This window comes from Xenopus laevis, chromosome 3L (assembly GCF_017654675.1).
Source record: "Xenopus laevis strain J_2021 chromosome 3L, Xenopus_laevis_v10.1, whole genome shotgun sequence".
NCBI lineage: Eukaryota > Metazoa > Chordata > Amphibia > Anura > Pipidae > Xenopus > Xenopus laevis.
The window spans coordinates 144,621,468-144,723,718 of record NC_054375.1 but is presented as its reverse complement, the minus strand read 5'-3'; the positions used below and the strand labels follow the sequence as shown (position 1 = coordinate 144,723,718).

At 40.5% G+C, this 102,251-nt stretch overlaps 1 protein-coding gene across 3 annotated transcripts; it reads left to right on the top strand.

Annotated features, from left to right (window-relative positions):
• Positions 1-14,336: 14,336 nt before the first annotated feature.
• Positions 14,337-98,626, top strand: LOC108710363 (adhesion G protein-coupled receptor E2). 3 transcript variants are annotated; one of them, XM_041587202.1, is made up of 32 exons: positions 14,337-14,404; positions 18,727-18,784; positions 20,429-20,455; positions 22,510-22,560; positions 26,136-26,162; positions 33,880-33,930; positions 46,192-46,245; positions 51,891-51,944; positions 55,594-55,749; positions 58,725-58,886; positions 61,399-61,434; positions 64,822-64,875; positions 66,740-66,793; positions 68,056-68,211; positions 77,374-77,505; positions 78,877-79,017; positions 79,282-79,413; positions 81,352-81,483; positions 83,112-83,252; positions 85,719-85,786; positions 88,013-88,096; positions 88,302-88,470; positions 90,510-90,611; positions 90,699-90,889; positions 91,135-91,299; positions 92,316-92,510; positions 93,157-93,392; positions 94,478-94,538; positions 95,536-95,627; positions 96,729-96,897; positions 98,252-98,350; positions 98,431-98,626. In XM_041587202.1, the coding sequence occupies exons 1-32, from the start codon at positions 14,378-14,380 to the stop codon at positions 98,530-98,532; spliced, it is 3,378 nt and encodes a 1,125-aa protein (XP_041443136.1). In that variant the 5' UTR covers positions 14,337-14,377; the 3' UTR covers positions 98,533-98,626. The 3 variants fall into 3 exon arrangements, with proteins under 3 accessions (XP_041443136.1, XP_041443137.1, XP_041443138.1); XM_041587203.1 differs by lacking the exon at positions 78,877-79,017; XM_041587204.1 differs by lacking the exons at positions 78,877-79,017; positions 79,282-79,413; positions 81,352-81,483.
• The last annotated feature ends 3,625 nt before the right edge of the window (positions 98,627-102,251 follow it).

The window sequence follows — 102,251 nt, the reverse complement described above, 5'->3', positions numbered from 1 at the left end:
TGTTCCTAAACCATTAATTCAAACCCATAGGAAGTGCATTGGACCACTATACATATAGAGCTGGGGGGACATTTTCATGGGCCAACCATGGGAGACAATTTTTTTCATACGCTTCCATATTATTCTGTAACAGATAAGAAAGCTTTTCATTGGTGGCAATATTTATTTATTTAGCTGTCAATGATAATGGAAGAACCGTTTTTTACTGCCTGCTGTTAGTCTCACTGCCATTAAAAAGTGTTGGCTCAATCTATGAGTAGAGTTGGTTCACTTGCAATGCTTTTTCACCTACTAACAGAACAAAGGAGTCTTTAGGGAATCTCACAAGTAATACTCTGGATAATATGGACCACAGTGAACTCCAGAAGTCTGACACAATCCTGCATTCCCAGCGAATGTGGTGCATTAGTGATGTGTGGGATGGTTTGCAGTCGGGTCGGTCGGGTTTGTGCAGACCCCCCCTTTGCGGGTGGCAGGTGGGTCTGAGTCAAACTCTTCCTCCTGCCCCCTCAGCTTCTGACTTCTGGCTTCCGGCTTTATAGCCATGCGCCTGCTTGCCCAACCCCTTTTGTGACATATTGTCAGTTTCACAGCTGCCCCCGGTCATGTGACTTGTGCTCTGATAAACTTCAGGCACTCTTTACTGCTGTACTGCAAGTTGGAGCAATATCACCCCTCCCTCCCCCCCAGTTGGGTGAGGTGGCTGGCTCTCTTCTTTCTGACTCACAATTCTGTTCATTAGAAGGTAAAAGTATATTTGGAGTGGTCCTTTCACTAAGAGAAGCACTAGAAAGGTGTAAAACTTGGAGATGGGGTAAATACTTTCTATCCTTAGATCAAGCAAAAGCCTTTGATAAAGTCAATCATGAGTATCTATGGGCAGTTTTGCTTAGATACGGCATTCCGGAAGAATTTGTAACTTGGATTAGAATTCTATACGAAGGGGCAAAAAGCTTCCCATTGATTAGTGGTTGGAAAGGTGAAGATTTTCTGGTGAAGGCTGGCGTGAGACAGGGATGCCCTTTGAGTCCACTCCTGTATGTGTTCTCCTTGGACCCGTTCCTAAGGGGATTGCAGAATAGTGGGCTTGGGGGGGTTACTTTTCCGTTGGGCAGATCCTTTAAGTCCATAGCCTACGCGGATGATGTCACTCTTGTAATATCTAAACCTGAGGAGGAAGGTGAGGTTTTGGAGTGTATCAGAAGCTATTCTGAAGCCTCAGGGTCTCAGATCAACCAAGAAAAATCGGAGGCTTTTTGGACTTTAGAGGAGGAACCAAGCTTTAAGCTTAAAAAATTTCCAGTGGCCCCAGACCTAGTTAAAATACTTGGGATAAAATTTGGGAAGGGTGATCTTGCTAAGGCAAATTGGGAAGAGAAATTGAATGCTGGTCAAGCAAAAGTTCAGCGATGGAAGGCATGGAAGCTGACCTATAGAGAAAGAATTGACATTATCAAGACTTTTCTGATTCCGATATTTCTCTTTGTCTCTTATGTGTTTTTGTTACCAGAATCTTTCTATACCAGGATCCAGAGCCTATTCTTCCAGATGCTTTGGGGGAGTAGGCTCAACCCAGTAAAAAGGGGAATAACGTTCCTGCAGAAAAGAAGGGGAGGGTTAGACATGCCGTGTCCTGTGGGTTTTTTCTGCACCATCTTCCTGAAGTTTAACTTTGGGGGGGTAGTGCAGGGAAAAGAATCTCTGTGGGAAATCAGTGTGAGAGACTGGGCATTACCCTTTATTAAAGATTGGCTACTCGGAGGCAGAGTGAAAGAAGTGCGGATAAGAGGAGGCCTTGTTCCCACATATCTGCGACAATCAGTCAAAATTCTTAAAAAATGGAACATTAGCTCAGATGAATTAAGAAACTTGCTGAGAAAAGCCTTATATTGGAAAATTCTGGAATCCCAGTTCATAGTAAAACCAGCTGTAAAAGATTGCCCAGAAGAAGAGCTGGAGCAAAGCATAAAAATGTTAAATGATAAAAGACTACCAAAGAAATTCTGGAATATATCTTGGTTATCCTTACAAAATAAACTGTATGTAAGAGGTAACTTAAAGTACCTAAATGTGGTGGATAGGAATTGTCCCTGGGGATGTGGAGTGGAGGAGTCACAGGAACATTTCCTATTAGACTGTAAAATATCATGTTCCTTAAGAGAAAGACTGGCGGACAAACTAAAACTAAGCTTGATAAAAAACTTAGATTTTTCTGAATTTACATATGGCACCGTCAAAAATCATAGACTAATAGGTAAAGATAAAATGACTATGTACATCATTATAGCAGTGATACGATATCATTTGTGGCACATGAGGTGCAGACTAACCACAAGTCAGATCAGCCTATCTATAGAAACAATGACCGAGACAATATGTAGAGATATCACCTTTATTAAAACAAAAGAATGTGAAGTATCAGAGTTACATAAAAATGCTTGGGAATATTAATTATTGAAAACTTTACTCTTTGCATAATGTAAAAATGTAATAATGTAAAAATGTAACATCAATACAGCTGTAAATGTATACGTTAATTCCTTGTTTTCTGCTACAATCATGGAAATTGTATAACCGTTTATATTTATTGTAAATCTGCATATTTTAAATAAAATCCCTCCCCCCCAGCAGCCTAACAATAGAACAATGGGAAGGTAACCAGATTGCAGCACCCTAACAGCTGCCTGGTAGATATAAGAACAGCAAAATCCAGGTCCCACTGCAACACATTCAGTTACATTGAGTAGGAGAAACGACAGCCTGCATGAAAGCAGTTCCATCCTAAAGTGCTGGCTCTTTCTGAAAGCACATGATCAGTGGCCAGCTCCATGTTGTAGCTCCCACCCTTTCCAGCAATAGTCAAGTGACCCCACTGGTGGCCAATAAAAGGGCAACCAAGTTTGGGAGTTTTACTTTAAAAGCAGCAAGTTGTTGGTAAAACTTAGTCCCTGTGTAAAATGTATAATGAAGCAATAGAATTCTTAATGAATCAGACGAAAGTTGAGTGTAGGACTTTGACGTAGTTGTCCAACTTAAATATATTGCAATATATGGACAAACAATCCCTGTTTTGTTTATAGGGTGAGTAATTTTTAGTAGCTTAAGGCACAAAATGTTTCAGTGTCCTAAATATATTGAAAACGGGTTGAGTGCAGAGGACCTCTTGTAGTTGCCTTACAACAACTGGAACATCTTTCCAGGTTTTAAAGGTTTTTCGGATATTTTTGACTCCAAAAAAAGTTTTGGTTTTCATGACTTCCCTGACTTTTGCCCATGTGTGCTTTTTCAGTTTGGATTTTTTAAATAAACTTCATGAGGTTCATGGTTTGAGAGGAAGTGAGTTTAGTCATGGTTTCAAAAACCTTTACTAAATAGGTCGACCGTTAATAAATAGGCCTTGTATTTAGGAATAACCAATATTCTGGCATAATTTCTGGAGAAAGTTTCTAGTGGTAAAGTTTATGCAGTTGTGGGACTAGCTGATGTTGAATACCTTGCCTAGTTTTACATTTTGGATTGTAGTTTCTATTTGCCAGTATGTAATAACATTATCCAGCATCCATCCATCTGTTTTAAGTGGATCTGCCACAAATTGATTTAAGTTATACATAAATAGAAGAAGTAGGGTTGTTGATAATAATCAGTGAAAGTTGTGGCAAGGCCATAGCAGTCTGTTGGCAGACAAGTGTATTTGTGAGTTATGTACTAGAAAAAAAGGGTAGTCTACTCTCTCTATTACTCTTGTAGTGATAAATGGGAAGTTTTTTGTATAAATATCTTCTCATATATTATACACCATATCTTCTCAACATTATATTTTGGGGTTCTGTACCAGCCCAGGGGTGATATGTGCATCTGAATATACTGCTGGTAGCCCATCTCCCTGAGGGACCAACTCACAATATACTTTATATAACACACAAGAGCCATGAATATCCTGTAAATTATATCCTTATAAACGCTGCTGAGTGATGTCATTGGTTATAATCGGAGCTTAGTGATGTCATTTCTGTCACATGACTCACTGAAATGTGTGTATTTTAATAAATAAGGTAACCACCGTTGCAAAATATGAGGATATTAAAAGTCACCTCGGAGTTCCATGACCTGTATAAAAACACTCAGCCTTAGTCTTGTGTTTTTATATGGTCATGGAACTCCTCAGTAACTTCTAATATTCTTATATTTTACAAAAGGGGGCACTTTATTCAATATATATTTAACATAAAAGTCACAGTATTTAATTTAAATTTTTATTACATGGCAGCTCAGAAACCAGTTTTTTTTTTTTTACTAAATTACACTCATTTCATTCTACCATTTAAAATGTTATTCTTGAACCAATAAATGTATAGATGAAATATTGGTGTGTACACATTCATCCTAATCATTGTAACTTGAGGTGTCATGACCTGGGTGAGTTGGACTTGGATTTATACCATTGAGTGGCTGAAGTTTATCAGAGCACAAATAACATGGCTGAGGGTACCTGGGAAACTGATGGAGTAGCACAATTAACTGATGCATTTTGTAAATGTTTTCATGTGACAGAATACCTTTAATAAATACCCTTGTAGCATCAGCTTCTAAGACATGTACACCTCATTTTCTTCTTAATGATGTGCAACGTCCCTTAAGCTCTGCTTCTCAACAGCTAGCTGGACCACACTGCCACTGACACACCTAAAAAAATCCAAGATGGTGTTCCCTGATCTGAATCATTGCTTTAATAGAGATGCTAAAACTTTAGGCTGGTGCCTGGTGCCAGTATATAAAATCTGGAACTTTTACCCACATTTGTTTTTAGGGTTTAATCCTCCTTTAATCTCTGGGGGTCCTTTGTTGGCAACCTCAGTTTTTAATGCTAGTGTCATAGCCACGCCAGAGGCTTAGTTTTTAATGCCATACTAAAAATATTTTTGAAACTGAATATCCCCCATACATGGCATGATTTGTGGTCATGGCTGTAGCCCTGAACTTCTCAATGACTCTAGGTTACTGAGTATGGGCCGATGCTAAGAACTGAGTTCTGTTGATAACATAAAGTTATAGGGCAATGGTTTTGAGCTTCTCACAGGATTGAAACCAGCAAAGTTGTCAGAAATGTTTTCTGAATACGTCAGGGCATTACAGTGCAGATGCTGAGCTAGACAAATAAGGGGCCACTGAAGGGGAAACTGACTGGAAATATCTAGCCCTTGAGACATCCTTTACCATAATACAAGAAGCCTTACTCAAAATTAAAAATAGTAAATTGGATCTCTGAAGGCTTGTGGGAGATCAGCATTTGTTTTCAAGGAGGTATTAAACATGATCATAATCTTGGCCCTAACTTCCCTTTTTGTTTTTTTTTTGTACATTGTAATTTCCCCAGAACAAATGTACTTCTCCTATTTAGCTATCTACAATATAATTAGATTGTTACACATGCTGCATATACTTACCATGGTTTAATGCACAGCGCATTTTCGTTAATTCGCCGACTCACTAACGGACGCTGGCGTAAATTCACTAGTGTTACTTCGCACCCTTACGCCTGGCGAATTTGCGCAACGGACATAACTACGCAAATTCACTAACGCGCAAATTATTCTGAACGCTACCTTTTACGCCAGACTTCCTTTGCCACCTCAGACCAGGCGAAGTGCAATAGAGTAGATAGGGATTGCTTCAAAAAAAGTTAAAAATTTTTCTAAGTCCCAAAAAACACTGGCATTTTTTCATTTTTTATGGGTGATTTTTTTGGGGCTACCCTCCTTCCCCCCTACATTTCCTAACTCATGGCACCTTAACTATACAGTGGGCAAAATAAAAATTGTATTTGCTGTTTTGAAGGTTTCCCAGGCTTGTGTAGTGCTGCTACATATACATAGTTACATAGTCCATCAAGTTCAACCCCTCCAAATGAAAACCCAGCATCCATACACACACCCCTCTCTACTTTTAATTAAATTCTATATACCCATATCTATACTAACTATAGAGCTTAGTATCACAATAGCCTTTGATATTATGTCTGTCCAAAAAATCATCCAAGTCCCTCTTATAGTCATTAACTGAATCAGCATCACAACATCACCCGGCAGTGCATTCCACAACCTCACTGTCCTGACTGTGAAGAACCCCCTACGTTGCTTCAAATGAAAGTTCTTTTCTTCTAGTCTGAAGGGGAGGCCTCTGGTACGGTGATCCACTTTATGGGTAAAAAGGTCCCCTGCTATTTGTCTATAATGTCCTCTAATGTACTTGTAAAGTGTAATCATGTCCCCTCGCAAGCGCCTTTTTTCCAGAGAAAACAACCCCAGCCTTGACAGTCTCCCCTCATAATTTAAGTCTTCCCTCCCTCTAACCAGTTTAGTTGCACTTAGTCTCTGCACTCTCTCCAGCTCATTTATATTCCTCTTAAGGACTGGAGTCCAAAACTGCCCCCATACTCCAGATGAGGCCTTACCAGGGACCTATAAAGAGGCAGAATTATGTTTTCATCCCTTGAGTTAATGCCCTTTTTTATACAAGACAGAACTTTATTTGCTTTAGTAGCCACAGAATGACACTGCCCAGAATTAGACAACTTGTTATCTACAAAGACCCCTAGATCCTTCTCATTTAAGGAAACTCCCAACACACTGCCATTTAGTGTATAACTTGTATTTATATTATTTTTGCCAAAGTGCATAACCTGCATTTATCAACATTGAACCTCATTTTCCAGTTTGCTCCCCAGTTTTCCAATTTAGACAAATCACTGTGCAAAGTGGCAGCATCCTGCATGGAACCTATAGTTCTGCACAATTTAGTATCATCTGCAAATATAGAAACAGTACTTTCAATGCCCACCTCCAGGTCATTAATAAACAAGTTGAAAAGCAAGGGACCTAGTACAGAGCCCTGCGGTACTCCACTAACAACACTGGTCCAATTAGAAAATGTTCCATTTACCACCACTCTTTGTAGTCTATCTTTTAGCCAGTTCTCTATCCAGGTACAAATACTATGTTCCAGGCCAACATTCCTCAATTGAACCAGTAACCTTTTGTGTGGCACTGTATCAAATGCTTTACCAAAGTCTAAGTAAATCATATCCACTGCCATCCCAGAATCGAGGTCTCTACTTACCTTCTCATAAAAAGAAATTAAGTTAGTCTGGCGAGATCTATTACGCATAAAACCATGCTGGCACAAACTCATAGTATTATGATTTGCTATGAATTCCAGTATCTTATCCTTTATTAACCCTTCGAAAAGCTTTCCTACCACTGACGTCAGACTAACTGGCCTATAGTTTTGAGTCTGAGAACAGGATCCTTTTTTGAATAGAGGCACCACATTAGCAATTCGCCAGCCTCTCGGCGCTATGCCAGATCTCAATGAATCCTGAAAAATGAAGTAAAGAGGTTTGGCAATCACAGAGCTAAGCTCGCTAATTACCCTGGGGTGAATACCATCTGGCCCCAGACCTTTGTTAATCTTAACATGTTCTAGTCTCTTTTGAATTTCTTCATGTGTGAACCATGCATCATTAGTTGTATTACTAGAATTGGGACTATTAAGAAGGAAACCTTCACTTACTGGTTCCTCATTTGTGTAGACAGATGAAAAATATGAGTTCAGAATCTGCGCTTTTATTTTGTTTTCATCAACCAGCTGACCCCCCTCTGATAGTAAGGGTCCCACCCCTTCCTGCTTCATTTTTTTACTATTAACATATTTAAAAAATAATTTTGGATTTTTTTTAATGCTTGATGCAATATCCTTTTCTATATCAATTTTAGCTTGCCTTATATTTTATTGGCCTCCTTGTACCTTATAAATGATTCGGCTGTCCCAGCTAACTTGAAAGCCTTAAAAGCAGGTCTTTTCTTACCCACCTCAACACCAACGCTTCTATTGAACCAAAAAGGTTTTGCTTTGCAAAGACGTTCCTTGCTTACAAGTGGAATATACTGACAAGTATATTTATTAAGCAGCATTTTAAAGACTTCCCATTTTTGTTCTGTGTTTAACCCTGTGAAAAGCATTTCCCACTTAATATGTTGCAGAGACGCCCTTATACTGTCAAAGTTTGCACGTCTGAAATTTAGTGTTTTAGTTACTCCCTTATAGAATTGCTTCTGCAACAGAATCTCAAAGGAGACCATGTTATGATCACTATTCCCTAAATGCCCCTCACCCACACAAATGTTAGAGGTGAGTTCAGTATTGTTAGTTATTACAAGGTCCAAAAGAGAGTTATTCCTAGTAGGTTCTTGAACGAGCTGGAATAAAAAGTTGTCATTCAGCATATTTACAAACCTACTAGCTTTTTCTGTCTTAGCAACCCCATTACCCCAGTCAATGTCTGGATAATTGAAGTCACCCATAGCAACAACTTGACCCAGCTGTGAAGCTTCTTGTATCTGCAAGAGTAGCTGGGCTTCATACTCAACACTTCTACGAGTTGGTTTATAACATACACCAATGATAATTCTTTTTGTTACCTTTTGCCCAGTCAAAATCTCTACCCAAAGGGATTCTACACCCTCACCAGTGCCAGCTATTGTTATTTCTGAAGCGCATGGCTTTAATTCAGGCTTTACATACAAACCCACTCCTCCACCCTTTTTAATCCCTCTGTCCCTCCTAAAACGGGTGTAACCATTTAAATTCACAATCCAGTCACATGTTTCATCTCACCAGGTCTCAGTGATACCAATTATATCATAATTTTTAGAGCATGCAATTAATTCTAGGTCTCCCATTTTACCTGACAAACTCCGTGCATTTGCCAGCATACAGCGGAGGTTACTACTTTTACTTTTGAAATGTGCATTACTTAGTGAAGAATTATACGTTAAGTTAGTATTATTCTGTTTTCCTTGTAACAGAGGGACCTCCTTAGCTGGTAAACTGTATGCCCCCCTCACTCCTCCCCCATGACCCCCTTACTAACCCCACTGCCCCATCTACCCTAGCTTCCCCATAATTCTTTATCTCACCCACCCCCCCTTGCCTAGTTTAAACACTCCTCCAACCTCTTAGCCATTCTTTCCCCCAGCACCACGGCCCCCCTTCCATTGAGGTGCAAACCGTCACGACTGTATAAGTTGTACCCCAACGAAAAATCAGCCCAGTGCTCTAGGAACCCAAACCCTTCCTTCCTACACCAAGACTTGAGCCACACATTTAGCTCCCTAAACTCCCGCTGTTTTCCTAAACTTGCACGTGGCACAGGCAAAATTTCAGAAAAGATGACATTGGAAGACCTTTCCTTGATCTTAGAGCCTCCATTGTAACTTGAATTTGGCGCCGTATGCAAATTAAGCATCACTATCGTAACTTAGCTTTGCTTGGCGAATTAACGCCAGCGCAACTTCGCAACCTTACGCTTCACCTGAGCGATTTTAGTGAATTTGCGTAGCGCAGGCGAAAATACGCCTGGCGAAGTGCGGCGAAGTGCACGCTGGCGCAATAACGAATCTTAGTGAATGTCCCACATGATGTCTGGTGGTTTTAATAGAGTGAGCTCTAATACATCTTCTAGGTAAAAGGAGCCTCTTTAAAAGATATATTGGATCTAACTGTCATTCAGAATCAGACTCCCAACTCCTGCATGGAGAGAGAATGAGAGACAGATGCTGTGAGGGGGAGAGTGAAGAGTAACTTGAATATTTCAGAAATGGTTTTCAGTTTTTAGAAAACATCTTATTTCAGTACGATGAAGATTATACCCAAAAAATTTTTTGCGATAGTTCCCCTTTAATGTTCTGTCTTTTTACAAGTCTGAGCTAACACATTGCTTGCCTTGGTTGAGAAACACAAATAGCCATCTTGTAAGGGTCATAACGGGAAGGTACATGGTGTTCAGCAGTGTAACTAGATATTACTGGGCCCAACAGCAAATTATTAATGAAGGGCGAATTTGTCCAGTTTCGCCAAAATATTTGCGAATTTACAGTGAAACTCACGAAACGGCGAAAATTCACAAAACGCATTGAAGTCAAAGGGCGTCAAACTTATTTTGATATGCGTCAATTTTGATGCGCCTATTGTGTCCAAATTCATTAAAGTCAATGTGCGCCCCAATAATTTTCATGCGGGACAATTTTTATGCGCGTGCGCCAAAACTTTTTCACCGGCGAATTTTTCACAAATGTATTCATGTATTCGTGTTTTCACAAATGTATTCGTTGGAGGCGAAACAAGGAAATTTGCCACAAATTCGTGCTTGGCGAATTTATTTGCCTATCACTACAAATAATTTTTCAGGCCCATAAAATGTCCAGAGGTTGACCTGTTTTACCAATGTTTATTGAAATTGTATATTATTTAGGACCTTGTGGGCCCCTTTACCTCCTATACCCCCCTGCAGCCACAGGGTCTGCTTCCTTTGCAGTTATGCTCTTGATGGTGTTCATGTATCAGGCCGAACCCCATCATTTTATTTCTGTTTCTGTGTTATTATGTGATGTGCCTACTTAACTGCCTGCTATGGCTGCCACAGAATTTTCATACATAGGGGCAAAATTTCTAATTTCAGTGAGAAAAAGGTTTATCACGTGAAAAGTCATGGATGAGATTCAGTTGGAGATGCAATTCAATTCAGAAAAACAAATCTCATGGGGGTATATTTATCAAAGAGTGAAGTTAAAGGGATACTGTCATGGGAAAAAAAATTTTTTTTCAAAATGAATCAGTTAATAGTGCTGCTCCAGCAGAATTCTGCACTGAAATCCATTTCTCAAAAGAGCAAACAGATTTTTTTATATTCAATTTTGAAATCTGACATGGGGCTAGACATTTTGTCAATTTCCCAGCTGCCCCATGTCATGTGACTTGTGCTCTGATAAACTTCAATCACTCTTTACTGCTGTACTGCAAGTTGGAGTGATTATCACCCCCTCCCTTTTCCCCCCAGCAGCCAAACAAAAGAACAATGGGAAGGTAACCAGATAACAGCTCCCTAACACAAGATAACAGCTGCCTGGTAGATCTAAGAACAACACTCAATCGTAAAAACCCATGTCCCACTGAGACTCCTTCAGTTACATTGAGAAGGAGAAACAGCAGCCTGCCAAAAAGCATTACTCTCCTGAAGTGCAGGCACAAGTCACATGACCAGGGGCAGCTGGGAAATTGACAAAATGTCTAGCCCCGTGTCAGATTTCAAAATTGAATATAAAAAAATCTGTTTGCTCTTTTGAGAAATGGATTTCAGTGCAGAATTCTGCTGGAGCAGCACTATTAACTGATTCATTTTGAAAAAAAAATTTTTTCCCATGACAGTATCCCTTTAATAGTGAAGTTCCGCCACTAGAGTGAAATTCCGCCACTTCCCATTCATTTCTATGGGGTTTTTAAAGGGTGAAATTTCACTTTCACCCATTGATAAATACGCCTTTCAAAGCCCTATAGAAATGAATGGAGAGCTGCGGAATTTCACTCTAGTGGCGGAACTTCACTCTTTGATAAATTTACCCCAGGGTTTATCATGTGAAAACTCAATTGAAGTCTATGGGAATAAAGCTAGAACTGTATTAGGAGAACATTTTTTTCTCCTCAAATTGAATCTCGTCCATGACTTTTCACTTTATAAACCATGAAATAACGTTTTCTTCCTGAATTAAATGCGGTCCAAAGTTTCCCTGTACCCTTCAGCTGCCATTTATCAGAGTTTAAATCAATCTATTCTTCTGCCCTGTTTGTGCCATCTTCAAATATGCGCACTTTGATCCATTGATCTGAAACACAAAGACGGATACCCCACATATTGTGCTCCCGGGCTGGCTCATGAATTTGTGCCTGGCGAATTTATTCGCCCATCACCAGCCACAAACACACCGGGGCCGATTCACTAACTTCGAAGTAAAAAAAACTCGAATTTCAAAGGTTTTTTTGGGCTACTTCGACCATCGAATGGGCTACTTCGACCTTCGACTACGACTTCGAATCGAAGGATTCGTAGTAAAAATCGTTCGACTATTCGACCATTTGATAGTCGAAAGAACTGTCTCTTTAAAAAAAAACTTCGACCCCCTAGTTCGCCATCTAAAAGCTACCGAAGTCAATGTTAGCCTATGGGGAAGGTCCCCATAGGCTTGGCTAACTTTTTTTGATCAAAGGATATTCCTTCGATCGTTGGATTAAAATCCTTCGAATCGTTCGATTCGAAGGATTTTATCGTTCGATCTAAGGAATTATCCTTCGATCGAAGGAATTATCCTTCGATCGAAGGAATTATCCTTCGATCGAACTATCTGCGCTAAATCCTTCGACTTCGATATTCGAAGTCGAAGGATTTTAATTCCTAGTCGAATATCGAGGGTTAATTAACCCTCAATATTCGACCCTTAGTGAATCGGCCCCACCAACAATACAAAGTGCAACTGATCCTGTTATTTTCAGTTCACTCAGAAATGTTATATATTTCTATTGCATCATTCAAATCATGTACAACACTGACATCATATTTAGGGGCACAGTGTTCATCTTTGACGTATGAGTCTAATGTCTTAGTTATGGGAGCGCTCACATACTGTATTAAAAGCATTTGTTATGTTTTTGTAGGTTAAGGGGCAGATTTATCAAGGGTCGAATTCCTAAGTTAAAAATATTTCGAAATTCGACCATCGAATTAAAATACTTCGAATTCAGATATCGAATTTGAACTTTTTTTTCATCGAATTTGGCTATTCTGCGGTCAAAGTAAAATCGAACGATTAAATCGTTCGAATCAAACGGTTCGAAGGATTTTAGCGATCGATCGAACGAACGATTTAACTACGATCTCAAAAAACTTAGAAAACTGCTCTAGAAGGTCCCCATAGGCTAACATAGCACTTCGCCAGGTTTAATTTTGCAAAGTATTGGAATCGAAGTTTTTTTAAAGATACTACGATTATCGAATGGTCGAATATTCAAAGTATTTTACTTCGAATTGAATTCGAAGTCGTAGTATCCTATTCGATGGTCAAGTATCTAAAAAATTACTTTGAATTTCGAATTTTTTTACTTCGAAAATTCCCTCGAATTCACTTCGACCCTTGATAAATCTGCCCCTAAATCTTTGCAAAGGAAGCAGTACGGGTATGGGATTTATTATCCGGAAAGCCGTTATCCAGAAAGCTCCTAATTAAGGAAAGCCTGTTTCCCATAGACTCCATTTTATCCAAATAATCCAAATTTTTAAAAATGATTCCCCTTTTCTCCGTAATAATAAAACAGTACCTTGTACTTGATCCCAACTAAGATATAATTAATCCTTATTGGAAGCAAAGCCAGCCTATTGGGTTTATTTAATGTTTATATGATTTTCTAGTAGACTAAGGGGCAGATTCATTAAGGGTCGAATTTCGAAGTTAAAAATACTTCGAAATTCGACCCTCGAATTGAAATCCTTCGACTTTGAATATCGAAGTCGAAGGATTTAGCGCTAATCCTGCGATCGTTCGATCGAAGGATTTTTCGTTCGATCGAACGATTAAATCCTTCGAATCGAACGATTCGAACGATTTTAATCCAACGATCGAAGGAAAATCCTTCGATCAAAAAATCACAGGCAAGCCTATGGGGACCTTCCCCATAGGCTAACATTGACTTCGGTAGGTTTTACCTGCCGAAGTAGGGGGTCGAAGTTTTTTTTAAAGGGAAAGTACTTCGACTATCGAATGGTCGAATAGTCAAACGATTTTTCGTTCGATTCGTTCGATTTCGTTCGAATTCGAACGAATTTAACCAATTCGATGGTCGAAGTACCCAAAAAAAACTTCGAAATTCGAATTTTTTTCATTCGAATCCTTCACTCGAGCTTAGTGAATCGGCCCCTTAAGGTATGAAGATCCAAATTACAGAAAGATCCATTATCCAGAAAACCCCAAGTCCCAAGCATTCTGGATAACAGTTCCCATACCTGTACTAATAATAGTAACAGTATAAAAGCTCCCTGTTGTACAACTCTATATATATTCAAAGCCATGGGCACAACATTTTGCAGAGAGTGCAATGACAATGGGATTCTATTAAAAAAATATTGAATCTGATGAATTACGGCATTATTTGCACCAGACCTAATAAATGAGGTTCATTAGCTAGATGTAAAAATGTTTACAAACTGTCAGCTTTTCTCATACCTAGGGGCATCAACATTTGATCATATGGTTGCCAGGCTGCCATAGATTACCAGCATTACTGAAATTAATGGACCGATATAGTTTTAGCTTGTGTGTGACTTCTCTGTGATTATTCTGTCCAATGTTTTTTTTAAGAAGAGTTTGAGAAAAAGGAGTTCCTATGAATTCTATAGGGGAGGAGCTGATCTCATAGCATAGTCTATATCACAAGTACGGCATTTCCCTATTTCTCTCACTCTTAATGGACTGATCTGCTAAAGAGCTGCGCCAAGATGAGGACTCAGGTGGGGTGGTTTCTGGTAAGTGGGGTTGTCCAATTCTAATGGAAGCACCTGATGGTTTTACAGATACACTGTTATAGGTTCCACATTACATCCTCTGCTATTGTAACCACTGTTGGTTATAAAGTCAACTGATCATCAACGCACCATAGAATTCAGCTACTGTAGCTCAACCCATGTGCTGCTTTAAACAAAATAATTTTTATCTCCGAATTTGGCAACTGTTTTATAGGAGCGAAACGACCAAAAATCATAACATTTTGATATTTATTAGCCTTCAGCTGCTTTCTCTTCAGAGTCAATGTCAACACATCAGATTGGTGCGTGGGAATTTAGGAGCACATTTATTTAGTTGACCATTCTCGGAGCACTGAGAAAGAACCAGTGAGAAAGCAGCTGAGATGCATTTTCCTTTATGCAAATTAGTAACAGAGAAAATGTCACATATGTCTAATCAAGAAAAGCAGAAGATGTTATGTGGACAGTGTATTTTAGATTTTTTTCTTCCTCTCTTGCTACACAAGAGTTTTTTGTTGTTGTTGTTTTTTTTTTTAAATGGTTCACACGAACATTTGGATTGTCATGAGTTTTAACCCAGCGGTAGAGGAACAAAGCTCTTTTTTCTTTTTTATAACCCCTTTCAGTAAAATCCAAGTATATTGCAAAGTAGGTTCATTGGCTCTCCAGTAGCAAAATAAGAAAACTTTGTTTCTGACTTTAGATTCAATCAATAGGGGCATATTTATCAAAAAGTCAATTTAGAGATCGCCATAGCCCTCTAGAGTGAAATTTCGCCACTCTCCATTCATTTCTTTGGGATTTTGAAAGGTGTATTTATCAAAGGATGAACTTTCACTTTCACCCATTTATAAATACTCTTTTAAAAATCCCATAGAAAGTGAAGAGAGTGGTGGAATTTCACTCTAGAGGACTTGGACATCTCTAACTTTTTGATAAATATGACCCATAAATCGTTTCCCCTGGTTCTAGTGCCCTAACCAATGGTCTGTTATTCAAAACACTGTCAAAGTTTATTACTACTACAGGGCAAATTCATCAAGGGTCGACCCTTGGGGGCATATTTATCAAAAAGTTAGAGATGTCCAAGTTCTCTAGAGTGAAATTCCACCACTCTCTTCACTTTCTATGGGATTTTTAAAAGAGTATTTATCAATGGGTAAAAGTGATAAATACACCTTTCAAAATCCCAAAGAAATGAATGGAGAGTGGTGGAATTTCACTCTAGAGGACTGTGGCGATCTCTAAATTCACTTTTTGATAAATATGCCCCTATTGATTGAATCTAAAGTCAGAAAAAAAGTTTTCTTATTTTGCTACTTCGAGGGGTTAAATCCCTCGAAATTCGACTGGGGAATAGAATCGAATAGAATCAAATAGGCAATTCGGGCGAATTTACGCGCTGGCGAATAGTCGAATTGGCGAATATTCGATCGAATGCCTTTTTATTCTATCAAAAACTTGGAAAACAAGCCTATGGGACTTTCCCATAGGCTTTTAAAGCAATTCGGTAGGATTTAGGTGGCGAAGTAGGCAGTCGAAGTATTTTTAAAAGAGACAGTACTTAGACTATAGAATGGGCGAATAGTCGCAGCGTTTTTGCGCTCGATCCAGTACTTCGACTATCGGATGAATTTTACTTCGAATCCTTCACTCGAAGTTAGTGAATCGGCCCCTAACTATCCCTATTCACTATTATCTCACTACTTACTTTACTAATTTACTACTTGGCCAGATTTGCTGCTACATAATCAATTCTAATCCTTAATAAAGCTAAGGAGGTATGGAAGGTTGGTTGTTTCTAAAAAGTTAGGTTTCTTAGGTAGGTTGTTGCTAAGGCTTTTTAAGTAACTCTTAAAGGGATTCGTCATGATTTTTTTGGTGTTGTTTTTATTTCAAAATTACACTGTTTAAACTGCACCTATTTCACTCCACCATGTAAAATTTCATTCCTGAACCAGCAAGTGTATTATTTTTAGTTGTAATATTGGTGTGTAGGTGCATCTCAGGTCATTTTGCCTGGTCATGTGCTTTCAGAAAGAGCCAGCACTTTAGGATGGAACTGCTTTCTGACAGGCTGTTGTTTCTCCTACTCAATGTAACTGAATGTGTCACAGTGGGATTTGGATTTTTATTATTAAGTGCTGTTCTTATATCTACCAGGGAGCTGTTATCTGGTTACCTTCCCATTGTTTTGTTGTTAGGCTGCTGGGGAGGAAAAAGGAGGGGGTAATATCATTACGAATTGCTGTCCATAAGGGTAAGGTCACACTGGGTGATTTGGGGAGATTTACTCACCTGGCGACTAATCGCCTCCTCTTTGCGGTGACCAATCCCCCCAAATGCCTTACAGGGCCGCCATCAGGGGGGGACAGGGGGGAAAAGTGTCCCGTGCATGAAGGGGGGCCCGGCAGTGCTGCATTTTTGAAAGAGCCGGGCCCCCCTTACGAGCGCCGAAGCCTGCATCCATCTGTGAAGTCCCAAGCAGCCGAAATGCAGAAGTGCCGAAAAGACGAACAGCCGAAGAACCCGAAGCCACGAAAACAGCCGAACTCCCGAAGTGGCAAAAAGACCCGAAGTCACGAAAGGAGGCAAAGTTGAAGTCCTGAAGCCATGAGTTCAATTCTACTGAACACCAATTTGTGTTTTTTCGTTTTTTTTTCATCCCCTGGCCACCAATGTATTATTTTAATATTCTATAGGCTCCTGCCACCAATTTTTTTATAAAAAAACCCATTTTTTGGGGCCCCAATTTTTTTTAACTTGTAAGGGGGGCCCTGGCACCAATGGTCTTTTTTTAAAAAAAATTTGGGGGCCCCAATTTTTTTTTAAATCGTAAGGGGGGCCCTGGCACCAATGTTGTTTTAAAAAATATTTTTTGGGGAAAAAATTTGAAGATGGTGAAATGCGGAATTTTGCCGCGAATCCATGGCTGGTAAAAAATTTGCTCATCACTAATAACCAGCTTCAGATGCCTATTGGTGTTCCCAATACATTTTTGCAATCAAAGAATACTGCTGTGGATTTGTCCTGCACTTTGATTTCTCTTCTGACTCTCTATTGGGGTATTGACACAGGATAATCCTGCAGGACAACCGGTACCAAGCAATTAAATGGTGAGCTGCAGCCTATCTATATTTAATAGTCCAGCGTAAGATGGAACAGGATGCTAAGCCAGGCAGTGGCATTTAAATTAACATGTCTAAAACAACTGCCGTGAACCGGGGTTGCTGCAGCCAGTACTAACCACTATCACTAACCACTATACGATCATGGCGAGCCACCACACTAGGTGCAACCTTTAAGCCCAGTGTGGTAGACACCATGGCAAATTCTTAATATCACACATACATACAAATGTCAATTAATAGCTGTTTAAACTGCACACAATTCACTCCACCATGTAAAATTTAATTCCTGAACCAATAAGTGTATTATTTTAAGTTGTAATATTATTGTGTAGGTGCATCTCAGGTCATTTTGCCTGGTCATGTGCTTTCAGAAAGAGCCAGCACTTTAGGATGGAACTGCTTTCTGACAAGCTATTGTTTCTCCTACTCAATGTAACTGAATGTGTCACAGTGGGATTTGGTTTTTTATTATTGAGTGCTGTTCTTAGATCTATCAGGGAGCTGTTATCTGGTTACCTTCCCATTGATTTTTGTTAGGCTGCTGGGGGGGGGGGAAAGGAGGGGGTAATATCATCACGAATTGCTGTCCATAAGGGTAAGGACACACTGGGTGATTTGGGGAGATTTAGTCACCTGGCGACTAATCGCCTCTTCTTTGCGGTGAAGTGGCGAAAAGACCCGAAGCTATGAAAATAGCCGAAGTCCGAAGCTACGAAAATAGCCGATGTCCGAAGTGGCGAAAAAACCCGAAGTCACAAAAGGAGGCAAAGTTGAAGTCCTGAAGCCATGAGTTCAATTCTACTGAACACCAATTTGTGTTTTTTTGTTTTTTTTAATCCCCTGACCACCAATGTATGATTTTAATATTCTATAGGCCCCTGCCACCAATGTTTTTATAAAAATTTCTGTAGGTTTAGTGACACTTGCTTATCTGCTCTCACAAAAAATATAATAATGAATTTGTGTCTATGTCTCCTTGAACAGTACAAATTATTTGTGTAGCAATAGTGATTAGCTTTGACAAATGCCTGATTACTGGTTACTACGGGTTGTTAGTAGCTTAACTGAATTGGGTTTATAAAGTTGTTGAGTCAGTTATATAGGAGGTGGACTAATAATCTCTATTCTTACTTCATTAGTGTTTTCATTGTGAAACTTCCCTAATTGTCTCTCATTCTGTCTTTATAATAGACCAACTTGCTGCAGAGACGTATCAGGATGAGAACCCAGTTTGGATGGTTGCTGATAGGTAAGTGCACTTGGCAGAGTATAGTGAAGTATTATTCTAAGTAATCTTTAGGCTATTGAAACACTATGGGATAATTTATTACTGCCCCTGCCACATTTTACAAAAAAAAGGGGGTAGGTGCAGTCCTCTTCTTACACAGAGAAGGCTGTAAGTGCTGGACCTTATGCAGATCATACCTGACAGTTAGGAATATGGCAGGAGGAGGAATGTCTCTATGTCTCCCTTCATCCCACTTCATGAATACAATGCTACTGAATGCAGGCAGCACCGTATACATGGGGGGTGCCTACAGGTCTTTGTGTATCTATAGTGGAAATGACCCCAAATGTATTGTCTCTTCTCCTGGGAAAAATGTGAGCTCTTGAACTTCTTAGGCCCCTGTTTGATAGTCTTCAACAATGACAATGGCTCCAAAATAAAACTTCAGAGCAGGGTTTCTAAAGAGCAAGGCTTCTGTTATTACGAATCTTCCAGCGCACATATATATTATTGCCTATTAGCACATCCACGCCTCCAAGCAGTCTCACAAGGTTCATTAAAGACCAGAATCGTCACTAAATTCTACTCGAGAGATGTGTAATGTGAAAAAAAAAAAAAGCCAGAAATTGTATAGTGGGAGAGATATAAAGTCAGTTTTTTAACTTGACCAGCAAATGTTAGTGCACTTGGGAAGAATGACTCTTATTAATGTATTATTATTGAATTGAAATAATATATAATGTGAAAATAACTTGATATTAATAATTATATTTAATAATACATAGGAAATTACTAATAACTTTTTTATATAAACTATTCAATAGCGTGGTCGATGGCAAAAAAAAAATTCAACAAGATTTTTTTGCAGAGTGCTGAAAAAATTCTCAAGAAATACAGGGATGGGATCCGTTATCCGGAAAGTTCCAAATTATGGAAAGGCCATCTCCCATAGACTCCATTATGATCAAATAATCCATATTTTTAAAAACTATTTCCTTTTTCTGTGTAATAATAAAACAGTAGCTTGTACTTGATCCCAACTAAGATATAATTAATCCTTATTGGAAGCAAAAACCAGCCTATTGGGTTTATTTAATGTTTATATGATTTTCTAGTAGACTTAAGGTATGAAGATCCAAATTACAGAAAGGCCCATTATCCAGAAAGCCCCAAGTCACGAGCGGTCTGGATAACAGGTCCTATACCTGTAATGCTGAAATTAAATGAGTGGTTCACCTTTGATTTAACTTTTATTATGATGGAGAGAGTGGTATTCTGAGACAGTTTGCAATTGTTTTTAATTTATTATTTGTGTTTTTTAGCTTTTTATTCAGCAGCTCTCCAATTTTAGTAATCTGGTTGCTAGGGTCCAATTTACCCTAGCAACCCTGAATTGATTTGAATAAAAGACTGAAATATGAATAGAAGAGGCCTAAATAGAAAGAGGAGTAATAAAAAGTAGCAATAACAATACATTTGTAGCCTTACAGATCATTTGTTTTTTAGATGGGGTCAGTACACGATATCAATAAAAGCAATTCTTGTGATATTTGGGAATCATTTGTAAAGTATTGTCCACAAAGATGAAATGAAAGTCTTTACATGCACAATGAATCAAACGTACTGTATACTCTCATGGTAACACTGTGTGTATTTTTTCTTCAGCTCTCTGTGCATTGCTCAGTTTTCAAGGTGAGTAACAATTGAAAGGAAAATTGCATAAATTGCTCAGTTGGAGCCAGTCTGGAATTAACTTTAATTGCACATGTGCCTGCAAGCTCTGTCTCGGCGGATGGATTTTAAGACAATACAAAAGATACAGAAGATGATGCCTGAGAACTCAGCTGTGCTACTCTGCATCAATGTCCGATTCACAAATTGGGATTCTTTTCTTTGCTCCAGGGGGGTGGAGCAGCGAGGGATGGGGGCTTTTGTTTTTGGGGGAGTTTAGTTCTTCTTTAAGTTTCTTGCAACGCCTATCCCCACTTTAAAGTTATTGCAGTGAATTGAACTGCTCTTTGTATGAGTGATTTCTCTTGCCTTTATCAAATCTGACACTTTCTTGGACTGAGTAAAGGGATACTGTCATGGGAAAACATGTTTCTTTCAAAACACATCGGTTAATAGTGCTGCTCCAGCAGAATTCTGCACTGAAATCCATTTCTCAAAAGAGCAAACAGATTTTTTATATCAATTTTGAATTCTGACATGGGCTAGACATATTGTCAGTTTCCCAGCTGCCCAGTATGTGACTTGTGCCAGCACTTATACTTTCTGGCAGGCTGTTATTTCTCCTACTTAACTGAATCAGTCTCAGTGGGACCTGGCTTTTACTATTGAGTGTTGTTCTTAGATCTACCAGGCAGCTGTTATCTTGTGTTAGGGAGCTGCTATTTGGTTACCTTCCCATTGTTCTGTTGTTAGACTGCTGGGGGAAAGGGAGGGGGTGATATCACTCCAACTTGCAGTACAGCAGTAAAGAATGACTGAAGTTTATCAGAGCACAAGTCACATGACTGGGGGCAGCTGGGAAACTGACAATATGTCTAGCCCCATGTCAGATTTCAAAATTAAATATAAAAAAAAATCAGTTTGCTCTTTTGAGAAACGGATTTCAGTGCAGAATTCTGCTGGAGCGGCACTATTAACTGATGCTTTTTGAAAAAAACATGTTCTCCCATGACAGTCCCTTTAACTGGTTGACCCTCCCTGGCTATGGATTTCGAATTTACCTCTTATCCCCTGCCTTTGTCTCGATTGCCCATACCAATCTTGCTAAAAGTTCTGTTACCAGAGTTCTACAGTGGAACACATGGCCATCTTACATTTACTCCAAAGAACAGAACAGTGTAGCTGGGTAAGGAGGGCAATGGCAGCAGCAACGGCTATGGAGGCAACGATTGCAGAGGCAACAGAAAGGGGAGTATGGAGGGATGGAAATAAATAAATAAACATTGTGGCACAATGGGCTCCCCAATGCAGTGGGCCTCGTGCAGATGCTTCTTTTGCCCTGTATATTATATTATATACATTTCTCTTTTCCTTTTGCTAATGTGCACCTATCATACAGTAGTGATTTACACCCATTAAATATATACTGTGACCAGTGGACTGGCGCACTCCAATCCCCATTCTTCCAACTCTCCAGCCCACTCCCCAGGCTGGGGACAGTGAATACATGATAATGATAACTTTGTGGGTAGGATATGGTGTATGACATGTGTAGTATTTATAGTATATACTGTATTTATAGTATTTATAGGGATTTATCTCAAAGTATTACTGTCATTGGTTCATGTTAGGGATGGGTGGATTTTTTTGCCTTGTTTCACCACAGAAATGACGCCCATAGACTTATGGCGTTGTGCATAGTGATGGGCGAATTTGCACAGTTTCGCCGAAAAATTCGCGAAATGGCGGAAAATTGGCTAAACGGCGTCGGCGTCTCGTTTTTGACACCGGTGTCCGTTTTGGCGAAATGTTTTTTTTTTGACGCTGGCAAATTTTTTTGGGCGAATTTTCGCAGGCAATTCGCGAATTTATTCGCTGGCGGCGAATCACGCAAATTCGCGCCTGGCGAATAAACTCGCCCATCACTAGTTGTGCATCAAAAACATTTTGACGCCCATAGAATTTAATGGGCATCAGCGACATTTCACATTAAGAATTCTTAACGAAACGAAATGGGTCAAATTCGCCCAAGCCTAGTTCATGTCAGTTGAGTAATATAAATATCTTTGTTTTAGGTTACAGCACCGCTGCAAACAGTGAGGAAACCAACGCGTGCATAAAGCAAAGTAACTATCACCTCCAGAAACCTAACCTCTTCCATTTCATTTTATATAGTTATAAGTCGGCTATTTCAGTTGAAGAAAGGAAGGGTCAGATGGGGCTAAACTGTAAAACACAACGCTCACAGGCCCCAGTGGTGGTTCTTAATCCAAATAATGATTTATTAAAAGATAACAGCAGATACTTCTGAATGTATAAAGTACTTCAATCACAGTAGCACACGCCAGTTTCTCATTGGGTATTACACAGTGTAGGGAATCTATCCCACACTAAGGTGCAGATCTATTATGTGGTTTTTATCACCACCAGGCTTCACCATGTAAAAAACAGCATCATTTTTCAGCAGCATCATGCGTTTCTTTCTTAGTGCAACAGAACTCACTTACAAAGGTCTGAAGCAATGTAAAATAATGATGTTAACACAGCGTTAAACAAACCTTTGTGATTTTGCCATTTATATTACACAGCTTTTTACACAATTTTTCCGTCAATTTTCATTTTACACTACATAATAAATATGGGTCAGAAGACTGCTCTCTCTAGCTACACTCCCTAACTCACACCAACTAGGATCCACTGTCTATACTTAATTCACAGGATCTCTTTCCCCAACTTCTTCCACTAAGCTTCTTACTGGGACTTCTGCTCCAGCCTCCCCAGCACATCCACCCCTGGCACCAGGGGGAGTCTAAAGACAAAGGGGCAAATTCACTAAGCCGCGAAGCGCCGAACGCTAGCGTTAATTCGCTAGCGTTTGGCATTTTCGCTACTGCGCAAATTCACTTACGAACGCTGGCGTAGTTTTGCTAGTGTTACTTCGCAACCTTACGCCAGGCGAATTTTCGCTAGCGACGAAACTACGCAAATTCACTAACTTGCGCAGTGTACTGAACGCTACCTTTTACGCTAGACTTCCTTCGCCACCTCAGACCTGGCGAAGCGCAATAGAGTAGATAGGGATTGTTTAAAAAAAAGTCAATATTTTTTCTAAGTCCCAAAAAACGCTGGCGTGTTTTCTACATGATGGCTGATAGGCTGAAAAAGATTGAAAATATTTTGGGGCTCCCCTTCCTCCCCCCTACATTTCCTGACTCATGGCAACTTACCTAGACAGTGGGCACATGTGTAGGGCAAAATAAAATTTTTATTTGCAGATTTGAAGGTTTTCTAGGCATTTGTAGTGCAGATACGTGTTCCTCCATTGAAATTTGAATTTCAATGCAAATTAGCCTTCGCTAGCGCAACTTCGCTTTATATAGCGAATCAACGCTAGCGCAACTCCGCAACCTTACGCTACCCCTCTGCGCAACTTCGGATTTTAGTGAATTTGCGGAGCCCTGGTGAAACTACGCCTGGCGAAGTGCGGCGAAGTTGCGCCTGGCGCAACTTCGCATCTTAGTGAATTTGCCCCAAAGAACCCAGTGCTCCATTATATCAGCTATGGACAGGAGGCGGTCACATATCCTTAGACCTATGGGTACACATCATTGCCCTGGGTCTATGTGTATGTATGTGTGTACTTACATTTTAATTATATAGCACTGCTTATGTACACAGAGCTATACAGCAGAGCAATACAAGTGGGAGGATAACTAGTAGATACAAGTAGGAAACTATCAAGTGCTGAAGGTTACAGTGGGTGACACTGGAATATAAGTGCAGTTCCAGGTTCAGGTGTTATGTGAGTGCTCCAAGAAGTAGTGTTTGAGTTTATTTTTGAAGAGACTGAGAGAGTATTCTCTACAGAGGGATTTAGGGATGTCATTCCAAATGTAAGAAGCAGCAAGAAGGAAAGGTTTAAGGTGGGAAACAGCAATAGTGGGGGGAAGAGTGCATCCAAGTGGTTGCTCTGAAAGAAGCAGAGGAGTTGGCTAGGGGGGTATGGAGATACAAGAGAAGCGATGTAGTGAGGTGCAGAGGAATGAAGGGCTTTGACGGTATGAGAAAAAAGAATGATAAGGACTTTAGCAGAGGAGAGGCCTGCCGCCTCCTGGATGAGAGAAGGAGAATTCTGACAGCAGTGTTTTATACAGACTGTAGTGTTAATGAGCATTGCATCAAGAGAGATAGTAAAGGGGGGAATGTGACCAGGCTTATAAGGAAAGAGGATTTGATCACTTTTTGTAAGGTTATGGTTAGCTTGAAGTTTAGTTTGAGGTGGTATTGGAGATTGCTAGGAGGCAGTTACAGATTGTTAATAAATATATTCTGATAGTACCTACATACAGATAACATTTAAAGCCAAATGAGTGGATTAGATGCCCAAAGAGGGAGTTTATGGGCAAAATAATAAAGGACCAAGTTCAAAACCCTGCGACACCGCTACATTAAGTGGAACTGGACATGAGGTTTTTTAGCATAAGAGACAGTGGGGCTCATTTATAAACTTTGTGCAATGATTGAATGATTCACACAGTGAAAATATTTGCCCTGTGCATGGTTATATTTATAAACCTGGCTACGAGTGGTGTACTTAATGCGTAAACAGAATTGAAAATTTTTATTTGTGCTCCAAATATCCATAAGGGCTTTTTAAATATTCAACTTGACCAGCAAATGTTAATGCACTTGGGTAGAATGACTCTTATTAATGTATTATTATTGAATTGAAATAATATATAATGTGAAAATAACTTGACATTAATAATTATATTTAATAATACATCTAATAACTTTTTTATATAAACTATTCAATAGCGTGGTCAATGTCAAAAAAAAAAAAAAAAAGGATTTTTTTGCAGAGTGCTGAGAAAATTCTCAAGAAATACAGGGATGGGATTCGTTATCCGGAAACCCGTTATACAGAGAGTTCCAAATTACGAAAAGGCCATCTCCCATAGACTCCATTATGATCATATAATCCATATTTTTAAAAACTATTTCCTTTTTCTCTGTAATAATAAAACAGTAGCTTGTACTTGATCCCAACTAAGATATAATTAATCCTTATTGGAAGCAAAACCAGCCTATTGGGTTTATTTAATGTTTATATGATTTTCTAGTAGACTTAAGGTATGAAGATCCAAATTACAGAAAGGCCCATTATCCAGAAAGCCCCAAGTCCCGAGCGGGCTGGATAACAGGTCCCATACCTGTAATGCTGAAATTAAATGAGTGGTTCACCTTTGATTCAACTTTTATTATGATGGAGAGAGTGGTATTCTGAGACAGTTTGCAATTGTTTTGAATTTATTATTTGTGTTTTTTTAGCTTTTTATTCAACAGCTCTCCAGTTTGCAATTTTAGTAATCTGGTTGCTAGGGTCCAATTTACAAAATCGTGAATTTTGAGCGAAATTCGCGAAACGGCGAAATATTAGTGATACTGTGCTGGCGTCTCGTTTTTGACGCCGGCGCCCGTTTTTGACGCCGGAATTTTTTCAGGCGAATTTTCGCGGGCGTTTTGCAAATTTATTCGCTGGCGGCGAATCGCGCAAATTTCGCTGCGACGTCGCGCCTGGCAAATAAATTCGCCCATCACTAATAAAAAGTAGCAATAATAATACATTTGTAGCCTTATGCACAATGAATCAAACGTACTGTATACTCTCATGGTAACACTGTGTTTATTTTTTCTTCAGTTCTCTGTGAATTGCTCAGTTTTCAAGGTGAGTAACAATTGAAAGGAAAATTGCATAAATTGCTCAGTTGGAGCCAGTCTGGAATTAACTTTAATTGCACATGTGCCTGCAAGCTCTGTCTCGGCGGATGGATTTTAAGACAATACAAAAGATACAGAAGATGATGCCTGAGAACTCAGCTGTGCTACTCTGCATCAATGTCCGATTCACAAATTGGGATTCTTTTCTTTGCTCCAGGGGGGTGGAGCAGCGAGGGATGGGGGCTTTTGTTTTTGGGGGAGTTTAGTTCTTCTTTAAGTTTCTTGCAACGCCTATCCCCACTTTAAAGTTATTGCAGTGAATTGAACTGCTCTTTGTATGAGTGATTTCTCTTGCCCTTATCAAATCTGACACTTTCTTGGACTGAGTAAAGGGATACTGTTATGGGAAAACATGTTTCTTTCAAAACACATCGGTTAATAGTGCTGCTCCAGCAGAATTCTGCACTGAAATCCATTTCTCAAAAGAGCAAACAGATTTTTTTATATCAAATTTTGAATTCTGGCTACACATATTGTCAGTTTCCCAGCTGCCCCAGTCATGTGACTTGTGCCAGCACTTATACTTTCTGGCAGGCTGTTATTTCTCCTACTTAACTGAATCAGTCTCAGTGGGACCTGGCTTTTACTATTGAGTGCTGTTCTTAGATCTACCAGGCAGCTGTTATCTTGTGTTAGGGAGCTGCTATCTGGTTACCTTCCCATTGTTCTTTTGTTTGGCTGCTGGGGGGAAAGGGAGGGGGTTGATATCACTCCAACTTGCAGTACAGCAGTAAAGAGTTACTGAAGTTTATCAGAGCACAAGTCACATGACTGGGGGCAGCTGGGAAACTGACAATATATCTAGCCCCATGTCAGATTTCAAAATTAACCCTTTAAGTGCCACAGAACGTAGAATCTACGTTCTGTGGAAAAGTAACTTGAAATGCCACAGAACGTAGATTCTACGTTTTGCAGCACTTCCGGGTTCTGGAGCGGAGGAGTGGCTGTTAGAGCCGATCGCTCCGTTCCGCTTCGATCCCCTGCCCCTAGGCAACGAGCAGAGCAGGGGATCGAGTGGCCCCTGGGGCGCGATCGCCCAGGGGCCCAAAAACAGCAGCAGGCACGTGTTACTTACGTGTCCTGCTGCTGCAGCCTGCACCGGATCGTCGATCTCCGCCCCCACAGCACACAGACAGGAACCACGAGGCAGATGTCTTCCAGGGGCTCTTCCTGATCGCCTGCAACAGTCTTCAGCGATTTTTTCAGGTTAGTGCAACAATTACACACACCAACACACACTTATTACAGTAATACACACTTAGATTCACACTTACACATACATTTTTGGGGATTGGGGGGGTCACTTACACTCACTGCACTTACACACACGTGCACACGCACACACGCACACATAACATGTAATTTACCATTTGTACACACGGACACGCACATACATGGCATTGTGGCTTTTTTTTTTTTTTTTTTTTTTCTTATCGCATCGTCTCTTTTTTTGGCTGAAAAAAATGTTTTATTGCCATTACGAATAGCGTATTCGCTAACCGTACTGTGCAATATCTTTTGTATGTTATTTCGGTGATTATATTGCAATTTTGGGTATTTTGGTGCATTTTTAGCCATTTTATTGAATTTTTAGCCATTTTATTGCATTTTCAGCTCTGCATATGTTGTGTTCACTTGTTTCTAGCCGTATAACCTGTTTGGCCCAGCTAAAATATTCAAACTGTGATTCTGACGGCCGATAACACTATTCTGGAAAAAAAACATTGATTTTTGTGGTTTTATTGGATTTTTTTTCATTTCACTCTTTACTGCCTTATTTTGTTTTGCCTTGTAAATTTTATCTACGATATATCCATTTGGGGGTCTCTGTGCGCCACATAGTTTGGTATATCTATACATATTGGGCATCAAAGTGTTCAGTAGACACCTGGCGTTCATATTTAGGATGTTTTATGCTGATACGTTACGAAATGTGGGGCATATAATGGGGTAAAATTCAAGCTTTGTGACGATTTTCAGAAATTTGATAAAAACCGTTATGTTCAGCATTGCTTTGCAGTTTGGCAGTTTGTAGTAGAAACACTTATTTACCCATATTGGATTCGTCAGAATGTGTACTTTCTGAAAATATATGGTTTTCTGGGGTCTCTGTACTGTTAGGGGGGTCTAATGTCGCATAATACACACACCAGGTGGTTATATTGCAGCAGCCAGCGCGTCAGCTGTGAAAAAGTATATACACTATTGTCATTTGGTGGTCTCTGTGCGCCACATAGTTTGGTATATCTATGCATATTGAGCATCAAAGTGTTCAGTAGACCCCTGGCGTTCATATTTAGGATGTTTTATGCTGATACGTTACGAAATGTGGGGCATATAATGGGGTAAAATTCAAGCTTTCTGACGATTTTCAGAAATTTGATAAAAACCGTTATGTTCAGCATTGCTTTGCAGTTTGGCAGTTTGTAGTAGAAACACTTATTTACCCATATTGGATTCGTCAGAATGTGTACTTTCTGAAAATATATGGTTTTCTGGGGTTTCTGTACTGTTAGGGGGGTCTAATGTCGCATAATACACACACCAGGCGCTTATATTGCAGCAGCCAGCAAGTCAGCTGTGAAAATGTATATACACTATTGTCATTCGGTGGTCTCTGTGCGCCACATAGTTTGGTATATCTATGCATATTGAGCATCAAAGTATTCAGTAGACCTCTGGCGTTCATATTTAGGATGTTTTATGCTGATACGTTACGAAACGTGGAGCATATAATGGGGTAAAATTCAAGCTTTGTGACGATTTTCAGAAATTTGATAAAAACCGTTATGTTCAGCATTGCTTTGCAGTTTGGCAGTTTGTAGTAGAAACACTTATTTACCCATATTGGATTTGTCAGAATGTGTACTTTCTGAAAATATATGGTTTTCTGGGGTCTCTGTACTGTTAGGGGGGTCTAATGTCGCATAATACACACACCAGGTGCTTGTATTGCAGCAGCCAGCGCGTCAGCCGTGAAAAAGTATATACAGTATTGTCATTTGGGTGTCTCTGTGCGCCACATAATTTGGTATATCTATGCATATTGGGCATCAAAGTGTTCAGTAGACCCCTGGGCGTTCATATTTAGGATGTTTTATGCTGATAAATTACGAAATGTGGGGCATATAATGGGGTAAAATTCAAGCTTTGTGACGATTTTCAGAAATTTGATAAAAACCGTTATGTTCAGCATTGCTTTGCAGTTTGGCAGTTTGTAGTAGAAACACTTATTTACCCATATTGGATTAATCAGAATGTGTACTTTCTGAAAATATATGGTTTTCTGGGGTCTCTGTACTGTTAGGTGGTCTAATGTCGCATAATACACACACCAGGTGCTTATATTGCAGCAGCCAGCGCGTCAGCCTTGAAAATGTCTATACATATTGTCATTTGGGGGTCTCTGTGCGCCACATAGTTTGGTATATCTATGCACATTGGGCATCAAACTATTTAGTAGACCCGTATGTTTATATTTAGGATGCTTTATGCTGGTAATGATACATGGACAATACGATGCTGGAAAGTTGAAGCTTTGAGGCAATTTTCAGATATTTCACCAAAACCGCCAAATTTGGCAAAGCCTTGCGACTCGGTAGTTTGGAGCAGAAAGGCATGGGTACCCATTTTAGATTCTGTCGAATGTGTACTTTCCAAAAATGTATGGGTTTGGGGGGTAAACATATATTTCTGTGTTTTTACCCCACAAAAATGCAGACAATGTGCTGATTTTTCATTAGCTGAAGTTACCCACAGGACAATTTGTATGTGCTAACTTCATTTTGGGGCCTCTAAATGCCATATACTTTGGTAAACCTATGCACAGTGGGCACCAAACTGTTTGGAGGACCCCTGGCAATCACAATTTGGGTGCTTTTTTGTGATACGTAATGATACATGGGCAATATGATGCTGGAAAGTTGAAGCATTGAGGCAATTTTCAGATATTTCACCAAAACCGACAACTTTGGGAAAGCCTTGCGACTCAGTAGTTTGGAGCAATAAGGCATGGGTACCCATTTTAGATTCTGTAGAATGTGTACTTTCCAAAAATGTATGGGTTTGGGGGGTAAACATATATTTCTGTGTTTTTACCCCACAAAAATGCAGTTAATGTGTTGATCTTTCATTAGCTGAAGTTACCCACAGGACTATTTGTATGCACTAACTTCATTTTGAGGCCTCTAAATGCCAGATACTTTGGTAAACCTATGAACAATGGCCACCAAACTGTTCGGAGGAACCCTGGCAATCATATTTAGGGTGCTTTTTCTTGGTGCATAACGATACATGGGTGATATGGTGCTGAGAAGTTGAAGCTTTGAGGCAATTTTCAGATATTTCACCAAAACCGACAATTGTGGGAAAGCCTTGCGACTCAGTAGTTTGGAGCAGAAAGGCATGGGTACCCATTTTAGATTCGGTAGAATGTGTACTTTCCAAAACTATATGGGTTTTGGGGGGCAAACATATATTTCTGTGTTTTTACCCCACAAAAATGCAGTCAATGTGTTGATTTTTCATTAGCTGAAGTTACCCACGGAACTGTTTGTATGCGCTAACTTCATTTTGGGGCCTCTAAATGCCAGATACTTTGGTAAACTTATGAAAAATGGCCACCAAAATGTTCAGAGGAACCCTGGCAATCATATTTAGGGTGCTTTTTCTTAGTACGTAATGATACATGGGTGATATAGTGCTGGGAAGTTGAAGCTTTGAGGCAATTTTCAGATATTTCACCAAAACCGACAACTTTGGGAAAGCCTTGCGACTCAGTAGTTTGGAGCAGAAAGGCATGGGTACCCATTTTAGATTCAGTAGAATGTGTACTTTCCAAAAATATATGGGTTTGGGGGGTAAACATATATTTCTGTGTATTTACCCCACAAAAATGCAGTCAATGTGTTGATTTCTCATTAGATGAAGTTACCTACAGGACTATTTGTCTGCGCTAGCTTCATTTTGAGGCCTCTAAATGCCAGATACTTTGGTAAACCTATGAACAATGGCCACCAAACTGTTTGGAGGAACCCTGGCAATCATATTTAGGGTGCTTTTTCTTGGTGCGTAACGATACATGGGTGATATGGTGCTGAGAAGTTGAAGCTTTGAGGCAATTTTCAGATATTTCACCAAAACCGACAATTGTGGGAAAGCCTTGCGACTCAGTAGTTTGGAGCAGAAAGGCATGGGTACCCATTTTAGATTCGGTAGAATGTGTACTTTCCAAAAATATATGGGTTTGGGGGTAAACATATATTTCTGTGTTTTTACCCCACAAAAATGCAGTCAATGTGTTGATTTTTCATTAGCTGAAGTTACCCACGGGACTGTTTGTATGCGCTAACTTCATTTTGGGGCCTCTAAATGCCAGATACTTTGGTAAACCTATGAACAATGGCCACCAAAATGTTCAGAGGAACCATGGCAATCATATTTAGGGTGCTTTTTCTTGGTGCGTAACGATACATGGGTGATATGGTGCTGAGAAGTTGAAGCTTTGAGGCAATTTTCAGATATTTCACCAAAACCGACAATTGTGGGAAAGCCTTGCGACTCAGTAGTTTGGAGCAGAAAGGCATGGGTACCCATTTTAGATTCGGTAGAATGTGTACTTTCCAAAAATATATGGGTTTGGGGGGTAAACATATATTTCTGTGTTTTTACCCCACAATAAATGCAGTCAATGTGTTGATTTCTCAGTAGCTGAAGTAAAGTCCTGATCAATTTGGATGTGCTAACTTCATATTGGTGTCTCTAAATGCCAGATACTTTGGTAAACCTATGCATAATGGGTATCAAACTGTTCAGTGGACCCCTGGCAATCATATTTCACGTGCTTTTTCTTGGTACCTAATATAGTTTGGGATATGCGGAGCAGCAAAATAAAACCTTTGAAATGATTTTTCAGAATTTTGAAATTTTTTTTGAAAAACCGCTATGTTCAGACAAGCTTTTATGTTTGGTAGTTGGGAGTAGAGAGACATAGTTACCCATTTTGTAATCGGCTGAATGTGTACTTTTCAAAAATGTATGGTTTTCTGGGGTAAACCTACGGTTTCAGGAGATTTTGCCTTGGAATCTAAAGCATGCCGTTTTCTGCCTTAGTGCTTTCAAAATTCAGCAATATACTGCCGGGAGTTTTTGAGGTACAGAAGTCCTAAATCTCCCTAAAACTATACATATCTGGTATTGGCACGTTCGAGAGACATAAGGCTTTCCAAATCAGTTGGATTTTCATCCGTAAAATGAAATATTTTTCTGGTATAAATTGATATACGATGAAAAATGTAATTTTTCTTTTTTTTTTGGTATTTAGCACTATAAATTTTTTTGCACAGGTGGAAATACATGAAAACTCAGGCAGATTTAGAAAGCTCAGTTTCTACCGAAAAAAACAATGTATAGTTTTCCTAGGTAAACTATAGGTTTCCCCTCAGAAAATGCCCCTAAAGTGAGAGAGCACAAAATGTTTCAAAAACGGCTGGCATTTTGCGTAACCAAAATGTGAAATTCTGCTGGCACTTAAAGGGTTAAATATAAGAAAAACCAGTTTGCTCTTTTGAGAAACAGATTTCAGTGCAGAATTCTGCTGGAGCGGCACTATCAACTGATGCTTTTTGAAAAAAACATGTTTTCCCATGACAGTATCCCTTTAACTGGTTGACCCTCCCTGGCTATGGATTTCAAATTTACCACTTATCCCCTGCCTTTGTCTCGATTGCCCATACCAGTCTTGATGAAAGTTCTGTTACCAGAGTTCTACAGTGGAACACATGGCCATCTTACATTTACTCCAAAGAACAGAACAGTGTAGCTGGGTAAGGAGGGCAATGGCAGCAGCAACGGCTATGGAGGCAACGATTGCAGAGGCAACAGAAAGGGGAGTATGGAGGGATGGAAATAAATAAACATTGTGGCACAATGGGCTCCCCAATGCAGTGGGCCCCGTGCAGATGCTTCTTTTGCCCTGTATATTATATTATATACATTTCTCTTTTCCTTTTGCTAATGTGCACCTATCATACAGTAGTGATTTACACCCATTAAATATATACTGTGACCAGTGGACTGGCGCACTCCAATCCCCATTCTTCCAACTCTCCAGCCCACTCCCCAGGCTGGGGACAGTGAATACATGATAATGATAACTTTGTGGGTAGGATATGTTGTATGACATGTGTAGTATTTATAGTATATACTGTATTTATAGTATTTATAGGGATTTATCTCAAAGTATTACTGTCATTGGTTCATGTTAGGGATGGGTGGATTTTTTCACCTTGTTTCACCACGGAAATGACGCCCATAGACTTATGGCGTTGTGCATAGTGATGGGAGAATTTGCGCCGTTTCGCCTAAAAATTCGCGAATTTCCAGCGAAATTTGCGAAATGGCAGAAAATTTGCTAAACTTGCTAAATTCGGGCGAATTTTCGCAGGCAATTCGCGAATTTATTCGCTGGCGGCAAATCACGCAAATTCGCGTCTGGCGAATAAACTCGCCCATCACTAGTTGTGCATCAAAAACATTTTGACGCCCATAGAATTTAATGGGCATCAGCGACATTTCACATTAAGAATTTTTAACGAAACGAAATGGGTCAAATTCGCCCAAGCCCAGTTCATGTCAGTTGAGTAATATAAATATCTTTGTTTTAGGTTACAGCACCGCTGCAAACAGTGAGGAAACCAACGCGTGCCTAAAGCAAAGTAACTATCACCTCCAGAAACCTAACCTCTGATATTGATTCTCCATCACATCTTCCATTTCATTTTATATAGTTATAAGTCGGCTATTTCAGTTGAAGAAAGGAAGGGTCAGATGGGGCTAAACTGTAAAACACAACGCTCACAGGCCCCAGTGGTGGTTCTTAATCCAAATAATGATTTATTAAAAGATAACAGCAGATACTTCTGAATGTATAAAGTACTTCAATCACAGTAGCACACGCCAGTTTCTCATTGGGTATTACACAGTGTAGGGAATCTATCCCACACTAAGGTGCAGATCTATTATGTGGTTTTTATCACCACCAGGCTTCACCATGTAAAAAACAGCATCATTTTTCAGCAGCATCATGCGTTTCTTTCTTAGTGCAACTTCCGCCAGAACTCACTTACAAAGGTCTGAAGCAATGTAAAATAATGATGTTAACACAGCGTAACACAGCGTTGCCATTTATATTACACAGCTTTTTACACAATTTTTCCGTCAATTTTCATTTTACACTACATAATAAATATGGGTCAGAAGACTGCTCTCTCTAGCTACACTCCCTAACTCACACCAACTAGGATCCACTGTCTATACTTAATTCACAGGATCTCTTTCCCCAACTTCTTCCACTAAGCTTCTTACTGGGACTTCTGCTCCAGCCTCCCCAGCACATCCACCCCTGGCACCAGGGGGAGTCTAAAGACAAAGAACCATGTGCTCCCTTATATCAACTATGGACAGGAGTCAGTCACATATCCTTAGACCTATGGGTACACATCATTGCCCTTGGCCTATGTGTATGTATGTGTGTACTTACATTTTAATTATATAGCACAGCTTATGTACACAGAGCTTTACAGCAGAGCAATACAAGTGGGAGGGTAACTAGTAGATACAAGTAGGAAACTATCAAGTGCTGAAGGTTACAGTGGGTGACACTGGAATATAAGTGCAGTTCCAGGTTCAGGTGTTATGTGAGTGCTCCAAGAAGTAGTATTTGAGTTTATTTTTGAAGAGACTGAGAGAGTATTCTCTACAGAGGGATTTAGGGATGTCATTCCAAATGTAAGAAGCAGCAAGAAGGAAAGGTTTAAGGTGGGAAACAGCAATAGTGGGGGGAAGAGTGCATCCAAGTGGTTGCTCTGAAAGAAGCAGAGGAGTTGGCTAGGGGGGTATGGAGATACAAGAGAAGAGATGTAGTGAGGTGCAGAGGAATGAAGGGCTTTGACGGTTATGAGGAAAAAGAATGATAAGGATTTTAGCAGAGGAAAGGCCTGCCGCCTCCTGGATGAGAGAAGGAGAATTTTGACAGCAGTGTTTTATACAGACTGTAGTGGGTAGAGATGGGAGTTAGTCTAGTCGGGATAGGATGAGAACAGGTATGAGTGTTTTAGTTGTTACTTGGGATGGGTGGGATCTGTAAATATTGCAAAAGAAAAAGTGACAGGTTTTGAAAGTGGTCTACCCACAGAGAATGTGCTGAGTTAATGAGCATTGCATCAAGAGAGATAGTAAAGGGGGGAATGTGACCAGGCTTATAAGGAAAGAGGATTTGATCACTTTTTGTAAGGTTATGGTTAGCTTGAAGTTTAGTTTGAGGTGGTATTGGAGATTGCTAGGAGGCAGTTACAGATTGTTAATAAATATATTCTGATACTACCAACATACAGATAACATTTAAAGCCAAATGAGTGGATTAGATGCCCAAAGAGGGAGTTTATGGGCAAAATAATAAAGGACCAAGTTCAAAACCCTGCGACACCGCTACATTAAGTGGAACTGGACATGAGGTTTTTTAGCATAAGAGACAGTGGGGCTCATTTATAAACTTTGTGCAATGATTGAATGAATCACACAGTGAAAATATTTGCCCTGTGCATGGTTATATTTATAAACCTGGCTACGAGTGGTGTACTTAATGCGTAAACAGAATTGAAAATTTTTATTTGTGCTCCAAATATCCATAAGGGCTTTTTAAATATGGCATATTTGCAAATTGCGAATATAATATATATATAATATATAAATTACTGTAAACGCTATTTTTGTGCACATCAACCTCGCACAGTTGCAAACACCCATCTCATTTGCGAGCCATTTGCGAATATTTTAGCTCAATGCAAATTCAGAAAAAAAACAGAAAGACGGACACATCATCCATTTTTGATTTTATACTTTTCAAATGTGTTTTAAATGAATCAATACATTTGGATTTTATCTTACCTGCATTGGTAATCTCTATCCCTACCATTGAGCCAGTGAATGCGCCTTTAACTCCATTGAACCAAACTTTATAAATGACCCCCAGTGACTGATCGAATAGAGAGGTAAGAAGAGAGCCATTGTGTAGCCTGATTATAGAGACCCAACAAATACAGAGTATGTATAAGGACGGAGTGGTCAGTTGTATCAAATGCAGATGAAAGGTCAAGGAGGATTAGGATAGAGAAGTGGCCATTGGTTTGGAAACCTGAAACTGGTTATAGTAATAATAATTGTGCAATATTAAAGGCAAGAGGCAGAAGAGAGACAGGATGGATCAAAGGTAGACTTTTTTAACAATAGGCTTGACACAGGCCTGTTTGAAGTGAGGGGGGGTACTAGAGAAGAATAAAAGATGTAAGAGCTGGAGTAAGCTCTGAAGCACAGTGTTTAGGTAGTAAAGAAGGCATGGGGTCAAGAGAACACATTGTAAGTGAGGAGGAGACAGTTACAGGATCAAAACAGTTGAGGCATGTAAGGTTACAGCTACAGAGCCCATCAGGGAATAAACCCCATGGATGGCCTACATTAATAAGTACAATTAATTCATTGGTTTCTCTGGGCTTCCCTGTGACTCATTTGGTAACATAATTGGTGTCCAAAAGGGCCATAGGATTCAGCGTGTGAAGTTGTGGGGCAAGATGAGCTACTGATACACTGCAACAAGCCTTATTTCCCAAGTCACCCATGGCAGACAATTCACCAACATGGGTTAATCCCGCCTATCAGGTCACTGGACAGGAAAGAGTTAACGATCGGTATAAATACCTTGCTCCTCCCAGCAATCCTCGTCTTTTTTCCTGTCCAGGTCACGACAGGCTGCTACAGACTGCTACAGGCTGCTACAGATGGCTAAAAGGCTGCTAAGCTTACCATACCAGAGTGGGTCTCTCTCTCTCTCTCTCTCTCCCCTCTGATGCCTCCAAGTGCACCCTATACGGGTTGTGGTGAGAAGAACCCGTTGGGCAGGGTTGTGTGCTGGAGCTGCTGTAAGAATTCCCTCCTAAAGGTAGAGAGGAGGATGAAGCAGTCCAGAGGATCAGCCGTTTCAGATGGATTCGAGGCTGGGTAAAGTGTTTTGTTCCATGGAAGAGCACACGCGCCAATACTGACGCGGACGCGCGTCGAGTACGGACGCGGAAGCGCGTGTAAGACGCGCGCCTGAGTTGACGCGAACGGAGTGACGCGTGCCGGAAGTGACGCACGCGGAAGACGCGTGCTCAAAGAAGACGCGCACCCGGAAATGGACGCGCGCGCCCGTAAGTGACGCGCGACCGGACTGACGCGCGGGAAAACGGCGTCAGGAAGTGACGCAATAAGAAGACGCTGGCAGTGTGTGCAAGGCTGGCGTTTGGCTGGGTGTGATAGTACACTTCGCCGGAAGTTGGAGAGCGTTGGTTCACTCGGCTACAGACTGTGAGTGCCTTTCCAGTGGAATCTTGCTTTTGTAATTGAATTTATGCTTATGGAATAATGTGTTACAGGTTACTATGGATCAGCCTGGCTCTGGAAAAGGATCTCAGCCCAAAGGTCCTAGGTAAGCTGGCTGTGGATATATGGATGTAATGAGAGAGAACGATAATTAGTGGCTGATGGTTGTCTTTTCCATTTTCAGCCTACATATGTCAACTGAATTGCAGAAAGGGGAGCCTACTCTCTCAAAGAAAGCGGCTTCAGCTACGGACCCAGTAGCGTCTGCAGACCCTCAGCCTTCAGGAGCCCCACAATTGGATGCTCTGGTCTCCATCATCAAGCAAGCTGTAGTACAAGGCATGCAAGAGGCTACTGCTTCTACCTCTGGGGTACAGAGGAAAGCTAAGAGGGTCAGAGATTTGCCATATGAGTCTCTATCGGATGTGTCAGATGAAGAATTGTATTCTCCAGGGGACGCACATTCAGAACTCTCAGAGGAGGGAGAAGTGTTTTCTGAGGAAGAGATTGCATTTGATCCTACAGCGATAGAGAATCTGGTAAAGGCAGTAAGGAAGACGCTATGTCTTTCGGAAGAGCTACCTAAGTCTAGTTCAGCAGATAAATTCTTCCCATCGGTCAGGAAAAGACAGGTGACTTTCCCGGTGCATGATTCAATTAAGGAAATCATCAGCTCTGAATGGAAGAGAACAGAGAAAAAGTTTGTTATCCAGGGGAAATTTGCAAAAAAGTATCCGGTGGAGGAGTCTTTCTCTAAATTGTGGGACAATCCGCCTAAAGTCGACGCTGCGGTGGTAAGGTTGGCAAGAAAGACGACGCTGCCAGTGGATGATGCAGCAGCTTTCCGTGATCCAATGGAGAAACGGATCGAAACCAACCTCAAGAAGACGTTTATAGCGGCAGGAGCAACTTGTAGACCGGCAGTAGCTATGACCTCCACATCAAGAGCTATGAAGGTGTGGTTGAATAACCTGGAAGATGCTATTTCTTCTAATGTCAAAAGGTCTGGGTTACGTGAAATGTTGTCTGAATTGAAACTAGCGGTGGATTTCATGACAGATACCTCTCTAGATCTGGTACATCTAGCTTCAAGAACTATGGCACTTTCGGTGTCCTCAAGAAGGGCTTTGTGGTTGAAGCCATGGCTGGCGGATTCAGCCTCTAAGGGGAATTTATGTCAGTTGCCGTTTGAGGGAGAGATGCTCTTCGGTGAGAAACTCGATTCCATCATTAAGAAAGCTTCCGGGGGCAAGAGTGTATTTTTGCCGCAGGAGAAGAGATTCAGGCGTCAAGGGGGGAGGCCTAGTTCCCCCATTAACAGGTCCTTTCGGGGTTCAAGACAGCCTAGATATGGAAGGACTGCCGGAAGACAGACGAATTGGAAGCCCACAAGGGGGGAAAGTAGGCCTCCCAATAGGAGAAGTTCTACTTTCAGCTCAAGCCATACGGAGAAGAAGCAATGAGATCAGGCCGGCTCAGACCAGCAGAGTGGGGGCACGTCTAACATCCTTTTATGCGGTCTGGGCCTCAAAAATCAGAGACCAATGGGTCCTGAGGGTGATTCAGGAAGGATATCAGTTGGAGTTCCACAGGGTGCCGTCTCGCAATGTGTTCAAGATGTCTTCAGTCCCGCAGGTACCAGGTTCGGACCAAGTGTTACAGGAGTATGTAGATCAACTCCTGAACTCGGGGGCAGTGGAATGGGTTCCGAAGTCCCAACAGGGCTTAGGTTTCTATTCGAAGCTCTTTCTAGTCCGGAAGGCCTCGGGGGCATTCAGACCGGTACTGGATTTACGCCCTCTGAATCAGTTTGTCAACTGCAGGCGCTTCAAAATGGAATCACTGACGTCCATCCTACAAGCAGTTCCTCCACAATCATGGCTAATAAATCTGGACTTGAAGGACGCATATTTCCATGTACCAGTGCACAAGACACACCGGAAGTATCTTCGATTTGCTTTCAGAGGTCAACATGTCCAGTTTACCTGCCTTCCCTTTGGCCTCTCAACGTCCCCAAGAACGTTTACGAAAGTCCTGGTCACGGTCGTGGCTTTTCTAAGAGTAGAAGGTGTGCCTATATTTCATTACCTGGACGACATTCTGTTGGTGGCTTCATCAAGGGAGGAAGCTCTGAAATTCAGGGACAGAACAATCCTGGTACTCCAACAGTTCGGTTGGGTAATAAACTGGGAGAAGAGCAGCTTACTTCCGTCACAAAGGATGGTCTTCTTGGGTGCACACCTGGATACGCAGGAAGGAATAGTTTCACTTCCTCAAGAAAAGATACAGCATATATTGAGACAAATAAGACAGTTCAAAGAACAACAAAGAGTCTCAGTAAGATCATGCATGTCGGTCCTAGGTCTCATGGCATCTACGATCCAGATGGTGAAGTGGGCCAGGTGGCACATGAGGCCTCTCCAACAATTCTTCCTGAGGGAGAATGCTTCAAGACAGTTGAAACTAAATTCACGAATTGTAGTTTCAGAGGACGCCAAAGACAGTTTAAGTTGGTGGCTGGTTGTAGGAAATTTGACTCAGGGGATGGTCCTCGCAAACCCCCCGTATGTGGTGATCACGACAGACGCTTCAGAGAGAGGCTGGGGTGCAGTACTGGAAGGCCGCAGTGTTCAAGGTCATTGGAACCTACAGGGTGTCTCCTCAAACATTCTGGAACTACGGGCCGTGAAAGAGGCATTGCTGGCCTTTTCAGAAAAGATTCTACATGCCTGGGTAAAGATTCAGTCAGACAATGTTACAACTGTGTCTTATGTGCAGAAGCAAGGTGGCACCAGAAGCGCCCGACTGCTAAAAGAACTGGCCCCAATAATGACGTGGGCAGAGGAAAATCTAGAAGGGCTGACAGCCTTACATATTCCAGGCAGTCAGAATACGGGGGCAGACTTTCTCAGTCGCAACACCTTGCAACCAGGAGAATGGAGTTTATGTCTGCTAACCTTTCAAGGCGTAGTACAGAGGTTCGGAAGGCCAGAAATCGATCTTATGGCCACGGACAAAAACCACAAGTGCAGCAGGTTCTTCTCCAGGGCACCATGTCCTCTGGCAGAAGCAGTGGATGCACTCCTCCAGGATTGGAGCAGGATATTTGGTTATGTTTTTCCGCCCTTTCCAATGATTTGGAGGGTGTTGAAAAAGGTGGATGTCGAAAAAGCCTTGGTCATAGCCATAATTCCGTATTGGCCGAGACGCCCTTGGTTTCCGCTCCTGCAGAGTTTGGCAGTGGAGCCACCTCTGAGACTGCCTCTTCAGCCGGATTTGTTATCCCAGGGCCCAGTGGTCTACGAGGGAGTGGATTCCCTGTCACTGACGGCATGGAAATTGAAAGGCAGAGGCTAGCAGAATATGGTTTCCAGGAAGATCTGGTGAATTTTTTATTGAAGGCTCGGAGGGCTTCTACCTCGGCTCAATATTACAGGGTCTGGAAGTGTTTCGCAGAATTTGCAGTACAACACAAGTTTGACCCAAAAGATCCTACTGTCCAACAGGTGATTCAGTTCCTGTTTGTGGGTTTCCAGAGAAAACTTAGCACAAGCACCCTGCGAGGTCAAGTCTCCGCATTATCTGCATTGTGTGGTCATTCCTGGGCGGAGGAGCCTCTGGTTAACCGGTTCTTCAACGCAATGAGAAGGGTGTGTCCTTTCAAGAAATCCAGAGTTCCACCTTGGGACCTTACGATTGTCTTACGAGCCTTAATGTCTTCACCTTTTGAGCCTTTGCGGAAAGCCTCGGACTGGCATGCGACGTTGAAAGTCCTGTTTCTGGTCGCTATTACCTCAGCTTGCAGGGTTGGTGAGATTTCTGCTTTGTCAGCAAAAGAGCCAGACACAGTTGTCTATCCGGACAAAGTGATTATGAGACCATCTTTTGAGTTTCTTCCAAAAGTAATCTCCCAATTTCATGCCGATTTGGAAATTACACTACCTTCTTTCTGCCCGTCTCCAAAGTCTAACAAGGAGCGAGAATGGCATACTTTGGACTTGGTGAGGGCCGTTTCGCATTATCTGACGCGAACGAAGGATTGGCGAAAATCTGATAAGTTATTCCTGATTCCGAGGGGCCCTAGAAAGGGTATGGCACCAGCTAAATCTACGATTGGCCGCTGGATTGTCTCCTGCATTGCTCTAGCTTATCGGTTGACAGGCAATGAGATTCCTAAGGACCTGAGGGCTCACTCTACAAGAGCCATGGCTACTTCCTGGGCGGCGGAAGCCAAGGCCCCGCCAGACCTCATCTGCAAGGCTGCGAGGTGGACATCTTCTTGTACCTTCATTCGTCATTACAGACTGAATGTGATGTTGTCTCAAGATGCAAAGTTTGGAAGAAAGATTTTGCAATCTGTTGTTCATGCTAAATAAAGTTTTTTGGTTGATCGATAATGGTCCCTCCCTTCTTTAAGCTTGGGGAAATCCCATGTTGATGAATTGTCTGCCATGGGTGACTTGGGAAATATAGAAATTTTTTCATACTCACCGTAATTTCTATTTCCAAGTCACATCCATGGCAGCATTCACCAACTTCCCTCCCTTCTTCTGGAGCTTGTTACTAGACGAGGATTGCTGGGAGGAGCAAGGTATTTATACCGATCGTTAACTCTTTCCTGTCCAGTGACCTGATAGGCGGGATTAACCCATGTTGGTGAATGCTGCCATGGAAGTGACTTGGAAATAGAAATTACGGTGAGTATGAAAAAATTTCTATATTTCTTCTCATTACTTCCACCTATATATTCCAGCCTGCACAAGCCTTATTTCTTCTCATTACTTCCACCTATATCTTCAACCCAATGTTTGTCCTTGAGCACTGTCCAATATTATCAGTGCTGTGGGCCAGTTCTCCTCTGTTTCACATGCCTCATGCCTTTGTATGGTCACGGAATTCCTCTGTAATTTCTAGGGGCATATTTATCAATTGTTGGGTGTTAGACTTTATTTTAACTCGAACAGCAAAAGCCTGAATATGCGAGTTCAAGTCCCGCAACCCGAAATCTCGAATAGATTCGGTTTACGGCAAAAAATACCTGGAATTCATCATGTCATTCTTGTTTTCGGCCAAAACCGTCTGAAAAAAACTCAAACATCATGCAGCCTCTTCAAATGGTTCAAGGGACCTCTGCCATTGACTCCTACATGACCTTGACAGGTTTTAGGATGTTATGTGAGTATATACTTGGATAGATGGACATTTCTGGATGTCATGGGGACAGGGCTGTATTTAGCTCCAGTGCCACCCTATGTACTGGATCTTACAGCCCCCAATGTACAGAATGATGTCATGCACACTGTTCTGGATTTAACTACAATAGGCCCTGTACCCCTCATTCCCTGATTTAAGATGTAAGTCTCCCATGGTGCTAGGGGGGATTTTTCAAATTGTATTTAAAGAAAAAAAAAGTTCAATTATATATGCACCAGAGAGCTGTCCCCCAAAAGCTCCCTCCCTGCACAGTCCCTCGAGGCTATATATAAATATGATCCTGGATGGGGGGTACCAACTGTGCAGCAGTAATATTATATGTGTCTGAATGAACCATTTATCCATTGGGACAAGGTTTCTAACAATTATAGCTGAGAATCTGAATAATCTGAAGGAGAGGAGATGTAATAAATTAGTGTTACAGGTATGGGATCCGTTATCCGGAAACCCGTTATCCAGAAAGTTATGAATTACAGAAATGCTTACTCCCGTAGACTCCATTTAAATCAAATAAACCGCATTTTTTAAAAAACGATTTCCTTTTTCTCTGTAATAATAAAACAGTAACTTGTACTTTATGTATACTAAATCTCTAAATATTCATGTTTTTTTTCCTCTCTATAAATTTTAGTTTTCCTTCTAAAAAAGAAAAAAATCAAGGTCACATAAATAGGCCCCTTAATGTGTGACATGCCACTAAATGACAATGGGAAATATATAGTGACAGTATTTCGTAATGGAATAGAGTCGGCTTCATTATGGCTCCTCCATCTCTTCTCCAAGCTCCCCCTTCACTAATATCTAGTGTTCTTTTATCCTACTTTTCAGCAACTTCCCCCACAGCTCCCCTCCCAACTGATAAGATGGGGGAGGAAAAATCCCCCAATTTGTCCCCATCCTGATAAACAGATTTTGTCACATACAGTAATTAGATTTATGGTCCCCACAGCAGACATAGGACTTACTAGTAGAGATGTCGCGAACTGTTCGCCGGCGAACTTGTTCGCGCGAACATCGGGTGTTCGCGCTCGCCGGAAGTTCGCGAACGTCGCGCGACGTTCGCCATTTTGGGTTCGCCATTGTTGGCGCTTTTTTTTGCCCTCTCACCCCAGACCAGCAGGTACATGGCAGCCAATCAGGAAGCTCTCCCCTGGACCACTCCCCTTCCCTATAAAAACCGAAGCCCTGCAGCGTTTTTTCACTCTGCCTGTGTGTGCTGAAGAGATAGTGTAGGGAGAGAGCTGCTGCCTGTTAGTGATTTCAGGGACAGTTGAAAGTTTGCTGGCTAGTAATCGTTTTGATACTGCTCTGTTATTGGAGGGACAGAAGTCTGCAGGGGTTTGAGGGACATTTAAGCTTAGGTAGCTTTGCTGGCTAGTAATCTACCTTCTACTGCAGTGCTCTGTATGTAGCTGCAGTGGGCAGCTGTCCTGCTTCTGATCTCATCTGCTGACTGCTGCAATAACAGTAGTCCTTGTAAGGACTGCTTTTATTTATTTTTTTGTTGTTTTACTACTACTACTACTACTACTATAAGAGCCCAGTGCTATTAGTCTAGCAGTGTTGGGGAGTGGGACTGGTGTGCTAATCTGCTGCTCCTAGTAGTTCAGCAGCACCAACTTTAATTTTTTTTTTTTAATATTCATTTTTTTTTTATTTTACTTTTTTTATTTTACTACCGCTGTAGTAGTGTATAAGTTGACCTTTTAGGCATTATTTGCCCTGTAGGCATTATTTGCACACTGTTTTCTTCAACCCGCCATCTAGCTGTGTGACCTTGTTCACATTCTGTCTAAATATCCATAATATTACCGTCTCCAGAAAAAACACCGGAGTGACTTTTTTCAAGCAGCCATAATATATTTTACGTAATCCGTATCCACCGCTGTAGTAGTGTATACGTTGACCTTGTAGGCATTGTTTGCCCAGTTTTTTTGGCCGCAGCCACTGAAGCACAGAGGCCAGAAAAAATATGCCATATAAATGCTGAAAATAGTCATTTTTTGCCATCCGTTGACTCAACGTATATGGCAAAAAATTACTATTTTCAGCATTTATATGGCATATTTTTTCTGGCAACTGTGCTTCAGTGGCTGCGACCAAAAAAACTGGGCAAACAATGCCTACAAGGTCAACGTATGGCAAAAAATGACTATTTTCAGCATTTATATGGCATATTTTTTCTGGCAACTGTGCTTCAGTGGCTGCAACCAAAAAAACTGGGCAAACAAAGTCTACAAGGTCAACGTATGGCGAAAAATTACTATTTTCAGCATTTATATGGCATATTTTTTATGGCAACTGTGCTTCAGTGGCTGCGTCCAAAAAACTGGGCAAACAATGCCTACAAGGTCAACGTATGGCAGTTGTTTAAAGAGAACAGTAGATTACTAGCCAGCAAAGCTACCTAAGCTAAAATGTCCCTCAAATCCCTGCAGACTTCTGTCCCTCCAATACAGAGCAGTATCAAGCAGATTACTAGCCAGCAAACTTACTATCATCTGTCCCTGAAATCACTAACAGCTCTCCCCCTACACTATCTCTTCCAAGCACACACAGGCAGATTTTTCAGATACATTTTTGCCCTTGATCCCCCTCTGGCATGCCACTGTCCAGGTCGTTGCACCCTTTAAACAACTTTAAAATCATTTTTCTGGCCAGAAATGTCTTTTCTAGATGTTAAAGTTCGCCTTCCCATTGAAGTCTATGGGGTTCGCGAACCGTTCGCGAACCGCTCGCATTTTTGCGCAAGTTCGCGAATATGTTCGCGAACTTTTTTTCCGACGTTCGCTACATCCCTACTTACTAGTCACAGGAAACCCTTTGTTATGACAATCGGAGTTAAATGTAAAGGTGGCCATAGACGTAACAATTACGATCTTTCTTGGAAAAGATCTTTCCAAGAAAGATCGTTCGTTTCAATACACACGTGTAGAGCTGAATCGTCAGATATACAGGTAGATATACGGGAAGAAACAATAGCATTCTACCTGTATCTGACGATTCAGCACTAACAATGGCCGATGTTTGGATCCCTTCAAAGGCACCCGATCAAAATCTTCCGTCCAGCCCGATATCGGTCGGCTCTTTTTCCACCATACACGCAACGAATATCGGACGAAAATTTGTTTCATACGATATTATCTGTGCGTCTATGGCCACCTTAAGTTTCCTGGACAACTGCTTTCCTATTAAATACACATTAATATAAGATGGCAATTTCTTACAATGCTATATGACACGTACAGTATGTATAGTATACATTTATAGTGTTTATAAGGATTTATCTCAAAGTATTACTGTCATTGGGTCAGATCAATAGAGTAATATGAATATCTTTGTTTTAGGTTACAGCACCGCTGCAAACAACAATGAGGAAACCAACGCACAGATTAAAAAAAGTAACTATCACTTTCAGTTCTAATGATACAGAACAGAAAACTAACCTCTGACACTGATTCTCCATCGTCTTCCATTTGATTTTATATAGACATAAGTCAGGTAGTTCAGTTGAAGAAAGGAAGGGTCAGGTGAGGCTGAACTGTAAAACACAATGCTCACAGCTGTTAATAATAATAATAATAATAATAATAATAATGATTTATTTAAAGATAGCAGATACTTCTGAATGTATAAAGTACTTCAATCACAGTGGCATAAAAAAAATGACAAATTTTGCCACGTATCACCAGGCTTCACCATGTAAAAAAACAGAATATTTTTTAATGGGTTTTTTTTCTTAGTGCAACTTCTGCCAGAACTTACTTACAAAGGTTTGAAGCAATGTAAAATAATGCTGTTAAATTTGCAGGGTGTAAAATAAAACACAGCTTGATAAATTTGCCATTTATATTACACAGCTTTTTACGCAATTTTTCAGTCAAATTTAATTTTACACAACATAATAAATATGGATTAGAAGGCTGCCTTTCTAGCTAGAAACTTTGGATGAAGCAGAGCACACTCGAATGGCTTACCAGAGAACGCCTGGTGCACAGGGTGGAGGTACGGCAGTCCCCAATATATAATTGAACGAAAGAAACTCTGGCACTCAAGGCAAGTGAAATGCAGGGTTCCCCCTTGCTTTTATTTCTTGTGCAGACGTGCGACGTTTCGGGGTTACCCCCTTTATCAAGCATACAAACTGACCCCAGTGTGAACAATATATAGAGTGAACAATTAACATAATTAGCATACATAATTGCCATCATTCAATTTAAAAGACAAAGTTCTCAACCAATGGCTTTATCACATGTGAGAAAAAAAGTTTTTATATAAAACTCTAAAAACATTGCAAAAAATTTTTTACATACAAGCATAAAAATACCCAGAACTTATGTGAAAACAATCCAATTGTGCTAAGGCATACAATCCCTTAAAAAGTGCTATAAGAAGTCTTGTATCTGTCCCTGGAGAGTATTGTTCACTCTATATATTGTTCACACTGGGGTCAGTTTGTATGCTTGATAAAGGGGGTAACCCCGAAACGTCGCACGTCTGCACAAGAAATAAAAGCAAGGGGGAACCCTGCATTTCACTTGCCTTGAGTGCCAGAGTTTCTTTCGTGCCTTTCTAGCTACCCTCTCTAACACACACCAACTAGGAGTGTTCTATTAAAGGAGCTTCTATCCACTGTCTATACACATTCACAGGGTCACGTTCCCCAACTTCTTCCTGCTCTTAGGGCACTAAGCTTCTTACTGGGACTTCTGCTCCAGCCTCCCCAGCACATCCACCCCTGGCACCAGGTGGAGTCTAAAGACAAAGAACCATGTGCTCCCTTATATCAACTATGGACAGGAGACAGTCACATATCCTTAGACCTATGGGTACACATCCTTGAACAGGGCCTAGGTGTATGTATGCAGTGTCAGACTGGCAGGACCCCCTCTCCAGATATTTGGTATTGGCAAAAAAAAAAACTTTTACCGGTGCGGCGCAGCACCGCTTGCACATGCACGACGAGTGATGCCAAGCTCCGCCGAGCACCACCATTGTACACATGCGACAAGCCAGAGCATCACAGTCGGGGGGGGGCCAGAGGGGGGCCCTGGACAGCAGTCCCGGGCCCCCCAGTCCGACCCTGTATGTATGTGTGTTGTGTATGTACATTTTAATTATATAGCACTACTTATGTACACAGAGCTATACAGCAGAGCAAAATAAGTGGGAGGGTAACTATCATCAAGACCATCACAGTCTGGCCGAGTGGAGCTGTGGAAGCACTTCAGGACTGTTTCGACTGCACAGATTGGAACATGTTCATGGAGGCTGCTACCGACAACGGCTCCATCAGCTTGGAGGAGTACACAGACTCTGTGACCTGCTACATCAATAGAGGATGTTACCGTCTCCAAAACTGTCACCACGAGACCCAACGAAAAACCCTGGTTTACAGCAAAGGTTCGTGCACGACTAAGAGAGAGAGATTCTACTTTCCGGTCAGGGGACATCTGCTGCTGCTCTTAAAACAGCCAGGACCAACCTCTCTCGAACCATCCTACAAGCAAAGCAGGAGTACACACTGAAGATTAAAAACCATTTCGACAACACAAAAGACTCACGCAACCTAAGGCAAGGCATTCAGGCTGTCACACAGTACAAGCCTGCGCGGACGCCACACTCCCAGAGGAACTGAACAAGTTCTACGCACGGTCCGACGTGCTAAACAAAGAGCCTGTGAGGAAAACCACACCTCCTCTCACCGACCAAGTCATCTGTCTACCTATGGCCAACGTGAGGCGAAACTTAACCAAGGTCAATCCATGAAAGGCTGCCGGACCAGACAACATCCCAGTTTGTGTGCTCAGAGACTATGTTGACGTCTTCATTGACATTTTCAACACATTGCTTAACCAGATAATCATCCCCACATGCTTCAAGTCCACCACCATCATTCCAGAGCCAAAGAAATCTTGAGTAAACTACCTGAATGACTACCGCCATGTTGCACTAACCCCGGTCATCATGAAATGCTTTGAGAGACTTGTGATGGCACACATCAAGAGCACCCTCCCCCACTCACTGGAGCCACTACGATTTGCATTTCAGCCAAACATGTGAACTGAGGATGCCATATCTTCTGTACTCCACCGCTCACTAACTCATCTGGACAAGAAAGACAGTTATGTGAGAATACTGTTTATAGACTTTATAGACTTAAGCTCAGCATTCAATACAATCATCCCTCAAAAGCTGAGTGGGAAACTAAGTGAGCTGGGATTGAGCACCTCTTTGTGCAATTGGATCTTGGACTTTCTGTCAGAGAGGCCTCAGTCTGTTCGTATCAGCGACAAGGTTTCCAGCACCATCAGATTGAGCACAGGAGCTCCTCAAGGATGTGTTCTCAGCTTGTTGTTGTACACATTGCTGACCCATGACTGCATAGCTAGACACAGCTCGAACCACATCATCGCCGATGACACAACTGTGGTGGGGCTTATCAACCACAACGATGAGTCGGTGTACAGAGATGAGGTTCAGCAGCTGGCGGTCTGGTGCAGTGAGAACATTCTGTCACTGAATGTGGATAAAATGAAAGAGATGATTGTCAACTTCAGGAGAACTCGCCCTGCTCACACACCACTCAACATCAACAGCTCCACGGTAGAGACAGTAAAGAACACCAAATTCCTGGGAGTCCACATCTTTGATGACCTCATCTGGGCCACCAACACCGCCTCCATCACCAAAAAGGCTCAGCAGAGTCTTCACTTCCTAAGACTACTGAAACGGGCCAGCCTTCCGCCTCCCACCCTCACAGTGTTCTACAGGGGCACCATAGAGAGCGTCCTGACGAGCTGCATCTCCATCTGTTACAGTAGTGTCAGCTCTGCTGACCGGAAAAGTCTACAGCGGACTGTCAGAGCAGCTGGCAACATCATTGGAGCGGCTCTTCCATCACTGCAGGACATCTTCCACAAGCGCTGTGCAAGAAAGGCCTCCTGCATTGCACTGGACTCCACAAAACCCTCACATGGACTATTCACACTGCTCCCATCCAGCAGACGCTTTCGCAGTATTAAAGCTCGAACAACCAGGCTGCGCAAAAGCTTTTTTCCGCAAGCGATCAGATTCCTCAACTCACTGCCTGCCCTCCCACTACATTCCAAACACACCTGAACTGTGAACTGTTAATTTATTTGCACAATTCTAAAGGTTTACACATGTATATATCAAATCCTGCCAATATATTGCACATTTCATGTTTACATATTTATTGTGTATTCTAAGTGCCTTTTTATGATATGTACCAGCTGGAGCCACGTCGTCTCCTCTCACTCGTATACTGCTGAGATGGCAATAAAGTTGACTTTGACTTTGATTAGTAGATACAAGTAGGAAACTATCAAGTGCTTTAGATTACAATGGGTGACACTGGATGCAGATGAAAGGTCAAGGAGGATTAGGATAGAGAAGTGGCCATTGGTTTGGAAACCTAAAACTCATTTAAACTCTGCACAAAGCAGTTTCAGTAGAGTGTACAGGCTGGAAACCATATTGCAATGGGTCTAACAGATTTTGGGTGTGTAGAAAGTTAGTTACATGTTATAGTAATAATAGTTTTGTAATTTTAAAGGCAAGCGGCAGAAGAGAGACAGGATGGGTCAAAGGTAGACATTTTAACAATAGGCTTGACTTGGAATGGAGTACTAGAGAATAATTGAAGATGTTAGTAAGAGCTGGCGTAAGCTGATCAGCACAGTGTTTAGGTAGAGAAGAAGGCATAGGGTCAAGCGAAAACGTAGTTGAGTGAGGAGACAGTTACAGGATCAAATCAGTTGAGGCATGTAAGGTTACAGCTACAGAGCCCATCAGGGAATAAACCCCATGGATGGCCTACATTAATAAGTACATTTAATTCATTGGTTTCTCTGGGCTTCCCTGTGACTCATTTTGGTAACTACTTTGATGTCCAAAAGTGCCATAGGATTCAGCGTGTGAAGTTGTGGGGCAAGATGAGCTACTGATACACTGCAACAAGCCTTATTTCTTCTCATTACTTCCGCCTATATCTTCAACCCAATGTTTATCCTTGAGTTGCAGCAGCACTGTCCAAGATAATCAGTTCTGTGGGACAGTTACCCTCTGTTGTATGTCTGTATGTATGTATATTTTTATTTGTAAAGCGCTCCTTGAGGGCAAAGCACTGTACAGAAAAACAATAAATTAGTAATAACAAAAAAGGGGTCATTTGAATAAAAAGTAACAATAAGGGGCCGATTCACTAAGGGTCGAATATCGAGGGTTAATTAACCCTCGATATTCGACTAGGAATTAAAATCCTTCGACTTCGAATATCGAAGCCGAAGGATTTAGCGCAGATAGTTCGATCGAACGAACGATCGAAGGATAATTCCTTCGATCGACCGACAAAATCCTTCGAATCGAATGATTCGAAGGATTTTAATCCAACTATCAAAGGAATATCCTTCGATCAAAAAAAGTTAGGCAAGCCTATGGGGACTTCAAGTGCGAATTCAAGTCCCACAACCCAAAAACGTCATTTGAGTTTTCGGCAAAACCCTTTGAACAAAACTCAAACATCAAGCGGACTATTAACCTCTTTAAATGGTTCACAGGACCTCTGCCGCTGACTCCTACATGACCTTGACAGATTTTAGGTGGTGTATTTTCAGATCCGAGCTATTTCCAGTATCGGGGTACGGGGTACAATAAATCTCAAATATTCAGGTTTCTTTGAAAAAAAAAAAACACGATTTGAGGGTTTTTTTTAACGCAAAAATGTGAGTTTTGACCAAAAACTCGAAAACTTGAATTTTCTGGGAAAAAATAGCTATAACCTTGATAAATCTCCCCCTAATGTCCTCTTACTTTACAATACAGTATTCACGATATAAATGCACAGTAAATTGTTGGAATTCAGAATTAAGGAAATGTAAGTGAGCACATGACTGTCCAAACCAAGTGTGACTTTGACTTAATTGACCAGTTTATATGTATTGAAATGTGATGAAAAACAATATATTAATTGTCTAAAGGGTAAGTTATCTAACACAACTCTCTTGCCTGTGATCACTTACAGTGAGAGAAAAGAACTGCATTTCTGTGACTGGATTTAGTTTACCAGAATGTGATGGTGAGTATATACTTGGATAGATGGGCATTTCTGTATGTGATGGGGACAGGGCTGTATTTAGCTCCGGTGCCACCCTATGTACTGGATCTTACAGCCCCCAATGTATAGAATTATATCATGTGTTCTGGATTTCACTACAAAATGCCCCATACCCCATATCCCTGGATTTAAGATGTAAATCTCCCACGGCACTAGGGAGGATTTTTCAAATTTTATTTCAAAAAAATAATTAAATGATATATGCACCAGAAGGTACCTACTGTGCTGCAGTAATGAACCATTTATCCAGATAATCTGAATAATCTGAAGGAGAGGAGGTGTTATAAATTAGTGGTATATATACCATATATATACCATATCTGATTAAATAATCTGTGTATCTATCACAGACTTTTGGAAGGAGAGGGCAGAGTTACAGACTGGCAATATAATTAATGTGTAATACATGTGATATTGTGTCTATTGCAGTTTTTTAAGGGAGGTGGATGAATATGAACAATTATAAATTCCCTGTGAAATAATAACTGAGGTGTTAACCTGTGTATCTATATTAGACAGTTGGGAGAAATGGGAAAATGTAATAAAATTACCTGCGCGACGGGGTCGCCCGCCGCGTGTTTCCTAAGCGTCATTTTGATTATTAGGGCGCACCTTAATGGTACAAGTTTGCGCCAAAACGTGCGCCAATGCGCGCTGGCGCAATCACACCAGTGCGCATTGGCACACGTTTTGGCGCAAACTTTGGGTGTATTTAAGACCCATTCTGATCCCCAGCCAGTGCCCGTGATAGAACTTGGTTTATAGTGGTTCCTGAGCCTTGTGCATCTGTTCCTGTACCTGTTTGTCTTGATTATCCGGTTTTGACTCCAGTCTATTCCCTGACTATTCTGCATTCTGTATCCTGACCTTTGCCTGCCTTACGACAACTCTTCCAGCTTAACCCCTTGATTGACAACCCGGTTTGACCCTTGCCTGCCTGACGATTCTGATATCCGCCTGCCTCAACCCAGCCTGTCTGACCATCCTTCTGCCTAATCCTTTTGTACCGTGACCTTCGGCCCAAAAGACTCTGCTACCAGCCGTGCCCCTTTGCCAGCCAGAACATCTCGCCTTGCACCCCTCGTTAAGTCCAGGTGGCACCCAAGTAAGCTGAGGGCTCCTCCCGAAGCCCAACGGTGGTCACACTACTGGTGAAGCCGAGCCGAGACCAGGGTACTTGGCACTTGTTCTGGTATTGGGTGCCGGTCGTGACAGAAAAACTGTTACTAGGGCAACTTTATCGTTTCCAATTTTTCAGATTTATTAAGCGCAAAAAACTGAAAACTCAGATATAAACATTTGGAATCGAATAGCTGGCGAGTTCATGAAGAAGTCAATGGGAGCAGTATTAGCAGGATTCAAGCTAGTTTGTAAATTTGGGTTTTTGTGAGTGATTAAAAATTTGGCAGATATACTGAAAATTATGAATGCGAATTCACTGAGTTATTTTTTCACTTTTTAATGTGATCCTGTTTTTGAAATTAAAAAAATACCTCAAATTCATATTTTGATAAAGGTTAGGTAAATTCTTCACTTAAATCAGATTTAGGAGTACACTCGGATCCTGGGTATTGCAATTCAGCAATGACCGGAGGGCAATATGGAAGACACCCCTGACTAATTTAATGTCTTTAGCTGGCCACAGACGCAAAGATCCGATCGTACGAATCAATGTACGATCGGACTTTCCCATCTCCCGACCTGCCACTAACCATTCCGACCAAATAAAGTAGTTAAAGAACAGATCAGCCGATGTTCTGCCCCTGACGGCAATCGTACGATAGACAAAGATGGTGACAGTCTCCCATGGAAAATCGTACGATCGGCAATACACGCAGGGATATTACCCGCAGCCGACAGAAATGTTCTAATCGGTCCGATCGACCAAACGACCAATCTCCGCCGGACAAAAAATGTCGGGACTCTCCACACACGTTCCGAAAATCGTAGGATGAGATCTTTGCGTCTATGGCCAGCTTTACTCTTTAAAATTGTAAAATGCTGTTGCAGCCTTCATTCATTGCCAGGGCCAAGCCACTTCTATAACTGCAGCGCTACATGCCCCTTTGACTTAGGGGGTATTTAATAAAACTCAAATTGATCCCGTTTTTTATTGAAACAAAGTCGACCAAACTCCCATCCACGAATTTAACTCATTTATCAAATAATCAGCTTGAACAAGTTATTGCGGGACAAGTATTGTCAAAATTGTATGACAATTCGTAAAATTTTTCGAATTCAACCCCAAATCGCTCAATTTTTTTAAAGGGGTGGTTCACTTTTAAATTAACTTTTAGTATGTTATAGAACAACCAATTCTAATTTAATTGGTTTTCATTATTTATTTTTTCATAGTTTTATAGTTATTTGTCTTTTTCTTATGATTCTTTGCAGCTTTCAAACGGGCGTCGCCGTCCCCTTCTAAAAAAACAAACGCTCTGTGAAGCTACAAATGTATTGTTATTGCTACTTTTTATTACTAGTGATGGGCGAATTTATTCGCCAGGCGCGAATTCGCGGCGAATTTGCGCGTTTCGCCGCCAGCGAATAAATTCGTGAAACGCCCACGAAAATTCGCGGCAAAAACGGGCGCCGGCGTCAAAAACGAGACGCCGGCGCCGTTTCGCGAATTTTTTGCCGTTTCGCGAATTTCGCGCGCAATTCGCAAATTTTTCGGCGAAGCGAAACGGCGCAAATTCGCCCATCACTATTTATTACTGATCCTTCTATTTAGACTCTCTCCTATTCATAATCGAGTCTCTTATTCAAATCAATGCATGGTTGCTAGGGGAATTTGGGCCCTAGTTACCAGATTGCTTAAAATGCAAATTGAAGAATAAAAAGCTAAATAACTCAAAAACCTTCAATAATAAAAAAATTAAAACCAATTGCAAATTATCTCAGAATATCATTCTCTACATCAGATAAAGTTATCTGAAAGGTGAACAACCCCTTTAAGTTGTCGACCGAAAACCCCAACTTTTTTGGATTATAACCATTTGATCACCATTTAGGGCTCTTACTCACTAGCGTTCTGACCTGCGCTCCCCTGCGTTCCGTTTTTTGGCGTTCAGCCGCAGGGGAGCGCAGGAATAGACGCATGTCATTATTTCAAATGGAGCTGTACTCACTCAGGCGCGTGTAGGCGCCGAACGCAGGTTCAGACGCAACATGCTGCATTTTTCCTGCGTTCGGCGCCTACACGCGCCTGAGTGAGTACAGCCCCATTTGAAATAATGACATGCGTCTATTCCTGCGCTCCCCTGCGGCTGAACGCCAAAAAACGGAACGCAGGGGAGCGCAGGTCAGAACGCTAGTGAGTAAGAGCCCTTAAAGAAACATGTTAAAATTGTAAAAGGGGCAGCTGTCGTTGACTTCTACATCACCTCAAAAGGTTTTAGCTGGAGTATTTTTGGATTTTTAGCAGCTTTGGGGTAATAAATCTCCAAATATTCAAATTTTTTTTTTCACTCTAAAAATGTTAGTTTCCCCCCTAAAAAACTTGACCAGAAAAAAGACCAATGCTGTATAAATAGGCCCCTTAATGTGTGACATGCCACTAAATGACAATGGGAAATATATAGTGACAGTATTTTGTGTTTATTTGCAGATATAAACGAGTGTCAGAAGAACCCAAACCTCTGTGGTACTAATACAAAATGCAAGAACACTGTGGGAGGATACAAGTGTGTGTGTGACTCTGGCTATCAGACAAAAGGAAACAAAACAGAATTCTGCCATAATGAAACATATAATACATGTGAAGGTAAGTAAATAACCAGGAGCACAAAAAACAAGTATGGGTCACAGGGAGATTGGGCACCCCTCTCAAGCAGCAGAAGGAGAAGTACTAATAATCTGATTTATTATTAAAAATTTGAAGGGGATCTCCATCCAGTTATTTTTAAGTTATAAGGCCAATGGCACAAGGCACATTCTGATCATTTCTGCCATCCAGGAGAAAACATTGCTGGTCAAACACAAATCTGTCCACATGTCAGTGACAGACAGACCTCATAACATGCTCCGCTTAGTATTTATTAAACCAAGGTCTAACTGTTACCACTCTGTCTGTGTGCGCCAACCCGGGTGTTTACCATTTCATATGATCAGGACAGTGACAGATGGACAGGGGTATTTTATTTTTAGGGTATCTGCCTTGGACCATCCTGATCATATGAAATGGCAAACACAGCCCTGAGTGCTATAGGCGAAACAGTTGAAAAAGGATTCTTTTTGCTTTCCTCTAGGTCAGTTTCTAGAGTGTTTTATCCACTGACATATCCACTAAAAAATCCTCTTCCACCTGCCATTTATTTCACTGTGAAATGTGTGACTGTGTTTTTAGCTTCAAAACATTAATCAGATAATACTATTCACTATGTGATAATCTTGCATAGATATAGCTGTTCTGCATCGTTTGTATCTAACTGAACTGATTTTCAGGTAATGAGACCATTTGTGCTTTCAGTTATCCATTCCTTCATCCTCTTTTACCAATCATCAAAACGAAAAGCCGGGTTAATACTAAACTCAGCACTCTAAAAACTCAATGTATGGGTGGATGACATTATGCCCTGGATTTTTTTTTCATACAGTTGAAATGTTTATGGACCACAGGGCCATCAATCAACTAATGTAAATTGAAGGTTTCTTATTGAAGGTTAATGTTATGTTACACATACCTTATTTCCTTTAGTGCTGGGTAGGTCTTACATTGTTGTTAGACTCTAGGTTAAGCCATGCAGTGGCCCTGACTACACTGGTTCAGATCAGAAGAGCTAGTGACAACATACTAGTTAAAGGGCATGTAAAGTCTAAAATAGAATAAGGCTAGAAATGCTGTATTTTGTATACTAAATATAAACATGAACTTACTGCACCACAAGCCTAATCAAACAAATAATTTATGCTTTCAAAGTTGGCTACAGGGGGTCACCATCTTGTAACTTTGTTAAACATCTTTGCAAGACAGAGGAGGGAGAGAGAGACAGACAAAGAAGGGAGGGAGAGAGAGACAGAGGAGGAAGAGAGGGATGGACAGAGAAGGGAGAGAGAGACAGACAGAGAAGGGAGAGAGATTGACAGAGAAGGTAGAGAGACAGAGGAGGGATGGACAGAGGAGGGAGAGAGAGACGGATAGAGAAGGGAGATAGAGAAGGACAGAGAATGGAGAGAGAAATGGACAGAGAAGGGAGAGAGAGAGAGATGGACAGAGGAGGGAGGTACCGACAGAGGAGGGAAGAGAGGGACAGAAGGGGTGGGTGAGACCTGCAGAGGGAAGCGAATCCAGACATGGTGTAGGCAGAAGACTCTTGAACAGGCACCTGCGCAGCGCCCCCACAGCATTGTGCCCTATGCAGGTGCCTCTTCTGTCTTCCCCTAGTTCCAGCCCTGTATACCTGCTATTAAAGTTATAATAATAATAATAAGCTAAAAAGGTTCAGGAAATAGTCAAGAGGATAGGATCGTGATTAATTCCTGGACCTAAAATTGGATTGCATGATGTCCCTTATTGCAGCCTGCCCAATCAAAATCTGGCTAAAAGTCAAGCCTATCTCAGGCACTGAAGTTATCCTCCGTACATCCGGATTTAGCAATAGTAGCCCATGTATGAGCAGCTTATTAGAGCAATCTTATCAGGCTGAGGCTTGTGGGAGGTAAAGTAATGATTCCTCAAGTGTCAATAAGAATTGTGAATTTACCAGTTACAATAGCAGTTTATATTCCATGTGCCACTTGTAAAAGTTTTACTCATGAAGCGTGCACTTTATGTTCATATAAAGCACAAGTTTCTCTGCAGTCAGTTGCAGGTTAAACACAATTCATTAAAGGTACAATCAGTCATTCCTGCCTCCTGTTCCAAATCAAGTGCTGCTGCACCAATTGACACAGGGCTTTGACTGACTTGAGTGGCTTTTGAGCTACTACCACCCCTGGACCAGGCAGTAGTTCCAGGTTTCCCACAGCCAGTCTTGAACTGGGGTGTCCGGAGCCCACCAGGGCGATTGGGTTGTTATGGGCCCAATGAGGGCTGGGGCCCTTTCAGATGTGGTGCATAGGAAGAAGCAGACCTGGGTCAGTGGCGGTACCATGAGGGCTGGTGCCCACCGGGTTTTTTCCCGGTGTCCCGTTGGCCTTGTCCAACCCTGCCCACATCGGCCTGCATTCAGTGTTCACCAAACACTGGAAATAACACCAACTGAACTTTGAATATTTGCCACACTTGTCAGTTTGCGACAAAATATTTATGCAATTGTGAGTGCAACAATCCTGGAATTCTGGGAAAAGTGCTGCATTGTGGGAAAAAAACCTGGCAATAGTACTTGAAATTTCACTCTGCTCACTGCACTTACTGATGTACATAGGGTTGCCACCCGGCCGGTATTTTACCGGACTAGCCTGTAAAACACCTGCCAAGGCCGGGGCCGGTATTACAAATTTACCGGCAATGTAGCTGCCGGTAAATTTGTAATATGCTTTAAAAGACCCCTCGGCCTGCCCCCAATCCATTGGAACTTAACTATTGTTCTGCTTCTTGAAATGTCCGTGGTGCGGCCCGCCCCCCTTTTACGTCATGGCCCGTCCCTTTTGGCATCACAACCCGCCCCTTTGTGTTCCCGCCCCCTACCAGCCGGTAAAAAATTTAAGAAAAGGTGGCAACCCTAGATGTAAATGACCTGTATAATCTTTTTGTCCATAAAGCAGAGTTTCACAATATCTGATATTTTGTGTTTTCAGATATAAATGAATGTCGTACAAAGACCCACAAATGTGGCGCTAACACAAAGTGTACAAACACACAGGGAGGCTACGAGTGCCTGTGTAATCCTGGATCTGTCACGGCAAAAAACAAAACTAAATTCACCCCAACCGATAATAAAGAGGATAATAAATGTGTAGGTGAGTAATGAAGGAATAACAGAGGATAAAGACCCAGGGGAGGAAATTCTCCAGCTGTAACAGAACTACAACTTCCAGAAACCCTGCAGCTCACTTGTTTCTTTTCATTTGGTGCATTTTATGATTAAACCTGGATTATCAGTGATGTCGGAGCTGATACTTCGAAAAGCAGCGACATTTTATTCACTACCCAAACCTGGAACTAGGTCAAAACAAAAGAGCTCCCATTTCATTTTGGGTTCCACCAGCACAAAAGGAGACAACAATCACTTGTAATATATTAACTTTAGTGATGGGCGAATAAATTTGCATGGCATGAATTTCCGTGTTTCGCTGCCGGATTTCCGGCGTCAATTTCCGGTTTTCACGATTTTTACGTGAAAACGTCAGATTTCACTTTTTTTTGTGTGAAAACCTTCAAATTTCACGATTTTTTAGGGAAATCCTTTAAATTTCACGATTTTTTTGTGAAAACTTCAGAATTTCCCGGTTTTTTTAGTGAACTTTCACGATTTTTCGAGAATTTTTCACAATTTCATTGTTTTATGATAGGGGTACACTGTTCTCTGTCTGATAGTACGTTGAGTCTTTTTGATTCGCTGAGCCAGATTCAATTCAGTGAGAAAAAGTTATCTCATGGTTTATCAAGTGAAAACCCATGGATGAGATTTAATTCCAGGAAAAAAAACTTCCATTTTTCCCATGGAATTCAATAGAGTTTGCACAAGATAAACCGTTTTCTCACTGAATTGAATCTGGCCAATTATTTCCTATTTAACAGGCCTGCTTGGTTAGATAAACCAGATAGATAAGCAAAGACACAACATGCTATAGGTTGATGGCCAATATGCATTTGTTAATTAGAGACAGGCTTTTTAATTTATCTTAATATTTTCTATGTGTGAGAAACCCTGCTAGTCTATAAAAGGCTCCTTAGTTTTGCAATCATATGGAGTTCCAGGCTTGAAAACCCTTTAATCATCTTAGAAAATGTCAGGAAGGGAATAGAAATGTGATTAACTGGATCAGACATGCAGTGGAGTAAAATAGGAAATTAAAGCTTCACAAAGAGCCACGGTAGCTTGAAATGTTGCTACTCTGTGCCCTAGACTGTTTTATATAGACTTTTTATTTATTTTTATTTATTTTTTTCCAGAAAAGTAGAGACCTCCTCTATTGAAAAAAGTGCAATTATTCTACCCCCCAGTTGGTTCACATTGCTTGAGGCAGGGTTTAAGCACAGGGCTTCTTTGTACTCATCTGAGCAGTTTGTGCTGTATTAAAACCCATATAGTGCATACTCTATGTTGGATATTTCAAAGAAAAACTTTCTATTAAATGATTCCCTATGATAAATATTAATTGGGTGGTGAATACCAGAAGCAATGAAGCAATGGTATACTCTGTCCTGGCTAAAGATAAATGTATATCCAGTTTATCTTTCAGCTCACAGCGCTCTGCCCATTAGTTGTATTGCTTCATGCTGACTCACCCCAGATCTATCAAAAGGCAAAAGTTTGACCAGGAGCAAAAACCCACAACAACCAATAAGAAGTTTGCTTATAAACAGGTGACTAGTGAAGTCTTCCTGCTGATTCGTGGCTGTAGGTGACCTAACCTGTAGCAAAATTTTCATATTTTCTTACACAATCCTGTTTTTTAATATTTACTCATCATATATAGAGACTCAAATCAGCTGATCTTTTACCTTTTACTACTGTCACAAAGATTCCCAAATATTATTATTTTTGCATAAATAACACCATTTATCCACTTATCACAAGACAAATTAATCACCTGGCACTTCAGCAATCATGCTAAGGGGGTAAATTTATCAAAGAGTGAAGTTCCGCCACTAGAGTGAAATTCCGCAGCTCTCCATTAATTTCTATGGGATTTTGAAAGGCGTATTTATCAATGGGTGAAAGTGAAATTTCACCCTTTGATAAATACGCCTTTAAAAACCCCATAGAAATGAATGGGAAGTGGCGGAATTTCACTCTAGTGGCGGAACTTCACTATTAACTTCACTCTTTGATAAATATACCCCCATGACTTTAGTGAACAGATGTGCTCTTACAATTCTGCCCATGGGAATACTAACCCCTTTAACTTACTACCTCTTTGATTGCTCCTCTACTTAACTAAAATCTGTAGTTAATAGGAATCAGTGAAGGGAAACATATACTTCAGTAGAATTTTTTCCATCCAGGTTTAACATGTGACACAAAATCCATCCTCTTCATCAATATGTTAACTAAATTCCTAAAGCATCCATCAACCCCCTTTATTTGGACACTTCTTAATATTGCCACATTTACACACAGTCCTAGTGGATTATGACTGGCAGGTGTCCAGTTGCCTAGGGTATAGGGCACCAATAAAAGCAATTCTTGTGATATTTGAGGATCATTTCTATAGTATTGTCCACAAAGATGACATGAAAGTCTTTACATGCACAATGAATTAAAGTTATATCCTCATGGTAACACTGTGTGTATTTTTTCTTCAGATCCCTGTATATTGGTCAGTTGCACCAGAGCTCTAGGTGAGTAATAATTGAAAGGAAAATAACACTGTTGCTTAGTTGGAGCTAGTCTGGAATTATCTTCAATTGCTTGATGCCTGAGAACTCAGTAGTTGTGCTACTCCGCATCAATCTGTCAGATTCACAAATCGGGAATTCTTTTCTGTGTAATAGACTCAGAGGGGTAGAGCAGGGAGGGGCAAATAGGGAATTTTGTTTTTGGGGATAATTCCCCTTTAAGTTCCTTGCTACTTCTATTCCCCAATCTACAGTTATTGCAGTGCATTGGACTGTTCTTTGGATTAGTGATTTCTCTTGCCCTTGTCAATTTTGCTTGGACTGATTAACTGGTTGACCCTCCCTGGCTATGGATTTCAAATTTATCACTTATCCCTATCATTTTTCTCCACTGCCCATACCAGCCATGCCAAGAGTTCTGTTGCCAGCGTTCTGCAGTGGAACGCATGGCCATCTTGGATTTTGTCCAAAGAACAGAACAGTGTGGCTGGGTAAGGAGGTCAATGGCAGCAAAGACGGCGATAGAGGTAACAATGGAGGAGGCAATGGCAAGGAGAGCATGGAGGGAAAAAAATAAATAGGGATAAAAAACATTGTGGCACAACAGCCCCCCCCCCCCAAATCAATGGGCCCTGTGCAGAAGCTTCTTTTGCCCTATATATTATATAGTTACATTGGTGCAGTATATACTCCTCCAGACATGTTTTTATAGACACAACCACAGAGACAGTATACACGCATTTTTTTGACACAAGGTTGTAAGGGTTAATGAGAATTTGGAGCTGTCTGCAAGCTTGGATATATGGCTCTGAACCATGAGGCTGCATCTGTGCTTTAAACCAGCGGTTCTGGATGCAGAGTTGGCCAAAGGGACATAAAGAAGTGAATTGCATGTCTCCATCCATGATGCCTTATGGGAGAATCAAAACTCTTATTTTTGGTATCTAGGCAGTGCTGTGTGTATGGCATGAGACAAGTAAATAACTTCTGATTCCAGAAGGCTTCACTTTGCGATAAAATCTAGGAGAAACTCGTCATGTCCTTAAAAGGGAATCTATGCAGGCTTCCACATGTGTTTATGTTTAACCTCTGACCTAGGCTCTACCTAAGGTATACATATTCAATAGCGTAGGTTATGTATAAATGTACCAATCAGAATATACCACGTTACCAACTATCCAAAGATTTTAAAATATGTTAATTTGGAACGTTCTGAAATAAGTATAACTACCGTATATACTCGAGTATAAGCCGACCCAAGTATAAGCCAAGGTACCTAATTTTACCTACGAAAACTGGGAAAACATATTGACTCTAGTATAAGCCTAGACACAACTGCAGCCCTGTCTCCCAGCAGCGCACATTCCGCCAAAGCGACCCCCCCCAGCGATCAACCGGACTTCCTTGCAAAGTTGATGTCGACAGAGAATTGCCAAACGGATTACTGTGTGCATTGTTCCACTGTCCCACTACTTGCCATCACTGTTAATCTTTCATATAACCAACAGAGGGCACTGTGTGATATTGGCATCACTGTTAATCCTTCATATAACCAACAGAGGGTGCTGTATGATATTGCAGTCACTGTTATTCTTTCATATAACCAACAGAGGGCGCACTGTTATTCTTTCATATAACCAACAGAGGGCACTGTGTGACATTGCAGTCACTGTTATTCTTTCATATAACCAACAGATGGCGCTGTGGGATATTGCAGTCACTGTTATTCTTTCATATAACCAACAGATGGCGCTGTGGGATATTGCAGTCACTGTTATTCTTTCATATAACCAACAGAGGGCGCACTGTTAATCTTTCATATAACCAACAGGGGGCACTGTGTGACATTGGCATCACTGTTAATCCTTCATATAACCAACAGAGGGCGCTGTGTGATATTGCAGTCACTGTTATTCTTTCATATAACCAACAGAGGGCGCACTGTTATTCTTTCATATAACCAACAGATGGCGCTGTGTGATATTGCAGTCACTGTTATTCTTTCATATAACCAACAGATGGCGCTGTGGGATATTGCAGTCACTGTTATTCTTTCATATAACCAACAGATGGCGCTGTGGGATATTGCAGTCACTGTTATTCTTTCATATAACCAACAGAGGGCGCTGTGTGATATTGCAGTCACTGTTATTCTTTCATATAACCAACAGAGGGCGCACTGTTATTCTTTCATATAACCAACAGAGGGCGCTGTGTGATATTGCAGTCACTGTTATTCTTTCATATAACCAACAGATGGCGCTGTGGGATATTGCCATCACTGTTATTCTTTCATATAACCAACAGATGGCGCTGTGGGATATTGCAGTCACTGTTATTCTTTCATATAACCAACAGAGGGCGCTGTGTGATATTGCAGTCTCTCCCCAAGCAAACTGTTGGTATAGGAATGATTAAAAGTGACTGCAATCTCAGCTACTGCCCGCTGACCCAAGTATAAGCCGAGGTAGACTTATACTCGAGTATATACGGTATGTCTTGAAATTGAAATTGTACTCAGGGCAGCAGTCCTTTTAACATTGCTGACCTACACATGTGTGTAATCTTCTTTGAGAGAGTTTTCTTTGTTTGAAAGAGTCATGGTTTCTTTAAAAGACTAACTTTTACAAGGTTTGCTTTCAAAACCACAGACAGAGGCTGCTATTCATTCCTCAATTATTATGCTGAAGGTTGGAATTTACAAAACTCAATAATACACCCCAATAACTACATTTATCCAAAACCTCAAACCTCTACATGGTAGATTAGGATAAAAAAAAAAACTAACTTCCGTCATGTTAAAACTATACAATACAGTACAATATTATTTAGTATATCTCCAAGGCATAATGCCCAATCACCTACCTGTCTTGTGTTTTTCCTAAGAAATACAGAAAACTTGTTGGATATAATGAAATATCAAAGTTTCCATGACTAGTAATTTTGTTTTTAGTAGACATCTGGGCTGTCAGGTCTACTCATTAGATGACTTTAAAATATATGAATTTAATATGGCAGAAATGTTGAGTAGTGAATACTTCATCTACTGTTCATTTATTTGCACAATTCTAAAGGTTTACACATGCATACATCCAATTTCTGCCACTATATTGCACATTTCAAATGTTTACATATTTATTTATTGTGTATTCTAAGTGCCTTTTTGTGATGTGTACTAGCTGGAGCCATGTTGTCTCATCTCACTGTGTATTCGTATACTGCTGAGATGACAATAAAGTTTACTTTGACTTTTGACATGATAATGATAATTTTGTGGGCAGGACATGCTGTATGCCATGTGCAATATTTATAGTATTTATAGGGATTTATCTTAAAGTATTACTGTCATTGAGTCAGATCAATAGAGTAATATGAATATCTTTGTTTTAGGTTACAGCACCGCTGCAAACAACATTGAGGAAACCAACGCGTGCATCAAAAAAAGTAACTATCACTTTCAGTTCTAATGATACAGAACAGAAAACTAACCTCTGACACTGATTCTCCATCATCTTCCATTTCATTTTGTATAGACTTCAGTCAGTTATTTTAGTGAAACCTAGATTTTAAGTCTTCCCTCATTTTTCTTATTTTATATACACTGCAAGGTGTGTGTTTATTTTCCTGGTGGACTTCCCCAGGGACATAATTCCTCAGTGCCCACTATATAGAGGCTTTAGAGGTCACTTTTCCCAACTTAATCCTACTCTTAGGACACTAAGGGGCAGATGTATCAAGGGTCGAATATCGAGGGTTAATTAACCCTCAATATTCGACTGGCGAATTCGAAGTCGAAGGATTTTGCGCAATTCGTTCGATCGAACGATCAAAGGAATAATCATTCGATCGAACGATTAAATCCTTCGAATCGAACGATTCAAAGGATTTTAATCCATCGATCGAAGGATTATCCTTCGATCAGAAAATTGTTAGCAAGCCTATGGGGACCTTCCCCAGAGGCTAACATTGGCCTCGGTAGGTTTTAGGTGGCGAACTAGGGGGTAGAAGAAATTTTTAAAGAGACAGTACTTCGATTATCGAATAGTCGAATAGTCGAACGATTTTTAGTTTGAATCGTTCGATTCGAAGTCGAAGGTCGAAGTAGCCAATTCAATGGTCGAAGTAGCCAAAAAAAACATTCGAAATTCGAACTATTTTTCCTCTATTCCTTCACTCGAACTTAAAGAATGGGCCCCTTAGCTTCTTATTGGATGATATGGAGATACAAGATGTAGTGAGGTGCAGAGATATGAAGGGCTTTGAAGGTTATGAGAAAGAGATTGTAAATTATAATTTGTTTTATAGGAAGCCATTATAAGGATAGGAAGCCATGACAAGGTAGAGGCCTGTACCATCTTGGATGATAGAAGGAGAATTCTGACAGCAGTATTTAATACAGACTGTAGTGGGTAAAGATAAGAGTTAGGGAGGCCAGTTAATAGCAAGTTGCAATAGTTTAGTCAGGATAGGATGAGGATATTTATGAGTGTTTTAGCTGTTACTTGTGATGGGATCTGTAAATATTGCAGGTTTAACAGAGGCAATGGCAGGATTAGTGAGTATTGCATCACTAGAAATAGTAAAGGGGGAGTAGGACCAGGCTGAGGTGGAAAGAAGATAAGTTCATTTTTTGTAAGTTTATGGTTATTTTGAAGTTTAGTTTGAAGTGGTGTTGGTTTATCCTCCTTTTTTCTTCTCATTACATCCACCTATCTTCCACCCAATGTTTGTCTTTGAGTTACATCAGTAATGTCCAAGATCATCAGTGCTGTGGGCCAATTATTCTCTGTTTCACATGTTTGGGGGTCTCATGCCCTTATATGGTCATGGAATTCCTCTGTAACTTGTAACTAATATCCTCTTACTTTACAATACAGTATTCACTATATAAATGCACAGTACATTTTTGGAATTCAAAATCAAGGAAATGTAAGTGAGCACATGACTGGCCAGAGCAAGGGGTATCTTTATCAAAGAGTGAAGTTAGAGCTTGTCACAGTCCGCTAGAGTGAAATTCCGCCTCTCTCCCTTCATTTCTATGGGATTTTTAAAAGAGTATTATCAATGGGTGAAAGTGAAAGTTCATCCTTTGATGAATATGCCTTTAAAAATGCCATATAAATGAATAAAGAAAGGATAAAGAGGATTGCGGAGCTCTCTAACTTCACTCTTTGATAAATATACCCCCAAGTGTGACTTTGACTTAGTTGGCCAGCTTATATGTATTAAAACATAATGGAAAACAATATATTAATTGTCTAAAGGGTAAGACATCTAACACAACTCTCTTGCCTGTGATCACTTACAGTGAGAGAAGAGAACTGCATTTCTGAGCCTGGATTTAGTTTACCAGGATGTGATGGTGAGTATATACTTGGATAGATGAGCATTTCTGTATATCATGGGGACAGGGCTGTATTTAGGTCTGGTGCCACCCTATGTACAAGACCTTACAGACCCCAATGTACGGAATTATGTCATGCGCAATGTTCTGGATTTCACTACTACCCCCAGATTTAAGTTGTAAGTCTCATGTGGCGGTAGGGTTTTTTTCCCCAAATATATATATATATACCGGGACTGTGGTCTCGTTGGTTATTCTAAGCCCTAACCTGCCAAGGACTATGCTGGCCTAAAAAAACACATATCGACGGCCTCTTGTAAGTTCAGTAATGCGAGAGAGAAGAGAAAGCGAACCAAGTAATGCATTAATTATTGCGCCTTGATAAAGCCAGTATAGCGAAACGCGCGTTGGTGTTTTGAATCTTGTTGATTTCAATCTTTTAACAATTTCAAATACTTTGGGTTAAATGGGAATGGAAGGGGTGGTGGATAATTAATGCATTACTTGGTTCGCTTTCTCTTCTCTCTCGCATTACTGAACTTACAAGAGGCCGTGGATTTGTGGTTTTTTAGGCCAGCATAGTCCTTGACATCTTAGGGCTTAGAATAACCAACGAGACCACAGTCCCGGTTGCTCTGCCTACTTTGCCTTTGTGGTGTCCCAGGGATTAGAACATTTAGGTAGTAGATTTGGGACAACTCCACCTCTCTCCTTTTCCATTTTCCTATTTCATTTTATGAACCTGAGTATTGTTTTTAAATTTTATCCCTATTTATGCGGTTACTCTAATTAATTTATAATCAATTACCTGAGTTATAATGAATTATTGAATTAGCACTGCCAAGCACTTTATTATTGAATTGTTGTCCAAGTTTGGACGCAGTTACCTCTATCACGCCTTATTATTGCCACAATTTTTAATCGATTTATTGTGGCTGGATTTAATCAAAGTTTTTTAATTTCAAATTAAGTAACTAATTTCATTGCACTGCACTTTATTCATAATCAATTTCATTCTTAATTCTTATTTATTATACAATGAATTTATAGCACGGCACTTTAAGTCAATAACATTTATTAGATTGGTCTAACGTTAATCACAGGGCTTGCACGGCAACATATGAAAATTTTAACTAACAGGTTTTGAAACAATTTATATAGTAACAGCTCTAGCAAGATTGTAAGCGGGGTACTTTTTCTTTTTGTTTTTGTTACCTACTGTGCAGCAATAATGTTATATGTGTCTGAATTTGGTGACAGTATTTTGTGTTTATTTGTAGATATAAATGAGTGTCTGGAAAACAAAAACATCTGTGGAAATGATGCTCAGTGCAAGAACACTGTGGGAGGATACAAGTGTGTGTGTGACTCTGGCTATCAGACAAAAGGAAGCAAAACAGAATTCTGCCATATTGAAACATATACTCAATGTGAAGGTAAGTAAATAACCAGGACAGGAGCACAAAAAAAAACAAGTATGGTTCACAGGGAGATTGGGGACCTCTCTCAAGCAGCAGAAGGAGAGGTACTAATAATCTGAGTCAGAACCATGTCAGAACCTGCAAGAGGTACAGAGAATACAGCCGGCCCATCTCAGCCTGTGACTGTAGCAGTCCCTGCACAGATAAGGACAGTCTACATCTACCTGATCCAGTTATGTTTGTAGGAAATGTTGGGGAAGCATGGAAAATCTTTAAGCACAGACTGTTACTATACATGAAAGCTACTAACACTATAACACTGCCCAGGGCACAGAAAGTGACCATTTTGCTAACAATAGCAGGGGAAGAAGCTTTGCAAATATTTAATTCATTTCCACTTGATGAACACGATAATTTTGAAGTGGTTATGGGAACATTTGAAGATTACTGCACCCCTAAGGTGAATGAGACATTTGAGAGATTTATCTTTAACTCCAGAGTGCAGTCTCCTATTGACAGTAACATAACTTGGTGGGGGCGGGCCCTGGTGCGGGCCGTGCAGACGGGCCCGCCCCCACCCTCGTTGGCGTGATGCCGCTGCAGCCGACTCAGCCGGCTGCAGCGTGCACGATCTTCCGGGGGGGCCCTGCGGGGGTGCGGGCCCTGGCCCAGTTGCACCACCTGCTCCCCCGGTAGTTACGCCCCTGCCTATTGAAAGCATAGAGGAATACATAACAGACCTCAAGCTGAAAAGCAGAACATGTAACTTTGCTCAGCTGAGAGATTAAATTAATCAGAGACAGCTATAAGAATTTGTCAAGCAGCTGAACTCACAAAACAGCAGCTCAAAGTTTCTAACAGGAATAAGAAGTGAAGAGAAGGTTTCTCAAGTGAGCAGAGTGGGCACATCAGCAGTCACACCAAGGGCTCACACGAGTAAATCTAATTTTAAGAAAGGCAAAGGGAAAATCGATGCAAGATTTACCAGATACAAAGTCTATAATAATTGTGACAATACCCATTCATTTAACAACTGCCCGGCTTTTGGTAAACAATGCAAAGTGTGTGGCAAATAAAATCACTTTGCCAAGCAGTGTTATAGTAAAAGCAAACTAAAAGATAGACTGGCTAAAAGATAGACTACAAAGAGTGGTGGTAAATGGAACATTTTCTAATTGGACCAGTGTTGTTAGTGGAGTACCGCAGGGCTCTGTACTAGGTCCCTTGCTTTTCAACTTGTTTATTAATGACCTGGAGGTGGGCAATGAAAGTACTGTTTCTATTTTTGCAGATGATACTAAATTGTGCAGAACTATAGGTTCCATGCAGGATGCTGCCACTTTGCACAGTGATTTGTCTAAACTGGAAAACTGGGCAGCAAACTGGAAAATGAGGTTCAATGTTGATAAATGCAGGTTATGCACTTTGCCAAAAATAATATAAATGCAAGTTATACACTTAGGGGTCGATTCACTAAGGGTCGAATATTGAGGGTTAATTAACCCTCGATATTCAACTAGGAACTAAAATCCTTCGACTTCGAATATTGCAGTCGAAGGATTTAGCGCAGATAGTTCGACCGAACGATCAAAGGATAATTCCTTCGATCAAACGATAAAATCCTTCGAAACTAACGATTCAAAGGATTTTAATCCAACGAATGAAGGAATATCCTTCGATCAAAAAAAGTTAGGCAAGCCTATGGGGACCTTCCCCATAGGCAAACATTGACTTCGGTAGCTTTTAGATGGCGAACTAGGGGGTCGAAGTTTTTTTTAAAGAGACAGTACTTTGACTATCGAATGGTCGAATAGTCGAATGATTTTTACTACGAATCCTTTGATTCGTAGTCGTAGTCGAAGGTCGAAGTAGCCCATTCGATGGTCGAAGTAGCCCAAAAAACACTTTGAAATTCGAAGTTTTTTTACTTCGAATCCTTCACTCGAAGTTAGTGAATCGGCCCCTAAATGGCAGTGTGTTGGGAGTTTCCTTAAATGAGAAGGATCTAGGGGTCTTTGTAGATAACACGTTGTCTAATTCTGGGCAGTGTCATTCTGTGGCTACTAAAGCAAATAAAGATCTGTCTTGCATAAAAAAGGTCATTAACTCAAGGGATGAAAACATAATTCTGCCTCTTTATAGGTCCCTGGTGAGGCCTCATCTAGAGTATGCAGTTCAGTTTTGGACTCCAGTTCTTAAGAGGGATATAAATGAGCTGGAGAGAGTGCAGAGACTAAGTGCAACTAAATTGGTTAGAGGGAGGGAAGAGTTAAATTATGAGGGGAGACTGACAAGGTTGGGGTTGTTTTCTCTGGAAAAAAGGCGCTTGCGAGGGGACATGATTACACTTTACAAGTACATTAGAGGACATTATAGACAAATAGCAGGGGACCTTTTTACCCATAAAGTGGATCACCGTACCAGAGGCCCCCCCTTTAGACTAAAAGAAAAGAACTTTCATTTCACAGTCAGGACAGTGAAGTTGGGGAATGCACTGCCGGGTGATGTTGTGATGCTGATTCAGTTAATGACTATAAGAGGGACTTGGATGATTTTTTGGATAGACATAATATTAAAGGCTATTGTGATACTAAGCTCTATAGTTAGTATAGGTATGGGTATATAGAATTTAATTAAAAGTAGGGAGGGGTGTGTGTATGGATGCTGGGTTTTCATTTGGAGGAGTTAAACTTGATGGACTTTGTCTTTTTTCAACATGATTTAACTATGTAACTATGAAACCAGATCCTGCAAAAGTATTAGCAATTAAAAGAATGGGCAGTCCTAGTAATAAAAAAGAACGGCACAGATTCATGGGTATGTTAAACTATCTTAGCAAGTACATTCCCAATATGGCAGACAAGACACCCCATATGAGGAGCTTGTTGCTAAAGCACCCTGAGTGGAACTGGACAGAGAAGCTCAATCACTAAAAGGCATTCTTTGTTGTGCACAGACTCTGCAAAATGTTGACATACATTGGCCTTCAAAAATATCAATAGATACATCAAAGATGGAAGAGGTGTATTTCTACTGCAACAATATAGTAAGGAATGGAAGCCAGTTACATATGCATCACACCCATTCACACACACAGAGCGCAAATATGCACATATAGAAAAAGAGACTCTTGGGGTCACATTTACTAAGGGTCGAATATCAAGGGTTAATAAACCCCGAATTTGCCCCTCGAGGTAAAACCCTACGAATTCGAATATCGAATTCGTAGGATTTACCGCAAATCCTATGGTCAGATGATCGAAGGACGATGAAATCCTTCGAATCGCAATATTCGAAGGATTTTAATCCATCGATCGAAGGATTTTCCTTCGATCAAAAAAACATTAGAAAAGTGCTAGGGGAGGTCCCCATAGGCTAACATTGTACCTCATTAGGTTTAAACTACCGAAGTATGTAGTCGAAGTTTTTTTTAAAGAGACAGTACTTCGACTATCGCATGGTCGAATAGTCGAACGATTTTTAGTTCGAATCGTTCAAATCTAAGTCGAAGGTCGTAGTAGCCTATTCGATGGTCGAAGTACCCAAAAAAATACTTAGAAATTCGAAGTTTTTTTTACTTCGAATCCTTCACTCGAGCTTAGTAAATGTGCCCCTTGGTATTGCTTTTGGATATGAAGAATTCCACAACTTTGTGTATGGGACAAAACATATAGAAAGAAATATGGAAAGCTCCTCCATGGATTCAACGTTTGTTATTGAAATTGCAGAAATATGACTACAAAGTAGAATATACACCTGGCAGGTTCCTTCTAGTTGCAGATTCATAATCAAGGACATGGAATGAGGACACTGTTGTATCAGTGAAAAGGAATGAAGTGTGGAAATACATATTAATAGTGGTATGGCTGGGAAAGCAGTAACAGAAGAAATGTGGAAGAAATTTAAAACAAGCACTGCCTCTGAAGATCATCTACAAATGATTACTGCATTACATTCAAACAATCCCAAAAAATATCTTACATATTGTCAATATTGTAATGAACTTTCTACATGGGAGTACTGCTCAAAGGATCTCAAATTGTTGTGCCTTCATCTCTGCGAAAGGACACGCTAACCGTAATACATGAAGGGCCTCTTGGAATTCAAAAATGCAAAAAACGGGCAGAAGAATCCTTATTTTGGCCCTCTATAAATGAGGATATTGCTCAAGTTATAACAAGCTGCACAACTTGCCCAACCTTTGCTCCAAGGGAGCCCCTTATACGGAGAGAAATGTCATGTGGTCCCTGGGATACAATTGGAGTTGATATATTCATGTTGAATGGAAAGAAGCATTTGGCAATATTACACATACTCCAATTATCCAGAAGTTCGAAAATTAAAAAATAGCACATCACTTGAGGCATGCAAAATACTTAAAACACACTTCTGCTGATATGGAATACCAAGAGAAGTAAGAACAAATAATGGTTCTCAGTTTATAGGAAAATACTTTGTAAGATTCACAGAAGAGTTTGGATTCAAGCATGTACCTTCAAGCCCAAGATCCCCAGAGTAATAGACTTGTGGAGTGTGGCATCAGGATTATAAAACAGTTGTTGAAAAAAGCAGTTCATTCAGGTCAGGACCTAGAAGTGACACTCTTAAATTACTGAGTTATTCCTTGCCAGACAAATACAGACAAAATTGCCTGCATTAGAGCTTGTGTAGTGATGGGCGCGAATTCGCACGATTCGCCGCCAGCAAATAAATTCACGAAACGCCCGCGAAAATTGGGGGCAAAAATTCGCCGGTGTCAAAAAAAAACGAGACGCCGGCGCCGTTTCACGAATTTTTTTGCCGTTTCGTGAAATTCGCAAATTTTCCGGCGAAGCAAAACGGCACGAATTCGCCCATCACTACTTAAGTGTTACCACAATGATAGGACCCTCCTTAAATGGTACAGACAACAGAAACAAAACATGAGTGAGAGACAAAAGAAAAATGATGACAAAAGTACAAAAACACTTGAACATTTACACATTGGAGATGAGCTCAGAATTTGGAATGGATCTACCTGGTATTAAAAAGCACAACTGCTACGCCTAGTCTCACCTCGAGGAGCCACAGGCCCAGGATTTGATTCACATGGAGCAGCATCTAGTTAGTAAATATATCACTAACCCCAGACAGGTACTAGAATCCCCTGCTCTAATCCCAAACACAATCAATGTGGAATAATAAACTGGCAGTGGTGACTAAGCACAACATTACCCACCAGTACTTCATTTCTGTGGTGCTCTGATTGCTTTACGCACAAAACTAGTGGATCTATTGACATAGTCCGTAGCGATAACACTGAAATTACTGCCAGCTTGTAGGTGACAGTAAATCCAGGATTCCCCTGTGTCAATAAACACACTTGAATTACATTGGAGCCATTGTAGGTGGGATGGATGCAACAAAGGTTAAGGAGCATAAGAAGAAGAAGAGAGAATGAAAACTGACATTAAGTTAAAAGAATAGGTAACGGTCATATTCCGTTCAAGTTCTATTTATTGTGTTTACGTTAAGTAAAGGTATATTTAGGTGTTTTCTTGGGATACACTAAACCCTTTTTTTTTCTGGATTTGGCCGAATCCTGAATTTTATTGTCGGATCTGGCTGAATTCTGAACCGAATCCAGACCTCAGGCAGAAATTGATGACAAGGAGGCAAAAAAGTACATGCACTAATTGACACAAAATTCGGCAAATCCTGCTGAAAAAGGCTCGGATCCCATGAACCCCAAACCAATACTGGATTCAGTGCATCTCTAGTGTTTATTGTTCCTTTAACACAAGGAAAGTCATCTTCAGTGGGAGGAGACAATTTGTTCTGTTCTGCTAATCTGGCCATGACATTGGAATGTAGGCTGGTGTATGATACCAGAGCTACGGTCTTTGTCCATTTTATGTGGATGTAAAAAAGTAATCTGTCACTTGCCTATAAATGTTCTTCACTCTTGGTGCATGATAACTAGACAGAGTTAGTGGAAGGACACTTGCAAATGGTGAGGGAGCTGATTTGAACGAGAGAGATACAGAAGCATCAGGGGCAGATTTCGCTATTCTCATAGGTCTGTATGTCTTGTCTCTTTCAGCAGACCTTTGACATGTAGGGGGCATTCTTGCTCTTGGTTTATCAGATGTGAATATCTGGGCAGGGGCAGGTCACACAGTATTGATATTTGGTATCTATGGACCCAGTAGGAAGAAATATGACCAATACATATTATATCATATCTCTCCAGTGTTTCCGTAAGGAGTTATGGTTATGAGTTTGGTCCAGTTCCTACTCACAGAAGGTCATACAAAACTCAGTCTGTGTCCTGCCCCCTTGTATTCCTGAGGGAGGGGGGAGAGTCAAGTTTTCTGATACCCTGAACTCTTTGATAAATTGTCAGCTCTAAACATTGGATTTACTTTGGAGGACCAATTGCGATTAGAGGTTTATGCTGTTTGTTCCCCTTGCCTCCAGGACCAGGAAATTCTGTATTTGAAGCTAAGTATAGGTTTCTATATTTTTTCCCCTTTCATTTTATAAACTGTTTGTATTTTTAAATGTATGCAGTGACAGAACTAGGTGGGGGTGCGGGCCGTGAAGCCGGGCCCCGCCCCCACCATCGTCCGTGTGGCTGCAGCCAAATCCAGTGGGCGCGTGACTGACGGGGGGCCCTCGGGGGTGCGGGCCCTGGCCCAATTGCACCCCCTGCTCCCCCGGTAGTTACGCCACTGAATGTATGTCTTTGTGTGTCTGCTAAATAACCCTTTGAGTGCTGGTAGAAAGTATGTGTTTCAATTACATTAACCCTTTCACTAGTGATGGCAAATATATCCGCCAGGCGGGAATTCGTGGCAAAATTGCAGCGAAAATTTAGACGCTTGCGCCAATTAACGGACGCCCATTGACTTTAATGAGCATCAAATGTCTCCGGCGTCAATTTTGATGCCGGTGAATTTCATGGCCAAGCGAAACTGGACAAATTCGCCCATCACTACCTTTCACCACTATAGTACCTGGTTTCTCTCATTGCCAGTGTGAAGTATGAGTGGTGGCAGCAAGTTTCGTGTGAGTTTTGTGGGTATTGGTTGGTGTTTGGGGGGCCGCTGTCCTAGTCTAACCTGTGTGCAAGGTGTGTGAGATACAAGTTAGTGACCCATGACTAACTGGCATTATTGTTCTGTTTCTCAGGTTTTCCAGTTGTACCAGCTTTGTGACTGTTGCATCAAACTTGGTGCTCACTTAACAAAGTGTTTTACAAATACTGGTTGATCAGTGGAACCAAAAATAAAGAGCCGAGACAGAGCAGCAATTTATACCCCTTTTAGCTTCATTTGTCCAAGGGGAAGCTCACATTTAATGACCAAAACTTTAGACATGAACAATAATGGTGTATGTTTTTTGGATATGAAAATCCGGACAGGGGTGATTTTGCTATTTATAGTTACAGGTACAGAAATATAAGCTATACAAATGTGCAACATTGTGTGGAATCATATCTGCCCTGTGGATTTACTATGACCCCGGGCAGAGGTGCAAGAGAACGAAGGAAAGTTAGAATATACCCTGTATTGCTCATGCAGAAATGCTGCTCCCTAACTTGTGCATTTGAATGACATGTAAGTTAGGAGGTAGCTATGGTTGCGAGAGGCGTGCCCTAACCCTTCAGCTCCTCATGAATGTGGCTGTTGAATGTAGGCTGCACTGTATTCTAAAGTCTATTTGGTATCAGCAAAATTAATTCCATTTATTACTTCAAATGTAATGTTCATGTCAATAATACTTTTCCCGTGACATGTCTTGTTTTAAGTATAAACAGACTTTTCCGGTTTAAGTTCTGAAAAATTATTTCAGCCCTTTTTCAAGAATATCTAGGCCAACAAGTTTGTCTTCAGCCTAAATCTCACCCTAATTGGCTGTCAGACTTTGTTTTTCAGGTTTAAGTAGAAAAGCAAATTGGCATTTTCCCAATATATCATTGACCAGGATTTCATTCTAGTGAGTGATTCAGCGTTTTCCACAATTTGCTACCCTTTATTTGTGATATATTTAAGGGAAATAAATGTACAGCCCAACTGGGTAGTTCACAGGATTTTGGCCATGGCTTGTTTGTGCTACATCTGATTGTAAGGTAAGCTTACCCTTGCGGTATAGTGGCCGGTGGGGATGTCCACCGTGTGGTTGTTGTCTCTCTGAGCGCAGATCTCTCGCAGGTCACCGGTTTTACGTTCCGGTGTAATGACGTCATTGCGTTTTGGAGTGAAATTCAAAGGTATTTAAAGTTGCCCGTTGTTAGGTCTAACTTGTTTAGTTCCTGGATTCTTATTCTACGTGAATCCTATTGTGTATCCTGGTTTTGACCCTTGCCTGTCTGCCTGACTATTCTAAACTCTCCAATCCTGATCCTTGCCTGTCTGACTATTCCAAACTCTCCAATCCTGATCCTTGCCTGTCTGACTATTCCAAACTCTCCAATCCTGATCCTTGCCTGTCTGACTATCCTGTAAACTCTGCCTGTACCGACCCGGCCTGCCTGATTACGCTATTCTGGTTGATCCTTCTGAGTTGTGTTGCCTTCCGTCCTAAATCCTTAGTAAACTATTGTGCCCCTTTGCTCATCCAGAAGTCTTGCTTGGCTCCTCTCTTATTAAGACCTGTCGGCATCCGATTAGCCGATTGCTCCACCCGAAGTGAAAGGCGGCTGCTACAGGTGGAAACAGAGCCAAGACCAGGGAGCCTAGCACTTGTTCTGGATTTAGGGTGCTGATTGTGACACTGATCCTGTTGGTGTGTTGCAGATATAGATGAATGTCTTCTCAAACCATGTGCTCATCCAGCTGTTTGCAATAACATGCCGGGCAACTATTCCTGCGACTGCCCTGAGGGTTATACAAAGTACTTTATAATTAGAGAATCTGACCTCATGCGCAGGTAATGAGCATTGCTACACAGCGGTATCTATTCTTTTGCAGAGGCAGTTAAATGGACTTGTCTCAGAGAAAACATTAACCCTTATAAAATACATATAGATGAATATTCACCAATAGGCAGGCTTTTAGTGCTTCTCTGTGCCCATGTGGCAGTACCTTGTGCTAAATTAAAAACATGAATGGTAAATATGAATGTTTATCTGCATTAATCAATTTACAAGGATTTTTATATCAAAATCTGGTCCATAATATTTTTATATTACAGAGATAGAAGAATTTTTTTCAACATCGCAGCCAACCACTGTCATCACTATCACTACCCCCTCAGCCACCAACCCAACTACCTGCCCTGCTGGGTATGTCATGAAATTCACAGGAGGAGTCATGGAGTGCTCAGGTAAAACAAATCAAAAACATATTAGATGAACAATAATCATTTCCCTACACCAAATCCCTGAATAAATGAATCAATTAAAATGTCAGGCTCCATTGCTTTCATGAGGTTGTGAAAAAGTCATATTTAGACACACAGGAAGCTGGTGACAACCTTTTCTTTTCTTATTGTTAAAATTCTCTAGGAATGAGCCCGGTGGGGTGGAGGTCTAGCAACTCAAGGGGTGGAATCACATTTCCTATATGTATTAGGTGTGAGTAGTAGTGATGGGCGAATTTGTCCCATTTGGCTTCGCCATGAATTTGACAAATTTCCTGTGAAATTCGCAAAACAGGCAAAATTTTTTAGAAATGCTGATTTTGACGTCGGCGACAATTGGCCAGCGTCAAAATGGGCGCCATGTCAAAGCTGATGCCGGCACCCATTAAAGTCAATGGGCGTCTGTTGATAGTCACCAGTGTCACAATTGGCGTGGTTGTTGTTTCTTGAGCGCCGGTCTCTCGCCGGTCACGGGTTTTACGTGCCGGTGTGATGATGTCATCGCATTTTGGAGTGAGATTCAAAGGTATTTAAAGGGACTTTGGACTTTAATTATTTGCCCATTGTTAGGTCTAACTTGTTTAGTTTGTGGGTTCTTATTCTACGTGAATCCTATAGTGTATCCTAGTTTTGACCCTTGCCTGCCTGCCTGACTATTCCAAACTCTCCAATCCTGATCCTTGCCTGCCTGACTATTCCAAACTCTCCAATCCTGATCCTTGCCTGTCTGACTATTCCAAACTCTCCAATCCTGATCCTTGCCTGTCTGACTATTCCAAACTCTCCAATCCTGATCCTTGCCTGTCTGACTATTCCAAACTCTCCAATCCTGATCCTTGCCTGTCTGACTATTCCAAACTCTCTAATCCTGATCCTTGCCTGTCTGACTATTCCAAACTCTCCAATCCTGATCCTTGCCTGTCTGACTATTCCAAACTCTCCAATCCTGATCCTTGCCTGTCTGACTATTCCAAACTCTCCAATCCTGATCCTTGCCTGTCTGACTATTCCAAACTCTCCAATCCTGATCCTTGCCTGTCTGACTATCCTGTAAAATCTGCCTGTACCGACCCGGCCTGCCTAATTACGCTATTCTGGTTGATCCTTCTGAGTTGTGTTGTTTTCCGTCCTTAATCCTTGGTAAACAATTGTGCCCCTTTGCTCATCCAGAAGTCTTGCTTGGCTCCTCTCTTATTAAGTCCTGTCAGCATCTGATTAGCCGAGGGCTCCACCCGAAGTGAAAGGCGGCTGCTACAGGTGGAAACAGAGCCAAGACCAGGGAGACTAGCACTTGTTCTGGATTTAGGTGACACTGATCCTATTGGTGTGTTGCAGATATAGATGAATGTCTTCTCAAACCATGTGCTCATCCAGCTGTTTGCAATAACATGCCGGGCTACTATTCCTGTGACTGCCCTGAGGGTTATACAAAGTACTTTATAATTAGAAGACGTCGGAATCTGACCTCATGCGCAGGTAATGAGCATTGCTACACAGCGCTATCTATTCTTTTGCAGAGGCAGTTAAATGGACTTGTCTCAGAGAAAACATTAACCCTTATAAAATACATATAGATGAATATTCACCAATAGGCAGGCTTTTAGTGCTTCTCTGTGCCCATGTGGCAGTACCTTGTGCTAAATTAAAAACATGAATGGTAAATATGAATGCTTATCTGCTTTAATCAACTTACAAGGATTTTTATATCAAAATCTGGTCCATAATATTTTTATATTACAGAGATAGAAGGATTTTTTTCAACATCGCAGCCAACCACTGTCATCAATTTCACTACCCCCTCAGCCACCAACCCAACTACCTGCCCTGCTGGGTATGTCATGAATTTCACAGGAGGAGTCATGGAGTGCTCAGGTACAGTAAATAACAAACATATTAGATGAACAATAATCATTTCCCTACACCAGATCCCTGAATAAATGAATCAATAAAATGTTTTCATGCTCCATTGCTTTCATGAGGTTGTGAAAAAGTCATATTTAGACACACAGGAAGCTGGTGACAACCTTTTCTTTTCTTATTGTTAAAATTCTTTAGGAATGAGCCCGGTGGGGTGGAGGTCTAGCAACTCAAGGGGTGGAATCACATTTCCTATATGTATTAGGTGTGAGTAGTAGTGATGGGCGAATTTGTCCCATTTGGCTTTGCCATGAATTTCACAAATTTCCAGTGAAATTCGCAAAACAGGCGAAAAATTAGCAAAACGCTGATTTTGACGTCGGCGACAATTGGCCAGCGTCAAAATGGGCGCCGTGTCAAAGCTGATGCCGGCACCCATTAAAGTCAATTAGCGTCTGTTGATAGTCCCCAGTGTCACAATTGGCGTGGTTGTTGTTTCTTGAGCGCCGGTCTCTCGCCGTCACGGGTTTTACGTGCTGGTGTGATGACGTCATCGCATTTTGGAGTGAGATTCAAAGGTATTTAAAGGGACTTTGGACTTTTATTATTTGCCCATTGTTAGGTCTAACTTGTTTAGTTTGTGGGTTCTTATTCTACGTGAATCCTATAGTGTATCCTAGTTTTGACCCTTGCCTGCCTGCCTGCCTGACTATTCCAAACTCTCCAATCCTGATCCTTGCCTGTCTGACTATTCCAAACTCTTCAATCCTGATCCTTGCCTGTCTGACTATTCCAAACTCTCCAATCCTGATCCTTGCCTGTCTGACTATTCCAAACTCTCCAATCCTGATCCTTGCCTGTCTGACTATTCCAAACTCTCCAATCCTGATCCTTGCCTGTCTGACTATTCCAAACTCTCCAATCCTGATCCTTGCCTGTCTGACTATTCCAAACTCTCCAATCCTGATCCTTGCCTGTCTGACTATTCCAAACTCTCCAATCCTGATCCTTGCTTGTCTGACTATTCCAAACTCTCCAATCCTGATTCTTGCTTGTCTGACTATTCCAAACTCTCCAATCCTGATCCTTGCCTGTCTGACTATTCCAAACTCTCCAATCCTGATCCTTGCCTGTCTGACTATTCCAAACTCTCCAATCCTGATCCTTGCTTGTCTGACTATTCCAAACTCTCCAATCCTGATCCTTGCCTGTCTGACTATTCCAAACTCTCCAATCCTGATCCTTGCCTGTCTGACTATCCTGTAAAATCTGCCTGTATCGACCCGGCCTGCCTGTTTACGCTATTCTGGTTGTTCCTTCTGAGTTGTGTTGTTTTCCGTCCTTAATCCTTGGTAAACAATTGTGCCCCTTTGCTCATCCAGAAGTCTTGCTTGGCTCCTCTCTTATTAAGACCTGTCGGCATCCGATTAGCCGAGGACTCCACCCGAATTGAAAGGCGGCTGCTACAGGTGGAAACAGAGCCAAGACCAGGGAGACTAGCACTTGTTCTGGATTTAGGGTGCTGATTGTGACACTGATCCTGTTGGTGTGTTGCAGATATAGATGAATGTCTTCTCAAACCATGTGCTCATCCAGCTGTTTGTAATAACATGCCGGGCAACTATTCCTGCGACTGCCCTGAGGGTTATACAAAGTACTTTATAATTAGAGAATCTGACCTCATGCGCAGGTAATGAGCATTGCTACACAGCGGTATCTATTCTTTTGCAGAGGCAGTTAAATGGACTTGTCTCTGAGAAAACATTAACCCTTATAAAATACATATAGATGAATATTCACCAATAGGCAGGCTTTTAGTGCTTCTCTGTGCCCATGTGGCAGTACCTTGTGCTAAATTAAAACATGAATGGTAAATATGAATGTTTATCTGCTTTAATCAACTTACAAGGATTTTTATATCAAAATCTGGTCCATAATATTTTTATATTACAGAGATAGAAGGATTTTTTTCAACATCACAGCCAACCACTGTCATCAATTTCACTACCCCCTCAGCCACCAACCCAACTACCTGCCCTGCTGGGTATGTCATGAAATTCACAGGAGGAGTCATGGAGTGCTCAGGTACAGTAAATAACAAACATATTAGATGAACAATAATCATTTCCCTACACCAGATCCCTGAATACATGAATCAATTAAAATGTTGTCAGGCTCCATTGCTTTCATGAGGTTGTGAAAAAGTCATATTTAGACACACAGGAAGCTGGTGACAACCTTTTTTTTTCTTATTGTTAAAATTCTTTAGGAATGAACCCGGTGGGGTGGAGGTCTAGCAACTCAAGGGGTGGAATCACATTTCCTATATGTATTAGGTGTGAGTAGTAGTGATGGGCGAATTTGTCCCGTTTGGCTTCGCCAAGAAACTGGCGGAAAATATGCATGTGAATTTGTGAATTGTATGTGTTTGTAACTGTGATATTTAGTATATCAAGAGGACCAAAAATGATGGACAACAAATGAGTTTCTGGTCATTGTTTCTGCACCGATTGCTAAGCACAGAGTTGCCTGAAATGAATGCTGCACTGTTTGATCTATTAAGAAAGATGGGGCTTCTTTATTGGACATTCCTCCAAAGGGGCTCTAATCACTGGATGGTTGGATACTCTTGAAATGTCTAGTGCAGTGGATATAATTATTAATTGTACAGTCTAATTTTATTTCTGTTATAAAAGTGAACAACTTGGTGGTTTCTCCATTTTTCCCTATGTTTGGGGGGGGGGGAGGTTTGTAACTGATAGAGGTACTTTTTTTAAAGCCATACTATGTTCTCTTCATGGGTATTCCAGGTGTAGTTGTTTTTGTTTTTTGTATAAAAAAGGGCTTTGTGTATACTGCATTGCCAGGATCCATTTGAACTACTCTGGTACAATTGATTGACCAACCTGTCCACTAGAGCATCTACTATATTTGTCAAAATGATTGGTATATGCTGAATTTACATGGTGAAAGAGGCACAGTTTTAAGGAATGAAATTAATCTGACATGGATATGTTGGCTAGTGATGGGCGAATTTATTCACCAGCCGCAAATTCGCTGCAACTTTCCGAGTTTCACCGCCGGCAAATAAATTTGCAAAATTGCCGGCGGCGACAATTCTAGGCACCCATTGACTTTAATGGGCGTCATAATTGTCGCCAGCGTCAAAATTCGGGAGAAATGCGCCCATCACTAATGTTGGCATGTACAGGATGAAGTCATACCCCAAGGCAAAGCAACATAAACGATGTTGTCAGAAAAAAAAAATTCTTTAGGGTTCAGTCTCAGATCCTAAGAACTGGGAGCCATAAATATGATTGAGAAAGGTGGACTTTCAACATGTCCCATTCCTACTACTTGTTTTACATTAAAGAAAGATAATTAGGATGAACAGTAAGGTGGGAGAATGGATTATCTTGGGATACGTGAGTTTATTGTGTGACAATCTCTCACTGCTCCTTTTTAGCTCTGAAATAAGACAATATTTATTATTCATAATGGCCTACAGCATGCTGGTTATTTTGCTATGCCGACTTTAAGGCTCAAGTCCAGAGATTTCTGCTGTAAATGCACACGTAGCAGTGTATAATGCAGTGGTATGGGCAACAAGATAAATTCATACATGCTAATTTGTACATTACAACTGAACATACTGTATATTGTTAATTATGTATTTGTAAATTAGATTCAATTTAATTTTGCCCTTATTATAGATGTAGATGAATGCTTGGAGAATCCTTCACCCTGTGGGAATAACAGTTTGTGTAAAAATACAGCTGGTTCTTTCATTTGCTCCTGCAAAGCTGGATACAAAGAGGTCTTTCAAATAGGATCCGCCCAATTACAGTGTGTGGGTGAGTGATTCCTGCCTGCCCTATTCTTGCTCACTCGCTACTTAAATACCTGTCCTGCGTAGAATACAAATTCTTGTTTAAAGGGCATGTAAAGTCTAAATTAGAATAAGGCTAGAAATGCTGTATTTTGTATACTAAATATAAACATGAACTTACTGCACCACAAGCCTAATCAAACAAATGATTTATGCTTTCAAAGTTGGCTACAGGGGGTCACCATCTTGTAACTTTGTTAAACATCTTTGCAAGACTAAGACTGTGCACATGCTCAGTGTGGTCTGGGCTGCTTAGGGATCGTCTTAAACAAAGCTGCTTGAGTTCTGCATGGCTGGGAAGTAAGGCAGGGGCTCCCCCTGCTGTTCATAAGTATGATTGTTTCCCTGCTCAGCAGTTAGGGACCGTCTGACAATTACTATCCACAGCAGTAAATGAAGGGAGAATTTCACTGCATACAGTCAGGTTTCTTATAAAAACAGTACACATTTTTTAATTAAAGTATATTGGAGATAGGTTTCTTTTTCATTAAAAAAAGTAAAAATGGGATTTTATTTTTTTGCCTTTACATGCCCTTTAACTGGGGAAAAAACAGTTGTCAGAACGATGAAATAAACCCATAAAATGTAATAGATGTAACGACAAAGGAAAGGGCACCTTTGTATCATATGTACTACCTGCGAGGGCACTGCGCCAGTGAGGAGAGTTGAAAAACTTGCCGTTTTTTGGTTTTAAAACCTGAAATTCAGATTTTCTAGTGAGTGAGAGAGAGTGCATAATTATGCTCCCAGCACAAGAGATGTGCCCCCCCCAGGTGGCTCCTGCCTCAGAAACACCCCTGACTACCAGGCACCGGCAGTAGGGTTTGGAAATCAAGACTAGATTAGTAGATTGAGCATAATGGGCACAAACAATAAGAACTGCGCAACTGTTTTCACCTAGTACAGTTCTGCCATGTGTTTTGTTTCACTGGAAAAAAAAAACAAAAGAGAATTTCATGGAATAAATAGGGACTTTTGGTATTCTCATTATAGATGCCCATTTGACACACATGTAGCACTGCATACAATGAGTTTAAATTTAGTAAACGTTTTATTTCTTCAGACATAAATGTATTGAGCAACCTTCTGCCTGTGGCAATTACAGTCCATGTATTAATACGATTGGCTCATTCATGTGTAACTGTCAGACTGGATACAGAGCCACTTTCCCATCTGGATCCACCCAAATACAATGCACAAAGCAGTAGATCCTTACCTTGACATAAATACGTATTCATTTGCTGCGTCTCAAGATAAAGCTTAAGTAAAGTAGGAACATTGTCTACTTTGGGCCGCTTTGACCTTTTTGTTGGTTTTAAAAATGACTATTTTTGCAAGAGTTTCAGCTAAACTTATAATTAAAGTGCTCTCCAACAGTATAACAGTGTTGCCCTAAAATATTATAGTCTGTCAATAACATTTTCCGTGATATGATTTCCTGTGATAAATGCTCTTAGGGGTGTTTGATATATACTTGAGGCAGAAAACACAGGCCTGGATTTGTGGAAAGGCCACCTAGGCCCGGGCCTAGGGCAGCAAGATTTTTAGGGGGGCGGCATGCTGCCCAATCACACCCACATTGGTTCAAAGACACTGGGGATGCGCTGGAGATACAATAATTTTTGAAATTTCCCATGCGTCAATCATCATTGCTCCATGATGAAAATTTGCACGAATAAAGAGGAGGGGACAGGGGCGACGAATGGCAGTGGGCCTAGGGGCGTCCACTATGTAAATCTGGCCCTGACTAAGCACTACCTTATTTCCCCTCATGCTGGTTGTTGAACCAACATGCCAGCAAAAGAAATAGTGATCTCTTATCCTTGGGATGGTATATATCATTTTCAGCTTATAAACCTCTACCCATCAGTATTGCTTATTCTTCTCTTACTGTTCTTACTTAGTATTACTTAGTCATCCAGTGAGACAACAAGCCAACAGCAATTTTACTATGGAAGTCAATAGGAATATGACCGCTCTAGACTCACCCCACCACTCCGTGTCCCTCCAATCAGTTCCACAAAGTCTGCCTGCTCAGCCACCAGTGTCCCGACTGTAATATAGATCCAATGAGCATATCAGACGGCACTCCAGATAAATTTAAAGAAGTTGCACATTTTGGGAAGCACTCCCTTAATCAAAGGCATCATGCCTATGATTAAGTGAGTGCTTCCCAAAATGCATAAGGCGATGCTGTTAACCTAATGTTGCAATAAACATATTCAAATTTATCTGGAGTGCCGCCTGATTTGCTCATTGGAGCAGTTTTACTATCCTGTCAAAGATGCCTACATATCAGATTTGTTTGTCTTGTCTATAACCATAATTGTGTGCTGTCCTTTATTTAATCAGTTTAGCCCTGTAGATTGCTCACTGCAAGCTCTTGATGAAATATTATAAAATAATCATGAAAATCTCTAATTCTTTCTAGCTATTAAAGACTTATGTGGGACATATCTGCAAGAGCAAAACAAAACTCTGAGTAATTGTTCTGCAAAGGTTAGTAACTGAATAAAAAAGTCGATATCTTAATTAAAAAATGCATAAAATAAGGGGCAGATTTATCAAGGGTCGAATTTCGAAATAATGGGAGTTTTTTTAAACTCCCAAAACTCCGAAATTTGAAGAAAAAAAAGACCATCCAAAATGTATTTAAAAAAATCAAAGTTTTTTTTCTGAGGGTGAATAGGCTGTATTCAATCATTCAAATCTTAGTAAGATCGTATTTGATCTACTTTGATTAGAAGTTTTTTTCAAAAAAAAAAAAAAAGTCCCCCATGGGCTAAAACAGCAATTCGGCAGGTTTTAGATGGCGAATGGTCAAAGTCGAAGTTTTAAAGAGACAGTACATGATAGATTTTGATATTCGAATAGTCAAATTTTTTTCAAATTCGAATCGAATTTTGGCCTATTTGATAGTCGAAGTACACAAAAACAGCTCAAAATTCAATTTTTTTTTCTTCGAATTTTTACTTTGACTCTTAATAAATCTGCCACTAAGTGTATGGTTTTATTTTTCCTTTTTCTACTCCAAAATAATGGAATTCTTTCAGACATTGGATACCAGACTTCCTGTGTTCAAGAGCCATCTGAATCTGGTCTATGATCTTGATCATATGCTTCCTCACTAGGTGTTGTAACCATAGAAGGTCACTTGACCCAGATACTCCTAGTTCTTAGCTGCCAAAAAGAGCTAGTATTTGTTTTATGTAATGTGTATGGTATTTAGTTGGACTGTAATTCAAAATAGCCAGAGAGCTGATATTTAGAAAGCAGTTTGACCATGACTGGTCACATGATTTTAAAGCTCAGGTGAGAAGGAGAATATTGAGATGTTAATCCAGTTCTGTTAGGAGGAGAGGGGACAGCTTCCTCACAAACTCACAGAAAACTGAAATCTTCCTCATCCTCTCCAGAGGACTGCTATGACACAATGACTGCTGCTGCAAAGAAATGTGATTGTTTAAAGGAGAAGGAAAGGTTAAAACTAAGTAAACCTTATCAGAAAGGTCCATGTAAATATACCAGTAAAACCCCAAAGTAATGCTGCTCTGAGTCCCCTGCCTGTCAAAAGAAAAACTGCATTTCTTTCCTTCTATCGTTTACACATGGTCTTCTGTATCAGACTTCCTGCCTTCAGCTTAAACCTCATTGCCCTGGGCAAGAGCATGCTCAGTTTGTTCCCTTCCTTCTCTACTGTAATCTGAGCCCAGAGCAGGGAGAGACTCAGGCAGGAAGTGATGTCACACCATGTTAATACTGCAGCTCCTATCCTAAACAAACAGAGAGTTTCTAGAGCTGTTTACTCAGGTATGGTAAAACATTCTACAGAATAAATATAGAATTCTAGCTTGCACTATTGCAGCTAATCTGTTGGCAATAAAATGCCTCTGTAGCTTTCCTTCTCCTTTAAGACATCCCATCACTTACCTTTACTTTAACTACCCCTAAACACATCATCTTGTACATGATGAGTCAGGTGTGACGCACAGTTCACTGACAATGTGCCCCAGGTATGCCAGTTGTCTTTTAACTAGTCAACATTTTTCAGGCTTTAGCTTTAACCCAAAGGCCTTGAGCAGACTCAGCACACATCCAGCTGCAGCAGCAAGTATTCTTTGAATGCGCTGGAGAAAATCACTACATTTTCCAGGTAGATCACAACAGTATCATAGTTTATGTACCCCAACAACATTCCATTAGCCTCTGGAAGATACTAGGGTCATTGTTCAGTCTGAATGGCATCTGGTTAAACTCAAAAAAGCCCCATAGGGGCTCATCATCCGGCCGCAGGCTACCTACTAGTATCCACTCACCAAGCTCAGTAAGGAAAAGTACACTGCCTGCTTCAATATAGCCAATGACTCTGACTCTGGGCAAAGGGTTAGCATTCCAGTAGGTGTAGGGGTTCAGCCGGCAGTAGTCAACACAAAAGCATCTTTTTTCCAAACCAGAACTATGTGGGTGGCTGAGGGCTCAACTTATACATAAAGGCAAAGTTAGAAAAGTAGGTGAAATATTCCATATTTGATGGGTTTTGCAACTTTAAGGCTTATTAAAGAAGGTCCTGTGTGATTTTTACACTTTTGGTCACTGTGCTCTATACATGCATGCATTATAAAGTACCAAAATACTCTTATCCTGTAGGTTCTTTTTATAAATATACAATATCTGAGTGTCTGAGATAAATAACATGGAAAACATTTTTCCTTACATATATTCCAGGATCGCCTTTGCATTCTTCAGCAGTCTACGTACCACCTTTTGGAATCTTCTTGTCAGGATAATAGAACCAAGTTAGACATAAAGGTAAGGAATTAAATATAGAAATTTGGTTTGGAGAAAGATATTTAAGACAGGTAAGACACCAGTTCAATATGAAATATAGTTTTTATCATTTTGTTACTTGTCCTTTCCTTTGTTTTTATTTGTGATTCTCAATTTCTCCTGTTCTATTCACCCATCTCAGTATTTAACTTAATGTTATGTTTTGCTTTCTGTAATTTATCTACAGAACATCACTAATTCTGCCTCTGAGATCCTCAGCAAACCATCTTGGTCTGCTCTCAACTCTTCTGAAGTCAGTACTGCTGTAAATGGACTCTTGGAGACTGTGGAAACATCAGTATTGAAATCCTTTTCTAAACATCCCACCAATCGGAATTTCAGCACCCCTGAGATAGGTAAGAATATCATTTTAATTTATAGAAAACTATACAATTTAGCAGTAGAGTATGCAGTACAAACTCTGATGTAGGTATGGTGCGGAACAGTCTTGTAAACAATTAAAAATTTTTGTTACATTAAAGAAAACTTTTTAGCTAAACCTCATATTTATCTGGTCGGCCTTTTTGGGGAAAAAACTATTTTGTGGGGAAAAAAACCTCACATTTTTTAGATTTCTTATACCCCAATGCTGCATAAAGCCTGACAGTGGCATAACTACCAGGGGTGCCAGAGCAGTTAGGGATCGTCTGACAATTCCTATCCACAGCAGTAAATGAAGGGAAAATTTCACTGCATATAGTCAGGTTTCTTATAAAAACGGTACACATTTTTTAATTAAAGTATATTGGAGATATGTTTCTTTTTCATTAAAAATAATTGGATTTTATTTTTTTTGCCTTTACATGCCCTTTACATCAGGTATAGACCTGGACAATAAGTATCAGCATGGTTGTTGCGGTCATAGCTTGTTTTTCTTTACTGGCACATTTAAGTTTCAATTTCAGTTATGTCTAGATTTAGCTTTATTTTGAACTGCATAAACTAGCTTTCACGTTAAATTGTTTTCCAAACCATTTTGGGATATGTATATGTATTTTTAGCCTAATCTTATCAGTCAATGAATTCATATATAGTTTAAAACCAAAAAATACTTAAGAAGTCTGTTCGTAAATCATTCATTAATTTTTACTGCACAACTGAATTTTATTTTTCCAGCATTGGAGAAAAAGAAGGAAAATAAAAATAATAGAGGTGGAGAAGTCCCAAGATCTAACTGCCTAAAATGTTCTATATTTCCCAGAATATAGAAAATTTCAGGCAGTTAGATCTTGGGACTTCTCCACCTCTATTATTTTCATTTTCCTTCTTTTTCTCCAATGCTGGTCTCCTTGTGGACAAATTGATATAATATTTTTTAATTAACTTTTTCACTTTCAAACACCCATCAGCCTAGGTTGGGGTGTGTAAACCAATTACAATCTACCTTTTTAGTGGGGAGTTCTCCCCCCTTTTTTATCAATATTTATTCACGTTCAGCAAGTGTTTTGTAATGAATTCAGTCACCTTTCTCAATTAAATTGTGGTAATTTTAATCATGAATTTAGAATAAAATTCATATTAGCACTTTAATTTACTAATCACTTAATTCAGTTTTTATAATTAATTTATATTGACCTAATTGAGTATATCATAAGTAATTTATCATTATTACTTAATGGCACTAAGTACCTAACAGGGTAATCACCTTTTGGTGTTGAACACCATCACGCAATAACGAATCACAACTTAGTTTTTTTAAAATATTTATTGAAATCATTCACAATCATTAGAAACTGAACAGCTGAATAATATAGATATTTGTAATCAATGCGGTATTAATAATTGGTGGGCGACTAGAAGGAGAGGGGTTTTACTCTCTTTTTTCATTTTAGCAAATATTTTTGAAAGCTCACATTTATAATTTACTAATAATAATCTACTATTAGCCAATAAAGGGTATCACCTACCCTAAACCCTAAACATACCATAAACATTCACTTTTCATAAACTTATCAATAAATTCCCTAAACTATTGTGGGATCATGATGACGAAAAAGGAGAAACAGGCCCATCTGGTCTATCAAATTTCTATTTGGTGTGCTTGTTCATGTTCATTTTTAAAATACTCTAATGCATAAATGCTGGGCCTGCCAAAGAGGTTTCAAAGCAACTATGCATAGGTACCCCAAATTGAATGTCAAATCGAGTGAGATGTGGGGAACATGTTTATACGCTGTGCTACATATTTCTGTTAGTCCATGATGAAGGCTACTTGGGGTCAGTTGTGTGTTTGGATGAATGTTAGACTACAACAGAGGTCCTGGATCCAGAAAATATCAAAACCTCTTGTCTAGGATAATAAGATGATAAATTACGGATTTTTATTAATCATTGCACTATTTTTGATTTAAAAGAAGAATCTCCATGGAAATAATACCAATTTAATTTTTTTCAGCTGTTGCTACCAAGGTAGTCCAAGAAAACTGTTCTTTTCTAACCCTAAATGTGGGACTCAACAGCATGAATGTGTCATGTGAGCTTCTTCCTAACCCTGAAGGTCAGAAGGATTAAACATACCTAGTGCTGAGACTGTATAGCATATTACAACTTCATCATGTTGAGTCCCTATTCTCTGTTTCTCCAGATGGAGCTGTCTTCATTTCATACAGGGACCTCAACTCCATATTAAGTGGGAGTTTATTGCTGGAGTTGGAGGACCTTGAGAAAAACAAACCTGCTGTGGTGGTTAATTCACAAGTGGTGACTGGAAGCATCACAAGCCGAAAAAAGGAAAAACTTAATCCCCCAGTGACCTTCTATCTGAATAATCTGCAGGTCAGTGGAAGGACTTTGCAGTATGCACATTCTGTCAGAAAGTGAGGATTGTTATTAACATATCTCTCAAAGTGTCTTTGCACCTCTTATTCATAATACATCCTGCTAGTAGTCTGTCAAAATATCACATTATGGGGTATTATCCATTGCTAATATCCATCTCTACTGCCAAGTCAGAAATGATATGTTTGTGTGAAATGCAGAATATTGCTTCCATTATAAAATGTTTTATATTTTCCTTTGAGGCCCCAGACTCTTCAAAAATATTTTTGTGTGTATACTGGGATCTTGATCTGATTGGATGGTCACAGAGAGGATGCAACATCACATTTTCCAATGTCTCCCACACCCTCTGCTCATGTGATCATCTCTCCTCCTTTGCTGTTATCATGGCTCCATGTGATATAAAGGTAACTTCATTTCACTCATTTTTTATTAGTACTAAACCCATAAATTGTGTGTTCCACTAACAGCAACCATCCAAACACCGAGCCCGCCAGTCATTCTGTGTTACTTGGCATTTTCTGAAAAATACGCTTATAATCCTCGATTGGTAGAAGAAATCATTATTAATATTGAATCATCAACATGCTGTTTTACTAATGCATAGGCGGGGGAAGATTTAAAAAAAAATTAGGCTTTTAATTGGTTCAAACGCTACTAATGGCAGTAGACACGTGTGCTGGTAGGGGTTGTTGGCAAATAATTCCTATTATGATTTATTTTTATTGCACCAACATATTCCACAGCACTTTATAATAGAAGAGTTTATATATACATGCAAGTAACATAAATAAAATAAAACATTAGCGTATACAGGACACAGGAGGGCTCATTCTTGAAATCTAAAACTAACAAAGTGCGTGCACGAGAAGGCAGAAGCTTATTGATTGAATATGTGGATTGAAGGAGTCAGCAGTATTAAATACCAGGCCTGGGGTAAGGGAGTAATAATGGCAGTAATAGATATGTCTGGGATGTTATGGTATTGCAGATTGGAAAAAGTATTATTTATGTCTCAAACAAGTCTATGGTAATGCTGGAATATTTAATTAGGACCAGACCAGGGACTAGCTCCTAAAACATGTCGTAAGATACACCAATAATGGGTGATTGCAGACTAAGTAATGCTGACTCCTGGTCTGTTTCTAATCTTTACTAATCAAATATGTATCACATGGCGAATGGTGTGTGTTGAAACAGCAGGTCTACATTAATTTGATTTTTTTCACTCATCCTCTTTGATTTAATGCTGGAATACCCAAGATAAGAGATTTAAAAAACATTTAAAATAATGCAAGTAATTAACTAGAGATACATTTTGGAGAATACCCAAACATAGACATAATCACATCTTTCTGCAATGAAGAAGTGACTAAATGGTATTTTCTATTCATAAAATACATATTTTTTTTCTCTTGAACAGGAAGATCGTGGGCTTCTCGTTGTCTCCCGCATTGGTCTGAGTGTGTCTCTTCTCTGCCTCTCTCTGTCTCTTCTCACATTCCTCCTGTGCCGGTCCCTTAGAAGCGCTCACACCTCCATGTTAACAGCACTGTCTGGATGCCTCTTTATGGGACAACTGATCATCCTTTTTGGCCTACACCAAACCCAGTTTCCAGTAAGCGAATAAATCTCATTGTTTTAATAGAAGTTCCAGTATTGAGTATATTTTTAATTTCTCTAAATTATAGCATAGAAAATATGGGAAACTATCACTACTTTGAGTGAAAAGGTAATTGAATAACAACTGTACATTGTGTCCCATAAGGACCACACTATCAAGCTCTTGGATCAAAAACCCCTTCCTTTTTAGCAACCCCTTGGCTAAATCCTCCTCTCTCAAATGTGCCACCACCACATGATCTAAAGAGCATGCTGTCTTCTCTCTTTAATAAGACATTTTATGATATTAACCACCCTATCTGTGTGATAATATCTTTTGAAACTCATTTCAAGTGTGGAGCAGCTTGCAATGTGCTATGATTTGTACCTTGCCTTGTGATAGGTGCAAAGCACAGGATGGGTCCTAAGAGGCCTAATGGGTCAGGATGGGTCCTAAGAGGCCCAATTATTTATCAGAAATAGATAATAAGCCGTATGAGGTTGTCCATGTAAAATTACTATATTTTGCTTATGTAGTATTTATTTTGTGATTTATTGGAACTTTCTTAAATTGAGTTTTCTGCAGAGCATTCGATACACCCTTGGTTTGCCTTTTTTCTGTCAGTCAAATTCCTCCCACTAACATTGACTCTGTCTCACAGATACTCTGCTCTATCATTGCTGGTTGTCTCCACTACATTCTCCTCTGTGCTTTCTGCTGGATGACTCTGGAGAGTGTTCTCCTCTTCCTCACTGTGAGAAACCTGAATGCAATGAACTACTTGACATCAAGACGCTCTCACTTCCCAACTGCCTGTCTCATTGGGTTTGGGGTCCCAGCATTTATAGTCACCATCTCAGCAGCAGTTCGTTCTGATGGATATGGCACTGAGAAAAGGTAAATACTATGAAAGGGATATGTAATTAGTATAATAGCGAATGTAGTCATGCAATTACTGACATTAAAAAATGGACACCTGGGAAAAGTAAATTAAATTGGTGAGTGGCGCTGCATTAATTTTTTCCCAAAAAGAAGGACAATCCCAAATAAAAATTACTTTGGATCTACGGTTACAGGGAACAAATAAACATCTCTCTCTATATATATAATTCTGTCCCATAAAACAGCCCATATGTAAAACACTGTTTGCTATAAGTAATGTTTTTTAAAAAAGTGAGCCCAAGAGTCTAAGGTGCAGAGTCGAATGGTAAATTTTTAATTTTCAAGTTGGTTTTTTGGTCAAAACTCACATTTTCGAGTTGTAAAAAACAAACTTGAATTCAAGATTTATCATACTTCGACCATGGAACTAACTCAAATCCGATAGTATGCCACCTAAAACATGCCAAGTTCATGTAGAAGTCATCGGCAGAGGTCTATTGACCCACTTGAAAATGTTAATAGCCTTCCTGACATTTGAGTGTTTTTCAGAGTAAAAACTTGAATCAAGTTCCATTCAAATTCCATCTGAGTTTATGGTTCGATAACATTTGTTTGAATGTAGACGTATGAGTTTTTTCTTAAATAAGATACCATTCGAGTTTCAAGGTCTATCGAGTTCATTCAAGGTAAAAGAAACTCTAACACTCAACCATTGATAAATAACTTCCTAAGCAATTTCTTGGATTCCCTAAACTGTCCTTTTCTAAACCAGTGCAATGTACAAACTGAAAAATTCAGATACAGTCTGCTATGTTACACAAAAGTTAAGCTTTTATCTTCAGTGTAACAAATAAACTATTTTTGCCATGAAATAACTTTAATATTGGCCCATAGTCTAATGTGGTCTTCTACATTTAACAAAGTAATGAAAGGGTCCAAAATGATGCTTCATTGATTAAATCAATATATTTTATCAATTTCATGTTTCTCAGTCCTCAGAAGGACCCTAATAAGGACAGATAGATAAGTAAATGACTATGTATGTGAACTTGTCTTTATATGTATTTATATGATGTGATTTTCTATTTGGTTCCTTGCAGTTGTTGGCTAAATCTAAATCTCATTTGGAGTTTTCTTGGTCCAGTTTCTGTGTTCATCACTGTGAGTTCTCCAATTATAATAATTTTTAAAATTTTTGTTTAATATTTCTCTGGTATAGTGCACTGGTTATAATTTGACGTACAGAGAAAGACACAAACTTAAATATACTAAACTGTCTAAAATACAATCATGCAAATGCCGTCCATTGATTTTTGTATATCAAGTTTTAATTTTCTTTAGAATATATTTGGAATTATGTATTTTAAAAAAGCTAATTTTATCAACCATATACACTAAAATGTTTAAAAAAACACATTTTGTAAAATGAAAAATGAATCTTGTATTTGGTGCATTTTGGTCTTTGCTCAATTATCTTAACGTGAATTTCAAAATTAAAAGCATGATTTATCTAATTTTTTAAATAGAAAAACTACGACCAAACTCCCATACCTGATTTACCTTATTTATTATTAAAAAAAACTTGATTTAATCGGTTTTGGGTAAAAACCTCAACAAAATTGAGTGAAAACCCGAATTGGATGATTTTTTTGTAGGTTTTCCCTGAATCGCTGGATTGTTTTCGGGCTTTTCCCCGAAAGGCCAGAATTTGTCAGATTTTGTTGACTTATACATAACCTCGGCAGATCAGAGATGGCGGATTTTCAGATTCCGGCTTTTTGCTGCATCTGGCTTTAATAAGTCTTGAAAAATTTGAGTGTTGCCCCAAGTTTTCCCGCAGTTTATTGAATAACCCCCTACAATTCCATAATCCTCCTTCTCCTAATATTTTTAAACTTATTACTTAATTCAGGTGAGAAATATTTTTTAAGTTGAAAACTCCTTATTCCATTTTGCAGGCAGTCTTTTTCAAATATTCAGGAAAACTGAATTTGAGCAAAAATGTTATTCTTGTTAGATATCAGTTCGGGTATTACCATGTATATAACAGTTCTAAGAAATTCTGGCAATAAAACTGCAATGAAGGGCCTCCTTTAAACCATTATCTTATCTTTAATATAACATTTTTATTCCCTCACTTTACCTCTTTTACTATTAGATAAATACCATACTACTGACTTTAACATTATGGCTACTCCGAGCAAAGCTAGCATCCCTGAACAAAAATGTATCAAGTTTTAAAAACACCCGGTGAGTATGTAAGTGATATATTGTGATAGTAAATAAAGGATATCCGAGGTTCCTCATCTCTAGGAGTATTTTGCCTTCACTAATTCAAATGCTTCAGAAATTCAGTCAGAAACTATGTCTTAGGGGCAAATTCACTAAGATGCGAAGTTGCGCCAGGCGCAACTTCGCCGCACTTCGCAAATTCACTAAAATCCGAAGTTGCGCACAGGGGTAGCGTAAAGTTGCGGAGTTGCGCTAGCGTTGTTTCGCTATATAAAGCGAAGTTGTGCTAGCGAAGGCTAATTTGCATACGGTGCGAAATTCAAATTTCAATGGAGGAACACGTATCTGCACTACAAATGCCTAGAAAACCTTCAAATCTGCAAATAAAATTTTTATTTTGCCCTACGCATGTGCCCACTGTCTAGGTAAGTTGCCATGAGTCAGGAAATGTAGGGGGGAGAAAGGGGAGCCCCAAAAAATTTTCGATCTTTTTCAGCCTATCAGCTATCATCTAGAAAACACGCCAGCGTTTTTTGTTACTTAGAAAAAATTTTGACTTTTTTTTAAACAATCCCTATCTACTCTATTGCGCTTCGCCAGGTCTGAGGTGGCGAAGGAAGTCTAGCGTAAAAGGTAGCGTTCACTACACTGCGCAAGTTAGTGAATTTGCGTAGTTTCGTCGCTAGCGAAGATTCGCCTGGCGTAAGGTTGCGAAGTAACACTAGCGAAACTACGCCAGCGTTCGTTAGTGAATTTGCGCAGTAGCGAAAATGCCAAACGCTAGTGAATTAACGCTAGCGTTCGGCGCTTCGCGCCTTAGTGAATTTTGAAGCAAATTCATGAATTGCGAAAGCAATTTATGAATTACTTCTGTGGTTTCATAATTCTGAATCTGTGCCAGGGGTGCAGTTTAAAAGTGAAAATTGCAACAAGGTTTATTTTATTTATAAAGAAAACAGCTAAACAAAAACACTGCAAATATGGAAGATTTGTTCTTCTAGTTAATTATTTATCCATTATGATATAATAAATGTTGTCTTACAGTGGAATATATGTTTCGGGGCTGTCAGGGCATTACTGATATTACACTGAGGATCCTGGTTTATCTTCTCATTACAGGTTGTTGACCTTCAAGGCTCTGGCTCAGCTCTTCATACTTGGATCTACTTGGGTAATTGGCTTCTTCCAGTTTGGAACTGGGGCCATTGTGGCATCGTATCTGTTCACCATCTGCAACAGCCTTCAGGGCGCATTCATCTTCCTTGTGCACTGCCTGCTCAATCATCAGGTCACTAAATTCACTCTTTCACTAGTCAATGTAACTCCATATTAATTAGATGTTGAAAGTTATTACTTGTGGGTTTTAAATGATAGTTTGACCACAGACTGGCAGGAAACCCTTAGGGGCCGATTCATCAAGAGTCGAATATCGAGGGTTAATTAACCCTCGATATTCGACTAGGAACTAAAATCCTTCGACTTCAAATATCGAAGTCGAAGGATTTAGCGCAAATGCTGCGATCGAACGATCGAAGGATTATTCCTTCGATCGAACGATTAAATCCTTCGAATCGTTCGATTCGAAGGATTTTAATCCAACGATCGAAGGAATATCCTTCGATCAAAAAAATTTAGGCAAGCCTTTGGGGACCTTCCCCATAGGCTAACATTGACTTCGGTAGCTTTTAGCTGCCGAAGTAGGGGGTCGAAGTTTTTTTTAAAGAGGCAGTACTTCGACTATCGAAAGGTCGAATAGTCGAACGATTTTTAGTTCGAATCGTTCGATCCGTAGTCGTAGTCGAAGGTCGAAGTAGCCCATTCGATGGTCGAAGTAGCCCAAAAAACACTTCGAAATTCGAAGTTTTTTTACTTCGAATCCTTCACTCGAGCTTGATGAATCGGCCCCTTAGTGTCACTGTGCCAGTGTGACAAAATGATTGTATCTCCTGCGCATCCCCAGTCTTTCTGAACCAATGTGGGTGTGGTTGGGTAGAATGCCGCCCCTAAAATCCTGCCACCCTAGGTCCAGGCCTTGGTGGTCTCCCCACAAATCCAGACCTGCCAGTTAACTATAGGCTGAGCCATCACCCTTCTTATTACGTAATATAAAATTAAATGCACCACAATTCATCTGGCATAGACCTATGATAATTTAACTAACTATTTTAGCTATTCTTAGTGAAAATTAGCTTTAAGATGGTGATACTGAATAAAAATGACTTTGGGCCAAACTGGAATTCAATTTCTGCATCTTGTTTATACATATGTGTAAACAGCAAATTAAATAACACAACTATGTATATTTACCCTAAGCACAACTTAAAGGCATATGATCTAGGTTGTTGGGCTGGTTCCCCTGGATGAACAGTGCATTTAGGGGTCCAATATGAAAGTTACTTTTTGAATAATTGATCCAAATGCTTTTTTGCTGGCCTGAATGTTCCAGAAAGCCCAGCCTGGATGCCATTTAGGGGGAGATGGGATGGGGTGAACATTTATATGCTATCATAGATATTCTTGGAATCAGAGTGATTACATTTTCTAACAATGTGTTTATCTACACCAGGTGGTGCCATTCTTTAATCCTCCTGTAGATGGCACTTGTTATATTATAATACTCATTACTTTCTCTTTGCATGTAGGTAAGGGAGGAATATCGCAACATTTTCTATCGGCTGCATATTAAGAAGCCAGAGTCAGAGACTGTATCAGGCAGCACTATTCCTATGACTTTGAAATCGGTAAGTCCCAATCCTTCCCCTTATATTCATTGCTCTCATTGCTGCTACACTGCTCATTTAATCTTCATTTCTCTCTGCAGGCAACTATATCCGAGGTAGTGAAATCTGATACTGTCATAGACCATCACTCTGAATTGGGTAAAACTGAATGGTGTAAGACTTCGGATGATACAAGTCACTGAACCAAGGAACTGGGGGCTGAGCGTAAGCTCCTCATGGCAAAGACTCAGCACTTAAACATTTTACACAATGGTTTGTCTATAAATAATTGTAAATAAATAGAGACTACTTATGTGTAATTTGTGGTTTGTTGAGTTTGAGTTTATTGACATCTAAAGAGTCAGGTTGTTACACAAACCTTTCTTATAAGAAAACAAATTTCATGAGTAAGTTGTTGTAAAATAAGTCAACTATAGAGGAAGCAGACCCTGTGTTGCAGAGGGCCCGGCGGGGGGGGGGGGGGGGGGGCAAGACCACAGGGTTGTAGCGGTCAAATCCTGTCCCTGAAGCTTTCTTCTTCTTTTAATTGGCATGCTTGCAACCAGGATGCCTATAAGCGCTCTTGTTACACCCCTGAAAATAGTCACAGAATCCAGCAATTCCCCCCCCCAAAAAAATCTTCATATTCAGGCCTGATCTACACATTTTGTCCAGCAACTACCAAGATCTTCCTCAACCCCTTTTCCTTTTCCAGCAAGACCTACCTATTTTCTGGTTAGTGTAATGACAGTTGGGCAGGAGGCATTTTTTTTATGTGGATAAGAATAACAGCATTCTAGGTAGCTGAAATAAATAAGTTCAACAGCTCTGTTGCAATGAAATGTGAATCTAAATGAAGTCTTTAGGGAATCTCACAAGTAATACTCTGGATAATATGGACCAGAGTGAACTCCAGAAGTCTGACACAATCCTGCATTCTCAGCGAATGTGGTGCATTAGTGATGTGTGGGATGGTTTACCCGCGGGTCAGTCAGGTTCGGGCCGGCCCCGCATCCCCCTTTGCGGGTGAGTCCGAGTCGAACTCTTCCTCCTGCTCTCTCTGCCCCCCTCCAGCTTCTGACTTCCAGCTTTACAGCCACACGATTGCTTGCCCCACCCCTTTTGTGACATCATCGGCATGGCCGGGCAGAGCGGAAGCCGGAAGTCGGGGCTCGGGCGGGTGCATAGTAAAAACCACTAAAACATTGTGGGTCACAAGCTGGGCAGTCCTGTGGAGAACTTTTATAGACGTTTCCCTGATGAATATGCAACTACTCCTCTTACGCCTCTATCCATAAGGCTACACTGTGACTATTTTGGGTTTTTTTTATTAGGGGAGAGTTGGTTTAGCATTTTAAATGCTAAATTAAAGTTCTATAGAAGCTTGTTGACATATGGAATCAAAATGTAATGAGGTAAATGTTCAGAGTGTCTCACAGCATTCATAGGGCCAGATTCAATTCAGTGAGAAAAGGTTATCTCACTGAATTGAGTCTGGTCCTTAGTGGGACCAATGTGAGGCCAGAGATATTTCTTGGAGAGGGGGTTATCCAGAAGCTGGGGTAAGGCTAGTGGTTTACCCCATGGAGGTATAAAGCCCTCTGCTGAAACACTGCAAGAAGGAATGTCTCAAGAGACCAGAAGGAATGTCTCAAGAGACCAGAAGGAATGTCTGAATTGTTTACTAGGGGACTAGTTCAATAGATAATTAAAGGGGGAAAGTTGGCATGGTAGATTGAAGATAAACTGGATGGGAATTTGCAGCACATGACCCCCTGGCATATAGTGCATTGGGAATTGATATGGCCTGGGGACAGGGTTGGCAGGTCTAATTTTCCAAAATAGCCAAAGTCGGCTACAAAACCAGCCCAAAGCCAAGAGGCACTTCAAAAGTAGTCCAAAAGTAGCACAATATTGTGCAGTGAAAACAAGTCTAAAAAATAAATGAATATATGTGAAAATACACCTTTTTCAAATTTTCAATGTTTTGTAAATTTTCACATGAAGCAAAATGGGGCAGATTTGCCCATAACCAGGGGCGTAACTACAGAGGGGGGGGGGCAGGAGGAATAGGGGCCCATTAAGGCCCTAATTCATATAAATTTTAATAAATATTGGTAAAACAGGTCAACCTCCAGACATTTTGGTGGCCAGCAGATATTTGCCCCGAAATTAGCTGAAATTGAGGAAAGTCACTGGAAAACATGAGAATGCTTGAGTGATGGGAGACTGGGGTACAGAGCCCACAATTTTGTAACTCCTGACTTATACACAAGTCAGTCCCATTGCATGCTGGGTATTGTAGTGTTACATTAAACTTGGCAGTTGGCAAATTGTTAAACAAAAACTACATAACCCAACATGCATTGGGAGACGCAAGCTTGGCACATTACGGCAAGATAAAACTTTGGCTGGTTTCCAAAGTACAAACCAACCAAAAGCCCAAAAAGTAGCCCAAATCCATAACGTACCTTGGCTAGTTTGTACTTTCAAAACACACCTGGCCTTTAAATTAGTAGCCCAATTTGGCTGAAAAAAACACCAACCTGGCAACCCTGCCTGGGGAGTAGGCGGAAGGTAAGTCAGACCCTGGGAAGATGGTAGTAGGCTTTAAGTGTGTTAGTAAAATTGAGGCCCAGCCTAATGCATTCATGATAGTGAACAAGTATGCAGCTAAGCATATTAAAAGCTTTTTTAGATAGGCTGGACTGGACTTACATGACCCAGATGCTTCAGCACATGGGCTTTCGGGGCTCCTTTTTGCAAGCGATCACTCTTCTATATTCCACTCCCTTAGCCTATTTGAAATTGAATGGGGATGTAGGGACACCGATCCATATCAGGAACGGGACCAGGCAGGGCTGTCCTCTCTCTCCTCTGCTCTATGCCCTCAGTATAGAACCCCTGGCGTCTAAGATAAGAGAACATCCGGATATCTCTGGGATAACAGTAGGTGAGGGAGAATATAAAATATCCCTCTTTGCGGATGACGTCCTATTGACCCATAGTAATCCGCTAATATCCCTACCTAATCTCCATAATACTTTATCAGAATATAGTAAAGTAGCGGGATACAAAATCAATTGGGCGAAATCGGAAGCACTTATGTTCCATACTGAGGGTAATATTCGGAGGGCTCTGCAGGATAAGTTCCAATACAAGTGGCACAAGTCCCATATTAACTATTTGGGTATCAAACTAACCCCTCATTACCACCAACTGTTTCAAAGTAATTTTTCGCCTATGGTGAAACAAATCACAAAGGATCTCCAAGATTGGCGGCAATACCATATTTCCTGGCTCGGGCGTATTGCTGCAATTAAAATGACTAAACTCCCCAAGTTATTGTATTTGTTTGAAACCATTCCACTTCGACTTTCACCATCGCAGCTGGGCCATATTCAAAAGCTTATATTTAAATTCATCTGGGGTTCCACGAAGGCTCGTTTCCCTCGATCAGTACTCTTGACTGGGAGGAGCCAAGGTGGCCTGGCAGTTCCAGATGTGGGGAAATATTATGAAGCCACTCATCTTCGCCAAACTTTAGTGTGGCTGCAAACTTCTCCTCCAACCAAATGGGCTGAGTTAGAGGCAGTGTGGACTTCTCCCCTTCACATAAGCAATTTGATACTATCTGATAAACCCAAACTACAGCTTTCGACTCTGGCCCCAAAACCCATCTCATTCACGTGTACTATATGGCGACAGTGCCAAAGGAAATATAAATTTAGCCATCACCCATCGGCCCTAACACTGCTTCAGGGGAATCCAGACTTCCAACCGGGTCAGAGACCGACTTTCCAATCTCATTGGGCGGCCTTTAATTTTGTAAGAATCATTGATTTCGTAGATCCGCTAAGGCACAGGCTGTATACATATCAGGAACTTGCTCATAGATGTAAGTGGAGTTCGGGGAAGGAGA

Excerpts from the sequence above, each read along its gene's own strand:
- LOC108710363 (XM_041587202.1), top strand. The coding sequence starts at position 14,378 with ATGAGGACTCAGGTGGGGTGGTTTCTG. Across the intron at positions 33,931-46,191 it reads CAACGCGTGCCTAAAGCAAA|GTTACAGCACCGCTGCAAAC; the intron begins GTAACTATCACC and ends TCTTTGTTTTAG. Across the intron at positions 90,612-90,698 it reads GCTTCTTCCTAACCCTGAAG|ATGGAGCTGTCTTCATTTCA; the intron begins GTCAGAAGGATT and ends CTGTTTCTCCAG.